This window comes from Anomaloglossus baeobatrachus, unplaced genomic scaffold (genome assembly GCF_048569485.1).
Source record: "Anomaloglossus baeobatrachus isolate aAnoBae1 unplaced genomic scaffold, aAnoBae1.hap1 Scaffold_2424, whole genome shotgun sequence".
NCBI classification, from domain to species: Eukaryota; Metazoa; Chordata; class Amphibia; order Anura; family Aromobatidae; genus Anomaloglossus; species Anomaloglossus baeobatrachus.
Window position 1 is genome coordinate 123,616 of NW_027442054.1, and position 128,013 is coordinate 251,628.

The following is a 128,013-nucleotide window of genomic DNA, read 5'->3' on the forward strand; positions in this document are numbered from 1 at the left end:
TTCAACCTGCTGGAATCTCTGATAATATTCTGTATCTCAGTTTTTTCCTTAACCCCTTCAGCCCCCGGGCACTTTCCGTTTTTGCGTTTTTGTTTTTTGCTCCCCTTCTTCCGAGAGGTGTAACTTTTTTATTTTTCCATCAATCTTGCCATATGAGGGCTTGTTTTTTGTGGGACGAGTTGTACTTTTAAATGAAACTGTAAGTTTTACCATATAGTGTACCGGAAAACGGAAAACAAATTCCAAGTGCGGAAAAATTGCAAAAAAGTGTGATCATACAATAGTTTTAGGGATATTTTATTCACTGTGTTCACTATATGGTAAAACTGAGGTATCTATGTTATGCCTCAGGTCAGTGCGAGTTTGTAGACACCAAACATGTATAAGTTTACTTGTATCTAAGGGGTTAAAAAAAATTCACAAACTTGTCCAAAAAAAGTGGCGCACGTTTTGCGCCACTTTCCAAAACCCGTAGCGTTCTCATTTTTCAGGATCTGAGGCTCATGGATGGCTTATTTTTTGCGTCTCGACCTGATGTTTTTAACGGTACAATTTTTGCGCAGATGCTACATTTTGATCTCCTGTTATTGTATTTTGCACAAAATTTGCGGCGACCAAAAAACGTAATTTTGTCGTTTGGAATTTTTTTGCCGCTACGCCGTTTACTGATCAGATTCATTGATTTTATATTTTGATAGATTGGGCATTTCTGAACACGGCGATACCAAATATGTGTATATTTTTTATTTTTTTAATGTTTTAATTTTCAATGGGGTGAAAGGGGGGTGATTTGAACTTTTAGGTTTTTTTATTTTTTATAAATTTTTTAAAACTTTTTTTTAACTTTTTTTTAAATTTTACTAGTCTCCCTAGGGGGCTATAGCGATCAGCAATCCGATCGCACTGCACTATCTACAGATCTCAGCTACAGAGCTGAGAACTGCAGATTTGCTGCTTTACTTTCAATGCCGGCTGTATTCCGGCATTGAGAGGAAGTGAGTCATGTTAGCTACAGGCGTCATCACATGATCCTGTGCTACCATGGCAACCATCGAAAGTCACATGATCATGTCACGTGACTTCCGGTGGGGGCGGGGTAAGTGACTGTCATGGCGGCGCCCATATACATTTCGCTGCCAGATTTTGGCAGCGAAATGTAAGGGGTTAATGGCCGCGGGTGGAAGCGATTCCAGCCGCGGCTAGCAGGCACACATGTCAGCTGTTGATAACAGCTGATATGTGCGCGGATCGCCGCCGCCTGCCGGCGGCAGGGAGCGGAGCTTACTAGCATACGATCCATGACGTACCCAGTACGTCATGGGTCGTTAAGGGGTGAAATGAAAAAGAATGTCTCTCTCCGAAGGCCCACCCAGCTGTCGCTGTCTTTCACAGCTTTTACTCATCATTTGTCTGGGATCATCAATATCTGATCCTGTGACCAATCCCTTCACTGGAGACAAGGGAAACAAAGGTTTTTCCTGTGGAAAAAGATTTTTAGATAATAATAATAATTGTGATGGATTGTATGATTTGTAATTTACATGCAATTTCCTACGAATTTCATACATTTTGTCACAGGAATATTTGGATCTGGGAGACACTGTTGATTTTTCACAGAATCTCTCCTTTTTGGTTTCACAGAATTAATTAATTTCTGTTTTAATTGAATTTGGTGATTTCTAACAAAATCGATAAATTCGGTACTTTCGAATAGATTCCGTTTCTTTAACGATATAGCACAGGTTTTAGTATCAAGAATTTTATTAAATTTCTTGACGAACAAATGTACTATTTCATTTGGTCTGACATTTGGAATAACCGCACTATATAAACGTTCAAAAACGGACATAAATGAGAACGTACTTTCATTCTGTACAATTTGTAATTCCTACAAAATCTCATAATTTGGATCAGATTCATTCCTGTCACAAAAAATAAGATTTCTTAGCCTCGTGATTTCATCTTCATTTGAACAATCAAATGTCTCATTGTCAGAAGAATTTTTTAATGCTAGCTGTCTGAAATTTTTTTGGGGTACCCACATATGGAATACCTGAGTCTTCTCACTATTGGTTAAATTTAACTTTACAACACTACTTTCAAATATTTCTGAATTTCTATATACATGTATTTTGGGATTATATGCGGGTATTAATTTGCATATATCCAAAAGATTCTTCCTCAGTTTAATCCCTAATTTAGCCTGTTCTATTTTTAGAAACTGATCTCCGCCATGCTCTCTCTGCACATGTTCTTCTCTGACAACTTTTTGCACGTCTCCTACTCTGGCTCCTCCCCCTTCTGACTTCTCTATGTCATTTCCTGCTTCTTTCCCAGTGTCCTGAAAGTCACTTTTAATAGATGGCACATGTCTGCAGCCATCTTTATTATAGTCAAAATCTGACTTTTCAGGTTGTCCATTTCCACAAACCTTAAATTTCTCTAACACTAACTTGTGAAATTGATAAACTAAATGACAGACATTCCTGATTTTCTGTTTCTCTCTATTAAAAGACATTGCACATTCTACACGTGAATTCTCAAGTTCACACTCCCCATAAAGGCTTACCCAAAGCTTCTCAACATTAGAAATATCTGAGTATATGAACTGTATTTTACTTTGCTTAGAAAAAGAAGAGATAAAATCCATTTTCTTACCTGGAATGACCAGATGATCTGATGGATGATCCTCTGAGACTTGATTCACCTTGTTCAGCACGTCCAATACTTTATGGGCTGACTTATTCTTTTTCGTTCAAAGACACTTCAAAGGATAATCTTCTGTGATTTTGCAAACTCTTTAAAGTTCATTTAAAAAACATTCATGCGACTTGACTTATCCGTATTTTCTAGGTACTGCGTGATTTTTATAAATTGTTGATTCCTGATACTTTGCTAAAGGTATTCATTACTTCTGTCCCCCCTTAAGCAAAGTGAAGGAACAAGTAGAAAAATTTAAAAAATCAAGAATGGCTGGCTCTCCAAATTTTAAAAATATACTCTTAAATATATTTTTCTTCAAATACGTAAAGGCACATGAAAGAAAGAACTTCAAAAAAATGTAAAAAATAAATGTATTTTACATCTATTTAAAAATGGTTGCCAGAATTCAGTTACAGAAAGGAAAAATAATATACTTAATTAGCTTACGTAAAAGAGATTCAATTAGTCCATATTAATCAATAGAAATCTTCATTCATCTTTCTTGAGTTCTTGAATGGGCTCATGCTGGAGGCCTGACAGCATATGTCTTGCTTCGTTGAGGGCTGGATGGATGGAGGGATGGATCCAACTTCCAGCAGGCTCGACATGTGTTAGTGTGAGAGAGAGACCGAGCCCCTCCCTCCGTGTCATATTTATACAGCTGTCCAAACCCATATAGGGAAATTACTGCTGAATGCATGTTACACATGACGCAATCCCCTTGCTGGAAAGATCCAGAAAGATAAATATTCCCATACTATGTCAGCATTTATGTATATTCAATACGGATACCTTAATATTTATTCCTTATAAGAAATGTTATCAATAAGCTATGCCCTCCAACATAAACAGAACTGTGAACATATATAATATGTCCTATTATAAAATGTTTGATAACTAGAAGTATTAATTTTAATGTTTTAACAACCCCACACTACACATGGGGAAGAGAGAGCGACAGACCCCGCAGTACACATGGAGGAGAGAGAGCGACAAAACCCACACTACACATGAGGGAGAGAGAGCATCAGACCCCACACTACACATGAGGGACAGAGAGCGACAGACCCCGCACTACACATGGGGAAGAGAGAGCGACAGAACCGGCACTACACATGGGGAGAGAGAGCGACAGACCCTGCACTACACATGGAGGAGAGAGCGACAGACCCCGCACTACACATGGGGGAGAGAGAGCGACAGACCCCGCACTACACATGAGGGAGAGAGAGCGACAGACTCCACACTACACATGGGGGCGAGAGAACGACAAACCCTTCACTACACATGGGGGAGAGAGAGCGACAGACCCCGCACTACACATGATGGAGAGAGAGCGACAGACCCCGCACTACACATGGAGGAGAGAGAGCGACAGACCCCGCACTACACATGGAGGAGAGAGAGCGACAGACCCCGCACTACACATGTGGGAGAGAGAGCGACAGACCCCGCACTATACATAAGGGAGAGAGAGTGACAGACCCCGCACTACACATGGGGGAGAGAGAGAGCGACAGACCCCGCACTACAAATAAGGGAGAGAGAGCGACAGACCCCGCACTACACATGAGGGAGAGAGAGCGACAGACCCCACACTACATATGAGGGAGAGAGAGCGACAGACCCTGCACTACAGATGGAGGAGAGAGAGCGACAGACCCCACACTACACATAGGGGAGTGTGACAGACCCCGCACTACACATGGAGAGAGAGCGACAGACCCCACACTACACCTGGGGAAAAGAGAGCGACAGACCCCACACTACACATGGAGGAGAGAGAGTGACAGACCCCGCACTACACATGGCGGAGAGAGAGCGACAGACCCCGCACTACACATAAAAGAGAGAGAGTGACAGACTCCGCACTACACATGGGGGAGAGAGAGCGACAGACCCCGCACTACACATGGGGGAGAGAGAGCGACAGACCCCGGACTACACATGGGGGAGAGAGAGCGACAGACCCCACACTACACATGGGGGAGAGAGAGCGACAGACCCCGCACTACACATGGGGGAGAGAGAGAGGGACAGACCCCGAACTACACATGGGGGAGAGAGAGCGACAGACCCCGCACTACACATGGGGGAAAGAGAGTGACAGACCCCGCACTACACATGGGTGGAGAGAGAGTGACAGACCCTGCACTAAATATAAGGGAGAGAGAGCGACAGACCCCGCACTACACATGGGGGAGAGAGAGCGACAGACCCCGCACTATATATAAGGGAGTGAGAGCGACAGACCCCGCACTACACATGAGGGAGAGAGAGCGACAGACCCCGCACTACACATGGAGGAGAGAGAGGGACAGACCCTGCACTACACATGGGGGAGAGAGAGCGACAGACCCCGCACTACACATGGGGGAGAGAGAGCGACAGACCCCGCACTACATATAAAGAAGAGAGAGTGACAGACCCCGCACTACACATGGGGGAGAGAGAGCGACAGACCCCGCACTACACATGAGGGAGAAAGCGACAGACCCCGCACTACACATGGAGGAGAGAGAGCGACAGACTTCGCACTACACCTGAGGGAGAGAGAGTGACAGACCCTGCACTACACATGGGAGAGAGCGACAGACCCCGCACTACACATGGGGGAGAGAGTGACAGACCCTGCACTACACATGGGGGAGAGAGAGCGACAGACCCCGCACTACACATGGGGGCGGGAGAATGACAGACCCTGCACTACACATGGGGGATAGAGAGCGACAGATCCCAAACTACACATGGAGGAGAGAGAGCGACAGACCCCGCACTACATATGGGGGAAAGAGAGCGACAGACCCCCCACTACACATGGAGGAGAGAGAGCGACAGACCCCGCACTACACATGGGGGAGAGAGAGCGACAGACCCCGCACTACACATGGGGGACAGAGAGCGACAGACCCCGCACTACACATAAGGGAGAGAGAGTGACAGACTCCACACTACACATGGGGGAGAGAGAGCGACAGACCCTGCACTACACATGGGGGAGAGAGAGCGACAGACCCCGCGCTACACATGGAGGAGAGAGAGGGATAGACCCCGCACTACACATGGGGAGAGAGAGAGCGACAGACCCCGCACTATATATAAGGGAGAGAGAGTGACAAACCCCGCAGTACACATGGGGGAGAGAGAGCAACAGACCCCGCACTACATATAAGGGAGAGAGAGCGACAGACCCCGCACTACACATGAGGGAGAGAGAGCAACAGACTGTAAAAACATTAAAATGAATACATCTAGTTATTAAACACTTTAAATAGGACATATTATATATGTTCACAGTTCTGTTTATGTTGGAGGGCATAGCTTATTGATAAAGTTTTTATAAGGAATAAATATTAAGGTATCTGTATCGAATCTAGGTAAATGCTGACATAGTGTGATATAAATACCATTCTATCTGGAAGCTTCTAGTGATTACATCATATGTATCTACGTTCAGCTGAAATACACTATATGGTTTGGACAGTTGTCATATAACACATGGTGGGAGGGGGTGGCTGGTGTGACTCTTGCTCCAAGAGTCAATCTACACATGTCGAAGCTGATCCATCCATCCATCCAGCCTCCAAGAAGCATGTCATGTCTGTTCCTTTGATCCTGCATTCACCCAAGACGAAGCAAGATATGGCTGCTCTCTCAGGAACTCAAGAAAGACTAATTGAACTCTTTTACGTAAGCTAAAGAAGAATATTATTTTTTTCCTTTCTGTAACTGAACTTTGGCAACCATTTTAAATAGATATAAATACATCTATTCATTTTTTTTTACATATTTTAATGTTTTGTCTTTCATGCGTCTTATCACGTATTTGAAGAAAAATATATTTAAGAGTATATTTTTAACATTTTGGCGAGCTCAGTCATTCGTGTTTTTTTTTTATTTTTTGTAGTTATTCCTTTACTTTGCACAAAGGGGGACAGCAGTAATAAATATCTCCTGCAAAGTGTCAGGAATCGACAATTTATAAAAATCACGTGGAGCCTAGGAAATACGTATAAGTCAAGTCGCATGAATGTATTTTTAAATGAATTTTAAACTTTGCTAAGCCACAGACGTGTTTTGACGTGTCTCTGGAGGAGAAAGGATAAGTCAGTCCATAAGAAGTGCTACAAGTGCTGATTATAAGTCAAGGTAAGACAATTAATTTAAATTCTTTTTCTGAACAAAGTAAGTATGTAGAGAAGTCTAGTTTAGCGAATTTATGGTTAGACTTGTATGCTGAGTGTGAACTAGCAAATTCACGAGTAAATTCTAAGGTATTTTTTAACAAAGAAAAAGAGAAGCTTAGAAATTTATTGCATTTAGTTCAGGAATTCCATAAGTCAGTGTTAGAGAAATCCAGACTGCTTACAACCTAAAATGTCAGAAAGTGATTTTGTGAATTTTGACTGTAATCAAGATGGCCGCAGACATGTGCCGTCTATTAAAAGTGACTTGCAGGACACTGGGAAAGAAGCAGGAAATGACATAGCGGAGCCAGAAGGGGGAGGAGTGAGAGAGCATGGTGGAGATCAGTTTCTAAGATTAGAACAGACTAAGTTAGAACTTAAACTTAGGAAGAATCTTTTGGACTTATGCAAATCAATTCCTGCACATAATTCCAAAAGACATGTATGCAGAAATTCAGAAATATTTGAAAGTAGTGTTGAAAAGTTAATTTTAACCAATAGTGAGAAGACTCAGTTATTCCGTATGTGGTTTCCCCAACATTTTTTCAGACAGCTAGCATTAAAAAAGTCTCCTGACAATGAGACATTTGATTGTTCAAATGATGATGACATCACAAGGCTGAGAAATCTCATTTTTTGTGAACGGAATGAAGCGAGTCCAGATTATGAGATGTTGAAGGAATTACAAATTGAACAGAATGAAAGTACGTTCTCATTTATGTCCGTTTTTGAACGTTTATATAGGGCGGTTATTCCAAATGTCAGATCGAATGAAATAGTACATTTGTTTGTCAAGAAATTTAATAAAATTCTTGATACTAAAACCTGTGCTATAGCGTTAAAGAAACGGAATCTATTCGAAAGTACTCAATTTATCGATTTCGTTAGAAATCACCAAATTCAATCAAAACAGAAATTAATTAATTCTGTGAAACCAAAAAAGGAGAGATTCTGTGAAAAATCAACAGTGTCTCCCAGATCCAAATATTCCTGTGACAAAATGTATGAAATTCGTAGGAAATTGCATGTAAATTACAAATCATACACCCCCTCTCTTTCCTTGTCTCCATCAATGAAAGAGAAAATTGTCACAAAATCTGATACTGACGATCTCAGTCAAGCTATTTTTAAAAGCCCTGGAAGACAGAAACAGGTGTCTTGTGCAAATTCTCTCCCCTTGTCACTATTGAAAGAAAAAATGTCGTCCAGAGAAGTTGACATCCAGCGGCAGCTGGATGGTCCTTCGGAGAGAGACATTTTTTCTCATTTAAGGAAAAAAATTGAGTTACAGAGCATTTTCAGAGATTCCCACAGGTTGAAATTGAATATAATAGATTGGATATTGGAAGATAAACTGGGGTTTGATTTTCAGCTGGATAAAGGGGATTTCTGGATAAATTAATTTTGTTATTTGATATTTATTATTACTCATATACAGTGTATCCATATAATACATACCTTCTATAGATTTCTTTTTATATATATATATATATATATATGTATGTATATATATAAAGGTAGTGATAGTAAGATCAAAGTCATGTTTTCATTTAGTTATATGATAGTTAAATTTTATAAATTAATAGTTTGATCTCAGTATATGAATAATAATATTTAAAATTTAATAATAAGAAAAAGTATAGCTTATTTTAAGTGTTTCATTTTTATAAATATAATTTTATTCTTTTATTTCCCTCAGAATTCATCAGTAATGCAGATTGATGAAGTATTAACTTTTTATTTATAAATTTGTTCTTATCCTCAATCAGGTAACATATATCCTATATTTGCGTAAGGCTAATCATTAAAGCGCCCGGTCCTGGCCCCAACGCGGTATCCCCGCACGTCCCCACTCCCAGGCCAGCGGGAGTGCCATCTCTCTCACCTGCCAGCTCCCACTGCAGTATTACTGTACGATCCCGTTCCCAGGCTTCAGCGGAGGCGTCCTCCCTCTCTCTTGCCCGGTGGAGCTGCCTGACCCAGGGCCGTGGGGTACCCGGTCTCGGGCTTTTAGTTTTCGGCGGATTGTCACAGGTGGCTGTGCCCGGTCCCGTGGCCCTGGTGGCAGTTAAAAGAAGTCTGATAAAAACAATAGTAAAAATAAATAAAATAATAGTGTCTTGTGACGCCACCTACGGCTCTCGGTAATGTTACCAACGCTGCTTGCAGACCTCCGGGGTGATGATGAAGGAGCGATGTCCCCAAGACCTTTAGAAAATATCGAGATTTCACACACAGGGAGACAGCTTACCACACAAGTCTTGATATCAGTCTCCTCAAGGCCGCTGAGATGTGGCTCTCCATGTTCAGGCAAACACAGTCTGTAGTGAGAGCAGGACCTTGGATAGCAATAACTGTCACACACACACACTTGGTCTTTCCTTCTGCATCTATACTAATGTTAGCAGGGATAAGTCCAGGGTACAGTCCGGGTAGTCGGGTGGCAGTTGGGATTTACACATCTGTGAATTTTGAGGCCTCCTTATTGCTGTGTGTCTGTTTAACTCCTGGGCTGTTTTAAGCCTGGCCCTGACCTCTCCTGTGTCTCTCACTTGTATAGCAGGCGTAATGAACTGTTCTCCTGGGCACCACTAACTCTGCTGCGGTCCCTGTCTCTATTGATGGCTGTGCTACAAGTGTTTCTGTGCTGGGAGACTGAAGTCCCCCTCGCCTTCCGGACTGTTCTGCTGGGACTGACTAAACCCATGCAGATTCGGACTCCGGTGTCCGGGTTGTTTCTTCTGGGGTGTACCGAACTGGTTTCTTCACCCCTTCTCTGTCTCGCCTTGCCTCCGACCCTCACTCAGGATCCCTCAGACTGCTAGGCTTTTCCCCTGGTACTCACCACCAACATAGCACCATTTTCAGGTGGCTTCCTCTGTCAGTCCTGCACTAGACCCCACCGGTTTCATGTACCTCTCTCGGCCCCCAGCATTGGAATTTCTAGGAGACGTCAACTAACATCAGCCAGTACGTCTGACGTCAGCTAATGACAAAAAAAGAAAAAGCGATCAGACATCCTTAATGCAAAAAATTGTTTATTAAGTTATAGAAGGTGATACAGTGGGGGTGGAAAATGTGACCACACCGTCAGAAAAAGGGCACACAATTCCCATAGCAAGTGTAATTGCTAAATGTTAAAGTATACATAGATATTAATGAAGGTATAAATTACAATACCGGAAAATGGTAATCCAGGCAGGCACAGATTATATAAAAAATTGCAAATGCTAAGTATATCGGAAGTAATATAAACAGCCCAAGAATTAAACTGAAATGTGTACAAAAATGACCACCTATGGTAGATTTACATCAAAGGATCTGGGAATGTAAATTGCAATGTGCTAACAGAGTGTTTAATGGCACTGATTAAATGCAACTATATATTCCATATTAGTAACCAGAGCCCTTGGTGTGATAAATGTCGTATTATTCCAAATCATACAGAAGGGATCATATGTAAATAGACTGTACAGGGAATAGAATATACTATCATCTAAGATAGTAAACAGAGATCCGCTTACAAGGTTCGATGCAGAGAGCAAACCAGACCGCGTAATCCTGCACTGCAAAAAAGTGTTGCCGGTATTGATAGAGAATAGTGACCAACCGACGGGCATTTTAGCGTGAGCCTTCGTCAGGGAGTGACTTCATGTGCATGAACGTTAGCATAAAAAGGTCCAGTGTCCAATCAGTGCATGACCCGCCAGAGATTGATGCATGAGCGTCCCTGGAAGCAGGCCCGCCCACCCACCGCACCACATGGGGCTCCGGGGCACGTGGAAATCACAAGATCACGGCGGCCCAGTACATAGAGATGCAGTGCACAGATGGAGGAGACCGCAAGAGAACTGCGCATGCATACCAGGCAGATCACGGCCGATGGGACAAATGCATTACAACAATTTGGAAGCATTCCATCTACTGATCTAAGGCAAGAGTTTACTGCTATAACATTTCCCACATTTTTAAACAAACATGTCTTTTACCTTGTGTGAATTTTCATGTGTCTAACAAAAGTGAATCTGTGAGCAAAGCATTTCCCACATGCTGAACATGAAAATGGCTTCTCCCCTGTGTGAGTGCTTATATGCTTATCAAGATGTGATTTCCGAATAAAACATTTCCCACATTCTGAACATGAAAATGGCTTCTCTCCTGTGTGAGTGCTTATATGCCTATCAAGATGTGATTTCCGAAGAAAACATTTCCCACATTCTGAACATGAAAATGGCTTCTCCCCTGTGTGAGATTGTATATGCTGATCAAGATGTTTTTTCAAAATAAAACATTTCCCACATTCTGAACATGAAAATGGCTTCTCCCCTGTGTTAGATTTTAGATGCGTATTAAGCTCTGATTTTCGAATAAAACATTTCCCACAATCTGAACATAAAAATGGCTTCTCCCCGGTGTGAGTATTTATATGGTCATAAAGCTGTGATTTCCAACAATAACATTTCCCACATTCTGAACATGAAAATGGCTTCTCCCCTGTGTGAGATTGTATATGCTGATCAAGATGTTTTTTCTGAATAAAACATTTCCCACATTCTGAACATGAAAATGGCTTCTCCCCTGTGTGAGATTTTAGATGCACATTAAGCTCTGATTTCCGAATAAAACATTTCCCACAATCTGAACATAAAAATGGCTTCTCCCCGGTGTGAGTATTTATATGGTCATAAAGCTGTGACTTCCAACAATAACATTTCCCACATTCTGAACATGAAAATGGCTTCTCCCCTGTGTGAGATTTTAGATGCACATTAAGCTCTGATTTCCGAATAAAACATTTCCCACAATCTGAACATAAAAATGGCTTCTCCCCTGTGTGAGTTTTTATATGGTCATCAACCTCTGATTTCCTAATAAAACATTTCCCACATTCTGAACAAGAAAATAGCTTCTCCCCTGTGTGAGTTTTTATATGCATATTAAGGGATGATTTCCAACTAAAACATTTCCCACATTCTGAACATGAAAATGGCTTCTCCCCTGTGTGAGTTTTTATATGCCGATTAAGATGTGATTTCCAAATAAAACATTTCCCACATTCTGAACATAAAAATGGCTTTTCTCCGGTGTGAGTTTTTATATGGTCATAAAGCTCTGATTTCCAACTATAACATTTCCCACATTCTGAACATGAAAATGGCTTTTCCCCCGTGTGAGTTCTTACATGCACATTAAGCTCTGATTTCCAACTAAAACATTTCCCACATTCTGAACAAGAAAATGACTTCTCCCCTGTGTGAGTTTTTCTATGCCTATCAAGCTGTGATTTCCAACTAAAACATTTCCCACATTCTGAACATGAAAATGGCTTCTCCCTTGTGTGAGTTTTTAGATGAACTTCAAGCTGTGATTTCAAAGTAAAACATTTTCCACATTCTGGGCATGACAATGGTTTTCCTTTGTGAATTATTTTGTGTGAAATTAGAGCTGACTTTTGGGTAAAACACTTTCTACATTGATTACATGAATACGGCTTCTCCCCCATGTGAGCTCTTTGTTGTTTAACACCCTTTCTGTGGCTTTTATTTTGTTGAACATTCTGCAGTAAATCAACACATTGTTTAGAAGCAGCAGATGACGGATCCTGGGTGTAAAGGACTGAGGGTAGATCTGGGACAATGACTTGCTCTTCATATGTATTCTGTATAATGCCACAATCATCTGTGAAAAGAATAAAACAGATTTTATAAAATTTGCCCCTTCAATGACCAACAACACAAGCTACCCCTACACTAACTCCAGACACACTGCGCACAAGATGGCATCTGTGGATTTATTTTTTTTTGGGGGGGGGGTTTCTCCTGCTGCTCCTTTTCCTACCATATCCACAGACTCAACATGCAATTCTTAACCATAATGGTTGGAGGGCCCTCACTCATACATTTTGAAAGGTCCTCTTTCATACATTTGGAAAGGCCCACAGGTGGCCCTCTACCAGAAATTTTGGAGGGTCCTGCCTCTAGTTCCTTTCATCCTGGTCTGAATTACCCACCCCATGAGTCCCAAGCTGGAAGCACTGCCTCGGTGAAGCAGCAACAAGCTCTGTTTAAATGACTGCCTTTAGATGATAAATCGCACACTGCAGCAGAGTTGTTGAGAGGTCCAATAGACGAGACAGATCTGTGTCTCTTGCAATCCGAACCAACAACCAGCCATGGTCGTGTGTGTTAACATGCCTGTAAACTGGTGGTGGCTCTGAAGCCTAGGAAGCTCGCACATGCAGCATGCACCATGCCTAGACCACATGCTCAACTTCGTGGTTCAGCAGTTTATGAAAAACGAGCCCAATTTGCCAGAGCTACTTGTAAAGGTACGCTGTGTGTGCGCCCATTTCAACCAATCCACTCCGGCTTCCACTTGTCTGGCAGGGCTTCAGCAGCGGTTGCAAATGGCAGCTTAGCGACAGCTGTGTGACTTGACCACGCTGGAACTCCACATTGCACATGTACTTGCCAAGGCTTTCTGCCAACAGAAGGCATTAGTTGAATACCAGATACAGCTTAATAATTTTTATTTATATAGCGCCAAATATATTCCATCGCACTTTATAATACCAGCTCCAACATGAGGTATTTCTGTCAGCCCCCACACATAAAAAATGACTCATGAACATGTATGTCTGAAATCTGTGACTTTCTACAAAAAATTGAGCGAACAACGAAGATGGGGTGATGATGAAGCCATAATCAGCATAACCATCCCGCTTTGGTGCCTCCTCAAATGCTTCATGCTCCCAATTAAAAAAGCTTTGCATGTGGGCCAGGTGGAGAGGGAGGAAGAAAGTACAGAGTGCTACATGCTTGCCAATCCCCTGTCCAGGCACAGATGACACCTGCCAGGCACCAGACATTGCACATTCACAAGCACCATCAGCAACATTGTCAGACGTTTTTCCCAGCCCAGCATTCAAGTAGCCGTAATCCAGGACTTGACATGGAAATAAAAATATACAGCTAGCCAAACAAGCACCCACCCACAGGACTAAACACTAAACGGGCATATTTACAGACTCTTTGCCCTGGAAATGTGGCCATTTAGGCTACTGGACACTGATGCTTGCCGCAACGATACGGCAGCGGCTGGCCTTCGGGACTTACTCCCCAGTGCAACTATTTTTTGCCCTACAACAGCACGTATATTATAACTAGATGAGTGAACCTTTCAGGGTTCGGTTCGCAGAGCCTAACCAAACATACGGTACATTAGTCGAACAAAACTCTGAACCTTTATCAAACCTTTCTGAACCCCACTAAATTCAAAGGGAGTCAGCGTCGGTGATATTTCCTCCTTTAGTACTTTATAGAATTCCCCATTGAACCCGTCAGGCCCCGGTGCTTTATGTATACTCAGTTCTCCTATTGTTGTTTGCACTTCCTCTATTGTGATGTCCGCATTCAGTCTAGTCAGTTCGTCCTCGGTTATTTGTGTAAGTCCTAATGTCTTTAGCCACTCCCTCGCTCCTTCTCCATTTTCATCCCCCTTACTATATAGTTTGGCATAGTATTCCCCCAAGATCTGGTTGATCTCCTGCGGATTCGTCGATTTGATCCCATCCTGTCTTGTCATACTAGCTATTAACGTCAACGGTCGTCTTCCCTTTGCCAGGTTAGCCAGCAGTTTACCTGCCTTATTGCCAAATCGGTGCAAGTCAACCTCCTGCTGAGACCTTACTAGTTCTTCTCGTTTTCCTACCCACATGTCAAACTCTTGTTTTGCTTCCTTCCACTCTTCTTTTGCTTTTTGGGATTTGTTTTCTAGGTACCTTGTGTATTTCTCTCTCAAACTAGTGCTTGCCTCCTGGTAATGTTTTTGCGTCTGTTTCCTGATTTTGGCTACATGCCCCATCAGTCTCCCCCTTAATACTACTTTCGCTGTTTCCCAGAATAGCATTGCCTCTTCCTCGTGCCCGCTGTTAGTGCCGCAATATTCCTCCCACCACTCCTTTAATGTATTAATAAAATCTTTATCTTTGAGTAAGAATGATGGAAATCTCCATATATAATCCGAGCCCCTCTGTATTCTGTCATTTAAGTCTAAGGTCACCGGGCTGTGGTCGGATATAACCATGTTCTCTATGTCTACATCCTTGACCCTGTGCCAGAGTCTTTGGTCTACTAACATAAAGTCAATCCTTGACCATGCTTCGTGTGGGTGTGAGTAGTGTGTAAATTCACGTTCATATGGGAGTTGCGTTCTCCAACTGTCCTGCAGATTTGTGTCTTCTAGTAATTTGGCCATCAAACCCTTTGTATTCCTACTCTGCCTACCTTGTTCCTTGCCATACCTCCTATCCTCCTCTTTCGAAACTACTGCATTAAAATCTCCCCCCACTATCTTATTTGGTTCTACATCCACTCCCAATTTGTTGGTGATAAAGTCAAAGAAGGCTTTTTGTTTGTTATTAGGGGCGTATATATTGTGCATGCTAAACTCTCTCAGTGGGCTAGTTAATTTGATATGTATGTACCTCCCACCATCATCACTGTCTTGGGACACTATTTCGTGAGTAAAGTGTTTGTTTATTAAGATCATTACCCCTGCCTTCCTTCCCTGGGATCCTGACCCGACTACCGCCCCCACCCATAATTTTTGCATATGAAAAAAATCCCCTTTTTGCAGGTGGGTCTCCTGCAGTAGTGCGATATCTACCTTCAGTCTTTTAAGGTATCGTAATATCATCATGCGCTTATGTGGAGACTTCAAACCTTTTACGTTCCAAGTGACTAATTTAACCATTATCCCAACATCTCGGGACATTTATGTCGCTATATGTTCTCACTTGTGTTGTGTGTGTCTTGGCGCCTTTCCCTGGTCTTTTCCCTGCCTTAACTCCGCTGTGTACTGACAACTATGTATTGCCTGGGCGCAACCTTGTGTCCCCTTCTTGGCATTAACTATAAACCTGTTGGCTACCCCCCAACTACCCTCAGTTGTCTTTCGGTGTGCTTATAGCGTTGCTTTCCCTGAACCCAACTATTCAACCTAAATCTATTGTCAACTAACAACCCCTCAACTGTCCCCCCCATTACAATCAATCGTCTCATCACTTCCATTTTTTCTGTGATGCTCCTGGCTCTGCAATCCCCTCTCAGCCCCGTAATTAACATTTACATATAGTTTGTCCCCCATTGTTCTGTTATCTAACACACCAGAGCAAGGCCTTCCTGGTCAATAGCCGTGCCAGTATACAATACTCCCTCCCTCATTGCCCATACCTATTATTTGCTGCCTCTGGTCTCAATTTCACTTCACCTCCCATCAGCATAAGTGACCTGGCTACCAGAAGAGCGATCAGTAGATACTAAAGAGAGAGAAACACGGTCCCCCATAGATGTTAGGATCCCCTACACCCCCGAGGGGGCAGGGCACCTTGGTCCATATAGATTGAAGAGGCGAGGGGAACTGAAGAGAAAGAGAAAAGAAAGGAAAAGCCTACAAGAGAAAAAAAAGGAGGAAAAGAAAAAGAAAGCACAAGGGAGATGGGAAATGAAAGTGGAAAAGGAAGTGAAAAATATAAAGGGAAGTGGGAGAGAAAGTAGGAAGTGGAAAAGGAAGTGGAAGAGGAAGAGGAAGTAGGAAGTGGAAGTTGGAAGTAGGAAGTGGAAGAGGAAATAGGAAGTGGAAGTGGAAGAGAAAGTGGAAGAGGAAGTGGGAAGTTGAAGAGGAAGTGAAAGAGGAAGTAGAAGAGGAGGTGAAAGAGGAAGTGGAAGAGGGAGTAGAAGTGGAAAAGGAAGTGGGAAGTGAAAGAGGAAGTGGGACAGGAAGTGGAAGTAGGAAGTGGAAGAGGAAGTGGAAGTAAGTAGGAAGTGAAAGAGGAAGTAGGAAGTGGAAGAGGAAGTGGAAGTAGGAGGTGGAAGTGGAAGAGGAAGTGGAAGTAGGAATTAGAAGAGGAAGTGGAAAAAGAAGTAGGAAGAGGTAGATGGGGTGGAAGAGGAAGTGTAAGAGAAGTGGAAGAGGAAGTAGGAAGTGAAAGAGGTAGTGAAAGGGGAAGCAGGAAGCGGAAGGGGAGGTGGAAGAGGAAGTAGGAAGTGGAAGCAGAAAGTAAAAATGCAATAATAAACAGTAGATGTTACTCATCCCCTGCATTCCGTCAGTCCCCTCTCTCTTGGGCCCCTCAGTTCAGTTCAAAATATCGATTCTTCTCCTTGCAGCCTCTCTCATGGCGCTCCCTTTTTCTGGTTTCCAGGCTAACGCGACAGCGACCTCCTTGCTTTTGGACTTCCTGCATGTATCGCCTTCCCCTCCATCCAGTCGTTCCGGCCCGATGCCCGGCTCTCCTCTCTTCCTTGCCGAGTATGTTGCCTCTCCGGGAAGTCCTCCGTCTGGTTTCTGTTCTCCATCTCCTCCATCCATCTCTCCCCCTCACTCAAGTCTTTCGTTGCAAAAAGGGATCCATCACGTCTTGTTACTCTTAGTATTGCAGGATACAGCAGTTGGAATTTTATGCCTTTACGATACAGCGCGGTACAAATCTTACTAAAGGCTTTCCTTTTGCGTGTAACCTCCGCCGAGTAGTCCCCGAAGATCAGCACTTTATGCCTTTGTAAAGACAGTGGGTTCCTCCTTCCTCTAAACGCTCGCAGTATCTCTTCTTTGTCTTTGTATTCCAAGTATTTTATTATCACTTGGCGCGGCCTGGCTGGTCCCGTCACTCCCGTGCTGTCTTCCTTCCCATTTGTTCCTCCTGTGCCTGGACGCTCTCTTACAGGGCCCACTCTGTGCGCTCTTTCCACCCTGCATTTGTGCATTAGACCTAGCGGCTTGGGGAGCTCTGCTTCACATATGTTGTCCAATTGCCGCATACTTATAGATTCCGGCAGTCCCACCAGCCTTAAATTGCTTCTTCTGGAGCGATTTTCCAGGTCCTCTAGTTTGTCTCTCATGGCCTGGGATCCCTCCACCATCTCCTGCAGCTGCCCCTTTAATGCTGTCACCTCGTCCTCTGTGTCAGAGATTCTTTGCTCCATCTCTGACATCCTGGCTCCCTGCTGTGTGATCTGTTCCTTTAAGGGTGCTAGCACTGCCCCCACCATGGCCTCTAGAGAGTCTTTGATCTTGTCTGCCAGGTGCACTGCCACTGCTCCAGCCAGACGGTCATAATCAATTTGCAGGCCTGGGAACTGGTTGTGCTGCTGGGCTGCCTGTTGCTCGTGCTGCTGGGCTGTCTGCTACTCGTGGTGCTGGGCTGTCTGCTGCTCGTGGTGCTGGGCTGTCTGCTGCTCGTGGTGCTGGGCTGTCTGCTGCTCGTGGTGCTGGGCTGTCTGCTGCTCGTGGTGCTGGGCTGCCTGCTACTCGTGGTGCTGGGCTGCCTGCTGCTCGTGGTGCTGGGCTGTCTGCTGCTCGTGGTGCTGGGCTGTCTGCTGCTCATGCTGCTGGGCTGTCTGCTGTGCATGTTGCTGAGCTCTCCGTTGTTCTCTCAGCTGCTCCCCCTCCTCCTCCTCCATCCGTCCCCGCTCACCTCCCTGCATACCGCCGCGGCCCGCGGCCGCCATTTTGCGCTCCATGTGCACTTCTCTCTCTGCAGCACCCTGCTCCAGCTGTCTGCCGCTGCTCCGGAGGAGGTACCGCTCCATGCACGGTCACCTCCTGCTCCTCGCCTCCCATTCGCCGCCTCCTCCTGCGGCCGTGGGGCTCTTGTAGTCGTTGTGTGGGGCTGAGGAACGTGCGGAGCTCTGTCTCCCGGGTCCTCACATCACAGCGCCGGAACCGGAAGTCCATGGTTATGTTTTAAGTGAAAAATCAAAATGTTCAAGTGACAGATTCACAAACTTTATTGCCGCCATCTTACGATAGTACCAGTAATAGATATGTCTAGTTTGTGCCTGCCAAAATCCTGATTATTGTGATGTTTGTTATAATTGTGGAGGACAAAGACCTCATTCACTGCCTGCTATAGCTCACAGCCCCTCCCATTGCCCCCCTTTGCCTATTGCTGTTTCTGACATCACTAAATGTCTTCCTCCAACTGTGCCCCATTGTCCTCCTTTGGGAGTTATTACATCCGGTTCTAATCAAACCCCTCCTTTGTATGCTGGAATGCTAACTGGTTTACAGCCATTACAAGTAACACCCCTGGCTCCATCCGTAGCTTCTGCCCCTCCCATTACACCCATAGTGTCCCAGCATGGCAGCACTCCCGGAAGTCAGGTGCCTGGAACTTCCTGTGGCGGCCATCTTGCTACACCCACTGATGGCAATACACCTCATAAGCCACAACTACTTTGTCCACTCATCACCCCAGCCGGCACCTATTATAGCCCGGTGCCTGAACCTGGTTTAGTTTGTCCCAATCTTTCAGCATCCTCAGTGGCACCTCCAGTTCTGAAACCTCATAGGCCCCCACCACATATTACCCATTCTGTACTGTCACATGAGCTTATTGATCTTGATCCACCCGGACAGGAGGGTGTACCTTATGCACAGGACGGTGTGGCTTATGATAATTTGATAACCCCCATACGGATGGAGGATCACAGAATTCATTTTCTACAGAATCTGAGGAGTGGGACCCTGTCTTTCAGCGCTATTATGCCTGTGCCAATGGCACCCTCCTCCTCTCAGTTGGAAAAGGAAACATCACTACCATGTCTGTAGGAGCCGTGGTTAATCCTGCCAACGGCTACCTGGGCCACAGAGGTGGCCTAGCTGCCCGTATAGTCAAGGCTGGGGGCGAATCTATTCAACGTGACTCAGAAGCCCTAGTACGTACACAAGGCCCTGTCCAACCGGGAGGCATTGCTATTACAAGCCCTGGCAACCTGCCCTGCAATCTAGTTATTCATGCAGTTGGCCCACTCTATGATTCCAACCAACATGACACCAGTTGCCGGATCCTCCGAGAGGCAGTCAAAGCAGCCATCCTACATGCTTCCCAGACCTCTCAGACCCAGATGCCTTTACGGTCAATAGCCTTGCCCCCCGTTTCAGCTGGAGTTTTCGGATTCCCTATCAGAGTTTGTGCAAACGAGATCGTTAAAACCATAATGCCCCTAATCCATGACCAGACGTTGAATTTACAAGAAATTCGTCTAGTTGGGAGTTTGGAAGCGACTGTTAAGGCACTCCTGGATGCCCTTCAAGGATATGTTCGCCCATCCAAACCCACTACCATCTCCAGGAGATTACCTATTATGGTTGAAGATTGCAAGTGATGATCAAGCACCAGTCCGGACACAGAAAGCCATACTTAACAAGGATGACCCAGAACCCTTGATGTACATAAAGTTAACTACTGGACAGGCATCCACCTTAGTCTCCACACTGCCAGACCCAGAGACCCAACCTATGCCATTCTACCGCCATATCGTACAAATCCAGAAGATGTACGCAGCTACATGGCAAGATTTAATGTCACTGGCCCAAATTAAAGCAGGAGACTCCTATTGGCCAGTCATGGAAGGTGCCCTGAATGATTCTCGCCTGTCTTCTGAAGAAACCTAGCAATCCGGTGTCACTTTTTGCGAATAGTTGAAATCCTGGGCACAAGACCATTTATCTGATCAAGCTACTAGCCTTAAGGATGTGATTCAAGAACAAGCAGAGTCAGTTGAAAAGTACACTTCCAGACACACAGATGTTAGCAGACCTCGGATTCTCACAACAAATTAAGCCTCAGGCTCAGCTTCTGTCACAAGCCTTTGTCGCTAGTCTGAGAGAGGAGCTTAGGAATAATATAATGAAGACTCGCCCTGAAATTGAGAATACCACCATGACCGATGCTATTATTATAGCAAAGAGCTTCCAGAAGAATATGAAGCCCTCCAAGAAGGCAATGGTTGTCCTGATGGAAGAGGACTCTGAGGACCCTCAGTACGTCATGTCTAATGTATCACCATTTCCTGCGCAAGTGTACCCTCCCGCCATCCATCAGGCTACAGCCGAACCTTCACCACAATTTCAAAACTACCCTGACCAGAGAGGAATCAGAGGCCCTTGCTTCCGGTGCGGAAGAGAAGGACATATCAAACGTGATTGTCGAGTGCCACCTAACAGGTGTTACTCTCGGAATGGCGATAGACGACAACTAAGGAGACAATATCTGGAACCTCAAAAAGCTGTCCAAAACCAGGTCCAATTACAGCCACAATGATGGTCAGGCACGCCTGAACCTGCCATGGCTTCTACTGTTGAGGATAAGAATTTAGTATAAAAAAATACTTAATTCAGCCATTTCATAGACTCAGGTATATAGTTCAGTAGATGTAAACTAACACACATATTTATGTATGCTTTTGTTCCTTACTAACATGTATATATGTATATTGCATATTTAGTGATTTTCCTTAAACACAGTATATATCAGTATATGTAACTTGAAGATGGCTGCCGCATCCCGTTTGCACATGGGACGATGGACAAAGGAATTCCTAAAAGTCAGAACTGACCCAATCAAGAAGAGGATGTGCAGATCTCTCTACGTCATGAAGCCCTGTCCTACGATACTTGATTGGACTAAAACTTTTGTTTACACCCCCTTACTGCTCGGTCTAGGGGCTTTTTCAAAGAATAAAGTTCAGTTGCCTCAGTGCCAGTCATGGAGATAGATGTATAAATCCAAAAATGGAAATAAGAGATCCATATCTACCAAACAAAGCATATAAACCTACACTAGGCCTGCATTATTGTATGGTGTATCAAAGAAACACACATAAATCCAAAGATTTGCAAATTTTATTAACATGATATTAACAGACATCAAAAGTTAATCACATAATTAGAGACGGATATCAAAAAACACAGTAAAAAGTTTTTTTCCCCCTTTAAAAACACAGAAAAAAAACCCTGGAACAGTGTGGTATTAAAGCTAGTGCATAGTAGTGGTCATGAAAAAATATACTATAATCATTTGAGTACATCAAACATGATATTACAAACCTGACAATCCAGCAGAAATGAACAGACTATAAAATGCCAAAATTTAAAGTGACAGTGCCATGCAAATACATATACATAGTACATAAAAGGGAACATTGCAGATTAAATATAATTATACATAGATTTCTGCAATGAAAAGTTCACATATCGCCCCTATGCAAATTTGCCCACACTCAGGTTAGTATAACCCCAAAATACACCATAGCATCCTGCCACCCAGGAGGGGGAAAAAGACCAAACCGAATGCTGCTGGAAGCAATCTGAAAAGTTTGTGAGACCACTACCTGGAGAACCACACTGCCCAGCACCTCTACGCGCGTTTCACACTTGCTTCGTCAGGAGGTGCTGTGACAGGGAGATGGTCATCATTATATGGTGCTGGACTCACCTGAGGCCCATTACTGGCGCGCAGTGCATGGCGGCGGCCATGCCGCCCACTCCAGCCGGAGTGGAGGGGAGGGACAGACACCAACACACAGAGCACGCATAAGCATCAGCGCGCCCAGCACCATCTTAGGTGAGGGCAGTAGTATTGGCAAATCACCATAAATCAGGAATTTACTACAGGCGGAATAACAACTCGCAACAGTACCAAAAGAAAGGCCAATCAATCTGAAAGTGGAGGCAAAGATCGCGGGACTAAAGATAAAGATAATCTGCAGGTGATCAATTTGTCTGATCGGTTACTCACACAGGATCAGATTGATGTTTTGCAGATGGGCCTGTCATTCTCGCCTGTTGCAAGATTTGACAGGTTTGTTGCTATTAAGGATATCCAACTGTTTGGCCGAAAGCTCCTCTTTAAGAAACATTTTTCTAGAAGGAGTGATGCTGATTGGGCCACACTATCCGTACAGGATAGAGAGGTAGTCGAACTTTTGGAATCCTTACTAGCTGAACAAGAGGAAATAACTACCTCAAAATTTCCACAATCCATCAAAAAGAAGTCCTCTGCCTTTCCCCCATTGTCAACCTGTCCCACTGTAGACTTATTCGTCAAATTGGTTACTCAAGATCTTCGCAAACTCCCTGAGATAAGATCTCATGATAATTTGAACCAAGGACAAAGAAAAGCGATTGACGAATTATCTAAAATGCAGGATATAGTGGTGAAACAGGCTGACAAGGGGGAAATGTAGTCCTCTGGCCAACCGTCAAGTATGAGGCCGAGGCCTTTAGACAGTTGAATAACCGTGACTGTTATCGGAAATTGGATGGTAATCCATCTGCAATCTTCAAATCTGAACTTGACAATATTCTTAAAAAAGCCTGTGATAACATTATTCCTGTGAGTGTTCTGGAGGGTCTTGTGAACCAATTCCCTATTGTTCCCACTATATATTTCTTACCAAAAGTTCATAAGAGCCTCCAGGACCCTCCGGGAAGGCCGATAGTCTCGGGCATTAATAGTCTATGCAAACCCGCCTGTAGATTTTTGGATCACTATTTGCAACCACTGATGTTTGACCTACCGTCTTATATTCGGGACTCAACTGACCTGTTGGTGCGGATACAGGATTTACATATGGATGATGATGCTGTAATGATGACTGCTGACGTAGAGTCATTGTATACATCTATTGCACACTCTGATGGGTTGAGGGGTGTAGAATTTTATTTGAGTACCACCTCTTTGGATTGTGATCTTGTTTCCCTCCTGCTGACCCTGTTGAAATTTATCCTCACCCACAACTTTTTCCTGTTCAAGGGGCGCTACTATCTCCAGGAGAGGGGCACTGATATGGGGGAGTCTTGTGCACCCTCGTATGCATGCCTCTTCCTGGGGTATTGGGAGCGCTCCATTCAATATCCTGACAGTGATAGGGGTTCAGTCTTGTTGTGGGTGAGGTATATAGATGACGTGTTCATGGTTTGGCAGGGTAGACAGGAGGAATTAGAGCGGTTTATGTGCTCACTTAATGTTAATAATTCTAACATAAAATTAACTTATCATTGCAGCCCTAGCTCAATAGAGTTTCTGGATGTCAGAATAATGAGGGGAGTGGACGGTTCTGTCGTGACGGATATCTTTAGAAAAGGAACAGCAGTTAACTCCCTTCTTAGTGCAAAATCATCCCATCCTCCACAAGTCATCAATTCCATACCAACAGGTCAGTTTTTGAGAGCCCGTAGGGTTTGTTCGGAATGATTTGTTCGAGGGTCAGGCAGTGGACCTTAAGAGACGGTTCAAGTCCCGCCACTATAGTGATAGGTCGATTGAATCTGGCTATGAGAGGGCAAGAAATACCTCGAAGGATAACCTTCTTAAACCGAGTATAAAAAGATCGGATCAACAAGTCAGATTCATTACGGCCTATCACTCTCAGTGGAGGGAAATGAATGAAGTTGTGGCACGCTATTGGCCTATACTCCAGTCTGACGGTGATTTAGTGAAAGTCATTTCGGCTAGGCCATCAATTACACCACGTAGGTCCAGGACCCTCAAGGACAGGATAGTGAAAAGTCACTATGTCTCACCCCCCTCTACATTCTTGGGCTTGTCAAGGGGACCCAAATGGGGTTCATTCTCCTGGGGAGATTGTGGGGCCTGTCCCCAAATGGAAAGGTCTTTCACTTTCCATGATGCATCTAATACCAAGTCCTACAAGATTGTACATAATATTAACTGCAGGACAACGTTTGTTGTCTATTGGGCAAAAATGCCCTTGCGGATTGATATATGTAGGGCTGACCTCCCGGGAATTTAGAGTTAGGGTCCTTGAACATATTAGGGACATTAAAAAAGCAGCGAAAGCTGAAACAGCAGAAGAAATTGAGGCCCTTAATAACATACTTAAGCACTTTTGAGAAAAGCATAGTTGTAATTGGCGTCTCCTCAAGTTCAGAGGGATAGATAGAGTCTATTTTGGTACGAGGGGAGGTGATCACAGGAAGGTTTTGGCCCAGAAGGAGGTAAAGTGGATCACCACACTGGAAACTGTTAAACCTCAGGGTTTGAACGATCTGGTGTCTTTTAAGCCATTCCTGTGATCGCCTTCCCTAAGGATACTGTTATTTGAATCCTGTTCTCATGCGTTTTTGGTGCGATTTTCCTTGTTCAATCGTGTTCTGTGCAATACTTGTTGCTTGAGTCTTGATCTGAGCTGCCTCCTTAAGCCCCTTGCTCTCTGTCTGATTTTTATGGTCATTATTTTAAAACTTTTCTTTTATCGGTTATCCTTATATACAGGGCTTGGTGAGAGCGGTCATTTGAAAACCTGCCATATGTGAAATTGCACATTCTTCACATCTATGATGGAATGATATCTCAGGATTTACTTGCATTAAAAAGCATATTTGATTTTGTTTTGTTTAATTTATCCTCTATAGGACGCATGGTGAGGTGCCTGGCTGTGGCTATGCAGCGCACGATTTGACCACGGAATGAATAGTATCTCTATGTTATATATGGGTGGATGAATGTCCCCTGGTATTTTTGTGCGCTGCGTCTCCATATGCTTGGCGTGAACTTATTTAGACTATGATATTATGTATTCTTACCCACTTCATGTGTCTGGGTTTATATTTATAATATGGATATTGCCTTGTATTAACATCTTTGCACAATTTGAATGTACATTCCTGATTTATGGTGATTTGCCAATACTACTGCCCTAACCTAAGATGGTGCTTGGCGCGCTGATGCTTATGCGCGCTGTGTGATGGTGTCTGTCCCTCCCCTCCAGCCGACACCCAATGAGTGAAGTGATTAGCGTGCATGCGCATCGTAACTTCCAGGACGCCGACTGGAGTGGGCGGCATGGCCGCCGCCATGCACTGCGCGCCAGTAATGGGCCTCAGGTGAGTCCAGCACCATATAATGATGACCATCTCCCTGTCACAGCACCTCCTGACGAAGCGAGTGTGAAACGCGCGTAGAGGTGCTGGGCAGTATGGTTCTCCAGGTAGTGGTCTCACAAACTTTTCAGATTGCTTCCAGCAGCATTCGGTTTGGTCTTTTTCCCCCTTCCCCCTCCTGGGTGGCAGGATGGTATGGTGTATTTTGGGGTTATACTGACCTGAGTGCGGGCAAATTGCATAGGGGCGATTGTAGAATTGAACTTTTCATTGCCGAAATCTATGTATAATTATATTTAATCTGCAATGTTCCCTTTATGTATAATATATATGTATTTGCATGGCACTGTCACTTTAAATATTGGCATTTATAGTCTGTTCATTTCTGCTGGATTGTTAGGTTTGTAACATCATGTTTGATGTACTCAAATGATTATAGTATATTTTTTCATGACCACTACTATGCACTAGCTTTAATAGCACACTGTTCCAGGATTTTTTCTGTGTTTTTAAAGGGGAAAAAAACTTTTTACTGTGTTTTTTGATATCCGTCTCTAATTATGTGATGAACTTTTGATGTCTGTTAATATCATGTTAATAAAATTTGCAAATCTTTGGATTTGTGTGTGTTTCTCTGATACACCATACAATAATGCAGGTCTAGTGTAGGTTTATATGGAGATAGATGTAACTGACTCGTTGTTCGTTATTTAGTCTCACGTGCACACATGACAATATGATTTGGAACAGCGGTCAGATCGAAAAGGGATCACTTGTGTCCCGTCCTTAACAGTTGGAGGCACTGCTGAGATTACCGTAAGAAAGATTGGTTGAATTCCTCTCTCGGATGCAGGAGGCTATTTCCCAGTATCCGTGGACCACCGACAGAGACCTGATCACTCTCAAAAAAATCGCAGGTAAGTCTCATATACAATGTATGTGAGTTTGCCTGCGAGTCGGTGGTCTTCGGCGAAAGGTTTGATCTCTGATCTGGGGGGGGTGTTGACATTATTGACCAACGGGCCTGAATCTTTCGCCGGTAGTTTAACAAAGAGACGGACCCAGACCCCATAGCATCATAGGGTTCGTGGGTCATACGATCTGACTGTCTGTATTTCTGAGTTGCATAGAGGGAGAAATCAGTAGGGCTTTCTGAGTAGCTGCTGCCCGCGATTTGTATATAGTGTATGTAGCGGACTAATATGTAATTAATCAGGCTTGTAATTTCTCTGTTTAGTTCTCAAAGAGTTGATTGTCTGTAGTTGTTGGAATCACTAGCAACAAAGAAGGAGGGTCAGTCCCCCACTGGCTGCTTAAACAGGGACAGACAGGGGGTCTGGAAACTGCGCAGCTACTCCCTGCATTCCTTCACTGAGGGAAAAGAAAAAAAAAAAAGGAGGGGGCTTGTGTGAGAGCGAAAAGGCAGAGGGAGAAAGGGAGGTCATGTGTGTTAGCAATTGCCCACACGGCTGCAGAGCAGAGGTCGAATTACTCAGCTTTTAACTGTACAGGGAGAGAGGAGGGGTCATATACCCATAGGTGCGTGGAGTGAGGAGAAAGGGGGGCTAGAGTGTGGTTGATTGTGAGAGAGGAATTCTTTAGGAGCAGCTGAAGAGGGAAGAGGAAGACAGAGTGAACTGTTTGCAGGCATGACAGTTCGTTTTGGATTGGAACAGAAACTAGTTGGCTTATGTGTTTTTTAGTATTTTCAAATTGTTTGTTTTTGAACAGAAGTGTTCTGTTATGAGGGGGTAGGTCTTCATAACGAGGCGGGAAAGGATTCCAGTTTGGGTAATTTAAAGGTGTTGGAATTAGCGGCATTCTCCTGCGTATAAAGCCAGCTTTACACCTTACAATTAGGTATGCGATCTCGTATGCGATGTGACACGCCCAGGTCGCATATGCGATTGAATGAGATTGCACATAGGTCGTTCATTTGCTGTCACACGTGCGTTAGTAGTCTATGTTAAATTGATCAATTTTGTGTGCGATCCTTTAGATCATGTGTTCTGTGACGTATGCATTGGACACCCTTTTTTTTTTTATTTATTGACTTGCCAAGCGTGTGTAATGTGTAGGGATGCGTTTTTACTATGTCATCTGCCATTCAGCTCTGCTACATGGCCGCTGACAGCAGACACAGACAGCCATGTAGCAGAGCTGAATGGCAGATGACAGCAGACACAGACAGAGCCGCACTGTCAGAATGAACTCGGGTGAACCTCACCCGACTTCATGGTCATGCTGCGGCTCTGTCTGTGTCGCGTCCTGATTAGCGGTCACCTGTGAAGGATTCACCGGTGACCGCTAAACTCCTGAGTAAGTGAATTGAGCAGCCCTCTCTCATACTCACCGATCCCCGGCTCTGCACGGCATTCACACTGCTCCGGCGGCTTTTACTGTTTTGAAAAAGCCGGCCGCCCATTAAACAATCTCGTATTCCCTGCTTACCCCGCCCACCGGCGCCTATGAATGGTTACAGTGAGACACGCCCCCACGCTGAGTGACAGGTGTCACACTGCACCCAATCACAGCAGCCGGTGGGCGTGTCTATACTGTGTAGTGAAATAAATAATTAAATAATTTAAAAAAACGGCGTGCGGTCCCCCCCAATTTTAAAACCAGCCAGATAAAGCCATACGGCTGAAGGCTGGTATTCTCAGGATGGGGAGCTCCACGTTATGGGGAGCCCCCCAGCCTAACAATATCAGCCAACAGCCGCCCAGAATTGCCGCATACATTATATGCGACAGTTCTGGGACTGTACCCGGCTCTTCCCGATTTGCCCTGGTGCGTTGGCAAATCGGGGTAATAAGGAGTTATTGGCAGCCCATAGCTGCCAATAAGTCCTAGATCAGGGGTCTCAAACTCGGCTGGGTGTATGGGCCGCACACAGGAAAAAAATAATTTGAGGGGCCGCATTCCTTTCAGGACAAAGTGACATTGGTAGTGGTACCATTTTTTCTCTCTATACACCCTTGAATCACTGTTTTTGAACATTTTTCATTTGTCCATTATAACAAATGTGTAGTGTGTAATATATTTATATTATATATATATATATATATATATATAATATATATATATATATATATATATATATATATACACACACACACTTTTTTTTACATTTTTTCCCCTCTTTATAAGTAATACAGTTTTACAATAACCACCGCATAGTAATTTTGGCCAACATCTTGTAATGTGCCCCATCTTGTTTCCCATTCTGTAAAAATGTGTGCATCCTTGTCCCATTGTAGCAATGTGCCTCAGCTCACACACACACCCCCCCCCCCACCCTGTGCAGCCTCAGCTCACACACACCCCCCCCCCCACCCTGTGCAGCCTCAGCTCACACACACACACACCCCCCCCACCCTGTGCAGCCTCAGCTCACACACACACACCCCCCCACCCTGTGCAGCCTCAGCTCACACACACCCCCCCCCTGTGCAGCCTCAGCTCACACACACACCCCCCCCACCCTGTGCAGTCTCAGCTCACACACACACACCCCCCACCCTGTGCAGCCTCAGCTCACACACCCCCCCCCCACCCTGTGCAGCCTCAGCTCACACCACCACCCCCACCCTGTGCGGCCTCAGCTCACACCACCACCCCCACCCTGTGCGGCCTCAGCTCACACCACCACCCCCACCCTGTGCGGCCTCAGCTCACACCACCACCCCCACCCTGTGCGGCCTCAGCTCACACCACCACCCCCCACCCTGTGCGGCCTCAGCTCACACCACCACCCCCACCCTGTGCAGCCTCAGCTAACACCACCACCCCCACCCTGTGCAGCCTCAGCTCACACCACCACCCCCACCCTGTGCAGCCTCAGCTCACACCACCACCCCCACCCTGTGCAGCCTCAGCTCACACCACCACCCCCACCCTGTGCAGTCTCAGCTAACACCACCACCCCCACCCTGTGCAGCCTCAGCTAACACCACCACCCCCACCCTGTGCAGCCTCAGCTCACTCCACCACCCTTACCCTGTGCAGCCTCAGCTCACACCACCACCCCCACCCTGTGCAGCCTCAGCTCACACCACCACCCCCACCCTGTGCAGCCTCAGCTCACACCACCACCCCCACCCTGTGCAGCCTCAGCTCACACCACCACCCCCACCCTGTGCAGCCTCAGCTCACACGACCACCCCCACCCTGTGCAGCCTCAGCTCACACCACCACCCCCACCCCCTGTGCAGCCTCAGCTAACACACACACACACACACTCTGTGCAGCCTCAGCCAGCAACAGAAACACACACACCACACACACACACACACGAAAACATTCTTCTCACCTGCTGTCAGCGGCATGCAGGCACGTGGACTCGGTGAAGCCTCAGCTAGCTAACAAACACACACAGACACACGCAGCCTCAGCCAGCAACAGAACCACACACACACACACGGCATGCCACACACACACTGCAGCCTCAGCCAGCAACACAGAACCCCACACACACAAAAACATTCTTCTCACCTGCTGTCAGCAGCACGCAGGCACGTGGACCCGGTAATGATCACAGCTGCTGTCACCGCTGAACTTTCGGCCGGCGCGTGCAAAGCAGTTTTCACTGCACAACAGCCACTGGCCAATCAGAGGCAAGCATCTGAGGTCATATGCAGCAGGTGCTTGCCTCTGATTGGCAGGCGGCTGTTATTGCGTTCTGCAGTGAGAACTTCACTGTGCGCGGCAAAGACAAAACTGTAGGCTGAAATAAATAACTGGCAGCTGCGGCCCCTGCACCGGTCGCCATCTTTACCATGTCCACGGGCCTGCGGGCCGCAAGAAGCCACCTGAAGGGCCGCATGCGGCCCGCGGGCCGCGTGTTTGAGACCCCTGTCCTAGATTAATCATGTCAGGCGTCTATGAGACACCCTCCATGATTAATCTGTAAATTACAGTAAATAAACACACACACACGAAAAATCCTTTATTAGAAATACAAAACACAAACATATACCCTGGTTCACCACTTTAATCAGCCCCAAAAAGCCCTCCTTGTCCGGCGTACTCCAGGATGGTCCAGCGTCGCGTCCAGCTGTGCTGCATGAAGGTGACAGGAGCTGCAGAATACACCGCCGCTCCTATCAGCTCCACACAGCAAATGAAGACAGCCGCGCGATCAGCTGAGCTGTCACTGAGGTTACCCGCTGTCACTGGATCCAGAGGTGGATGCAGCGGTGGCCGCGGGTAAGCTCAGTGACCGCTCAGCTGATCGCGCTACTCACCGCTGCTCCTCTCACCTCCACGCAGCAACTGAGGTGAGTAGCGCGATCAGCTGAGCTGTCACTGAGGTTACCCGCGGCCACCGCTGCATCCACCGCTGGATCCAGTGACAGCGGGTAACCTCAGTGACAGCTCAGCTGATCGCCGGCTGTCTTCATTTGCTGTGTGGAGGTGACCGGAGCGGCTGTGTCTGCTGCAGCTCCGGTCACCTCCATGCAGCAGCACTGGATGCGACGCTGGACCATCCTGGATTACGCCGGACAAGGAGGGCTTTTTGGGGCTGATTAAAGTGGTGAACCAGGGTATATGTTTGTGTTTTTTATTTCTAATAAAGGATTTTTTCGGGTGTGTGTGTTTATTTACTGTAATTTACAGATTAATCATGGAGGGTGTCTCATAGACGCCTGACATGATTAATCTAGGACTTATTGGCAGCTATGGGCTGCCAATAACTCCTTATTACCCCGATTTGCCAACGCACCAGGGCAAATCGGGAAGAGCCGGGTACAGTCCCAGAACTGCCGCATATAATGTATGCGGCAATTCTGGGCGGCTGTTGGCTGATATTGTTAGGCTGGGGGGCTCCCCATAACATGGAGCTCCCCATCCTGAGAATACCAGCCTTCAGCCGTATGGCTTTATCTGGCTGGTTTTAAAATTGGGGGGGACCGCACGCCGTTTTTTTTAATTATTTAATTATTTATTTCACTGCACAGAATAGACACGCCCACCGGCTGCTGTGATTGGGTGCAGTGTGACACCTGTCACTCAGCGTGGGGGCGTGTCTCACTGTAACCAATCATAGGCGCCGGTGGGCGGGTAAAGCAGGGAATACGAGATTGTTTAATGGGCGGCCGGCTTTTTCAAAACAGTAAAAGCCGCCGGAGCAGTGTGAATGCCGTACAGAGCCGGGGATCGGTGAGTATATGAGAGAGGGGGATAGACTGACATGGACAGAGAGAGAGGGACAGAGATAGTGACCGACTGACAGAGATTAGTGCATGACAGACATTGTGAGGCGCTTCAGAACGCAGCTTTTCAGCTGCGCTCCGAAGCGGACCTTTTTTAAGCTGCGGTGCAGAGCGCACACCTGCGCACATAGCCTCAGACATCAAAATCGTATGAGGGATGTCACACGTTACAATTCACTAGGTTCATACAACAAAACGTCCAATGTATGAGGAATAAACGACGTGTATGCGATCACCGTATTTTAGTTCAATCTTGATTGCACGTAGGTGTCACACGCAAATACGTCACGAACGATGCAGGATGTGCGTCACTTACAACTTGACCCCGACGACGGATTGAAAGATTTATTGAAGCGTGTAAAGCAGGCATTAGACGCGCAGACGAGGAAAGGATTCCGTTGGAGCCGGCCGGTCCAATTAGAGCACTGTATACTCTGTTCAAAAAGAAATATGTTTTAATAGTGGGAGATGAAAACGCTATTGCCCTAGTTGGGAAAAAAAAACAAAAAACGAAGAGTAGGAAAATATACAACAGATTGTAAAAAATTGTGTAAAGTAGTTGGACGACCACCAGATGGCAGGCTGCAACCCATATTGATCTCCAGTGAGGGTATAATGAAGAACAAAAGACCCCATCCACTGTCTGTTGCTGTTAGTAGAATTATTAATGTTTTTCTCTAGCTGTGCCTCATTGTTCTCCTTTAGAAGTCATTATATCTGGTACTAAACAAATCTCTCCTTTGTATGTTGTAATGCAAACCAGTTTACAGTCATTACAAGTAACACTCCTGGCTCCGTCCATAGCTTTTGCCCTTCCCACTACACCCATGGAGTCCTAATATGGACGTAAACCCGGAAGTCAGGTGCCTGGAATTTTCTGTGGCGGCAATCTTGCTACACCCACTGATGGCAGTACACCTTTTCAGTCACGCCTATCTCAGTGGTTTTTTGTCTAAGACTCTTAACCCATTCCCTCTAAACTTTTTTCCTTTTTAGGGGGGGAGGGGGAGGGGAGGAAGTGTGTTCTCTGGTATATTTGGCTAACACATTTGAATAAGTATAAAATAGTACATTTGCTTACTCAGCTATCCAATACATGCAAGTCAGATATAAGAATGGAATGTGGTTTTTGTTTTCTTTCCCAATAGTGACGTAAGTTTGGTTTAACCATTAGAGTTCAGGATTTCACATTTTTAGTTACTGCTTATACCTGAATAGGGAAAATTAGATTTCATGAGATGTGCGATTTAATTTCTGTGTTGTTTATTGCAAGGTTTTAAAATTCCCCAGCAATGTATATTGTTGTAAGATATACGTTATTTTCAGTGTTTGTTCAATTTTAGTTTCTCGTATGTAGCTAATTTATTACCTGCTGTTTTATTTTTTCTTTCAGGGAATACCAGCATAAAAACTTTGAATTTTGTTACATTGGTAAATAATCAATTAAACAAGGGGGGGAATAAGGTATTAATTATATTCTCCAACAGTAGAGGGCCAGCAAGCATATTAGTTTTGAAGCTGACCCTTCCCCCACAGGTTATGTTTATTAGATAACTATGAGGTATATCTGTTAACTGAAATAGGAAAGTCTTGTCTTATATGTTTGTTTATTTATTTAGTATTTTCAGTCATGTGAAGTATAGATGACCACTAACTGTATTATGGTCAGAATTAAAGTTATAAAAATGATCTAATGTATATATTTTTTTGTTTTTTTAGATGGAACAAGATGTTGGTCGATTCTACCCTGGATATGCTGCGGTTTGCACAACATGAGGTAGTCTAAATTCGACCACTCCCTCCCATCCTATGGGTACAGGAGGAAGTGCCGCATTAAATGCCTCTCTAGATGGGTAGAACAGGAGTGGGTAAGAGTCTTTAGAAGTGTTTGTAGGTTGTAGATTTTTTTTTTTTCCCTGTTGTCAAATGAGCTAGGTATGCTGAAGAGAAAGTCTAGATCTGAGTTGATGGAATCGGATGGAGATCCCCGCACAGGTGCAGCGGACCAAGAAGCAGTGAACGGGCCTAGAGTTGAGAGTCTTTCACCAATACCGACCATGCCTCGGTGACACCTGTCACATCGTTAGTGACTTCTGTCACTCCTTGTGTTCTTAAATCCCTACAGGAACAAGCAAAATCAACAAGGAATGGAGTGTAAAATGCAGGGAGCCAACTGACTGAGGAAGGTCTGTGGATAAAGGGTGGTAAGCTTTCTCTGCCATGAGATCTCTTCTTAATGATGGCCCAGGTAATCTATGGACTAAAATCTGTGCAAGACGGTTATCAGTGTGTGCTTTGGTGACACCAGGGTTCAGTACTCAGGTGGGCAGACTGACCCAGTCTTATAAGACATGTGCTTAAAATGAAGTGAGAGAAAACGGTAAAGAATCTCTAGTAACACCCTACACCTACTCTACCCATTTTTAGAGACTGCAAACTGATTATAGATATATAGCATGTTATTGTTGAGAAGCACATGATGGTGGTATGTAAAAAAAAATCCTGTTTGCACATGGGACGATGGACAAAGGAATTCCTAAAATCCAGAACTGAGCCAATCAAGAAGAGGATGTGCAGATCTCTCTACGTCATGAAGCCCTGCCCTATGATACTTGATTGGACTAAAACTTTTGTTTACGCCCCCTTACTGCTCGGTCTAGGGGCTTTTTCAAAGAATAAAGTTCAGTTGCCTCAGTGCCAGTCATGGAGATAGATGTATAAATCCAAAAATGGAAATAAGAGATCCATATCTACCAAACAAAGCATATAAACCTACACTAGACCTGTAGATGTAACTGACTCGTCCGTTATTTAGTCTCACATGCACACATGACAATATGATTTGGAATAGCGGTCAGATCGAAAAGGGATCACTTGTGTCCCGTCCTTAACACTACCACAAGTGCCTTTTCTCCTTGCTCTGCAGTCACCCTACTGGTAGATGAGAACCCAATCAAATTCATGGTTGACACAGGTGCAGCCAAAACGGTTATTAGACAACAAGACTTACCATTGTCAGTTCCTCTTACTTCAGACACTTTTACTTGCGTTGGTGTAGATGGCACACCAACTAGAAACCAACTCACAGTGCCGGTCCCAATCGGCCCTTTCCCTGAAGTTTTGACCAGACTCCTGGTGTCGCCTACCTGTCCCATTAATCTTCTGGGTGCTGACCTTTTACACAGTTTCCGAGCCAACATCAATTTCGACTCCGATGGCATGACGGTAACTTTTCACAATACCAATACACCGGAGGGAATTGAAGACGTGTATAGTATCTCAGCATTGCCTATAATGCTCCTGTATCGAGACAATCCCTTGTATGGAATACCTGACAGTGTTATAGCCCTTATACCACAGTCTCTATGGTCAACGGGACCCAAAGATGTTGGTCGTCTACAAGTACCCCGTCGTGGTGCATCTTAAAACTGGGGCCCAGCTACCTCGAGTGCCGCAGTATCCTCTGAAATCCATCCAAGAAGAATCACTCAAACTGCAGATATCAGCTCTCTTCGAAAACGGGGCCATATTCGTGGTGTTTCGCCATGCAATACGCCATTGTTTCCGGAAAAAAAGAAGACGTCTAAAGGAGAAGCTCCTAAATTCCGGTTAGTGCAAGACTTGAGGGCTGTCAATGCTGCCACTCTGTTGGAGACCCCAGTGGTACCCAATCCACATACTCTTCTGGGACAGATTCCACCCTCAGCGACCATTTTTACAGTCATTGATCTCGCCAACGCTTTCTTCAGTGTACCTCTACATCCGGACTGTCAATATCTGTTCGCTTTCACCTTCCAAGGGGGCCAGTATACATGGACAGTCATGCCACAAGAAGCACAAAACAGCCCTATTAAGTTCACTCAAGCAATGTCCATCATTCTCTCACCATGGCAAAAAGAGCATCCGGAAGTAGCTCTTTAACAGTATGTGGACGACCTGCTCCTCTGTGCAGGAAGTGAACAGGACTGCTACGATTTTTCTGTATCTTTGCTCCAGTTCCTTGCAGCCCAAAATTGTAAAGTCTCTGATGCAAAGGTTCAGTGGTGCCAACCCAAAGTCGTCTTCCTTGGTCACTGTATTTCACCAGGCTCCAAACATCTCACGGAGGACAGGAAAGCGGCCATTGATGCTTTATCCTTCCCCAGGTATATCAAACAACTGCAAGCCTTCTTAGGCCTCATCACCTATTGCAGACAATGGATACCAGATGCTTCCAGGATCATGCAACTGTTGTACGACACTGTTAAGACCAATCATATCACATACAACGACTCTCCTGAGTATTATGACAAACGATACTGGGCTTTTGAAAAACTCAAAGACGCCATCTTATCAGCCCTAGCATTGGGCCTTCCGAACTATGCCTTGCCATTCACTCTTTTCCTTCATGAGATCGATGGCCATGCCTCCGGAGTGTTAACACAAGACCATGGCACCAGAAAACGCCCAGTTGGATATTACTCCTGCAGACAAGACCCTGTGGCAAAGGCCTCACCTACCTGTCTCCGTGCGGTCCATGCTGCACATCTTCTTCTTGACAAAATTGCCGACATTACCCTTGGCCACCCCACGGTGGTTCAAGCACCCCATGACTTGAAGGCGATTCTTGACCAGACTCAACCAAGACACCTGTCTGCCCAACATAATCTTCGTCTTCAGTGCTCCCTACTACTTCCTGACAACGTTACTCTACAGCTGTGTACCACCTTGAATCCTGCCACTCTTCTTCTGCTTTCTAGGGGGGACTACCCCAAATGTCAACATGAAGCCCATGAACGCTGCAGCTCCTGCGACATGGTTGACGTCCGTTTGCAGCCATGATTGCTTAAAGGAGATGGAAAAGGAAACTACACCTTGTCAAGTATCTGAAACACCTTTGCCAGATGCAGATCTTACTTTGTGGACAGATGGTTCTCGGTATGCGGATGGTGGCAAGTTCTACACAGGATTTGCTGTGACCACTCTGGATCAGCCAATTACCTCGGGAGCCATACCACCCCACATGTCAGCACAAGAAGCAGAATTGGTAGCTCTCATCAAGGCGTGTGAAGCGGCACAAGGGAAGAGAGTCAACATCTTTACTGACAACAGGTACGCTTTTTGGGCTGTACACGATTTTGGTCTGCTATGGTTGCAGAGGATTCATTACCGCAGCTGGAACTCCAGTGAAGAATGCGGCACTTATCCAGAGACTGTTGCAGGCAGTTCAGTTGCCCAGAGAGATAGCTGTCATGAAGGTCAGAGCGCATGGACGGCTGGACAGCCCAGAAGCACTTGGCAATCATTATACTGATGAACTAGCGAAGACGGCAGCACGAGAGAAACTGGAAGACTTGGCGGGTATTCTACTCATGGTAACAACCAGGACGGGGAAAACTACACAACCAGGAGACTCAGACAAAGTGGGGAGAACTCCATATGATAAAATCATATCGGAACAGATCCATGCTCCATATGATGAAAGACAAGAATGGAAGAAGATGGGAGCCAAGGTGGATTGGAAACTTTGGAAGCTCGAGGGTCGAGTCTGTCTACCAAGAAGAATGTTCCCTGCAGTAGTAGCATGGGCCCATGGTTGTACGCACAGTGGCAAGAATCAAATGTTGGCACTCATCCAGAAGTTCTACTACGCACCAGGAATTTCCTCACCAATATCCGCATACACTAGAAGCTGTCAAGACTTGCATAACATGTAATCCTGCACAAACAGAGAAGACACCACAAAAACATCTGTCGAAGCCTCTTTATCCATTCCAAAGGATACAAGTGGACCACATCCAACTACCCAAAGTAGGGAAGTACGAGTATGTTTTGGTAGTTGTCGACATCTTTTCCAGTTGGCCCGAGGCCTACCCGGTAGTCAACATGACTGCTGGAGTCACAGCTAAGCGACTCATGACAGAAACCATGTGCAAGTTTGGAATGCCAGAAGTCATCAAAAGCGATCAAGGACCATCCTTCATAGCTAACATTTACCAAGAACTGTGGAATATGCTCGGAGCAAGTCTAGGACTGCATACTTCTTATCATCCCCAGAGCAGTGGAAAGTGGAAAGGATGAACTCAACTCTGAAGACTAAACTGCTCAAGGCCTCACAAGACAGTGCACTGCCCTGGACAGAACTTCTCCCTATAGTCCTGTACCATGTCAGAAACACCCCTGTTGCAAAACATGGCCTGACCCCCTTTGAAATACTTTTCGGTTCCATCCCCAGATTAGGATATTTCCCTCAAAATTTGTCTGACCACCACGATTCAGTGGTGCAGTTTGTTATTGAACTAAGTCGAGAGTTAATGAAAACACATGCAGCAGTTTTCTCTTCTCTTCCAGATCCTGAGACAGATCTAGCCACTCACACATTGAAACCAGGAGAGTGGGTGGTGGTTAAGAAACACGTCAGGAAGAATTGTCTGGAGCCTAGATACGAAGGCCCGTTCCAGATAATCCTGGTGACTCCCACCTCCGTGAAACTTGAAGGCAGGACAACATGGATCCACGCCTCGCATTGCAGAAGGGTCGATCCACCAGAGCTGCACTGAGTGTCCTGCTTATACTTATCCTTTTCAAAAAATCTGTGTGGGCTCATGCCACTGTTACCAAAACAAATGAGGTGATTACGTTTTGGTACAATAGTTCGACACAAGTTGTCATTTTCACGTTTGATTACTGTGATATTGTGATATGTGAAATAGGACGGGTCCTCCAAATAGGATGTCAAGCACACTTGAGACAGGGACAACAGTACATATGTGTTACAGAAAGTGGATATGGAGACACATGTAGCTCATGGAAGGGTGTTGGGTGGAATACTGGTGAAAATTGGGGATACAAACCAAGTGTAGCCTTAAATAAACGGGATGAGAAGGGTAGATCTTTACTTACCAGGATGACACTCTCCCATGCACCAGTCACTAGAACATGTACTACAAATAACCAGCGTAATCCTTTAGTTCTCAACATAGAACACGCCAACGACAGGATGAAGGTATGTATCTTCTGGGTACACATATAAAAGGGTGGACACAATGGTTGTACACAGTTGGGAAAATTCAGGCTTTTACAGATAACAAAAGATCTACCAGTATTTCAAATGATCTCACAGATTCAGACCTTTCATAGTATGGTAGCCATAGCTAATCCTAATAAGCTAATAACTAATTATACAGACACCAACCTGTGGTTAGAATGGATGAAATATACTGTACACCAAGTCAACAGTTCAGACTGTTATGTATGTGCAGGAGGCAGACCTCATTTAGGAACTGTCCCACTGAATATAGATTACGAAGCTGAATTATGTCTTGTTAGTCTGTTTGCAAATATGACAGAGGGAAATGCATGTGAAGAATGGAAAAAGAGATACCCTATAATAGCCAAGGCCTCCTCCCCTGGGAAAGGCATCACTATATATCCTGGCAACTATACCTGCTATAATGTGAGTGGTCAAGGGAGAGATATGGGTAGATTTCGAGATGGGTTCTGTGGATCCTATAGCAGTCTCACCCGTGATCACTTAATTAACCAAGTACAGTCTGTGGCAGATGTCTTTTGGATTTGTGGGGATATGAAAATTCGATCACAAGTGGAAGGAAATTGGACAGGAGAATGTACTTTAGCTAAGGCACTTATGCCTATACACATAGCCCCAGCTGACCACACTGTCAAAGAAAATGACTTTATAGCACACATCAAAAGTCAACTTACGGAATTGACGAAGTACACCTAAAGGCTCTTTTGACCCACATGTTTACATTGACGCTATTGGAGTGCCCAGGGGGGGTCCCTGACGAATATCAAGCTAGAGACCAAGTCAGGGCGGGATTTGAATCCATTATCCCCATAATTACTGTAAATAAAAATGTAGACTGGATTAATTATATCTACTATCAGCAACGTTTTGTTAATTATACACGTGACGCCTTACAGGGAGTAGCAGAACAACTAGATCCAACTTCCATCATGGCTTATTAAAATAGAATGGCCTTAGACATGATTCTTGCAGAAAAAGGTGGAGTCTGTACAATGGTGGGGGATGTTTGTTGCACATATATACCACATAACACTGGAGTGGATGGGAAGGTCACCTTAGCTATAAAGAAACTCACTACAATGTCTGAAGGATAAAAAAGAATTCAGGCGTGACCGACCCCCGGGGAGACTATTTTGGGTGGATAAGTTCTTTTGAAGGCTGGTTGATCCAGATAGAGACCACTTTAAGTATAGTACTAGTTATATTATTAGCCATTCTGGTTTGTGTAATTCCGTGTTTAAAGAAAATATTTTCCAAAACAGCTGAAGTTACATTAGGAGGGACCTTTCCTTTCCTTGAAACAGAAGACCTAGGTATGACTGACGATATGCCCATAAAGACCAACACGACCCTTTCCCCCAGTTACAAAACGATTCTGCTAGAATAAATGGAAGAAGAGAGGACTTAGAGAACCTTGGAACATGGGAAAGCCCCACTTCAAAGGGTGAGGATTCGTCTAGGAGTCCTTGGTCTCAAACCGGTGAAGAAAACCCTTACTCCTCTCCGCCCATGCCTCAACGTTCAGTTAGGCAGGTTTTCCAACAGGTTTTTCTACCTCTCTTCCTAAGGGAACACAGTACCCTTAGAATTTAGAAATGGCAGAAATAAGTCTTTAGGGGGGACTGTTGGGGATAAAAATTGAGTATCCAAAAATACTTAATTCAGTCATTTCATGTATATAGTTTAGTAGATGTAAACTAACACATATTTATGCATGTGTTTGTTCTTTTTACTAACACGTATATATGTATATTGCATATTCAGTGTATTTTTCGCAACACAGTATATATCAGTATATGTAATTTGAAGATGGCTGCTGCATCCTGTCTACACCCGAAGATGAACAAACAAAATTCCTAGAGCCTGGACTATCCAATCAAGAAGAGGATATGCTAATTTCTATACGTCTTGAAGCCCCGACCTACGATACTTGATTGGACTAAACTTTTGTTTACACCCCTTTTACTTCCTAGTTCGAGGAGCTTTGTCTAAGAATAAAGTTCAGTTTTGCTCAGCGTCTGTCGTGAGTCATAATTGATTCAACTAATTGTCATTCTTTCTTGCTGTGCATGCACGACAATATAATTTGAAACAGCGGTCAAATCCAGAGGGATCATTTGGGTCCCGTCCTTCACACTAGTTGCCTGCCTTTGAACTAACTTCTGAATGTTCTTTTTAAAATGTGGAGCCCAAAACTGGATCCCATATTCCAGATGTGGCCTTACAAGTGATTTATAGAGGGGTAACAATATGTTGGGATCACGGGATCTAATCTCTCTTTTTAGACACCATAAAATCTTGTTTGCTTTAGCAGCTGCTGCTTGACATTGAGTGCTGCTGCTCAGCTTATTTGTAATGAGAATACCCAAGTGCTTCTCCTGTTCTGTAGTCCCGAGCTTACTTCCATTTAATGTATAAGCAGTTATAGGATTACTCCGTCCTAGGTGCATTACTTTACATTTATCAACATTAAATCTCATTTGCCAAGTATCTGCCCATTCTGACATCTTATCCAGATCTTTTTGTAATATTGTACTATCAAGGTCAGTTTTTAATATCCTACATAGTTTGGTGTCATCAGCAAAGACTGACACTGTACTATCAATCCCATCCACAAGGTCATTAATAAAGATTAAAAAGAATCGGTCCTAGCACAGATCCCTGCGCGACCCCACTGCTGACTATAGCCCATTTACAGAATGTTCCATTTATGACTACTCTTTGTTTCCTATCTTTTAGCTAATTCCTTACCCAGTTGCATATAGTTTCCCCTATTCCTCGCTTCTAGAGCTTTAGTATAAGGCTATTATGTGGTACAGTATCAAATGTCTTTGCAAAGTCCAAATAAATCACATCAGCTGCATTAACAATATCCAGGTTTGCACTTACCCCCTCATAGAACCCTAACAGATTGGTTAGACACGACTTATCTTTCATGAATAAAAGCGGTTTGTCAGTTATATTATTTTCTGCAAAATATTTTTGCATGTCATCCCTTAAAATGCCTTCAAAAACTTTGCATACTACTGAGGTCAGGCTTACTGGACGGTAGTTGCCTGGATCTACCCTCTTACCTTTCTTAAATATCGGTACCACATCAGCAATCCTCCAATCCTGAGGCACCAACCCTGTAACAAGCGAGTCTAAAAAGATGAGATAGAGCGGTCTGTTGATTATGGAGCTCAATTCCCTCAATATTCGTGGATGAATGCCATCTGGCCCGGGGGATTTATCAATGTTTAATTTACTCAGACGCAGGCGTACTTCATCTTGTGTTAAATTAATTGTATCGGGTGGTGAACTTTGATTTTTCACTTGTTGAATGATCCCTGGTACAGTCAGTTCCTTGGTGAACACAGATGAGAAATGTCTTTTGTTTGTCCGCTATAACTAACATGTTATTATATTTTAAGGGGCCAATACTATCCTTTGTTTTCCTTTTGGCATTAATGTATTTATAAAAGATTTTGGGATTTATATTAGTCATTGGTAATTTTTGTTTCAGTAGCTAATTTTGCTTGCTTAATTTCTTTTTTACATTTCCTATTGATATCTTTATACTTCTGAAATGTTATTTCTGTATTTTCAGCCTTTAAGATTTTAAACGCCCTTTGTTTTTGTTTTATTATACTTTGTACAGTCTTATTTATCGATAGTGGTTTCTTTTTATTCCTGGACATTTTATTACCAGAGGGTATACGTTTTTTACAGGACTTTAGTAGTATATCCTTAAACTTACCCCATTTATTTTCGGTATCCCCAGTTATCATGACTTTGTCCCAATCTACACATTTAAGCGCTTCCCTTAATTTGTTGAAATCAGCTTTCCTAAAATTCCAGGTTTTAGCATCTCCCCATTGAAATGTTCTATTGAATATTACGTTGAAGCTTACCATATGATCGCTGGTGCCCAAGTGCTCCCGGATCTGTAGATCTGAAATTGTATCTGGTCTATTTGACAGGACCAGATCTAGCAGATTATCTCCCCTTGTTGGTTCATTTACCATCTGAGAAAGGAAATGGTCTTGAATAGTAGATAAGAACATACAGCTTTTAGCAGAACCAGAAGATTCTATGTCCTACTGTATGTCTGGATAGTTGAAATCCCCCATAATAAGAACCAGATTATTATCATTAGCTGCCTTTTCAATTTGTTCCAGCATTTCACCCTCTATTTGTTCAGGTATGTTAGGAGGCTTATAGCAAACTCCAATTAGCATTTTTCCATTATTCCCCTCCCCATGTACATTTACCCATACTGACTCTACATTGTTGCAGTTCCCCCCACTGTCATGATTCAACACAGGTTTTAGGTTAGATTTGATAAATATACACACCTCACCACCTTTTTTGTCTTTCCTGTCCTTCCTAAATGTACTATAACCCTGTTATTTTGTTACCCAGTCATGGCTTTCATCCAGCCAGGTTTCCGTAATGCCCACCACATCATAATCCATGGTTGACATAAGAGTCTCCAATTCATGCATTTTGTTTGCAAGACTTCTTGCATTTGCCAGTAGACATTTAATACGATTAACACCTTTATTACTCCTAGCCTCCCTACGTTCCTTGCATGTGCCATCCCCCTAATCCTTCATTGACCCCTACCGTCTCACTGTCTCCATCTGCTCTATCCCTTTTGCTCCACTACCCTCCCTCCCCCCAGATCCTAGTTTAAAAGCTCCTCCATCCTTCTGACCATTTTCTCCCCCAGCACAGATGCACCCTCCCCATTGAAGTGCAGCCCGTCCCTACCGTAGAGCCTGTAGCCGACTGAGAAGTTGGCCCAGTTCTCCATGAACCCGAACCCTTCCTTCCTGCACCAATTTCTAAGCCACGTATTTATCTCCCTAAGCTCCCGCTGTCTTTCTAGTGATGCTCGTGGCACCGGTAGTATTTCTGAAAACACCACCTTGGTGGTCCTGGACTTCAGATTCTCTCCTAGTTCCCTGTAATCATTTTTAAAGGACCTTCCACCTGCCTCTAACTTTGTCATTAGTACCAATGTGCACCATGACCGCTGGGTTTTCCCCAGCCCCACCCAGTAATCTGTCTATCCAATCCACAATATGCCGAACCCGAGCACCCGGCAGGCAACACACTGTTCGGCATTCAGCATCGGCGACAGATGACCCTATCTGTACGCCCAATTATAGAGTCCCCTACCACCATCTGTCTGGGCTTTGCTGCACTCCTATTTCCCTCCTTCCTACAGTAGTTTTCATGGTTTCTAGGAGCAACGTCCTGCTGTAGTGACGCTAGTCCTGACCCTTCATTCCTAATATCAGCCAAACAGGCATATTTACTAGGTTGTGCCAGGTCAGGACTAGGCTCCCTGATACTTTTCCCCCTACCTCTTCTTCTAACTGTTACCCAGCTACCTACCTCTGGGTCCTGATCTTCTCCACCTCCACCCTCCTTCATATCACTGGCACCAGCCAGAGAAAGCTCAGTGAGCTCTAAACTCCTCTCCAGGTTTGCAATGTCCGAGTGTTGCAAGCTGCTTATTTAGATCAGTTACCTTGGCTTCCAAATACACAACATGCTTGCATCGAGTGCAGACATATTCACCCTCGAACGGCAGCTCACAGAATGCATACATCTGACAAGGTACACACCTGGTAGCATTGTCCATGGAGCACCTATTAAATGGGGATAAACAGTAAAGTAGAAAAACAAAGATAAAAAAACCCCAAAACAATGGGAAACGTATAAGGATAAATTCAAACTATGTTCTTGTGTCAAACTATAAGATTGTGTTTAAACTATGCCACACTTATCTTCAATCCCCGCCCTTTGCTTCAGCACCTCGCTTGCTCTGGCTGGTTTATATAGTTCTACAAGGACTATCAGAAGCTTCTAGAAACAGGTGTGGCTAATACTACTGATTAAATCATAAGACACTTTTTTTTGGGTGATCACCAAATGGTGATCACCTTTACAAATAAGTAATGGAAAGCAATCTCCTCTTTCATGGCTAGTCGTGAACGAGTGTAACCTGCGTCATTGGTAATGTCATTGGTTACCATTGGTAAGGAGTGACACTCCTAGAGTGGTAGAGCCAATGCACTATGTAAAACAAAAATTACCCCAGGGGACAGGGTATACATAGATCATGAGCATCAAGACATGGTGAAGAAAGAGGAAGCGTAAAATGAGAAAAACCCATATACCCTAGTGTGGATGGGAAGGGACGCACGTTAATACAACTTACAAAACTTTACATTTTTGGTCACTTAAGCGTCATCTAGTGATGTGATAAAGTGTGGGGGAATCCAGCCCTTGTTCAATTGTATAAGTCAGCCTGTCTGCATTTTCCTGTGACAGGCGGCTGTGCCTATCTGCTGTGATGACCCCGACGCCACTAAAAATCAGCTCAGACAGGACGCTAGCGGCAGGCCAGCATAGCACCTCCAAGGTGTACAAGGAGAGTTTGTGGCACGTGTACAGCTTGGACCCCCAATAATTATATGGCACTGAGGAATCACAGAGGACACTGGTACGGTCACCTATCTACACCTTCACCATCTTCGTCATCTTCCCCCTACTTGTCAGGGTATCCCGCACAGCCGTCCCTTGGTGCTGGGACAGTTAGAGGAAAAGTTACAAGGTCCTGTACATTGTGCCCCTGCCAGTGTTGTCTCTGACTGTTGCCCTTGTTCGGTAATCCTTGGCTGGCCAAATAAACAGGAACTCTGCCGCCAGCATTGTCTGAGGGGTAGTTTTTGAGCAACTGGTTAACAATTATCCTTCTGGTATTGTTGCATTTTATTAGCCCTTTTTAATACCAGAAGTAGAGATGAAAATTTCTCCTTGTGCTGTGGGTCAAAAAAGGTGCACAATCAGTATTTTGTGGTGGCCAACATGTGTATCATGCGCTTTTAACCTAACCTGATGGCAACTGTGTCTCATCCTCATCCACCTCTGGAGACGGTAATTGCAGCTTCCCACCATCGGCTCAAATATTTAAATAATAATAATAATCTTTATTTCTATAGCGCCAACATATTCCGCAGAGCTTTACAATTCAGGAGGATCCTATACAAGTAACAGTTCTATTCTAGAAAATATAATATTTAGAGGGGAAAAAAAAAAAAAAGACAACCCTGCTTGTGAGAGCTTACAATCTACAAATGAGATGAAGGGGGAGGGGCAAGGTACAAGTGCTTATTTACAATGACAATCCAGCCATCTCACAGAAATGGGGGATAGATAATGGTTTCCTGGACCAGTGGGCCAGAGCCTTGAGATGCATTTGGGTGCCATGGAGTTTTATGTGGAGGTATGTTGTGAGAAGTTGTAGAGGAACTATGTGAATCGAATCTGATTAGGGAGTGCGATAGGCCACCCTAAAAAGATGCATCTTTAGGGTGCGTCTGAAGCTGAGTAAGTTGTGATTTGTCCTAACTTCTTGGGGTGTAGCGTTCCAGAGGGTTGGTGCAGCTCAGAAGAAGTCTTGGATTCGGGAGTGGGAGGTTCGAATTAGTGTCGATGTTAGTCGAAAGTCATTGGCAGAGCGTAGAGAACGGGTGGGGTGATAGAGAGGAGGGTGGAGATATAGGGGGGGCCGCACTGTGGAAAGCTTTGTGGGTGAGAACAAGCAATTTGAATTGGATCCTATGAAACATGGGCAGCCAGTGCAATGACTGGCACAGAGCAGAGGCATCCGAGGAGCGGTTAGCCAGATAGGTGACCCTGGCTGCTGCATTAAGGATGGACTGTGGAGGAGACAGTCTAGTTAGGGGGAGACCAATTAATAGTTAGGGGTACTTTGCACGTTGCGACATCGCTACTGCGATATCGTCGGGGTCAAATCGAAAGTGATGCACATCCGGTGCCAGTAACGACGTCGCAACGTGTAAAGCATAGATGCACCGATAAACGATCGCAAAAGCATCGTAAATCAGTGATCTGTGTAGTGTCGGTCATTTTCATAATTTCGGACTGATAGGAGATACGATGTTGTTCCTCGTTCCTGCGGCAGCACACATCGCTGTGTGTGAAGCCGCAGGAGCAAGGAACATCTACCTGCGGCCCGCGGCTCACGCCGGCTTTGCGGAAGGAAGGAGGAGGGCGGGATGTTTACGTCCCGCTCATCTCCGCCCCTCCTCTATCGGCCGCCTGCCGTGTGAGGTCGCACGACCCGCCCCCTTAGGAAGAAGGCGGGTCGCCGGCCAGAGTGACGTCGCAGGGCAGGTAAGTGCGTGTGAAGCTGCCGTAGCGATAATGTTCGCTACGGCAGCTATTACATGATATCGTATGGGCGACAGGGGCGGAGACTATCGCGCTCGGCATCGCTACAATCGGCTAGCGATGTCGCAACGTGCAAAGTACCCCTTACAGTAGTAAAGGCGAGAGTAGATCAAGGCCACAGTGAGGGTTTTTGTCGCTTCCATTGTGAGAAAATCTTAATTACTTACCGGTAATGGGATTTTCAATAGCCGATGACAGCACCACCTGAGAGATAGGTTCCGCCCACATCAGGACAGGAAACCCACTGATAAAAAGGCGGTACCTCTCCTACACATCAGTAGGTTTACAGAGCCAGAGAGGACCAACAAAACAAACAACAGGTTAATCATACCACCACCAAGAAATACACCATTAACTCTAACACTCCCCGAAGGGTGCCCACAACCAGTGAATAGGGGGGGGAACTAAGGGTGCTGTCATGGGCTATTGAAAATCCCATTACCGGTAAGTAATTAAGATTTATCCCTGCTGCCCATGACAGCACCACCTGAGAGATTTATTTAGAACTACCACCTTAGGGAGGGACCACCGCCAGTAAGACCCGTCTCCAAAAGGAAAGGTCAGTTGTGGAGTATAAGTCCAGCCTATAGTGGTGAAAGAAAGTACAAGGAGATGACCAAGTAGCCGCCCGACAGATCTGGTCAATAGAGGCATCAGCCCGCTCAGCCCATGAGGTAGACACCGCTCTAGTGGAGTGAGCCCGAACGCCCTGAGGACGAGTGGAGTCTTTAGCTGAGTACGCCAGAGAGATAGTATCTCTGATCTGATCTGGCCAAGGTAGCCTTAGTAGCCCCATTCCCCTTAAGGCCCAGTCACACACAACGACTTACCAGCGATCCCGAAAACGATGCGACCTGATAGGGATCGCAGGTAAGTCGCTGGGAGGTCGCAGGTGAGATGTCACACAGTCAGATCTTACCAGCGATGCAGGAACAATACAGGTCGCAGTAGCGACCTGTATAACGATCTCAGCAGTCACTGTGACCCTGTCACACAGTGTCAAACACAGCGATGTGTTCTGCCCAGCAGGACATCACCTTTGAAGAAAATGGCCTGGACCGTTCTGCAACAATTAGAGATCTCACAGCAGGGGCCTGATCGCTGGTAGGTGTCACACATAACAAGATCGCCAACGGGATCGCTACTGCGTCACGGAAACAGTGACTCAGCTGCGATCTCGCTAGTGATCTCGTTATGTGTGACGGTACCTTTAGCGTGTCCCTGAAAGGTGACAAACAGGACCTGAGTTTTCCTCCATTCCGATGTCCTATCTAGGTACGTGATCAAGGCCCTTCTGACATCCAATGTGTGCAACCTAGCCTCTTTATCGTTATGAGGGGGGGGGGTGTCACATAGGGAAGGGAGCACGATTTCTTGCGATCAATGAGAGGTTCTAGAAACCTTGGGAAGGTAGAAGTGATCAGCCCGTAACACCACCCTATCAGCCAGAATTTGTGTATAAGGCTGAACTATGGACAAGGCCTGGAGATCTCCCACCCGCCTGGCCGAGGTAAGTGCAACGAGAAGCAACATTTTGAGAGGGACTTCTAAGGTTTGAAACGGAGGCCCCGTGAGGGCATCAAATACCAAATTGAGGTCCCACGGGGAAACCTTGGGAGCCCGAACCAGTACGGACCTGGACTTAGATTGAATTAACCTGCAAACCCACTTGTTCTGGGCCAGACCACAATTAAACAGTGCCTCTAAGGCTGACACCTGAACTTTGAGTGTACTGGTAGAGAGACCCAATTCCAACGCCCTCTGGAGAAATTCTAAAATAGCCGAGATAGGAGGGGGCCTTCCGCCAGGGCTCCCGACTGAAGGAGAAAACGCTTCCAGACCCTCCCGTAGATGGCCGTGGTGACTGCCTTTCTACTCTTAAGAAGGGTGTCTATTAGGCCAGGTGAAAACCCCCGTCTAGCTAACAGCTGCCGCTCAAACGCCAGGCCGTCAAATGGAGAGCCGGGTCATGGGGGTGAAGAACAGGGCCCTGGGACAGGAGATGAGGGTCGTCTGGGAGAACCCAAGGATCTGTCAGAGACATCCTCCGCAGCCAGAAAAACCACGCTCGTTTCGGCCAGAAGGGGGTGATGAGAACAACATTGGCCCTGTCGTCCCGTATCTTCCGGAGAACCGAAGGCAATAGGATTAGGGGAGGAAACGCATAAAGAAGACCCTTCGACCAGGACATCTGGAATGCATCTAGGGCAACAGGACTGTCTCTGGGGTTGAGGGAGCAGAACTGTTCCACTTTGCGATTGGCCTTGGTGGCGAACAGGTCCAGAACATTGACACTCCATAGAAGCGTGATCCTGCGAAAGATATCTGGGTTTAACGACCACTCCCCCTGACTGAGACGGTGCCGGCTGAGAAAGTCTGCCTCCTCGTTGTCTGTCCCTTTGATATGAAGAGCCGTTAAGGAGGAGAGATGTTGTTCGGCCAGCTGGAAGATTCGTAGAGACAGAGTCAGAAGAGATGGGGATCTGGTGCCCCCCTGGTGGTTGACGTATGCCACCGTCACCCTGTTGTCTGAAAGGATCCAAACATGGCGTCCCCGCAAGAAAAGGTAGGAACCCTTCTAGGGCTTTGAGAACCGCCATGAGCGCTCTGTAGTTGGAGGACTGTCTGACTAACTGAGCGTCCCAAGAACCCTGAAGCACCTGTTGGCCCAGATGGGCTCCCCACCCCCAATGGCTGAAAATATCATATAGGAAAAACGGGTTTTATGCCGCGCTAAAAAATCACTGATGTCAAGAAGATAAAAAGTATTTTTTTATTTAAGCCAAACGCGTTTCAGAGACAAGGACCGTCTCCTCCATTTTTCTTTTCCCTGAAGAAGAAGGAGACGGTCCTCGTCTCTGAAACGCGTAGGATTGGCTTAAATAAAAAAAAAAGAGATTACTTTTATCTTCTTGACATCAGTGTTTTTTTTAGCGCGGCATAAAACCCGTTTTTCCTATATGATATTTTCTACCACATTCCACACGGGGCCGCTGCTTGGACCACGCGGGCACTCACATGCTTACTAAGGAGTTGTGGCTGACACAACCCGACCAGGTGAGTGTACCTCTCTTTACTTCTAACGTTTATACCGGGTAAGACCCTATTGCGCCTTCTGTCTCCCCATCTTTAGCACCCCCAATGGCTGGCATCCGTGACTATTGTGTCCGTGACTTGTGAAAGCCAAGGAACCCCCGTCCGGAGGTGAGAGGCGTCCTGCCACCAACCCAGGGAGTGCAAGGTGTCTGCTGACAGGGTCAAGTTTCGCTCCAAACAGCTTCCAAACAGTCTCTGAAACCGGAGGACTTCCATCTGGAGGACCCTGGAATGTAGTTGAGCCCACCAGACTCCCGGAATGCAAGAGGTAAGAGTCCCAACCAGTGACATAGCATGTCGTAAGGACATGCATGGGCAACTCCTCACTGAAGAGAGCAAGGACAAGATCCTGGCGATCTTGTCCTCGGGCAGGTGGCACAACTGCCTGGTGGAGTCCAAGATGAGACCTAGGAAGGCTTGACACTGAAGAGGCTGAAGTCTGGACTTTTCCCGATTTACCACCCAACCCAGGCTTTCCAGGATGGTGATGACTCTGGACACGTGATCCGCACATTGAGACTGACTGACCCACTATCAGGACGTCGTCCAGATATGGAATGATCAAAACGTCCTGTTCCTGGACATGTGCCATGACTTCCGCGATGATTTTGGTGAAGATTCTTGGGGCCATAGAAAGCCCAAATGGCAGCGCTGTGAACTGGAAGTGTCTCAGTCTCCCGGAGATGTGCAGTGCGAACCTGAGAAACAGTCGGTGAGTCGGAAAAATAGGGATGAGGTAATAGGCGTCCTTTAGGTCGAGAACCACCATAAAACACCCTGGCTACAACAGCCGGACAGTGGACTTCATGGTGTCCATTTTGAAAGCCCGCTGCACCAGATGCAAATTCAGGTTCTTCAGGTTGATGATGGTACGGAAGGTGGAGTCCGGCTTCTGAACCAGAAACAGAGTGGAGTAAAAGCCGTCCCCCTCCTGACCCTTGGGGACCTCCTGAATGACCTTCCTTGAGAGGAGAGTCAGCACTTCTGTTTCCAAGGCCCGCTGCCTCACTGGGGACCGCAAGGATGTTATGATTAGAGACCCCCAAGGGGGCGAACTGAACTCCAATTTCAACCCATCTGCCACTATCTGAAGGAGCCATTTGTTGGAGATAGTCTTCCAGGCATGGAGGAAGAGGGACAGCCTGCCCCCCACCTGATGCCTGGCGTCATTGGGTTGGTTTGTTCTTATTGTCTGAGTGCTTGCCAAAGAGAAAGCCTGAGGTATTCTTCCTACGGTCCTTCCACTGATCTTGTGTCCTTTGGGACTTTTTAGTGAAAAACTGACGTCTCCGAAAGGGCCGGTTGCGAGAAGATGTCACCGGGAAAACAGGAAACCCCTTTTTATCATCGGATGCCTTAGAGAGGAGGTCATCCAGGCCCGAGCCAAAGAGATAAGTACTTTCAGAAGGCATGCCACACAACCGTCCCTTGGATTGGACATCACCTTTCCAACTTTTCAGCCAGAGGGCCCTTCTTGCGGAATTGGAAAGGGCTGCCGACCTGGCAAAAAGTCTTAAGGAATAAACCGAGGCATCCGCTATAAAGGCTGCAGCACCCTGTATTAAGGGCATGGACGAGATGATATCTTTTCTTGGAGTGTCATTTCTCAACTGGTCTTCTAATTGCTGAAGCCACACCATCAATGACCGGGCAACGCAGGCGCTCGTCACCGCAGGGCATAAGCCACCCGCTGTGGATTGCCACGTGCCCCTCAGAAATCCATCCGACTTTCTATCCAGCTGATCCTTAAGGGACCCCATGTCCTCAAATGGCAAGGTAGTGGAGCGTGAAGCTTTGGCAATGGCGACATCAATCTTCGGTGTTCTATCCCAGGAGGTAGACGCCTCCCCATCCACCGGGTACTTCCTTTTAAAGGGAAGAGGAAAGGTTCAACCTTCTGTCCACTTTTCTCCACTGATCCTCGATGAGACCCTGAACCTTCTGGGGAATAGGAAACTCCTTACGTTTCTTGGAATCCAATCCTCCAAACATGACATCCTGGGTAGAGTCGGGTCCCCTGGGATCCACTATACACATGGTTGACCGCACCGCCTTCACTAAAGGGGCCCACATCAGCTGTAGAGAAACAAGGTCTACCACCTTCATCGGAAGAGGAGGAGGGGTCAGAATCTGATGAGGAGGATCCCGATGAGTCCGACAACTGAGAGTCATGAGCCGAACCTGCCGAGGTATCAGGAGTAGACAGTTTAAGATGATGAGATTTCTTGCGTCTCTTGCCCCCTTTTAGGGATTTTAGGGATTCCTGCACTTCTGCTCTGATAATGGTGCGCAATTCTGTGGAGAACCCTGGCCCTTCCTTGAGGAGGGTCTGCTGGATACAGCCTGCACAGAGAACCTTTGTGTAATCAGGTGACAGAAAGGATCGGCATATGGCACATTCCTTGTGATGCTGCTTGGAGGTACACTTTTTCTGTACCTAACAAGAGAGGGGACATGGAAACGGGGCCTTAGTAACGTAGCTGACCACGAAGTCCACTTACCCCCCTTGACTCCTGGCAATACCGAATCCGGAGGCGGATTCTTGTCTCCCTTGGGTCTCCTGGAACCCACCGACCGCACGCTGCCTGGACTGGAAACCGCAGTCCTGGAACAATCAGCCGAGCCGCGTTCTGAGCCATGCTGTGGTGACTCCTTGCGCTGCTCCTTGCTGCGGGTTGAATCTCCTGCCATCACAAAAAAAAAATCGGAGGAGAAAAACTCTCCCGTCCCCGACGCTGGCCACATTTTATTAGGGAGAGCTCCATTACATGGGCGCCGCCATCTTGGATCCTAGTGCGCATGCATACACCCGTCACTCCGGGATGCAGTGCGCACGTCACCAGGGTCCACGCGTCACTTCCGGTCGGCGCTTCCTGCTTCACTCCAGCGTGCTGCACAGCAGGGACAATCCTTCCAGCGGCCGCCGTGAGTGCGCACAACTCTGGAGCGACGCTGGGTCGAGCTCCCGCTCCAGACCCGTACCACACCGCCACAGAGGCCTGAGACCAAGGGGGGGGTGCATCCAGACCCGAACACCGGCTTCTAGTAAGTACCAGGCTTCCACACCGGGTCGGACCTGGGACAGCAATGGGTTGTCCATACCAGGACAGGAAACCAAACTGATGTGGAAGAGAGGTACCGCCTTTTTATCAGTGAGTTTCCTGTCCTGATGTGGGCGGAACCTCTCAGGTGGTGCTGTCATGGGAGGCAGGGAAAAGGGGGCAGATTCTAGAGATGTTCTTGAGGTGCAAGCGGCATGTGCGGGCAAGAGATTGTATGTGGGAGGTGAAGGAGAGATCAGTGTCAAGTATAACACCCAGACAGCGGGCTTGCCACACACAGAGAGGGAGATGTCAGGTTTAGGAAGGTTGGAGGACGGAGGAAAAAGAAGTTCAGTTTTTGAAAGGCTAAGTTTCAGATAGAGAGCAGACATGATATTGCAAACTGCATTCAGGCAGTAGCTTGTGTTCTGTAGTACAGCGGGGGTGAGCTCAGGGGATGAGGTGTATAGCTGTGTGTCATCAGCATAGAGATGGTACTGAAAGACAAATCTGCTGATGGTTATTCCAAATGGGGCAGTGTAGATGGAGAACAGAAGAGGGCCAAGGACTGAACCTTGAGGGACCCCAACAGTGAGAGGAAGAGAAGATGTGGAGCCAGCAAATGATACACTAAATGAACGGCCAGAAAGATAGGAGGAGAACCAGGAAAGAACAGTGTCCTTTAGGCCGATAGAATGGAGCATAGAGAGAAGGAGATGGTGGTCAACAGTGTGGAAGGCGGCAGAGAGGTCAAGAAGGATAAGCAGAGAGTGGTCACCATTACGTTTTGCTGTCAAAAGGTCATTGGTCACTTTGACAAGGGCAGTTTCTGTTGAGTGTATAGGCGGAAGCCAGACTGTAAAGGATCTAGAAGAGAGTGAGTGGAAAGTTAGCGGGTGAGGCGAGAGTAGACCAGGCGCTCCAAGAGTTTGGAGATGAAGGGGAGATTGGAGACTGGTTTGTAGTTGCTTGTCCAGGACGGCTCAAGAGAAGGTTTTCTAATAATGGAGTAATGATAGAGTGTTTGAGGGAGAAGGGGAAGATACCAGAAGGGAGAAAGAGATTGAAGATTTTAGTTAGGCGAGTGGTGACAACCGGAGAGAGAGACTGGAGTAGAGGTGAGGGGAAGGGATCAGTAGGGCAAGTGGTAGGACGAGAGGATAGGAGCCTGGAGACTTCCTCCTCTGTGACTGGGTCAAATGTGGAAAGTGAGCTGGATGGGATAAGGGGAGGGATGGGATTCACAACGCTTGGTGGCTGGGAGCTGATCTCTCGGCGGATGTTTTCTATTTTCTCTGTGAAATACGTGGCCAGGTCATCAGCATGAAGGTCTGTGATGGGGGTCTGGACTTTGGGACTGAGGAGGTAGTGAAAGGTGTCAAAGAGCTTTTTTGGATTGTTGGCTAGTGAGGAAATAAGGGTGGTGAAGTAGGTCTGTTTAGCGAGGTGAAGGGAAGAATTGTAGGTCCTTAATATGAACTTGTAGTGGAAAAAGTTTTTTGGTGTGCAGGTTTTCCTCCATAGGCGTTCGACACTCCTGGTGCATCGCTGAAGAAATAGTTTTGGAATGTGAGCCAGGGCTGTTTTATTCTGTGTTTAGTCTTTCTGAAGGTGAGGGGCGCTACTTGGTCTAGTGTACTCCTGAGTGTGTCATTGTAGTGCTTTACAGCCAGATCAGGACAGGAAAGTGAGGAGATAGGGGACAGTGATGAGTGTAAAGAGTCTGTAAGGGTCTGCAAGTCAATGGTTTCTGAATGTGTGATAGGTGGGAGTGTGCTGGGGCGGATAAGGGTTTGTGAGCTTGAAGGAGAGGATGTTGTGGTCAGAGAGGGGAAGAGGTGAGTTGTCAAAGTGAGAGATTGAGCAGAGGCGGAAAAAGACCAGGTCAAGGGTGTTACCATCTTTATGTATCTCAGAGGATGAGAGCTGTGAGAGGCCAAGGCACGTGGTTAGAGATAGAAGCTGGGATGCAGATGGGGAGGAGAGGCTGTTCATGGGGATGTTGAAGTCTCCTAGGATGAGGGTTGGCAATTCAGAGGACATTAAGTGTGGCAGCCAGGCTGAAAAGTGGTCAAGGAACTGGGTGGGTGAGCCTGGTGGACGGTATATGATAGCTACTCTGAGGGAGAGGGGATGGAAGAGCCTGATGGTGTGGACCTCAAAGGATGGGAATGAGAGTGATGGAGCTGAGGGAGGGGGGGATGACCTGGAAAGTGCATTATGGGGACAGGAGTAAACAGAATCCACCACCATGTCTGTTTCCAGGTCTTGGTGAATGGGTAAAGTGTAAACCACCATCAGAAATTGGAGCAGGGGAAGTAGTGTCAGAATCCTGAATCCAGGTTTCAGTGAGGGCTAGTAGGTTAAGAGAGTTATTGAGAAAGTAGTTGTGGATGTAAGGAAGCTTGTTACATGCAGACCGTGGATTCCAGAGAGCACAATTAAAAGAGGGAAGTGAGGGTGTACAACTAATGTTAATAAGGTTAGCAGGGTTTCTATGGGAGGTGGGGGAGGAGGTAAAGTTAGCATGGGGTGGACCGGGATTAGGTGAGATATCACCTAAGAGAAGTAGGAGTAGAAGGACAAAGATCAGATGGTTTTTGGACTTGTGGGATGTCTTTTTGTGTGGGACCCTGGAGCATGATTGATTGCGATTATTCAGATAGGTGAATAGAGCCTGGGAGCTGTACATCGGAGAGGGGAGGAGAGAGGGGCTGATGTGGATGAGTGGTGATGGAGGGGGGATGGGGCGGTGAAAGTGGACAGTAAAGGCACATAGGATGATCGAGATAGAAATAATGGTCATGGTTGAAACAGACGGTGTCAAAGAGTAGTTGACCTGACTCCTGCCCTGACTAACTGCCATTGAAATAACTGCCAGGCACTTCGCAACGATGGCACTTTACATAAGATGACACGCATGCAGGCACCCCACACACGTGCACCCCTTAAGGAGCACACAAATATATAGGGCAGACTAGAGGAATAGGTAAGGGGGTTGTGGGAGCACAGCTTGTTAGGGGAAATCAGCAAATGCTGATCACACCAGGGGATGATTAAGGAATCAAAGGAAACAGGGCACTTGACACCCGCCCGGACTTCCAGTCTACACAGATTTACACCTTCCACCATCAGATAAGATTTACAAAGAGGAAGATACAGTCATACATCAGTGAGTATTAAAAATAATGTGGACTTCCGGATCCGGTCCTGGCTGAGGTGGAGGCATAAAGAAGAGGCCCCCGCCACCCCCCATGGAATCAGTCAGATTAAAGCTCCCCCGTTCACGTGGCCGCATTGCAAGTAACACAGCGGGGATCAGGAGTAGGGCAGGCATGAAGCGGTACCTGCTACGGAGTGCCAGCGGTGGAGAGGGATCCTGGAGGAGCAGCGACGCTGAAGGCCTGCAGGGCATGGAGGAGATAAGCATGGTGCCGGCAAGTCTGCTGGGGGAGGAGCTAGAGAACAAGGCAGGAGAAAGAGTAACGCTGGGTCGGAGAGGGAGAGAAATGGAGGATGTAAATGAGGAGGCAGAGATTACTGATGCTGCAGAGAAGTGGGTGCAGGGGTCAGAAGAGGGAGGATCGCAATGGGAGGATAAAGGAGACATAGAAGGAGAAGAGAGAGAGGAAGAAGAAGGTAGCGCTGAGGGGTGCATGGAGGATTAGGAGGGCAGGAGGAAAATGCAGGCCAGCAGTGTAAGGGGAACAGATCTGGCCAATCTTCCCAAAAGTTAAATAAAATCATTAATACCCCTTTTAAAGGAAACAAAAAACGTGCAAGCACAAAGCTATTACAATCTGGAAAATTACTGGGAGAAGGAGACAGAGGATCAACACAGACAAGAAAATCTAAGGCAATAGCACCACCTGCAGGTCATAATGAGCATCTGCAAGAGTTCAATGTGGATTATAAAAAACTGGCAATAGAAATGGCATCCCATCTGTCTAAAGAAATAAAAGTGGCCATTGAGGCAGCTATACAAAATTCACTTGCCACTATACAAAAGCAGTTAAACGATCACGCTAATAGACTAACAGACACAGAACAGAGAATTTCTGATTCTGAGGATGTAATCCAGAGCATGCAGGAGCAAATTGCAAACCTAGTGAAATCCAATGAATATTTAAAAGACAAGGCAGAAGATCTAGAAAACAGATCAAGACGCAACAACCTGCGTATTGTGGGGCTGCCAGAATCGGTATCTTTAGGACAGCTAGACAGCATATGTGAGCAGGAGCTACCACAGGCCCTGGGCATAAAAGCAAAGTTTAGAGTGGAGAGGGCCCACAGAGTGGGACCACTGAGGCAACAGGAGGTGAACAAAGGGGAAGGACAAAATTCAAGTACTAAACCCGCACCAAGAGCCAGACAGGTGATAGTCAAATATCTCGACTACAAGCACAAAGAGGAAATACTGAGGGCTTTCAGAGACCGAAAACGCCCATTACAATACCAAGGCAACAGACTGCTAATCTTCGGAGACTACTCTGCTGATGTTTCTAAGAGAAGGAAGGAATTCAGTACAATATGCACATTCTTGTACAACAAAAGAGTAAAATGCCAGCTGCTCTACCCAGCTATACTAAAAGTCAGAAACCCTAATGGCTCGTTCTCATACTATAAAGATCACAAGGAAGCGGAAAACACCCTCATGTCAGAGCACGACAAGAACCGGACAGGAGGACAAGACAGAGGATCCAGCGGAGGAAGCACCAACGGAAGAGGATACCCCACAGGCTGGGGAAGAGAGAAGGAACAACACAGAGGGCAAGTACAAAGTGAGGTTGGAGGAGAGAGGAGACTCTCGCAGGGCAGGTGAGTGCATGTGAAGCTGGAGTAGCGATAATTTTTGCTGCGCCAGCTATCATAAGATATCGTAGCTGCGACGGGAACTATCGCGTGCGACATCGCAGCATAGGCTTGCGATGTCGCAACGTGCAAAGCCCGCCTAAGTCCAATCCAGCAGCACAGCCCTAGGTCGGGTCTCAGGGACCAGCGACCGGAGAAGAATCCGGACACATGATGTGTGAGTGGGTTCACCCTGTTTTTGTTTCTCTTTTTTTGTTTTCCTCGACCAAGGAAAGGCGCTGATGTTATTGCATTAAGATGAGAGGGGAGAGATGCCACGAGGAGGAGGGAAAGAGGTCCCACTAAACTTTTTTCTTTTCCTCCTCTTTGCTCCTCCCCCTCTCTTTTTTCTCTCTGGACTGCTTACTAGATCCATGCGTAGCAGATCGGGTCCATTCGGCTGGACGGTGCCCCAATTTCAAGACTGATCCGATTGTTTAATATCTCACTAAGGTTTTTCCATATTTACCATATTGCATTAATACTGACATAGTATTTGCGGTCGCTGCACGTTATGCGGGGATAAAGTACAGGATATGTTTGTTATGGGGGGGTGACTAGGGAGCTTCATATGTTGGCTAGGAAAAGGGGAAGTCACTAACATGGCGAAAAGCGCCGACAATCCCTTAAAAGGGACAACATGTTGCATAATTGTCCGTTATTTGTTTTTTCTTTGTTGTTCTGGGTTATATTTACAAGTTGGGGAAAGGAAGTGTCATTCTGGAGGAGCTATCTGTGCGCCTAGAGTTAGCCGTCTCGTCTCCACTGTTACTGGGGTCTTGAGGGATGGAAATGGTAAGAGTGGTCTACTTAGGCAAAAATGGTACAATTAACAACGTGGAATGTTAAGGGCCTAAGATCACCGAACAAGCGAGCAATGATTCTAAGGCACCTGAAAAGATTAAAAACAGATATTGCTCTACTACAAGAAACCCATTTGGGGAGGGAGGATTTTTTTTGCATGAAGAAATTCTGGGTAGGTTCAGTTTATGGGGTAGCGGCGCAAGGAAGGAAGGCAGGTACATTGATTTTGATAAACAAACAGCTCAGCCATGAAGTAGTGGCTCATGAGGAGGATGACCAGGGAAGGTGGCAACATCTAACAATTACTAGTCCAGCGGGCACACTCAGAATTTACAAATGTATATGGTTCAAACTTGCATCAGATTACGTTTCATGATAGTATGAAAGTTATCATACTATCAAATGAGGCACCCAACATCATAGTAGCGGGAGACTTCACAGTACCAAACTCAGCTGAAGACAGTAGGAGAGGGGAAGGGGCAGAGGAGAAGGGTCCCGGGGACAAGAGAATGGTAAATAGGGAGGTATCATTAGAATATATAGGGCTAAAGGATATATGGAGGCTAACCCACCCACACGATAGGGAATATACACACTTCTCCTACCCACATGACAGCTGGTCGCGCATAGATCAGATTTGGATGTCTCGGGATCTTGTGAATGGAGCAAAAAAACTGCGTGATTGAGAATATGGTGATCTCTGATCACAGTCCGGTGAGTGGACATCAGAGAGAATTTCAGGAGAGGTTCTGACATTATATGGAGATTCCCGTCGTTCCTCCTCAGACAGGATAATTTTCACAAGATACTGCGAGAGTGGTGGGAAGAGTTCACAGAGGACAACAAGGAACACAGGGAGACTCCAGTATTGTTCTGGGAAACTGCAAAAGCGGTTCTGAGGGGACGTTTGGTGGGATATGCGGCCATGATCAAACGGAGGACAAACGAGAAATCTAACTCCCATAGTGAAGCAGTGCAGCAAGCATATACAAATTATCTGGTAGATAGGTCTAGTTTGGCAAGGGACAGATGGTTGGAGGCAAAGAGGGGCTTTGACGAGTGGGCCAAAAAAAAAGGAACAACTCTTTTGGTCTCACAAGGAAGCTGATCTTCATAGATTTGTCAATAAGGCAGGGAGAATGTTGGCAAATTTGGCAAGGGGTAGCAGAAAAACAACGGTGATCTCCAAAATGAAAACAAGGGGGGGGGGGTAACCACAGATCCCAAAGATATCAACAAGGTGCCGGGGGAATATTATAGAAAGCTGTATGGGTCAGGAAACAATGATTTCACTGACGAGGACGATTGGTTAAGACAAGCTCAAATGGCTAACTTAACGGAGGAAGAGCTGGGAGCCCTAAATGCGGACATTTCAGTGGAGGAGGTAACAAGAACAAATCGGGGAGCTTAACACCAATAAAGCGCCAGGACCTGACGGTTTTAATAGCGAATTTTATAAAGCACTTAAGGATCTGATTGCACCGGACCTAACCTCAGTTTTTAATGCAATCCTGGGAGGAACAGAAATCCCTAGAAATGCCAACATAGCATACATCAAATTACTCCCGAAGGGTAACAAAGACATAGATGATCCCTCTAGTTACAGACCCATATCGCTCATTAATCAGGATTTGAAAATAATATCCAAAATCATGGCCGATAGACTAGAGCTGATTTTGCCTAGGATAATCTCCGAACATCAGGTAGGATTTATCAAAGGGAGAAATGCGGTTACCAACATCAGGAAAATGATCTTAGTGGTAGATGCGGTTAGACTGGGGCGTACCGAGGGAGGGGCAAAACCTGCTTTAGTTACACTCGACGCTGAGAATGCGTTCGATAATGTTAATTGGAACTGGCTAGAAAAGGTGATGGAGGCCATAGGAATTACCCGGAAAATGAGACATTACATTGGACGTTTATATGCCAACTCGGGAGCAAGGATACATACCCCGGGCTTCCTGTCGGAAGTGTTCCCCCTGATGAAGGGGACGAGGCAGGGCTGCCCGCTATCCCCCCTACAATTTAACCTGGCAATTGAGCCATTATCTAGAGTTCTCCAGGGTCTTAACAGCTTCAAAGGAATTAAAATAAGGGGGGCAGAAATGAAGATAGCACTTTTCGCTGATGATGTGAGGAAACCCAGACATAGACTTACCCCAAACCCTTGACATGATTGAAAAATTTGGATCATTGGCTTTAAGTTAAACAAAAACAACTGCGAGATCTTATTCTTGAGGGGAGGTCACGGGAGTGTTGGGAGAAATCTGAGAGATGGTTGTATATGTGGGATCCCTATAGCACAGACATCAATCAAATACCTGGGAGTGCAGATAGGGAGAACGGTGGAAACGATTTATAAAATGAATTATGGCCCGCTGATCAGAAAAATCATAACACAACTAAGGGGATGGAAAGGCTTACCCTTACCATTGCTGGCAAGATGCCACTTGATAAAAATGATGAGCTTTCCTAGGCTGCTGTATCCCTTTCAGACAATTCCGCTACTATTAAAACTAAAAGATGTTAACAGACTCAACACAGGATATCCGGATTTTGTGTGGAGGGGAAGGAAACGCAGAATAAAATTACGCACATTGATGAAGTCAGTGGAGGAGGGAGGAATCAATTTCCCGGACGTTAGGGGGTATAACCTGGTGTGTATTATGAGACACGTGATCGACTGGTTGAGAGGAACAAGTAGACACTCAGATCATGACATGGAGAACAAATACGCAACACCATGGGACCTGAAGTCCATTCTCTACGCCCTATTGTCTAAGACTGAGGGTCACATAAGAAACTCCATCATATTACGAGACACCAAGATAACATGGAGACTAGTTAGAAAGAAACTGGGACTTTCCTGAAAGGTGTCTAAGTATTTAAATCCCTGGGCATCCCCAAACTTCCCTCAGGGACGAGACAACAAGTTTCTGGGATGGAAAGAGAAGGGCATCAAGAGAATGCAAGATGTTATGAATGTGAAGGAGAGACGGTGGATGACAGGAAGGGAAGTGCTCGATAAATATGACCTCAATAACATTCACATTATCCAGTATGAGCAATTGACGTTTGGAGTAATCAGAGATTTTGGCGATATTGGAAGAGAACTGAACAAAAGTCGGATTGATGAGCTCCTGGAATGTGAGGTTACAAATGTAAATGTATCACAAATTTACCGAACACTTAGGGAGGTACTAATATCTCGGGAGGATAGTCGTACCTTATTAGCATGGGAAAAACAACTGAAAGGTCAAGAAGTGGTGGGAAATATATTGAAAGGGTGGGTCCAAATGCGGAAACACATCACCAACGAGGGTTTGAGAGACACCCAGTTTAGGATTTTACATAGGGCTATTGTAGGTTTTAATATTCTGCGTAGAGATGTACGTTGTCCAAAATGTCAAGCAGAGAAAACAGATATGCTACATGGACTCTGGGAATGTAAGGAAGTGCAGAGGTTCTGGAATCGAGTAAGAATGTTGGCCCAATCAACGTGGGGGATATATTGCAGACCAGAATTAATGGTGTGGATTTTCCATTTCTTTGAGGGTAGAGTCAAAGGGGGATCAAATACTCGGGATAAAAGACATTTGCAATCATACATGACTTGGCCATGATAGCTAAAAGGTGTATCTTAAGACACTGGATACAGAGCGAGGGTCCATCAACAAAGGAGGTTATTGGGGAATTGCACAGTCTTCTGAAGTTGGAAAAATTGGAAGCGGAAAGGGATAAGGATCAAAAGACAGCCGCGTTCTTTGGGAGATGGAAAAATTTTATTGAACACTACTTCACACGGGGAGAAATAAATAACTTGGTGACACCTTTCATACACACGGAGTGGTATCTCCTGAATGAAATCCAAGATAGCTTGGGCAACCTGAGGCTCACTTAGTGGGGGCTCGAGAGGAAGGAGGAGACGAGACGTCAAGGAAGTATTAAGACACATCATTGATTTTGGAATTATTAAAGAATGACACATGGGTTCAAGGGACTATATTATATATGGTTTATTTTGACTTTCTAGTTCGGTTTCATTATATGTCATTTTTCATGGAAGAATAACCTGGACTAGCAAGAGGGGGTTGTACCCCTCTTTTTCTTCTTCTATACCATACTCTGTCAATTGATTGTCCTTCCCTTGTAATCATACTCATTTTGTTATGGATTTTATAAAATTTCAACGCGCCCAGACGATGGAAGCCTGCCCTGAAACACCGCCGCTGCTGTTGCATGGGCGCCGCTATCTTCTCCAGGTGACGTCACGCAAGCATGCCTCCTGTACCCTGCATGCCTTGCGCGCGTCCCAGAGCGCGTCACATTTGGAAGTCCTAGGCAGCAGGGGAGCGCAAGGGGGGAGGACGGAGCAGCGGTCCAGAACCCCTGATGGACCCTGCCGCACACCCCCGCACGGACACCAGGTTCCCTAAGGGCTGGTGGACAGCGCTTCCAGCCCCGAAGAACGGCGCCGCAGGACTCACCCTGCTTTTCCGGACACCGGACGGGGCTGGGTAAATACAGCTTCTGGTCTTCAAACTTCTTTCTTCAACTGCCGTATTCCAGAACAAGGTCTCCCATCAAGGACAGGAAACCAACTGATGAAGAGGAGAGGTACTGCCCTTTTATTCAGAATGGTTTCCTGTCCTCGCTGGGCGGATCCCTCTCTCACGTGGTGCTGTCATGGGTGAGGGGAAAAAAAAAAAAAAAAAAAAACTGTGTTCCTCAGAACACCTAAACCCCAAAAAATGTCTAGAAGTTAGACCCAGGGGAGACTCCAAGTTGTTCAAGAGGTTGGTTAGTGGGCCCTGCCCCGAAAGAGAGCCCCTCCTGACCTCATACCACCCGAGCTGTACAAAGAAAGTTTACCTCCCTTCCCACCCGAACCCTGCCCTCCCCTACCAGTTCACGGAAGGTAGTGTAATGATATCTGAGCAATCCTGATTGACCCCAACCCACTGTTTAGAGCCTCTGCGAAACTGCCAGTCTATCAGTCACATCAGAACAGCTGCCCTATAGGCCGCAGCCGCTCCAGAAGTGGCGCATCTATTAGATGCGCCAATCCTGGTGCTTTTCCCCAGCTCATTCCGATGCCCTGGTGCAGTGGCAAACAGGGTAATATATGGGGTTGATGCCAGATGTGTAATGTCACCTTGCATCAAGCCCTGGCATTAGTGATGTCACGGCGTTTATCAGATACCCGACATCACTAACCTAATCAGTAATAAAAAAAAATTTAAAATAGATGACAAATTTTTATTTGAAAAAACATTCCCTCTTTCACCAATTTATTAGAAAGAAAAAAGAAATCCGGGTCTGGCGTAATCCAATAAGGGGGTCACACGACGATCCATACTCACTGACCCAGTCAATGAAGAACAGAATGTTCCCCATTGGCTGACAGAGCAGTGCAGTGACCTGAGCTAACATCAATAGGTCAGCCCAAGTCACTGCAGGGCATGACCAGCACTGACTTAATATAGGAGGATAGCTAGGTGCATTACCTGCGGTGATGAAAACAGCTGCACTCCTGATGTTAGCACTGGTCACTGAGTTCAATGCCCATCGCATTCTCAGATCACCTCTCGCGAGCCGCCCGTGACGTCACCGCTAGTCACAGTCTATGCTGCCGGCAAGAGGTGATTTAAGAACACGGCGGTCAGAAACACCGCAGGTAATGAACTTTACTATCCTCCTGACAGCAACACTCATCATCCCCACAGCTGCTCGCACTGCAGAACAGGACATGTTCCATAATAATGGAACGGACATACGGCATCCTATGTGTTTTTTTGTAGGTTCGGATGCACACAGAAGTGCTTTTATGTGCCATCGGATCCTACACAAAAGACATTAAAAGATGGTCCTGTCAGTAGGTCCGCAAAATAACAGGAACTGACGAGAACAAACGGAATGGTCATGTGAATGAGCCCTTAGGGTCAACAGCGAAGTTCAGGTCACCACCTACAATCAGGATCCCCACTGCAAAGTCAGCCAGTGAGGACAGGAGGGAGGTGCAAATTGTCACCGGGTCTCTATTAGGCAAATACCAATTATCAATGGTGAAAAGGGAAGAATTGACACTTTATTTTCAAAAAAATAAACCACCCCTATAGTCGACCTTCGTGCCTAAAACCTCATGGCTACCTATTGATACCCCTTTTGATTTTGATTCTGGATTGGAGCTCTGTATCCACTTGGTATAGTGCCAAGCAGGGGAGATGGCCATTCTCGAAGTGCGTCTCCTGCAATAGTAGGATATTAATTTCATTCTGTCAAATGGATCTGGTGACAGGGCAGTCCAGCAATTCCATGTGGAGTAGACCAAGACCCATCAAGGGAGGAGAGAAACTATTTTCCCCCCTCCACCCCGGCGGAGAGCGCGCTGCCGATCACTTCAGGGAACAGCACCCCTCGGTTCATCAGAAAGTGTAGCCAGTCCTCAATGGCAACCAAGGTGATGTCCAAGGCCGCAGAGAAGAAAGGCATGTCAGAGGGGGACCAGAGGATTTGCATGCGTCCTGTGTAGCGAACCTGAAGGCGGAACAGTAAGCCACAATTGTACAGGATGTCGTAGGAGCGTAGCATGTCGAATAGTGGTTACAGGACCCTCCGCCTTAGCAAAGTGAAACGGGACAGATCAGGCACAATTATTTGGATTTGTCCATCTTCAAATAAAGCTAAGGCCCACTGCGGATCTTGAGCAGAATAGGCTCCTTCAGAACATAGCGGTGCACTCTACGTATCACATCTCTCGGCCGGTCGTTTTCCACAGGTTTAGGGCCCAGGGCCCTGAGAGCTCTATCTAATTCTAACATCTTGCTAGGTGGTTCGCCCAGGATCTAGTTAAAGATGGTTTGTAGTGTACAAGAAAGGTCTTGAGATTTAACAGATCCTGGCAAGACACGTACCCTAATATGTTTTCTACAGCTCCTATTTTTGGTATCATGTAGCACCCCACGGGGCAGGTGTTTTTCACCTACTCATCGCTGGGCCAGGGGTGCAGATCCTCTGTACCGTCACGGGGTGGTTTGGCCCAGTCCCATTGCCCCGAGGCGTACAGGAATGGATGGCGAAGGGTGGTAGGAAGGATGGCGGCGGTAGTTGCAGGATGGGGGTGACTGTTAGGAAAGTCTATTAGATGATCATGACGCCACCTGTGATACACAGCCAGGTATGCGGCCGCCGCTGCTGGATCTCTCACCGGGGCAGTTGTGTGGTGCAGCCGGGATGGTGTCGCTCCCCACAGGTGGAGCGGGATTACCCCGGGGAGGATGATTGAGGACGGGGGTGGTGGTAGTCTCCGTTGGGACCGCCACACTGGGCGACGGCACCGGTAAAAGAGGTAGGGGCTGCGGTTCAGGTCTTTTACTCACAAGTAGTTCAGGCGCTGCCCCAGAGTACCGTCCACTGCCACGATGAGCTCCAGTCGATCCCGGATAGTCGGCGGTCACTGCTGGTGCCCGTGAAAGTCTGTTAGTGAAGTGTCTCTCAGTTGCTATCTGGAACTTGGGCCGAACCTCCTGCTCCAAGCCACGGGCCCATGAAGAGAGAGAAACACAAACTCCAGTTGTCAGTGCTAGGTGTTACCCCAAGCTGTGCCCAGGAAGGTTCTGTTCTAGTGTATTTGTTGTGCCTATTTCTACCTCATGCGGTGCCGCCACCAGTGGCTGTCCTAGCGACTGGGAAAGTCCCATACTTTGTGAAGGCTAACTATCCTGTCTGCCCTAGTCCACCCCCCTGTGGAAAGCACCTTTATTGTTTTGTGTGTGTGTTTTGTGAAGATACCGGCAGTTAACCCCCTTCTGACCCGGGATAGATATTACCCCATAAAAGTGGTGTAATACCCTGTGACGCCTGAAGCGCAGGGGTGCCACACAGACTCCACCATGTACTGTAATTGGCAGGAATGTTGCTCCAATATGGCACTATGGGATTGTGAGGAGTCTTCAAGGCACAGGAATTTCATCGCGTGTAGCCGACTCCAGGCATCGACCCTCTCCACATCCCCCCTCATGGCGGACAGTTCTGTGCGGTATGCCAGTTCTAGCACAGCAATATACAGTTAGGTCCAGAAATATTTGGACAGTGACACAAGTTTTGTTATTTTAGCTGTTTACAAAAACATGTTCAGAAATACAATTATATATATAATATGGGCTGAAAGTGTACACTCCCAGCTTCAATATGAGAGTTTTCACATCCAAATCGGAGAAAGGGTTTAGGAATCATAGCTCTGTAATGCATAGCCTCCTCTTTTTCAAAGGACCAAAAGTAATTGGACAAGGGACTCTAAGGGCTGCAATTAACTCTGAAGGCGTCTCCCTCGTTAACCTGTAATCAATGAAGTAGTTAAAAGGTCTGGGGTTGATTACAGGTGTGTGGTTTTGCATTTGGAAGCTGTTGCTGTGACCAGACAACATGCGGTCTAAGGAACTCTCAATTGAGGTGAAGCAGAACATCCTGAGGCTGAAAAAAAAGAAAAAATCCATCAGAGAGATAGCAGACATGCTTGGAGTAGCAAAATCAACAGTCGGGTACATTCTGAGAAAAAAGGAATTGACTGGTGAGCTTGGGAACTCAAAAAGGCCTGGGCGTCCACGGATGACAACAGTGGTGGATGATCGCCGCATACTTTCTTTGGTGAAGAAGAACCCGTTCACAACATCAACTGAAGTCCAGAACACTCTCAGTGAAGTAGGTGTATCTGTCTCTAAGTCAACAGTAAAGAGAAGACTCCATGAAAGTAAATACAAAGGGTTCACATCTAGATGCAAACCATTCATCAATTCCAAAAATAGACAGGCCAGAGTTAAATTTGCTGAAAAACACCTCATGAAGCCAGCTCAGTTCTGGAAAAGTATTCTATGGACAGATGAGACCAAGATCAACCTGTACCAGAATGATGGGAAGAAAAAAGTTTGGAGAAGAAAGGGAATGGCACATGATCCAAGGCACACCACATCCTCTGTAAAACATGGTGGAGGCAACGTGATGGCATGGGCATGCATGGCTTTCAATGGCACTGGGTCACTTGTGTTTATTGATGACATAACAGCAGACAAGAGTAGCCGGATGAATTCTGAAGTGTACCGGGATATACTTTCAGCCCAGATTCAGCCAAATGCCGCAAAGTTGATCGGACGGCGCTTCATAGTACAGATGGACAATGACCCCAAGCATACAGCCAAAGCTACCCAGGAGTTCATGAGTGAAAAAAAGTGGAACATTCTGCAATGGCCAAGTCAATCACCAGATCTTAACCCAATTGAGCATGCATTTCACTTGCTGAAATCCAGACTTAAGACGGAAAGACCCACAAACAAGCAAGACCTGAAGGCTGCGGCTGTAAAGGCCTGGCAAAGCATTAAGAAGGAGGAAACCCAGCGTTTGGTGATGTCCATGGGTTCCAGACTTAAGGCAGTGATTGCCTCCAAAGGATTCGCAACAAAATATTGAAAATAAAAATATTTTGTTTGGGTTTGGTTTATTTGTCCAATTACTTTTGACCTCCTAAAATGTGGAGTGTTTGTAAAGAAATGTGACAATTCCTACAATTTCTATCAGATAATTTTGTTCAAACCTTCAAATTAAACGTTACAATCTGCACTTGAATTCTGTTGTAGAGGTTTCATTTCAAATACAATGTGGTGGCATGCAGAGCCCAACTCGCGAAAATTGTGTCACTGTCCAAATATTTCTAGACCTAACTGTAGGCCTCCATATCCTCCCTGGTGGGAATGGCAGATAAGCGTGTGTGCAACTCATTAAGTTTAACCAGGACCCCTGTTGTCCAACGCAGTACACTAATGGCCCAGAATACCCGGGAACATCACTATTGGGGGTCCCCTGCCGCAAGCTCTGTCTCCCATCAGGAAGGATCCCCCTGTTATGTAGGCTCTGGCCCTCTGAGACCATGTGAGAGTCGCCATCCAGAGCCACTGTGCGACCATCTAACCGCGTTGGAGAAGAGGGATCCGCCTTGTTCTTAAAGGCCTTGGGGTCCCAGGCCCACCGTCCATGTTGCACCACCTACACACCTTCTGCACCACCGGCTGCCCGTTGGATCCCCATGCCTGGACATAACATACATCTGAGCCGAGTCTGGCTGCTCGGTGTCAGCTGTGCAGGAGGCTCCCCCTACATAACCGCAGCTGCTAGTGCACAGGTATGAACCAAGGCCATTTTAGGAGTCCGAGCCTGTGGAAAAAGTGCCGAGAGTACCAGGTGTTGCAACCTTGCGTTCTGCCCCTTCTACTCCAGGTCAGTCTGCTTTCTGGCTCTGTAGGTTGCGTGGATCTGCTGATATTTGGTCCGGTGGCAGAAGCCTAGCCACCGCGTGTCCTCACTCCTCCATAGCCAGGTCATGCCCTCCCTAAATTATTTTTTTAAAACCACACTGGACCCTAATTTTATGGCTCCATGTTCTGCATCTGTCACACACTGACATGAGTGTAATAGGAAATAATGGATTCTTAGTCCCTAAACTGAGGAAACCCCTCATCAGCCCTGACCACGGATAATAGGAAAGAGCTGCAGCTCGTCCTCGCTAACATCGGCAGAATTCATGTCCAGCTGTATTTCTCCTCTATAACATAACTGCACATCCCGTGTTATCACCTGCACCGGGATCACAGATTCATTCACATTTCATGTGTATTTTACATGAAGGGTTAATATACCGCTGGAGAAACTGACACAGCAAAGAGCGGAAAATAGGAATGTGTGACTTGTGTGCGTTATTGGGTGGTCTGTACTCACCGGGGCGGTGATCTGTAGGAATCTCCTCGTTACTCCGCTGATCGCCCCTCACATTTCTCTCTGGAGAATTAATATTGCTCAGATCTTTATCCGGATCCAAAAGCTGCAAAACAAAATATTGTAAAAGTCCCCGGGAATAATGGAGATAAGATCCGGACATGTGAGGTCTGTGGTCAGCTGTGATCCTGCCGTCTCCACCGCTCTCATTACACAAGTATAAAACATCTAATACTGGAGGAGAAAACAAGACTGAACACAAGGAGTTCACAGCCGTCTACACCTCATAGGGGAGATCTCCATCTACCTGAGGATCCTGTGCAGGAGGAGGAGGAGCGGGACATCTCTCTGGGGTCGTCCTCGTACTGGAGAGACCTGCAGGAGACACAGACAAGACGGACATCATTATTACATACAGATAATTATAGGCCGGGTGTATTCAGTCCTGTCTATTACCTGGTGATGTGCGGGGCTGGGGCTCCTCCATCATCACCTCCTTGTACCGCTCCTTGTGTCCTTCTAGATACTCCCACTCCTCCATGGAGAAATAGACGGTGACGTCCTGACACCTTATAGGAACCTAGACAAAAAAGACTGACTGCACTCCTCGACCTGACGTGTGAACAGGTGCATAACTGAACATGACATAAAATACAAAAAAACAGTTTGCACTCTGATAATGCTAAAGTATGGAAACCATGAATATGTGAACATGGACCTGCATTACTGCTAAGGAAAATCTGAGAAAAATGAGATATTTAGCAAACTGTTTTTTTGTATTTTATGTCATGTTCAGTTATGCACCTGTTCACACGTCAGGTCGAGGAGTGCAGTCAGTCTTTTTTGTCTCTATGAAGAGGGTCATACCTTCTGACCGTGCACCCTTCCCCCAGTTGCCACAGGTAATCTTATCCTATATAGCAGGTTCCTACTTGCCCATACACAGGAGGTTTTTAACCTAGAGAGAGGCTTCAGCATAGCGTCAGGGACCCAGTTACGAGATATGCCGTGAAGGGGCAACTGGGCAGATATACAAATGGCCATTTATATATGCTAAATATCTCATTTTTCTCAGATTTTCCTTAGCAGTAATGCAGGTCCATGTTCACATATTCATGGTTTCCATACTTTAGCATTATCAGAGTGCAAACTGTTTTTTTGTACCTTATAGGAACCTGACAACACAATGATACCGTCATCACCCAGAATCCTCCAGTGCCGTCCTGTATAATGTCCCAGCATTCCCGGCAGTGTCACCTCTCCAGTCAGCAGCTCCAGCATCTTGTTGGTGAGTTCTAGGATCTTCTGGTCATTGATGTCCTCATGTATCCGGGGGTGAGGTGGAGACCCCGGGATTGGGCTCAGGGTTCCTCCCCGTCCTTCACACACAGGGGCCTGACAGCGATCACTGGAGGTCTTCACTACTGTGTAATCCTGAGTGTGGAGACATTAATAATATCACTACAGACATTTCCAGAGTCCATCACCTCCCCGGTCATATCCTCTGTTATTCCCATAGATAATGATGTAATATGATGACATCAGAGCCTCTCACCTCCCCGGTCATATCCTCTGTTATTCCCATAGATAATGATGTAATGTGATGACATCAGAACCTCTCACCTCCCCGGTCATATCCTCTGTTATCCCCATAGATAATGATGTAATGTGATGACATCAGAACCTCTCACCTCCCCGGTCATATCCTCTGTTATTCCCATAGATAATGATGTAATGTGATGACATCAGAGCCTCTCACCTCCCCAGTCATATCCTCTGTTATTCCCATAGATAATGATGTAATGTTATGACATCAGAACCTCTCACCTCCCCGGTCATATCCTCTGTTATTCCCATAGATAATGATGTAATGTGATGACATCAGAACCTCTCACCTCCCCGGTCATATCCTCTGTTATCCCCATAGATAATGATGTAATGTGATGACATCAGAGCCTCTCACCTCCCCGGTCATATCCTCTGTTATTCCCATAGATAATGATGTAATGTGGTGACATCAGAGCCTCTCACCTCCCCGGTCATATCCTCTGTTATCCCCATAGATAATGGTGTAATGTGATGACATCAGAGCCTCTCACCTCCCCGGTCATATCCTCTGTTATCCCCATAGATAATGATGTAATGTGATGACATCAGAACCTCTCACCTCCCCGGTCATATCCTCTGTTATCCCCATAGATAATGATGTAATGTGATGACATCAGAGCCTCTCACCTCCCCGGTCATATCCTCTGTTATTCCCATAGATAATGATTTAATGTGATGACATCAGAGCCTCTCACCTCCCCGGTCAGATCCTCTGTTATCCCCATAGATAATGATGTAATGTGATGACATCAGAGCCTCTCACTTCCCCGGTCATATCCTCTGTTATCCCCATAGATAATGATGTAATGTGATGACATCAGAGCCTCTCACCTCCCCGGTCATATCCTCTGTTATTCCCATAGATAATGATGTAATGTGATGACATCAGAGCCTCTCACCTCCCCGGTCATATCCTCTGTTATTCCCATAGATAATGATGTAATGTGATGACATCAGAGCCTCTCACCTCCCCGGTCATATCCTCTGTTATCCCCATAGATAATGATGTAATGTGATGACATCAGAACCTCTCACCTCCCCGGTCATATCCTCTGTTATCCCCATAGATAGTGATGTAATGTGATGACATCAGAGCCTCTCACCTCTCCAGTAAGATGGAAGATTATCTCCAGACTCAGGTTTAATATCTTCTCCATAATGTGGTCTTTGTTCTTATTCATCTTTCTTGGGTCAAAACAGGAAAAATCTCTAATTTACAAAAGAATAAAAACAAAACAGAAGATTCTTTATTGTAGAGATGATGAGAAAATCAACAAAAGGGAAAAACATAAAAATTAACTGAAGATAATGAGGGGAAATCATGTGAGAAGATATAACAGTGCAGATGTCGTCTTCCCTCTTCTCTGCCGGCGCCGACTGAACCCGATCTGAGGAGACTGTGCAGCAGGCCCTAGAGTCTGACCACTTGTATGTTGGGGTCGCTATACCTGCATCTTGAGCCCTTCACCTACAGTATCTCCCCTGATGAATCCTGGCGGAGGAAACGCGTCGGGAGGTTCCATGGTGATGAATCTTTAGGGCTAATTTAATCAGGGTCAGTTTGGGACGGTCCTTGTAAGGGCTGGAGCTAATGGGGCTTGAGGGTTCAGCTAGTTCCTGCCAGGGAGAGAGCTCCTGCCCGGCCATGGACAGCCACCCGATTCATCTATCCTGATGACCCCCTTCTAACTACTGACCTGCACCTACAACTGGGTGAGACCATTCCATTTCTCTATTTATAATTGCATGATGTATAAATGAGCCGGTCATTATAAGCAAGAGGCAATAATTATACCTATATGTTTACTGCCGTGATTATACTCTGAATTAAATCCAAGAAACACCACTGTGATCTTGGATGGATTTTTGTTAGATTTCTGTTAGGTTATGGTTGGTAATTGGTGTTTACATGTATGAAAAGCTTGTTTTTTGGGGGATTTAGTAACCCCATACTGTATATTACATTGGTGAGTCCTATTGGGGGGCTTGGTTCCCACTGGAATATATCCTCCCATGACCCTAACCTGACTAATAGGATTATAGGTTGTTGCCCCATTTATCCGGCTCATAGTAGTCATCAATTCACAGTGTCTATGAATCTTGGACACTGATTTGGCGTCGAAGCCCCTCAATGTCCATCTGGTGATTATGGTCTATCATTGACGGACACCACCGGGGGGGCTCCAACGCTATCTTTGTTGGTCCTCTTGGACATGAGTATTGTTTCATTTTTTTGCACAAAAAATTAATTTATAAATTGCAGCACTACGCAATTTTTCTAATAATTCTAATAAAAGTTATGTATTATTCCCTTTCTCACTGCTGATACTTATCTTAATTTTGAGAGGTAATTTGGGAACGGCTTCTCATCACCTGTTTCTATACTGCTGGTATTTGTTTTTTCCCTCTTCTCTGCCGGCGCCGACTGAACCCGATCTGAGGAGACTGTGCAGCAGATCGGGCGACTCCAACACTTTCTCTTTGGTCCTAAAATTTTCCAGCTTTAAAGGGGTTAAAATCATAAACCAGCCACACGGGAAAACTTTACTACTCTCTTTTATTAGGCCTCTTTCACACATCCAGTTTTTGCCGTCAGGCACAATCCAGTGTGTGCCTGATTCAACCGATCCGTTGCAGAATGTGTACAACCGGATGCAACGAACCCGTTAAAAAAACAGATTCGTTTTTCTATTTGCCGAGAGATTTATAATCATATTCACCTGTCTACAGACTCACGTCCGTTCGCTCCATGACCCGCTGGTAATCAGCTGATGCGGTCACCGACTTTTCACTGCTGAATTAAAACGATAAGCTGATGCCGTCAGGTGACCGCATCAGCTGATTACCGGCAGGTCCTTGAGCGATCGGACGTTTCCCGGGAGTCTGCAGACAGTTGAATATGAATATTAAAGAAATATCTCTCGGCAAATAGTAGAGAGAGAAATTTCTTTAATATTCATATTCACGTGTCTGCAGACTTCCAGGGAACGTCCGATCGCTCAAGGACCTACCGGTAATCAGATGCGGTCACCTGACGGCATCAGCTGATTACCGGCGGGTCCTGGAGCGATGGGACAGGAGTCTGCACAGAAGTGTGTAATTTATTTTTTTTTACTGATGCATCAGCTGATTTTATAAACGGCTTTTAATCTATCAGCTGATGTGTCATGGGATTCAGGTCCTTTAACCTGGTCCTTTAACCTGACACATCTCATCGCTTTGCCTTCGGATCCGGATTGGACGGTGTGGGACCCTCGACCCAGGACTACGTCGGAGGGTGGGGGGGGGGGTTCTTTAGTTCAATAAAGATGGAGTCACTAATTGTGTTGTTTTATTTCTAATAAAAATATTTTTCTGTGTTGTGTTTTTTTTTATCTTCACTAGAAATTCATGGTGGCGTTGTCTAATATTGGCGTGACACCATGAATTTCGGGCTTAGGGCCAGCTAATAACATACAGCTAGCCCTAACCCCGTTATTACCTAAAGAGCCACCCGTCAAAAGGGCAGCTGGAGAGTTGGATACAGCGCCAGAAGATGACGCTTCTATGAACACGCCATTTTCTGAGGCAACTGCGGACTGCAATTCGCAGCGGGGGAAATGGGGGGGCAGAAAGCTTGGGCCACCCTGCGGTGGCCTAGCTGCCTAGATGTACCTTGCTGGACACAAAAATTAGGCGAAGCCCACATCATTTTTTTTTTTTTTAATTATTTCATGTAATTCATAAAAAAAGGGCTTCCCGATATTTTTGGTTCCCAGCTGGGTACAAATAGGCAGCTGGGGGTTGGTGGTAGCTCGTACCTGCCTGCTGTACCTGGCTAGCATACAAATATATGGCGAAGCCCATGTCGATTTTTTAAAAATTTTTTTAATGCGTTTTTTTCCCAGAGACAAAAAAAAACCTTCCATGCTGCGTCCTTTCCGGCCGCCGGACCAACAAATTTCACTGGATCCGGAGCATGCTGAATGACACGCGGGGCCATGCGGCACAAACCGGCACTAATACAAGTCTATGACGAAGAAAAAAACGGATCCGGCAGCATGTGTAATGCGGAGTCTGTCGCTCTCTCTCCCCCCATGTGTAGTGCGGGGTCTGTCGCTCTCTCTCCCCCCATGTGTAGTGCGGGGTCTGTCGCTCTCTCCCCCATGTGTAATGTGGGGTCTGTCGCTCTCTCTCCCTCATGTGTAGTGCGGGGTCTGTCGCTCTCTCCCCCATGTGTAATGTGGGGTCTGTCGCTCTCTCTCCCCCATGTATAGTGCGGGGTCTGTCGCTCTCTCTCCCTCATGTGTAGTGCGGGGTCTGTCACTCTCTCTCCCTCATGTGTAGTGCGGGGTCTGTCGCTCTCTCTCCCTCATGTGTAGTGTGGGGTCTGTCGCTCTCTCCCCCCCATGTGTAGTGCGGGGTCTGTCGTTCTCTCTCTCCCTCATGTGTACTGCGGGGTCTGTTGCTCTCTCCCTCATGTGTAGTGCCGGGTCTGTCGCTCTCTCTCCCCCATGTGTAGTGTGTGGTCTGTCGCTCTCTCTCCCCCATGTGTAGTGTGGGGTCTGTCGCTCTCTCTCTCCCCCATGTGTAGTGCGGGGTCTGTCGCTCTCTCTCCATGTGTAGTGTGGGGTCTGTCGCTCTCTCTCCCCCCATGTGTAGTGCGGGGTCTGTCGCTCTCTCTCCCTCATGTGTAGTGTGGGGTCTGTCGCTCTCTCTCTCCCCCATGTGTAGTGCGGGGTCTGTCGCTCTCTCTCTTCCTCATGTGTAGTGCGGGGTCTGTCTCTCTCTCTCCCTCATGTGTAGTGCGGGGTCTGTCGCTCTCTCTCCCTCATGTGTAGTGCGGGGTCTGTCGCTCTCTCCCCCATGTGTAGTGCGGGGTCTGTCGCTCTCTCCCTCATGTGTAGTGCGGGGTCTGTGTCTCTCTCCCCCCATGTGTAGTGCGGGGTCTGTCGCTCTCTCTCCCCCATTTGTAGTGCCGGGTCTGTCGCTCTCTCTCCCCCATGTGTAGTGCGGGGTCTGTCGCTCTCTCTCCCCCATGTGTAGTGTGTGGTCTGTCGCTCTCTCTCTCATGTGTAGTGCGGGGTCTGTCGCTCTCTCTCTCATGTGTAGTGCGGGGTCTGTCGCTCTCTCTCCCCCCTGTGTAGTGCTAAATCTGTCTCTCTCTCTCTCATGTGTAGTGCGGGGTCTGTCTCTCTCTCTCTCATGTGTAGTGCGGGGTCTGTCGCTCTCTCTCTCCCCCAAGTGTAGTGTGGGGTCTGTCGCTCTCTCTCCCTCATGTGTAGTGCGGGATCTGTCGCTCTCTCTCCCTCATGTGTAGTGCGGGGTCTGTCGCGCTCTCTCCCCCATATGTAGTGTGGGGTCTGTCGCTCTCTCTCTCCCCCATGTGTAGTGTGGGGTCTGTCGCTCTCTCTCTCATGTGTAGTGCGGGGTCTGTCGCTCTCTCTCCCCCCATGTGTAGTGCGGGGTCTGTCGCTCTCTCTCCCTCATGTGTAGTGCGGGGTCTGTCGCTCTCTCTCCCTCATGTGTAGTGTGGGGTCTGTCGCTCTCTCCCCCCCATGTGTAGTGCGGGGTCTGTCGTTCTCTCTCTCCCTCATGTGTACTGCGGGGTCTGTTGCTCTCTCCCTCATGTGTAGTGCCGGGTCTGTCGCTCTCTCTCCCCCATGTGTAGTGTGTGGTCTGTCGCTCTCTCTCCCCCATGTGTAGTGTGGGGTCTGTCGCTCTCTCTCTCCCCCATGTGTAGTGCGGGGTCTGTCGCTCTCTCTCCCCCATGTGTAGTGTGGGGTCTGTCGCTCTCTCTCCCCCCCATGTGTAGTGCGGGGTCTGTCGCTTTCTCTCCCCCATGTGTAGTGCGGAGTCTGTCGCTCTCTCCCTCATGTGTAGTGCGGGGTCTGTGTCTCTCTCCCCCCATGGGTAGTGCGGGGTCTGTCGCTCTCTCTCCCCCATTTGTAGTGCCGGGTCTGTCGCTCTCTCTCCCCCATGTGTAGTGCGGGGTCTGTCGCTCTCTCTCCCCCATGTGTAGTGTGTGGTCTGTCGCTCTCTCTCCCCCATGTGTAGTGTGGGGTCTGTCGCGCTCTCTCTCCCCCATGTGTAGTGCGGGGTCTGTCGCTCTCTCTTCCCCATGTGTAGTGCTAAGTCTGTCTCTCTCTCTCTCATGTGTAGTGCGGGGTCTGTCTCTCTCTCTCTCATGTGTAGTGCGGGGTCTGTCGCTCTCTCTCTCCCCCAAGTGTATTGCGGGGTCTGTCGCTCTCTCTCCCTCATGTGTAGTGCGGGGTCTGTCGCTCTCTCTCCCTCATGTGTAGTGCGGGGTCTGTCGCTCTCTCTCCCCCATGTGTAGTGCGGGGTCTGTCGCTCTCTCTCTCCCCCATGTGTAGTGCGGGGTCTGTCGCTCTCTCTCCCTCATGTGTAGTGTGGGGTCTGTCGCTCTCTCCCCCCATGTGTAGTGCGGGGTCTGTCGCTCTCTCTCCCCCATGTGTAGTGCGGGGTCTGTCGTTCTCTGTCTCCCTCATGTGTAGTGCGGGGTCTGTGTCTCTCTCCCCCATGTGTAGTGCGGGGTCTGTCGTTCTCTCTCTCCCTCATGTATAGTGTGGATTCTGTCGCTCTCTCTCCCCCATGTGTAGTGCGGGGTCTGTCGCTCTCTCTCCCCCATGTGTAGTGCCGGGTCTGTCGCTCTCTCTCCCTCATGTGTAGTGCAGGGTCTGTCGCTCTCTCCCCCCATGTGTAGTGCGGGGTCTGTCGCTCTCTCTCCTCCATGTGTAGTGCGGGGTCTGTCGCTCTCTCTCCCTCATGTGTAGTGCGGGGTCTGTCGCTCTCTACCCCCTATGTGTAGTGCGGGGTCTGTGTCTCTCTCCCCCATGTGTAGTGAGGGGTCTGTCGCTCTCTCTCCCCCATGTGTAGTGCGGGATCTGTCGCTCTCTCTCCCTCATGTGTAGTGCGGGGTCTGTCGCTCTCTCTCCCCCATGTGTAGTGCGGGGTTTGTCGCTCTCTCCATGTGTAGTGCGGGGTCTGTCGCTCTCTCCCTCATGTGTAGTGCGGGGTCTGTCTCTCTCTCCCCCATGTGTAGTGCGGGGTCTGTCGCTCTCTCTCTCTCCCCCATGTGTAGTGTGGGGTCTGTCGCTCTCTCCCTCATGTGTAGTGCGGGGTCTGTCTCTCTTTCCCCCATGTGTAGTGCGGGGTCTGTCGCTCTCTCTCTCTCCCTCATGTGTAGTGCGGGATCTGTCGCTCTCTCTCCCCCATGTGTAGTGCGGGGTCTGTCGCTCTCTCTCCCCCATGTGTAATGCGGGGTCTGTCGCTCTCTCTCCATGTGTAGTGCGGGATCTGTCGCTCTCTCTCCCCCATGTGTAGTGCGGGGTCTGTCGCTCACTGTCCCTCATGTGTAGTGCGGGGTCTGTCGCTCTCTCTCCCCCATGTGTAGTGCGGGGTCTGTCGCTCTCTCTCCCTCATGTGTAGTGCGGGGTCTGTCGCTCTCTCTCCCTCATGTGTAGTGCGGGGTCTGTCACTCTCTCTCCTCCATGTGTAGTGCGGGGTCTGTCGCTCTCTCTCCCCCATGTGTAGTGCGGGGTCTGTCACTCTCTCTCCTCCATGTGTAGTGCGGGATTTGTCGCTCTCTCCCCCCCATGTGTAGTGCGGGGTCTGTCGCTCCCTCCCTCATGTGTAGTGCGGGGTCTGTCGCTCTCTCCCCCATGTGTAGTGCGGGGTCTGTCGCTCTCTCTCCCTCATGTGTAGTGCGGGGTCTGTCGCTCTCTCCCCCCCATGTGTAGTGCGGGGTCTGTCGCTCTCTCTCCCCCATGTGTAGTGCGAGGTCTGTCGCTCTCTCCCCCCCATGTGTAGTGCGGGGTCTGTCGCTCTCTCTCCCTCATGTGTAGTGCGGGGTCTGTCGCTGTCTCTCCCTCATGTGTAGTGCAGGGTCTGTCGCTCTCTCTCCTCCATGTGTAGTGCAGGGTCTGTCGCTCTCTCTCCCCCATGTGTAGTGCAGGGTCTGTCGCTCTCTCTCTCCTCCATGTGTAGTGCAGGGTCTGTCGCTCTCTCTCCTCCATGTGTAGTGCAGGGTCTGTCGCTCTCTCTCCTCCATGTGTAGTGCAGGGTCTGTCGCTCTCTCTCCTCCATGTGTAGTGCGGGGTCTGTCGCTCTCTCTCTCCCCCATGTGTAGTGCGGGGTCTGTCGCTCTCTCTCCCTCATGTGTAGTGCGGGGTCTGTCGCTCTCTCTCCCTCATGTGCAGTGCGGGGTCTGTCGCTGTCTCTCCCTCATGTGTAGTGCAGGGTCTGTCGCTCTCTCTCCTCCATGTGTAGTGCAGGGTCTGTCGCTCTCTCTCCCCCATGTGTAGTGCGGGGTCTGTCGCTCTCTCTCTCCTCCATGTGTAGTGCAGGGTCTGTCGCTCTCTCTCCTCCATGTGTAGTGCAGGGTCTGTCGCTCTCTCTCCCTCATGTGTAGTGCGGGGTCTGTCGCTCTCTCCCCCATGTGTAGTGCGGGGTCTGTCGCTCTCTCTCCTCCATGTGTAGTGCAGGGTCTGTCGCTCTCTCTCCCCCATGTGTAGTGCGGGGTCTGTCGCTCTCTCTCCCTCATGTGTAGTGCGGGGTCTGTCGCTCTCTCTCCCTCATGTGTAGTGCGGGGTCTGTCGCTCTCTCTCCCTCATGTGTAGTGCGGAGTCTGTCGCTCTCTCTCCCTCATGTGTAGTGCGGGGTCTGTCGCTCTCTCTCCCTCATGTGTAGTGCGGGGTCTGTCGCTCTCTCTCCCTCATGTGTAGTGCGGGGTCCGTCGCTCTCTCTCCCCCATGTGTAGTGCGGGGTCTGTCGCTCTCTCTCCCCCATATGTAGTGCGGGGTCTGTCGCTCTTTCTCTCCCCCATGTGTAGTGCGGGGTCTGTCTCTCTCTCTCCCTCATGTGTAGTGCGGGGTCTGTCGTTCTCTCTCCCTCATGTGTAGTGCGGGGTCTGTCGCTCTCTCTCTCCCTCATGTGTAGTGCGGGGTCTGTCGCTCTCTCTCTCCCCCATGTGTAGTGCGGGGTCTGTCGCTCTCTCTCTCCCCCATGTGTAGTGCGGGGTCTGTCGCTCTCTCTCTCCCCCATGTGTAGTGCGGGGTCTGTCGTTCTCTCTCCCTCATGTGTAGTGCGGGGTCTGTCGCTCTCTCTCTCCCCCATGTGTAGTGCGGGGTCTGTCGCTCTCTCTCTCCCTCATGTGTAGTGCGGGGTCTTTCGATCCTTCCCTCCTACATGTGTAGTGCGGGGTCTGTCGCTCTCTCTCCCTCATGTGTAGTGCGGGGTCTGTCGCTCTCTCCCTCATGTGTAGTGCGGGGTCTGTCGCTCTCTCTCCCCCATGTGTAGTGCGGGGTCTGTCGCTCTCTCTCCCCCATGTGTAGTGCTGGGTCTGTCGCTCTCTCTCCCTCATGTGTAGTGCGGGGTCTGTCGCTCTCTCTTCCCCATGTGTAGTGCGGGGTCTGTCGCTCTCTCTCCCCCATGTGTAGTGCGGGGTCTGTCGCTCTTTCTCTCCCCCATGTGTAGTGCGGGGTCTGTCGCTCTCTCTCCCTCATGTGTAGTGCGGGGTCTGTCGCTCCTTCTCTCCCCCATGTGTAGTGCGGGGACTGTCGCTCTCTCTCCCCCATGTGTAGTGCTGGGTCTGTCGCTCTCTCCCCCATGTGTAGTGCGGGGTCTGTCGCTCTCTCTCCCTCATGTGTAGTGCGGGGTCTGTCGCTCTCTCTCCCCCATGTGTAGTGCTGGGTCTGTCGCTCTCTCCCCCATGTGTAGTGCAGGGTCTGTCGCTCTCTCTCCCACATGTGTAGTGCGGGGTCTGTCGCTCTCTCTCCCCCATGTGTAGTGCAGGGTCTGTCGCTCTCTCTCCCTCATGTGTAGTGCGGGGTCTGTCACTCTCTCTCCTCCATGTGTAGTGCGGGGTTTGTCGCTCTCTACCCCCCATGTGTAATGCGGGGTCTGTCGCTCTCTCTCCCTCATGTGTAGTGCGGGGTCTGTCGCTCTCTCCCCCCCATGTGTAGTGCGGGGTCTGTCGCTCTCCCTCCCTCATGTGTAGTGCGGGGTCTGTCGCTCTCTCTCCCCCATGTGTAGTGCAGGGTCTGTCGCTCTCTCTCCCTCATGTGTAGTGCGGGGTCTGTCGCTCTCTCTCCCCCATGTGTAGTTCGGTGTCTGTCGCTCTCTCTCCCCCATGTGTAGTGCGGGGTCTGTAGCTCTCTCTCTCCCCCATGTGTAGTGCGGGGTCTGTCGCTCTCTCTCCCCCATGTGTAGTGCGGGGTCTGTCGCTCTCTCTCCCTCATGTGTAGTGCGGGGTCTGTCGCTCTCTCTCCCTCATGTGTAGTGCGGGGTCTGTCGCTCTCTCTCCTCCATGTGTAGTGCAGGGTCTGTCGCTCTCTCTTCCCCCATGTGTAGTGCAGGGTCTGTCGCTCTCTCTCCCCCATGTGTAGTGCGGGGTCTGTCGCTCTCTCTCCCTCATGTGTAGTGCGGGGTCTGTCGCTCTCTCTCTCCCCCATGTGTAGTGCGGGGTCTGTCGCTCTCTCTCCCTCATGTGTAGTGCGGGGTCTGTCGCTCATTCTCTACCCCATGTGTAGTGCGGGGTCTGTCGCTCTCTCTCCCCCTCATGTGTAGTGCGGGGTCTGTCGCTCTCTCTTTCCCTCATGTGTAGTGCGGGGTCTGTCGCTCTCTCTCTCCCCCATGTGTAGTGCGGGGTCTGTCGCTCGCTCTCCCTCATGTGTAGTGCGGGGTCTGTCGCTCTCTCTCCCTCATGTGTAGTGCGGGGTCTGTCGCTCTCTCCTCCATGTGTAGTGCGGGGTCTGTCGCTCTCTCTCCCCCCATGTGTAGTGCGGGGTGTGTTGCTCTCTCTCCCCCATGTGTAGTGTGGGGTCTGTAGCTTTCTCTCCCCCCCATGTGTAGTGCGGGGTCTGTCGTTCTCTCTCCCTCATGTGTAGTGCAGGGTCTGTCGCTCTCTCTCTCCCCCATGTGTAGTGCGGGGTGTGTCTTTCTCTCTCCCCCATGTGTAGTGCGGGGTCTGTCGCTCTCTCTCCCTCATGTGTAGTGCGGGGTCTGTCGCTCTCTCCCCCCCATGTGTAGTGCGGGGTCTGTCGCTCTCCCTCCCTCATGTGTAGTGCGGGGTCTGTCGCTCTCCCTCCCTCATGTGTAGTGCGGGGTCTGTCGCTCTCTCTCCCTCATGTGTAGTGCGGGGTCTGTCGCTCTCTCTCCCCCATGTGTAGTTCGGGGTCTGTCGCTCTCTCTCCCCCATGTGTAGTGCGGGGTCTGTAGCTCTCTCTCTCCCCCATGTGTAGTGCGGGGTCTGTCGCTGTCTCTCCCCCATGTGTAGTGCGGGGTCTGTCGCTCTCTCTCCCTCATGTGTAATGCGGGGTCTGTCGCTCTCTCTCCCTCATGTGTAGTGCGGGGTCTGTCGCTCTCTCTCCTCCATGTGTAGTGCAGGGTCTGTCGCTCTCTCTTCCCCCATGTGTAGTGCAGGGTCTGTCGCTCTCTCTCCCCCATGTGTAGTGCGGGGTCTGTCGCTCTCTCTCCCTCATGTGTAGTGCGGGGTCTGTCGCTCTCTCTCTCCCCCATGTGTAGTGCGGGGTCTGTCGCTCTCTCTCCCTCATGTGTAGTGCGGGGTCTGTCGCTCATTCTCTACCCCATGTGTAGTGCGGGGTCTGTCGCTCTTTCTCTCCCTTATGTGTAGTGCGGGGTCTGTCGCTCTCTCTCTCCCTCATGTGTAGTGCGGGGTCTGTCACTCTCTCTCCCTCATGTGTAGTGCGGGGCCTGTCGCTCTCTCTCCCCCATGTGTAGTGCGGGGTCTGTCGCTCTCTCTCCCTCATGTGTAGTGCGGGGTCTGTCGCTCTCTCTCCCCCTCATGTGTAGTGCGGGGTCTGTCGCTCTCTCTTTCCCTCATGTGTAGTGCGGGGTCTGTCGCTCTCTCTCTCCTCCATGTGTAGTGCGGGGTCTGTCGCTCTCTCTCCCCCCATGTGTAGTGCGGGGTGTGTTGCTCTCTCTCCCCCATGTGTAGTGTGGGGTCTGTAGCTTTCTCTCCCCCCCATGTGTAGTGCGGGGTCTGTCGTTCTCTCTCCCTCATGTGTAGTGCAGGGTCTGTCGCTCTCTCTCTCCCCCATGTGTAGTGCGGGGTGTGTCTTTCTCTCTCCCCCATGTGTAGTGCGGGGTCTGTCGCTTTCTCTCCCCCCCATGTGTAGTGCGGGGTCTTTCGCTCTCTCCCTCATGTGTAGTGCGGGGTCTGTCGCTTTCTCTCCCTCATGTGTAGTGCGGGGTCTGTCGCTCTCTCTCCCCCATGTGTAGTGCGAGGTCTTTCGCTCTCTCTCCCTCATGTGTAGTGCGGGGTCTGTCGCTCTCTCTCCCCCATGTGTAGTGCGGGGTCTATCACGCTCTCTCCCTCATGTGTAGTGCGGGGTCTGTCGCTCTCTCTCCCTCATGTGTAGTGCGGGGTCTGTCGCTCTCTCTCTCCCCCATGTGTAGTGCGGGGTCTGTCGCTCTCTCCCTCATGTGTAGTACGGGGTCTGTCTCTCTCTCCCTTATGTGTAGAGCGGGGTCTGTCGCTCTCTCTCCCTCATGTGTAGTACGGGGTCTGTCTCTCTCTCCCTCATGTGTAGTGCGGGGTCTGTCGCTCTCTCTCTCATGTGTAGTGCGGGGTCTGTCGCTCTCTCTCTCCCTCATGTGTAGTGCGGGGTCTGTCGCTCTCTCTCCCTCATGTGTAGTGCGGGGTCTGTGTCTCTATCCCCCCCATGTGTAGTGCGGGGTCTGTCGCTCTCTCCCCCATGTGTAGTGCGGGGTCTGTCGCTCGCTCCCCCATGTGTAGTGCGGGGTCTGTCGCTCTCTCTCCCCATGTGTAGTGCGGGGTCTGTCGCTCTCTCCCCCCCATGTGAAGTGCGGGGTCTGTCGCTCTATCTCCCCCCATGTGTAGTGCGGGGTCTGTCGCTCTCTCTCCCCCATGTGTAGTGCGGGGTCTGTCGCTCGCTCTCTCCTCCATGTGTAGTGAAGGGTCTGTCGCTCTCTCTCCTCCATGTGTAGTGCAGGGTCTGTCACTCTCTCTCCCTCATGTGTAGTGCGGGGTCTGTCACTCTCTCCCTCATGTGTAGTGCGGGGTCTGTCGCTCTCTCTCCCCCATGTGTAGTGCGGGGTCTGTCGCTCTCTCTCCTCCATGTGTAGTGCGGGGTCTGTCGCTCTCTCTCCCTCATGTGTAGTGCGAGGTCTGTCGCTCTCTCTCCCCCATGTGTAGTGCGGGGTCTGGCGCTCTCTCTCCTCATGTGTAGTGCGGGGTCTGTCGCTCTCTCTCCCCCATGTGTAGTGCGGGGTCTGTCGCTCTCTCTCCCTCATGTGTAGTGCGGGGACTGTCGCTCTCTCTCCCCCATGTGTAGTGCGGGGTCTGTCGCTCTCTCTCCCCCATGTGTAGTGCGGGGTCTGTCGCTCTCTCTCCTCCATGTGTAGTGCGGGGTCTGTCGCTCTCTCTCCTCCATGTGTAGTGCGGGGTCTGTCGCTCTCTCTCCTCCATGTGTAGTGCGGGGTCTGTCGCTCTCTCTCCCTCATGTGTAGTGCGGGGTCTGTCGCTCTCTCCCCCATGTGTAGTGCGGGGTCTGTCGCTCTCTCTCCCTCATGTGTAGTGCGGGATCTGTCGCTCTCTCTCCCCCATGTGTAGTGCGGGGGTCAGTCGCTCTCTCTCCCCCATGTGTAGTGTGGGGTCTGTCGCTCTCTCTCCCCCATGTGTAGTGCGGGGTCTGTCGCTCTCTCTCCCTCATGTGTAGTGTGGGGTCTGTCGCTCTCTCTCCCCCATGTGTAGTGCGAGGTCTGTCGCTCTTTCTCTCCCCCATGTGTAGTGCGGGGTCTGTCGCTCTCTCTCTCCCTCATGTGTAGTGCGGGGTCTGTCGCTCTCTCTCCCTCATCTGTAGTGCGGGGTCTGTCGCTCTCTCTCCCTCATGTGTAGTGCGGGGTCTGTCGCTCTCTCTCCCTCATGTGTAGTGCGGGGTCTGTCGCTCTCTCTCCTCCATGTGTAGTGCGGGGTCTGTCGCTCTCTCTCCCTCATGTGTAGTGCGGGGTCCGTCGCTCTCTCTCCCCCATGTGTAGTGCGGGGTCTGTCGCTCTCTCTCCCCCATGTGTAGTGCGGGGTCTGTCGCTCTTTCTCTCCCCCATGTGTAGTGCGGGGTCTGTCGCTCTCTCTCTCCCTCATGTGTAGTGCGGGGTCTGTCGCTCCTTCTCTCCCCCATGTGTAGTGCGGGGTCTGTCGCTCTCTCTCCCTCATGTGTAGTGCGGGGTCTGTCGCTCTCTCTCCCTCATGTGTAGTGCGGGGTCTGTCGCTCTCTCTCCCTCATGTGTAGTGCGGGGTCTGTCACTCTCTCTCCCCCATGTGTAGTGCGGGGTCTGTCGCTCTCTCTCATGTGTAGTGCGGGGTTTGTCGCTCTCTCTCTCTCTCATGTGTAGTGCTGGGTCTGTCGCTCTCTCTCCCTCATGTGTAGTGCGGGGTCTGTCGCTCTCTCTCCCTCATGTGTAGTGCGGGGTCTGTCGCTCTCTCCCCCCCATGTGTAGTGCGGGGTCTGTCGCTCTCCCTCCCTCATGTGTAGTGCAGGGTCTGTCGCTTTCTCTCCCCCATGTGTAGTGCGGGATCTGTCACTCTCTCTCTCCCCCCCATGCGTAGTGCGGGGTCTGTCGCTCTCTCCCCCATGTGTAGTTGTGTAGTGCGGGGTCTGTCGCTCTCTCTCCCCCATGTGTAGTGTGGAGTCTGTCGCGCTCATTCCCCCATGTGTAGTGCGGGGTCTGTCGCTCTCTTTCCCCCATGTGTAGTGCGGGGTCTGTCGCTCTCTCCCCCATGTGTAGTGCGGGGTCTGTCGCTCTCTCCCCCCATGTGTAGTGCGGGGTCTGTCGCTCTCTCCCCCCATGTGTAGTGCGGGGTCTGTCGCTCTCTCTCCCCTCATGTGTAGTGCGGGGTCTGTCGCTCTCTCTCCCCCATGTGTAGTGCGGGGTCTGTCGCTCTCTCTCTCCTCCATGTGTAGTGAAGGGTCTGTCGCTCTCTCTCCTCCATGTGTAGTGCAGGGTCTGTCACTCTCTCTCCCTCATGTGTAGTGCGGGGTCTGTCGCTCTCTCTCCCCCATGTGTAGTGTGGAGTCTGTCGCGCTCATTCCCCCATGTGTAGTGCGGGGTCTGTCGCTCTCTCTCCCCCATGTGTAGTGCGGGGTCTGTCACTCTCTCCCCCATGTGTAGTGCGGGGTCTGTCGCTGTCTCTCCCTCATGTGTAGTGCGGGGTCTGTCGCTCTCTCTCCCCCATGTGTAGTGCGGGGTCTGTCGCTCTCTCTCCTCCATGTGTAGTGCGGGGTCTGTCGCTCTCTCTCCCCCATGTGTAGTGTGGAGTCTGTCGCGCTCATTCCCCCATGTGTAGTGCGGGGTCTGTCGCTCTCTTTCCCCCATGTGTAGTGCGGGGTCTGTCGCTCTCTCCCCCATGTGTAGTGCGGGGTCTGTCGCTCTCTCCCCCTATGTGTAGTGCGGGGTCTGTCGCTCTCTCCCCCCATGTGTAGTGCGGGGTCTGTCGCTCTCTCTCCCCCCATGTGTAGTGCGGGGTCTGTCGCTCTCTCTCCCCCATGTGTAGTGCGGGGTCTGTCGCTCTCTCTCTCCTCCATGTGTAGTGCGGGGTCTGTCACTCTCTCTCTCCCTCATGTGTAGTGCGGAGTCTGTCACTCTCTCTCCCCCATGTGTAGTGCGGGGTCTGTCGCTCTCTCTCTCCCTCATGTGTAGTGCGGAGTCTGTCACTCTCTCTCCCCCATGTGTAGTGCGGGGTCTGTCGCTCTCTCTCCTCCATGTGTAGTGCAGGGTCTGTCACTCTCTCTCCCTCATGTGTAGTGCGGGGTCTGTCGCTCTCTCCCTCATGTGTAGTGCGGGGTCTGTCACTATCTCCCCCATGTGTAGTGCGGGGTCTGTCGCTGTCTCTCCCTCATGTGTAGTGCGGGGTCTGTCGCTCTCTCTCCCCCATGTGTAGTGCGGGGTCTGTCGCTCTCTCTCCTCCATGTGTAGTGCGGGGTCTGTCGCTCTCTCTCCCTCATGTGTAGTGCGAGGTCTGTCGCTCTCTCTCCCTCATGTGTAGTGCGTGGTCTGTCGCTCTCTCTCCCCCATGTGTAGTGCGGGGTCTGGCGCTCTCTCTCCTCATGTGTAGTGCGGGGTCTGTCGCTCTCTCTCCCCCATGTGTAGTGCGGGGTCTGTCGCTCTCTCTCCCTCTTGTGTAGTGCGGGGTCTGTCGCTCTCTCTCCCCCATGTGTAGTGCGGGGTCTGTCGCTCTCTCTCACCCATGTGTAGTGCGGGGTCTGTCGCTCTCTCTCCTCCATGTGTAGTGCGGTGTCTGTCGCTCTCTCTCCTCCATGTGTAGTGCGGGTTCTGTCGCTCTCTCTCCTCCATGTGTAGTGCGGGGTCTGTCGCTCTCTCTCCCTCATGTGTAGTGCGGGGTCTGTCGCTCTCTCCCCCATGTGTAGTGCGGGGTCTGTCGCTCTCTCTCCCTCATGTGTAGTGCGGGATCTGTCGCTCTCTCTCCCCCATGTGCAGTGCGGGGGTCAGTCGCTCTCTCCCCCCCATGTGTAGTGTGGGGTCTGTCGCTCTCTCTCCCCCATGTGTAGTGCGGGGTCTGTCGCTCTCTCTCCCTCATGTGTAGTGTGGGGTCTGTCGCTCTCTCTCCCCCATGTGTAGTGCGGGGTCTGTCGCTCTTTCTCTCCCCCATGTGTAGTGCGGGGTCTGTCGCTCTCTCTCTCCCTCATGTGTAGTGCGGGGTCTGTCGCTCTCTCTCCCTCATCTGTAGTGCGGGGTCTGTCGCTCTCTCTCCCTCATGTGTAGTGCGGGGTCTGTCGCTCTCTCTCCCTCATGTGTAGTGCGGGGTCTGTTGCTCTCTCTCCCTCATGTGTAGTGCGGGGTCTGTCGCTCTCTCTCCTCCATGTGTAGTGCGGGGTCTGTCGCTCTCTCTCCCTCATGTGTAGTGCGGGGTCCGTCGCTCTCTCTCCCCCATGTGTAGTGCGGGGTCTGTCGCTCTCTCTCCCCCATGTGTAGTGCGGGGTCTGTCGCTCTTTCTCTCCCCCATGTGTAGTGCGGGGTCTGTCGCTCTCTCTCTCCCTCATGTGTAGTGCGGGGTCTGTCGCTCCTTCTCTCCCCCATGTGTAGTGCGGGGTCTGTCGCTCTCTCTCCCTCATGTGTAGTGCGGGGTCTGTCGCTCTCTCTCCCTCATGTGTAGTGCGGGGTCTGTCGCTCTCTCTCCCTCATGTGTAGTGCGGGGTCTGTCACTCTCTCTCCCCCATGTGTAGTGCGGGGTCTGTCGCTCTCTCTCTCATGTGTAGTGCAGGGTTTGTCGCTCTCTCTCTCTCATGTGTAGTGCTGGGTCTGTCGCTCTCTCTCCCTCATGTGTAGTGCGGGGTCTGTCGCTCTCTCTCCCTCATGTGTAGTGCGGGGTCTGTCGCTCTCTCCCCCCCATGTGTAGTGCGGGGTCTGTCGCTCTCCCTCCCTCATGTGTAGTGCAGGGTCTGTCGCTTTCTCTCCCCCATGTGTAGTGCGGGATCTGTCGCTCTCTCTCCTCCATGTGTAGTGCAGGGTCTGTCGCTCTCTCTCCCCCATGTGTAGTGCGGGGTCTGTCGCTCTCTCTCTCCCCCATGTGTAGTGCGGGGTCTGTCGCTCTCTCTCCCTCATGTGTAGTGCGGGGTCTGTCGCTCATTCTCTACCCCATGTGTAGTGCGGGGTCTGTCGCTCTTTCTCTCCCTCATGTGTAGTGCGGGGTCTGTCGCTCTCTCTCTCCCTCCCTCATGTGTAGTGCGGGGTCTGTCGCTCTCTCTCTCCCTCATGTGTAGTGCGGGGTCTGTCGCTCTCTCTCCCTCATGTGTAGTGCGGGGCCTGTCGCTCTCTCTCCCCCATGTGTAGTGTGGGGTCTGTCGCTCTCTCTCCCTCATGTGTAGTGCGGGGTCTGTCGCTCTCTCTCCCCCTCATGTGTAGTGCGGGGTCTGTCGCTCTCTCTTTCCCTCATGTGTAGTGCGGGGTCTGTCGCTCTCTCCCCCATGTGTAGTGCGGGGTCTGTCGCTCTCTCTCCCTCATGTGTAGTGCGGGGTCTGTCGCTCTCTCTCCCTCATGTGTAGTGCGGGGTCAGTCGCTCTCTTTCCCTCATGTGTAGTGCGGGGTCTGTCGCTCTCTCCTCCATGTGTAGTGCGGGGTCTGTCGCTCTCTCTCCCTCATGTGTAGTGCGGGGTCTGTCGCTCTCTTTCCCTCATGTGTAGTGCGGGGTCTGTCGCTCTCTCCTCCATGTGTAGTGCGGGGTCTGTCGCTCTCTCTCCCTCATGTGTAGTGCGGGGTCTGTCGCTCTCTCTCCCCCCATGTGTAGTGCGGGGTGTGTCGCTCTCTCTCCCCCATGTGTAGTGCGGGGTCTGTAGCTTTCTCTCCCCCCATGTGTAGTGCGGGGTCTGTCGCTCTCTCTCCCTCATGTGTAGTGCGGGGTCTGTCGCTCTCTCTCCCCCATGTGTAGTGCGGGGTGTGTCGCTCTCTCTTCCCCATGTGTAGTGCGGGGTCTGTCGCTTTCTCTCCCCCCCATGTGTAGTGCGGGGTCTTTCGCTCTCTCCCTCATGTGTAGTGCGGGGTCTGTCGCTCTCTCTCCCTCATGTGTAGTGCGGGGTCTGTCGCTCTCTCTCCCCCATGTGTAGTGCGAGGTCTGTCGCTCTCTCTCCCTCATGTGTAGTGCGGGGTCTGTCGCTCTCTCTCCCCCATGTGTAGTGCGGAGTCTGTCGCGCTCTCTCCCTCATGTGTAGTGCGGGGTCTGTCACTCTCTCTCCCTCATGTGTAGTGCAGGGTCTGTCGCTCTCTCTCCCTCATGTGTAGTGCAGGGATTGTCGCTCTCTCCCCCATGTGTAGTGCGGGGTCTGTCGCTCTCTCTCCCTCATGTGTAGTGCGGGGTCTGTCGCTCTCTCTCCCTCATGTGTAGTGCGGGGTCTGTCGCTCTCTCCCCCATGTGTAGTGCGGGGTCTGTCGCTCTCTCTCCCTCATGTGTAGTGCGGGGTCTGTCACTCTCTCTCCCTCATGTGTAGTGCGGGGTCTGTCGCTCTCTCTCTCCCCCATGTGTAGTGCAGGGTCTGTCGCTCTCTCTCTCCCTCATGTGTAGTGCGGGGTCTGTCGCTCTCTCTCTCCCTCATGTGTAGTGCGGGGTCTGTCGCTCTCTCTCTCCCTCCTGTGTAGTGCAGGGTCTGTCGCTCTCTTTTTCCTCATGTGTAGTGCGGGGTCTGTCGCTCTCTCTCCCTCATGTGTAGTGCAGGGTCTGTCGCTCTCTCTCCCTCATGTGTAGTGCGGGGTCTGTCGCTCTCTCCGTCATGTGTAGTGCGGGTTCTGTCGCTCTCTACCCACATGTGTAGTGCGGGGTCTGTCGCTCTCTCCCCCATGTGTAGTGCGGGGTCTGTCGCTCCCTCCCCCATGTGTAGTGCGGGGTCTGTCGCTCTCTCCCCCATGTGTAGTGCGGGGTCTGTCGCTCTCTCCCCCATGTATAGTGCGGGGTCTGTCGCGCTCTCCCCACATGTGTAGTGCGGGTTCTGTCGCTCTCTCTCTCTCCCCCATGTGTAGTGCGGGGTCTGTCGCTCTCTCTCCCTCATGTGTAGTGCGGGTTCTGTCGCTCTCCCCCCATGTGTAGTGCGGGGTCTGTCGCTCTCTCCCCCATGTGTAGTGCGGGGTCTGTCGCTCTCTCCGTCATGTGTAGTGCGGGGTCTGTCGCTCTCTCCCTCATGTGTAGTGCGGGGTCTGTCGCTCTCTCTCTCCCTCATGTGTAGTGCAGGGTCGGTCGCTCTCTCCCTCATGTGTAGTGCGGGGTCTGTCGCTCTCTCTCCCTCATGTGTAGTGCGGGGTCTGTCGCTCTCTCTCCCTCATGTGTAGTGTAGGGTCTGTCGCTCTCTCTCTCCCCCATGTGTAGTGCAGGGTCTGTCGCTCCCTCTCGCTCATGTGTAGTGCGGGGTCTGTCGCTCTCTCTCTCCTCCATGTGGAGTGCGGGGTCTGTCGCTCTCTCTCTCCCCCATGTGTAGTGCGGGGTCTGTCGCTCTCTCTCCCTCATGTGTAGTGCGGGGTCTGTCGCTCTCTCTCTCCCCCATGTGTAGTGCAGGGTCTGTCTCTCTCTCTCGCTCATGTGTAGTGCGGGGTCTGTCGCTCTCTCTCCCTCATGTGTAGTGCGGGGTCTGTCGCTCTCTCTCTCCCTCATGTGTAGTGCGGGGTCTGTCGCTCTCTCTCCCTCATGTGTAGTGCGGGGTCTGTCGCTCTCTCTCTCCCTCATGTGTAGTGCGGGGTCTGTCGCTCTCTCTCTCCCTCATGTGTAGTGCGGGGTCTGTCGCTCTCTCTCCCTCATGTGTAGTGCGGGGTCTGTGTCTCTATCCCCCCCATGTGTAGTGCGGGGTCTGTCGCTCTCTCCTCCATGTGTAGTGCGGGGTCTGTCGCTCTCTCCCTCATGTGTAGTGCGGGGTCTGTCGCCCTCTCTCTCCCTCATGTGTAGTGCGGGGTCTGTCGCTCTCTCTCTCCCCCCCATGCGTAGTGCAGGGTCTGTCGCTCTCTCTCCCCCATGTGTAGTTGTGTAGTGCGGGGTCTGTCGCTCTCTCTTCCCCATGTGTAGTGCGGGGTCTGTCGCTCTCTCCCCCATGTGTAGTGCGGGGTCTGTCGCTCTCTCCCCCATGTGTAGTGCGGGGTCTGTCGCTCTCTCCCCCCATGTGTAGTGCGGGGTCTGTCGCTCTCTCCCCCCCATGTGTAGTGCGGGGTCTGTCGCTCTCTCTCCCCCCATGTGTAGTGTGGGGTCTGTCGCTCTCTCTCCCCCCATGTGTAGTGCGGGGTCTGTCGCTCTCCCCCCCCCTTGTGTAGTGCGTGGTCGGTCGCGCTCTCTCCCCCCAATGTGTAGTGCAGGGTCTGTCTCTCTCTCCCCCATGTGTAGTGTGGGGTCTGTCGCTCTCTCCCCCATGTGTATTGCGGAGTCTGTCGCTCTCCCCCCATGTGTAGTGCGGGGTCTGTCGCTCTCTCCCCCATGTGTAGTGCGGGGTCTGTCTCTCCCTCCCCCATGTGTAGTGCGGGGTCTGTCGCTCTCTCCCCCATGTGTAGTGCGGGGTCTGTCGCGCTCTCTCCCTCATGTGTAGTGCGGGTTCTGTCGCTCTCTCCCCACATGTGTAGTGCGGGTTCTGTCGCTCTCTCCCCACATGTGTAGTGCGGGTTCTGTCGCTCTCCCCCCATGTGTAGTGCAGGGTCTGTCTCTCTCTCCCCCATGTGTAGTGTGGGGTCTGTCGCTCTCTCCCCCATGTGTAGTGCGGACTCTGTCGCTCTCCCCCCATGTGTAGTGCGGGGTCTGTCGCTCTCTCCCCCTCATGAGTAGTGCGGGGTCTGTCGCTCCCTCCCCCATGTGTTTTGCGGGGTCTGTCGCTCTCTCCCCCATGTGTAGTGCGGGGTCTGTTGCTCTCTCCCTCATGTGTAGTGAGGGGTCTGTCGCGCTCTCTCCCTCATGTGTAGTGCGGGGTCTGTCGCTCTCTCCCCCATGTGTAGTGCGGGTTCTGTCGCTCTCTCCCTCATGTGTAATGCGGGTTCTGTCGCTCTCTCCCCACATGTGCAGTGCGGGTTCTGTCGCTCTCTCCCCACATGTGTAGTGCGGGTTCTGTCGCTCTCTCCCCACATGTGTAGTGCGGGTTCTGTCGCTCTCTCCCCACATGTGTAGTGCGGGTTCTGTCGCTATCTCCCCACATGTGTAGTGCGGGGTCTGTCGCTCTCTCCCCCATGTGTAGTGCGGGGTCTGTCGCTCCCTCCCCCATGTGTAGTGCGGGGTCTGTCGCTCTCTCCCCCATGTGTAGTGCGGGGTCTGTCGCGCTCTCCCCACATGTGTAGTGCGGGTTCTGTCGCTCTCTCTCTCTCCCCCATGTGTAGTGCGGGGTCTGTCGCTCTCCCCCCATGTGTAGTGCGGGTTCTGTCGCTCTCCCCCCATGTGTAGTGCGGGGTCTGTCGCTCTCTCCCCCATGTGTAGTGCGGGGTCTGTCGCTCCCTCCCCCATGTGTAGTGCGGGGTCTGTCGCTCTCTCCCCCATGTGTAGTGCGGGGTCTGTCGCGCTCTCCCCACATGTGTAGTGCGGGTTCTGTCGCTCTCTCTCTCTCCCCCATGTGTAGTGCGGGGTCTGTCGCTCTCTCCCCACATGTGTAGTGCGGGGTCTGTCGCTCTCTCTCTCCCCCATGTGTAGTGCGGGGTCTGTCGCTCTCTCCCCCATGTGTAGTGCGAAGTCTGTCGCGCTCTTCCCCATGTGTAGTGCGGGGTCTGTCGCTCTCTCCCCCACATGTGTAGTGCGGGGTCTGTCGCGCTCTCTCCCTCATGTGTAGTGCGGGGTCTGTCGCTCTCTCTCCTCCATGTGTAGTGCGGGGTCTGTCGCTCTTTCCCCCCCCATGTGTAGTGCGGGGTCTGTCTCTCTCTCTCTCCCATGTATAGTGCGGGGTCTGTCTCTCTCTCTCCCCCATGTGTAGTGCGGGGTCTGTCGCTCTCTCTCCCTCATGTGTATTGCGGGGTCTGTCGCTCTCTCTCCCTCATGTGTAGTGCGGGGTCTGTCGCTCTCTCCCTCATGTGTAGTGCGGGATCTGTCGCTCTCTCTCCCCCATGTGTAGTGTGGAGTCTGTCGCGCTCATTCCCCCATGTGTAGTGCGGGGTCTGTCGCTCTCTTTCCCCCATGTGTAGTGCGGGGTCTGTCGCTCTCTCCCCCATGTGTAGTGCGGGGTCTGTCGCTCTCTCCCCCCATGTGTAGTGCGGGGTCTGTCGCTCTCTCCCCCCCATGTGTAGTGCGGGGTCTGTCGCTCTCTCTCCCCCCATGTGTAGTGCGGGGTCTGTCGCTCTCTCTCCCCCATGTGTAGTGCGGGGGTCTGTCGCTCTCTCTCTCCTCCATGTGTAGTGAAGGGTCTGTCGCTCTCTCTCCTCCATGTGTAGTGCAGGGTCTGTCACTCTCTCTCCCTCATGTGTAGTGCAGGGTCTGTCGCTCTCTCCCTCATGTGTAGTGCGGGGTCTGTCACTCTCTCCCTCATGTGTAGTGCGGGGTCTGTCACTCTCTCCCCCATGTGTAGTGCGGGGTCTGTCGCTGTCTCTCCCTCATGTGTAGTGCGGGGTCTGTCGCTCTCTCTCCCCCATGTGTAGTGCGGGATCTGTCGCTCTCTCTCCTCCATGTGTAGTGCGGGGTCTGTCGCTCTCTCTCCCTCATGTGTAGTGCGAGGTCTGTCGCTCTCTCTCCCTCATGTGTAGTGCGTGGTCTGTCGCTCTCTCTCCCCCATGTGTAGTGCGGGGTCTGGCGCTCTCTCTCCTCATGTGTAGTGCGGGGTCTGTCGCTCTCTCTCCCCCATGTGTAGTGCGGGGTCTGTCGCTCTCTCTCCCTCATGTGTAGTGCGGGGTCTGTCGCTCTCTCTCCCCCATGTGTAGTGCGGGGTCTGTCGCTCTCTCTCCCCCATGTGTAGTGCGGGGTCTGTCGCTCTCTCTCCTCCATGTGTAGTGCGGGGTCTGTCGCTCTCTCTCCTCCATGTGTAGTGCGGGGTCTGTCGCTCTCTCTCCTCCATGTGTAGTGCGGGGTCTGTCGCTCTCTCTCCCTCATGTGTAGTGCGGGGTCTGTCGCTCTCTCTCCCTCATGTGTAGTGCGGGGTCTGTCGCTCTCTCTCCCTCATGTGTAGTGCGGGGTCTGTCGCTCTCTCCCCCATGTGTAGTGCGGGGTCTGTCGCTCTCTCTCCCTCATGTGTAGTGCGGGATCTGTCGCTCTCTCTCCCCCATGTGTAGTGCGGGGGTCAGTCGCTCTCTCTCCCCCATGTGTAGTGTGGGGTCTGTCGCTCTCTCTCCCCCATGTGTAGTGCGGGGTCTGTCGCTCTCTCTCCCTCATGTGTAGTGTGGGGTCTGTCGCTCTCTCTCCCCCATGTGTAGTGCGGGGTCTGTCGCTCTTTCTCTCCCCCATGTGTAGTGCGGGGTCTGTCGCTCTCTCTCTCCCTCATGTGTAGTGCGGGGTCTGTCGCTCTCTCTCCCTCATCTGTAGTGCGGGGTCTGTCGCTCTCTCTCCCTCATGTGTAGTGCGGGGTCTGTCGCTCTCTCTCCCTCATGTGTAGTGCGGGGTCTGTCGCTCTCTCTCCTCCATGTGTAGTGCGGGGTCTGTCGCTCTCTCTCCCTCATGTGTAGTGCGGGGTCCGTCGCTCTCTCTCCCCCATGTGTAGTGCGGGGTCTGTCGCTCTCTCTCCCCCATGTGTAGTGCGGGGTCTGTCGCTCTTTCTCTCCCCCATGTGTAGTGCGGGGTCTGTCGCTCTCTCTCTCCCTCATGTGTAGTGCGGGGTCTGTCACTCTCTCTCCCTCATGTGTAGTGCGGGGTCTGTCGCTCTCTCCCTCATGTGTAGTGCGGGGTCTGTCACTCTCTCCCTCATGTGTAGTGCGGGGTCTGTCACTCTCTCCCCCATGTGTAGTGCGGGGTCTGTCGCTGTCTCTCCCTCATGTGTAGTGCGGGGTCTGTCGCTCTCTCTCCCCCATGTGTAGTGCGGGGTCTGTCGCTCTCTCTCCTCCATGTGTAGTGCGGGGTCTGTCGCTCTCTCTCCCCCATGTGTAGTGCGGGGTCTGTCGCTCTCTCCCCCATGTGTAGTGCGGGGTCTGTCGCTCTCTCTCCCTCATGTGTAGTGCGAGGTCTGTCGCTCTCTCTCCCTCATGTGTAGTGCGTGGTCTGTCGCTCTCTCTCCCCCATGTGTAGTGCGGGGTCTGGCGCTCTCTCTCCCCCATGTGTAGTGCGGGGTCTGTCGCTCTCTCTCCCTCATGTGTAGTGCGGGGTCTGTCGCTCTCTCTCCCCCATGTGTAGTGCGGGGTCTGGCGCTCTCTCTCCCCCATGTGTAGTGCGGGGTCTGTCGCTCTCTCTCCCTCATGTGTAGTGTGGGGTATGTCGCTCTCTCTCCTCATGTGTAGTGCGGGGTCTGTCGCTCTCTCTCCCCCATGTGTAGTGCGGGGTCTGTCGCTCTCTCTCCCTCATGTGTAGTGCGGGGTCTGTCGCTCTCTCTCCCCCATGTGTAGTGCGGGGTCTGTCGCTCTCTCTCCCCCATGTGTAGTGCGGGGTCTGTCGCTCTCTCTCCTCCATGTGTAGTGCGGGGTCTGTCGCTCTCTCTCCTCCATGTGTAGTGCGGGGTCTGTCGCTCTCTCTCCTCCATGTGTAGTGCGGGGTCTGTCGCTCTCTCTCCCTCATGTGTAGTGCGGGGTCTGTCGCTCTCTCTCCCTCATGTGTAGTGCGGGATCTGTCGCTCTCTCTCCCCCATGTGCAGTGCGGGGGTCAGTCGCTCTCTCTCCCCCATGTGTAGTGTGGGGTCTGTCGCTCTCTCTCCCCCATGTGTAGTGCGGGGTCTGTCGCCCTCTCTCCCTCATGTGTAGTGTGGGGTCTGTCGCTCTCTCTCCCCCATGTGTAGTGCGGGGTCTGTCGCTCTCTCTCCCTCATGTGTAGTGCGGGATCTGTCGCTCTCTCTCCCCCATGTGCAGTGCGGGGGTCAGTCGCTCTCTCTCCCCCATGTGTAGTGTGGGGTCTGTCGCTCTCTCTCCCCCATGTGTAGTGCGGGGTCTGTCGCTCTCTCTCCCTCATGTGTAGTGTGGGGTCTGTCGCTCTCTCTCCCCCATGTGTAGTGCGGGGTCTGTCGCTCTTTCTCTCCCCCATGTGTAGTGCGGGGTCTGTCGCTCTCTCTCTCCCTCATGTGTAGTGCGGGGTCTGTCGCTCTCTCTCCCTCATCTGTAGTGCGGGGTCTGTCGCTCTCTCTCCCTCATGTGTAGTGCGGGGTCTGTTGCTCTCTCTCCCTCATGTGTAGTGCGGGGTCTGTCGCTCTCTCTCCCTCATGTGTAGTGCGGGGTCCGTCGCTCTTTCTCCCCCATGTGTAGTGCGGGGTCCGTCGCTCTTTCTCCCCCATGTGTAGTGCGGGGTCTGTCGCTCTTTCTCTCCCCCATGTGTAGTGCGGGGTCTGTCGCTCTCTCTCTCCCTCATGTGTAGTGCGGGGTCTGTCGCTCCTTCTCTCCCCCATGTGTAGTGCGGGGTCTGTCGCTCTCTCTCCCTCATGTGTAGTGCGGGGTCTGTCGCTCTCTCTCCCTCATGTGTAGTGCGGGGTCTGTCGCTCTCTCTCCCTCATGTGTAGTGCGGGGTCTGTAACTCTCTCTCCCCCATGTGTAGTGCGGGGTCTGTCGCTCTCTCTCTCTCTCATGTGTAGTGCGGGGTTTGTCGTTCTCTCTCTCATGTGTAGTGCTGGGTCTGTCGCTCTCTCTCCCTCATGTGTAGTGCGGGGTCTGTCGCTCTCTCTTCCTCATGTGTAGTGCGGGGTCTGTCGCTCTCTCCCCCCCATGTGTAGTGCGGGGTCTGTCGCTCTCCCTCCCTCATGTGTAGTGCAGGGTCTGTCGCTTTCTCTCCCCCATGTGTAGTGCGGGATCTGTCGCTCTCTCTCCTCCATGTGTAGTGCAGGGTCTGTCGCTCTCTCTCCCCCATGTGTAGTGCGGGGTCTGTCGCTCTCTCTCTCCCCCATGTGTAGTGCGGGGTCTGTCGCTCTCTCTCCCTCATGTGTAGTGCGGGGTCTGTCGCTCATTCTCTACCCCATGTGTAGTGCGGGGTCTGTCGCTCTTTCTCTCCCTCATGTGTAGTGCGGGGTCTGTCGCTCTCTCTCTCCCTCCCTCATGTGTAGTGCGGGGTCTGTCGCTCTCTCTCTCCCTCATGTGTAGTGCGGGGTCTGTCGCTCTCTCTCCCTCATGTGTAGTGCGGGGCCTGTCGCTCTCTCTCCCCCATGTGTAGTGTGGGGTCTGTCGCTCTCTCTCCCTCATGTGTAGTGCGGGGTCTGTCGCTCTCTCTCCCCCTCATGTGTAGTGCGGGGTCTGTCGCTCTCTCTTTCCCTCATGTGTAGTGCGGGGTCTGTCGCTCTCTCCCCCATGTGTAGTGCGGGGTCTGTCGCTCTCTCTCCCTCATGTGTAGTGCGGGGTCTGTCGCTCTCTCTCCCTCATGTGTAGTGCGGGGTCAGTCGCTCTCTTTCCCTCATGTGTAGTGCGGGGTCTGTCGCTCTCTCCTCCATGTGTAGTGCGGGGTCTGTCGCTCTCTCTCCCTCATGTGTAGTGCGGGGTCTGTCGCTCTCTTTCCCTCATGTGTAGTGCGGGGTCTGTCGCTCTCTCCTCCATGTGTAGTGCGGGGTCTGTCGCTCTCTCTCCCTCATGTGTAGTGCGGGGTCTGTCGCTCTCTCTCCCCCCATGTGTAGTGCGGGGTGTGTCGCTCTCTCTCCCCCATGTGTAGTGCGGGGTCTGTAGCTTTCTCTCCCCCCATGTGTAGTGCGGGGTCTGTCGCTCTCTCTCCCTCATGTGTAGTGCGGGGTCTGTCACTCTCTCTCCCCCATGTGTAGTGCGGGGTGTGTCGCTCTCTCTTCCCCATGTGTAGTGCGGGGTCTGTCGCTTTCTCTCCCCCCCATGTGTAGTGCGGGGTCTTTCGCTCTCTCCCTCATGTGTAGTGCGGGGTCTGTCGCTCTCTCTCCCTCATGTGTAGTGCGGGGTCTGTCGCTCTCTCTCCCCCATGTGTAGTGCGAGGTCTGTCGCTCTCTCCCTCATGTGTAGTGCGGGGTCTGTCGCTCTCTCTCCCCCATGTGTAGTGCGGAGTCTGTCGCGCTCTCTCCCTCATGTGTAGTGCGGGGTCTGTCGCTCTCTCTCCCTCATGTGTAGTGCAGGGATTGTCGCTCTCTCCCCCATGTGTAGTGCGGGGTCTGTCGCTCTCTCTCCCTCATGTGTAGTGCGGGGTCTGTCGCTCTCTCTCCCTCATGTGTAGTGCGGGGTCTGTCGCTCTCTCCCCCATGTGTAGTGCGGGGTCTGTCGCTCTCTCTCCCTCATGTGTAGTGCGGGGTCTGTCACTCTCTCTCCCTCATGTGTAGTGCGGGGTCTGTCGCTCTCTCTCTCCCCCATGTGTAGTGCAGGGTCTGTCGCTCTCTCTCTCCCTCATGTGTAGTGCGGGGTCTGTCGCTCTCTCTCTCCCTCATGTGTAGTGCGGGGTCTGTCGCTCTCTCTCTCCCTCCTGTGTAGTGCAGGGTCTGTCGCTCTCTTTTTCCTCATGTGTAGTGCGGGGTCTGTCGCTCTCTCTCCCTCATGTGTAGTGCAGGGTCTGTCGCTCTCTCTCCCTCATGTGTAGTGCGGGGTCTGTCGCTCTCTCCGTCATGTGTAGTGCGGGTTCTGTCGCTCTCTCCCCACATGTGTAGTGCGGGGTCTGTCGCTCTCTCCCCCATGTGTAGTGCGGGGTCTGTCGCTCCCTCCCCCATGTGTAGTGCGGGGTCTGTCGCTCTCTCCCCCATGTGTAGTGTGGGGTCTGTCGCGCTCTCCCCACATGTGTAGTGCGGGTTCTGTCGCTCTCTCTCTCTCCCCCATGTGTAGTGCGGGGTCTGTCGCTCTCTCTCCCTCAGGTGTAGTGCGGGTTCTGTCGCTCTCCCCCCATGTGTAGTGCGGGGTCTGTCGCTCTCTCCCCCATGTGTAGTGCGGGGTCTGTCGCTCTCTCCGTAATGTGTAGTGCGGGGTCTGTCGCTCTCTCCCTCATGTGTAGTGAGGGGTCTGTCGCTCTCTCTCTCCCTCATGTGTAGTGCGGGGTCTGTCGCTCTCTCTCTCCCTCATGTGTAGTGCAGGGTCGGTCGCTCTCTCCCTCATGTGTAGTGCGGGGTCTGTCGCTCTCTCTCCCTCATGTGTAGTGCGGGGTCTGTCGCTCTCTCTCCCTCATGTGTAGTGTAGGGTCTGTCGCTCTCTCTCTCCCCCATGTGTAGTGCAGGGTCTGTCGCTCCCTCTCGCTCATGTGTAGTGCGGGGTCTGTCGCTCTCTCTCTCCTCCATGTGGAGTGCGGGGTCTGTCGCTCTCTCTCCCCCATGTGTAGTGCGGGGTCTGTCGCTCTCTCTCTCCCCCATGTGTAGTGCGGGGTCTGTCGCTCTCTCTCTCCCCCATGTGTAGTGCAGGGTCTGTCTCTCTCTCTCGCTCATGTGTAGTGCGGGGTCTGTCGCTCTCTCTCCCTCATGTGTAGTGCGGGGTCTGTCGCTCTCTCTCTCCCTCATGTGTAGTGCGGGGTCTGTCGCTCTCTCTCCCTCATGTGTAGTGCGGGGTCTGTCGCTCTCTCTCTCCCTCATGTGTAGTGCGGGGTCTGTCGCTCTCTCTCTCCCTCATGTGTAGTGCGGGGTCTGTCGCTCTCTCTCCCTCATGTGTAGTGCGGGGTCTGTGTCTCTATCCCCCCCATGTGTAGTGCGGGGTCTGTCGCTCTCTCCTCCATGTGTAGTGCGGGGTCTGTCGCTCTCTCCCTCATGTGTAGTGCGGGGTCTGTCGCCCTCTCTCTCCCTCATGTGTAGTGCGGGGTCTGTCGCTCTCTCTCTCCCCCCCATGCGTAGTGCAGGGTCTGTCGCTCTCTCTCCCCCATGTGTAGTTGTGTAGTGCGGGGTCTGTCGCTCTCTCTCCCCCATGTGTAGTGCGGGGTCTGTCGCTCTCTCCCCCATGTGTAGTGCGGGGTCTGTCGCTCTCTCCCCCATGTGTAGTGCGGGGTCTGTCGCTCTCTCCCCCCCATGTGTAGTGCGGGGTCTGTCGCTCTCTCCCCCCCATGTGTAGTGCGGGGTCTGTCGCTCTCCCTCCCCCCATGTGTAGTGTGGGGTCTGTCGCTCTCTCTCCCCCCATGTGTAGTGCGGGGTCTGTCGCTCTCCCCCCCCTTGTGTAGTGCGTGGTCGGTCGCGCTCTCTCCCCCCAATGTGTAGTGCAGGGTCTGTCTCTCTCTCCCCCATGTGTAGTGTGGGGTCTGTCGCTCTCTCCCCCATGTGTATTGCGGAGTCTGTCGCTCTCCCCCCCATGTGTAGTGCGGGGTCTGTCGCTCTCTCCCCCATGTGTAGTGCGGGGTCTGTCTCTCCCTCCCCCATGTGTAGTGCGGGGTCTGTCGCTCTCTCCCCCATGTGTAGTGCGGGGTCTGTCGCGCTCTCTCCCACATGTGTAGTGCGGGTTCTGTCGCTCTCTCCCCACATGTGTAGTGCGGGTTCTGTCGCTCTCTCCCCACATGTGTAGTGCGGGTTCTGTCGCTCTCCCCCCATGTGTAGTGCAGGGTCTGTCTCTCTCTCCCCCATGTGTAGTGTGGGGTCTGTCGCTCTCTCCCCCATGTGTAGTGCGGACTCTGTCGCTCTCCCCCCATGTGTAGTGCGGGGTCTGTCGCTCTCTCCCCCTCATGAGTAGTGCGGGGTCTGTCGCTCCCTCCCCCATGTGTTTTGCGGGGTCTGTCGCTCTCTCCCCCATGTGTAGTGCGGGGTCTGTTGCTCTCTCCCTCATGTGTAGTGCGGGGTCTGTCGCGCTCTCTCCCTCATGTGTAGTGCGGGGTCTGTCGCTCTCTCCCCCATGTGTAGTGCGGGTTCTGTCGCTCTCTCCCTCATGTGTAATGCGGGTTCTGTCGCTCTCTCCCCACATGTGTAGTGCGGGTTCTGTCGCTCTCTCCCCACATGTGTAGTGCGGGTTCTGTCGCTCTCTCCCCACATGTGTAGTGCGGGTTCTGTCGCTCTCTCCCCACATGTGTAGTGCGGGTTCTGTCGCTCTCTCCCCACATGTGTAGTGCGGGGTCTGTCGCTCTCTCCCCCATGTGTAGTGCGGGGTCTGTCGCTCCCTCCCCCATGTGTAGTGCGGGGTCTGTCGCTCTCTCCCCCATGTGTAGTGCGGGGTCTGTCGCGCTCTCCCCACATGTGTAGTGCGGGTTCTGTCGCTCTCTCTCTCTCCCCCATGTGTAGTGCGGGGTCTGTCGCTCTCCCCCCATGTGTAGTGCGGGTTCTGTCGCTCTCCCCCCATGTGTAGTGCGGGGTCTGTCGCTCTCTCCCCCATGTGTAGTGCGGGGTCTGTCGCTCCCTCCCCCATGTGTAGTGCGGGGTCTGTCGCTCTCTCCCCCATGTGTAGTGCGGGGTCTGTCGCGCTCTCCCCACATGTGTAGTGCGGGTTCTGTCGCTCTCTCTCTCTCCCCCATGTGTAGTGCGGGGTCTGTCGCTCTCTCCCCACATGTGTAGTGCGGGGTCTGTCGCGCTCTCTCTCCCCCATGTGTAGTGCGGGGTCTGTCGCTCTCTCCCCCATGTGTAGTGCGGGGTCTGTCGCGCTCTTCCCCATGTGTAGTGCGGGGTTTGTCGCTCTCTCCCCCACATGTGTAGTGCGGGGTCTGTCGCGCTCTCTCCCTCATGTGTAGTGCGGGGTCTGTCGCTCTCTCTCCTCCATGTGTAGTGCGGGGTCTGTCGCTCTTCCCCCCCCCATGTGTAGTGCGGGGTCTGTCTCTCTCTCTCTCCCATGTATAGTGCGGGGTATGTCTCTCTCTCTCCCCCATGTGTAGTGCGGGGTCTGTCGCTCTCTCCCTCATGTGTAGTTCGGGGTCTGTCGCTCTCTCTCCCTCATGTGTAGTGCGGGGTCTGTCGCTCTCTCTCCCTCATGTGTAGTGCGGGGTCTGTCGCTCTCTCCCTCATGTGTAGTGCGGGATCTGTCGCTCTCTCTCCCCCATGTGTAGTTCGGGGTCTGTCGCTCTCTCTCCCTCATGTGTAGTGCGGGATCTGTCGCTCTCTCTCTCCCTCATGTGTAGTGCGGGGTCTGTCGCTCTCTCCCTCATGTGTAGTGCGGGGTCTGTCGCTCTCTCTCCCTCATGTGTAGTTCGGGGTCTGTCGCTCTCTCTCCCTCATGTGTAGTGCGGGATCTGTCGCTCTCTCTCCCTCATGTGTAGTGCGGGGTCTGTCGCTCTCTCTCCCTCATGTGTAGTGCGGGATCTGTCGCTCTCTCTCTCCCTCATGTGTAGTGCGGGATCTGTCGCTCTCTCTCTCCCTCATGTGTAGTGCGGGGTCTGTCGCTCTCTCTCCCTCATGTGTAGTGCGGGGTCTGTCGCTCTCTCCCTCATGTGTAGTTCGGGGTCTGTCGCTCTCTCTCCCTCATGTGTAGTGCGGGGTCTGTCGCTCTCTCCCTCATGTGTAGTGTGGGATCTGTCGCTCTCTCTCCCCCATGTGTAGTTCGGGGTCTGTCGCTCTCTCTCCCTCATGTGTAGTGCGGGATCTGTCGCTCTCTCTCTCCCTCATGTGTAGTGCGGGGTCTGTCGCTCTCTCTCCCCTCTGTTTAGTGCGGGGTCTGTCGCTCTCTCCATGGGTAGTGCGGGGTCTGTCGCTCTCTCCAGGTGTAGTGCGGGGTCTGTCGCTCTCTCTCCCTCATGTATAGTGCGGGGTCTGTCGCTCTCTCCCTCATGTGTAGTGCGGGATCTGTCGCTCTCTCTCCGCCATGTGTAGTTCGGGGTCTGTCGCTCTCTCTCCCTCATGTGTAGTGCGGGGTCTGTCGCTCTCTCTCCCCCATGTGTAGTGCGGGGTCTGTCGCTCTCTCTCTCTCATGTGTAGTTCGGGGTCTGTCGCTCTCTCTCCCTCATGTGTAGTGTGGCGTCTGTCGAACTCTCCCTTATGTGTAGTGCGGGATCTGTCGCTCTCTCTCCCCCATGTGTAGTTCGGGGTCTGTCGCTCTCTCTCCCTCATGTGTAGTTCGGGGTCTGTCGCTCTCTCTCCCCCATGTGTAGTGCGGGGTCTGTCGCTCTCTCCCTCATGTGTAGTTCGGGGTCTGTCGCTCTCTCTCCTTCATGTGTAGTGCGGGGTCTGTCGCTCTCTCCCTCATGTGTAGTGCGGGATCTGTCGCTCTCTCTCCCCCATGTGTAGTTCGGGGTCTGTCGCTCTCTCTCCCTCATGTGTAGTGCGGGATGTCGCTCTCTCCCTCATGTGTAGTGCGGGGTCTGTCGCTCTCTCTCCCCCATGTGTAGTGCGGGGTCTGTCGCTCTCTCTCTCATGTGTAGTTCGGGGTCTGTCGCTCTCTCTCCCTCATGTGTAGTGTGGCGTCTGTCGCTCTCTTCCTCATGTGTAGTGCGGGATCTGTTGCTCTCTCTCCCCCATGTGTAGTTCGGGGTCTGTCGCTCTCTCTCCCTCATGTGTAGTTCGGGGTCTGTCGCTCTCTCTCCCCCATGTGTAGTGCGGGGTCTGTCGCTCTCTCCCTCATGTGTAGTTCGGGGTCTGTCGCTCTCTCTCCCTCATGTGTAGTGCGGGGTCTGTCGCTCTCTCCCTCATGTGTAGTGCGGGGTCTGTCGCTCTCTCTCCCTCATGTGTAGTTCGGGGTCTGTCGCTCTCTCTCCCTCATGTGTAGTGCGGGATCTGTCGCTCTCTCTCTCCCTCATGTGTAGTGCGGGGTCTGTCGCTCTCTCTCCCTCATGTGTAGTGCGGGGTCTGTCGCTCTCTCCCCCTCATGTGTAGTGCGGGGTCTGTCGCTCTCTCTCTCCCTCATGTGTAGTTCGGGGTCTGTCGCTCTCTCTCCCTCATGTGTAGTGCGGGGTCTGTCGCTCTCTCTCCCCCTGTGTAGTGCGGGGTCTGTCGCTCTCTCCATGTGTAGTGCGGGGTCTGTCGCTCTCTCCATGTGTAGTGCGGGGTCTGTCGCTCTCTCCCTCATGTATAGTGCGGGGTCTGTCGCTCTCTCCCTCATGTGTAGTGCGGGATCTGTCGCTCTCTCTCCCCCATGTGTAGTTCGGGGTCTGTCGCTCTCTCTCCCTCATGTGTAGTGCGGGATCTATCGCTCTCTCTCCGCCATGTGTAGTTCGGGGTCTGTCGCTCTCTCTCCCTCATGTGTAGTGCGGGGTCTGTCGCTCTCTCCCTCATGTGTAGTGCGGGATCTGTCGCTCTCTCTCTCCCTCATGTGTAGTGCGGGGTCTGTCGCTCTCTCCCTCATGTGTAGTGCGGGGTCTGTCGCTCTCTCCCTCATGTGTAGTGCGGGGTCTGTCGCTCTCTCCCTCATGTGTAGTGCAGGATCTGTCGCTCTATCTCCCTCATGTGTAGTGCGGGGTCTGTCGCTCTCCCCCATGTGTAGTGTGGGGTCTGTCGCTCTCTCTCTCCCCCATGTGTAGTGCGGGGTATGTCGCTCTCTCTCTCATGTGTAGTGCGGGGTCTGTCGCTCTCTCTTATGTGTAGTGCGGGGTCTGTCGCTCTCTCTCTCATGTGTAGTGCGGGGTCTGTCGCTCTCTCTCCCCCCTGTGTAGTGCGGGGTCTGTCGCTTTCTCCCTCATGTGTAGTGAGGGGTCTGTCGCTCTCTCCCTCATGTGTAGTGTGGGGTCTGACGCTCTCTCCCTCATGTGTAGTGCGGGGTCTGTCGCTCTCTCTCCTCCATGTGTAGTGCGGGGTCTGTCGCTCTCTCCCCAATGTGTAGTGCGGGGTCTGTCGCTCTCTCTCTCTCCCTCATGTGTAGTGCGGGATCTGTCGCTCTCTCTCCCTCATGTGTAGTGCGGGGTCTGTCGCTCTCTCTCCCCCATGTGTAGTGTGGGGTCTGTCGCTCTCTCTCTCCCCCATGTGTAGTGCGGGGTCTGTCGCTCTCTCTCTCATGGTCACCTGCAACACATGCTACATGTTTACGGATCTGCCGCACAAAAAATCCAACTTCACCTGTCAAAAGTGCAAACTTGTTGCCCTCTTAGAGGAAAAGGTGCAGGGACTGGAAGAAAGAATAGCAACTTTGAAGCTAATTAAAGAACATGAGGACTTCTTGGACGAGGCAGAAGCAACAATTCAGGATATGGAAAGTGAGAAAAGCTTCAGAACACATACAGAGGCTGAAAAGTGGACACATGTGACCAAAAGAAGCCAGCGGATCAAGTGGTCGGCACCACCCACACAGCTTACCAACCAATATGAAGCCCTCATGCTGGAGAACGAAAATGGCACAGCTCAGGATGATACCGTCTCTACAGGAGAAGACACAGTATCATCAAAAGAAGTTACTTTGTCAACAAAAGCAGAAACAAAAGACACTCAAAAACACTCAGGAGCAAAATGCAGTGCATCCAGAAAGAAAAGAAGAGTGGTAGTTATGGGCGACTCACTACTAAGAGGCACGGAGGCAACTATCTGCAGGCCGGACATAACCGCACGAGAAGTATGCTGCCTACCGGGAGCAAAAATCAAGGATGTGGCCAACAGGATACCAACTATCCTCGGATCCAAGGACGAATACCCGTTCCTATTGATACATGTAGGAACAAACGACACGGCAAGAAATGATCTACCAACTATTTGTGAAGACTTTGAAATTCTGGGGAAGAAAATTAAGGAACGGAACGTACAGGTTGTTTTCTCATCAATCCTCCCAGTCGATGGCCATGGTGTCAGAAGATGGAATAGGATACTAGATTTGAACAACTGGCTACGACGGTGGTGCAGGCAGCAAGGATTTGGATTCTTGGACCATGGAGTGAATTACCTCTACGATGGACTTCTCGCAAGAGACGGGATACACCTCACAAAACCTGGGAAACACACGTTCGCCAGAAGGCTTGCCACACTCATCAGGAGGGCTTTAAACTAGAAGAAGAGGGGATGGGAGAAAAAACAGCAAGAACATGCAACAGAAGGACAAACTAATCAAGGATACTAGATGCCGTAAAGAGGACCCAAGACAGGGTAATCAGAAGGAAGCTAAGAAAAGGGGAGCAAAACTTCTTTCCTGCATGCTGACCAATGCAAGAAGCCTGACCAATAAGATGGAGGAACTGGAGCTGGTAATGTATGAGGAGAAATACGACATAGTAGGAATAACTGAGACATGGTTAGATGATAGTTATGACTGGGCGGCTAACCTGCAAGGATATGAATTGTTTAGGAGGGATCGTAAAAAAAGGAAAGGGGGTGGAGTCTGTCTATATATAAAGTCCAGTTTAAAGCCCAGACTAAGAGAAGATATTCAAGAGGGAAATGAAGAGGTGGAGTCTCTATGGGTGGAGATACAAGGAGGGAAAACTAATAAAATCCTCATAGGGGTTTGTTATAAGCCACCAAATATAACAGAAACTACTGAAAATATATTATTGAAACAAATAGACAAAGCAGCAAATCACAATGAGGTGATTTTTATGGGGGACTTCAACTACCCCGATATAGACTGGGAACCTGAAACCTGCGTATCTCAGAAAGGAAACCGGTTTCTGTCAGTAACTAAGGATAATTATCTGTCCCAACTTGTGCCGGGCCCAACTAGAGGGGCAGCCCTTCTGGACTTAATTTTAAGCAACAGGCCAGATAGAATAACAGACGTACGAGTGGATGGGCACCTAGGGAATAGTGACCACAATATAATACAATTCCACTTGTCCTTCAGTAAGGTGCCTTGGAGGGGGGTTACAAAAATGCTGAATTTCAGCAAAGCAAAGTTTGATCAGCTTAGAGAAGACCTTCGCCAAATTGATTGGGACAATGTCCTCAAAAATGGGAGCACAGAAAATAAGTGGGAAATGTTTAAATCGGTATTAAACACCCACTGCGAGCTAGCCATACCATACAGAAATAAGAGGGCTAGGAACAGGAGAAAACCAATGTGGCTAAATAAGGATGTAAAAGGGGCAATGAATAATAAGAAAAAGGCATTTAAAAAGCTAAAACAAGAAGGCAGCGAGGAAGCATTAAAAATATATAGAGAAAAAAATAAAATGTGTAAAAAACAAATATATTTAGCAAAAGTAGAAACTGAGAGACTCATTGCTAAGGAAAGCAAAACAAATCCCAAACTATTCTTTAATTATATAAACAGAAAAAAGATTAAAATTGATGGTGTTGGCCCTTGAAAGAATAATGAGGGTAAAATCATAGAAAGCGATGTGGGAAAAGCAAATGTTTTAAATACTTTTTTCTCAACTGTGTTCACACAGGAAAAGCATATGCCAGGGGAAATGCAGAGTGATCATGTAAATGCCCCATTAAGTATGACCTGCCTAACCCAGGAAGAAGTGCAGAACCGACTTAGTAACATTAAAATTGACAAATCACCAGGCCCTGATGGCATTCACCCTCGGGTATTAAGGGAGTTAAGTAATGTGATAGACAGGCCTCTATTCCTTATATTTAAAGACTCTATAGAAACTGGGTCTGTTCCACTGGATTGGCAGCTAGCAAATGTGGTACCAATATTCAAAAAAGGGTGCAAAAGGGAACCTGGAAACTATAGGCCGGTAAGCTTAACATCTGTTGTGGGTAAAATGTTTGAAGGGTTTTTAAGGGATACTATTATGGAATGTCTCAATGTTAATAACTGTTTAACTCCATATCAACATGGATTTATGAAGGATCGCTCCTGTCAAACTAACCTGATCAGCTTCTATGAGGATGTAAGCTCTCACATGGACCGAGGAGAAGCATTGGATGTCATTTATCTCGACTTCGGTAAAGCATTTGACACTGTCCCACATAAAAGACTGCTAAGTAAAATGAGAAAGCTTGGGCTCGGGGAAAATGTGTGTAGATGGGTAGGTAGCTGGCTTAGTGGTAGAAAACAAAGAGTGGTTATTAATGGTGCATACTCAGATTGGGCCAGGGTTACTAGTGGGGTGCCACAGGGGTCTGTATTGGGCCCCCTACTATTTAATATATTTATTAATGATCTGGTGGATGGTTTACAGAGTAAAATATCAGTATTTGCAGATGATACAAAACTATGTAAGGTAGTTAACACAAAGGAGGACAGTTTGCAACTACAGATGGATTTGAGTAAATTGGAGAATTGGGCTGAAAAATGGCAAATGAGGTTTAACACAGATAAGTGTAAGGTTATGCACATGGGAAGGAGAAACAGATGCTACGATTACTTACTAAATGGGAAACTGCTGGGGAAATCAGACATGGAAAAAGACTTAGGCATCTTAGTGAATAAGAATCTAAATTGGAGTGCCCAGTGTCAGGCAGCTGCCACCAAAGCAAATAGGGTGATGGGATGCATTAGAAGAGGTCTGGGGGCACGAGATGAAAACATCATTCTCCCTCTGTACAAATCACTAGTCAGACCACACTTGGAGTATTGTGTGCAATTTTGGGCGCCGGTGCTGAAGAAAGACATTACTGAACTTGAAAGGGTTCAGAGGCGGGCTACTAAAATAATAAATGGAATGGGTGCATTACAATACACGGAAAGGTTATCAAAATTAGGTCTATTTACTCTAGAAAAGAGAAGACTTAGGGGAGACCTAATAAATATGTACAAATATATCAGAGGGCCATATAGAGATCTCTCCCATGATCTGTTTGTACCAAGGACTATGACAAGAACAAGGGGGCATTCTTTTCGATTGGAGGAAAGAAAATTCCTACATCAGCATAGAAGAGGGTTCTTCACGGTAAGAGCAGTGAGGCTCTGGAACTCTCTTCCTGAGGAAGTAGTGATGGCCAACTCACTGAATGAATTTAAGAGAGGAATGGATGCATTTCTTGTTAGCAAAAGTATAGAAGGTTATAAATAGCATAATCTTACAGGTAGATAGAAGAGCGACCTAGATTATTAGAGGAATGGGGGGGGCTGCAATACCAAGACAGGTTATTAAACTTGGGGTTAGTTAGTTAGAAAAAACAAAGGCTTAGGGGGGATCTAATCACAATGTATAAATATATGAGGGGACAGTACAGAGACCTTTCCAAAGATCTCTTTACACCTAGGCCTGCGACTGGAACAGGGGGCATCCGCTACGTCTTGAGGAAAGAATGTTTAATCATAATCACAGATGAGGATTCTTTACTGTACGAGCAGTGAGACTATGGAGCTCTCTGCCGTATGATGTTGTAATGAGTGATTCACTACTAACATTTAAGCAGAGCCTGGATGCCTTTCTTGAAAAATGTAATATTACCAGTTATGTATATTAGATTTTATGACAGGGTGTTGATCCAGGGAACTAGTCTGATTGCCGGATGTGGAGTCAGGAAGGAATTTTTTTCCCCATTGGAGCTTATTTGACACATTGGGTTTTTTTTGCCTTCCTCTGGATCAACATGTTAGGCTACAGGTTGAACTAGATGGACTTAGAGTCTCCCTTCAACCTTAAAAACTATGAAACTATGTGTAGTGTGGGGTCTGTCGCTCTCTCCCCCCCCATGTGTAGTGCGGGGTCTGTCGCTATCTCTCCTCCATGTGTAGTGCGGGGTCTGTCGCTCTCTCCCTCATGTGTAGTGCGGGGTCTGTCGCTCTCTCTCCCTCATGTGTAGTGCGGGGTCTGTCGCTCTCTCTCCCCCATGTGTAGTGTGGGGTCTGTCGCTCTCTCTCTCCCCCATGTGTAGTGTGGGGTCTGTCGCTCTCTCTCTCATGTGTAGTGCGGGGTCTGTCGCTCTCTCCCCCCCATGTGTAGTGCGGGGTCTGTCGCTCTCTCTCCCTCATGTGTAGTGCGGGGTCTGTCGCTCTCTCCCTCATGTGTAGTGTGGGGTCTGTCGCTCTCTCCCCCCCATGTGTAGTGCGGGGTCTGTCGTTCTCTCTCTCCCTCATGTGTACTGCGGGGTCTGTTGCTCTCTCCCTCATGTGTAGTGCGGGGTCTGTCGCTCTCTCTCCCTCATGTGTAGTGTGTGGTCTGTCGCTCTCTCTCCCTCATGTGTAGTGCCGGGTCTGTCGCTCTCTCTCCCCCATGTGTAGTGTGTGGTCTGTCGCTCTCTCCCCCATGTGTAGTGTGGGGTCTGTCGCTCTCTCTCCCCCATGTGTAGTGTGTGGTCTGTCGCTCTCTCCCCCATGTGTAGTGTGGGGTCTGTCGCTCTCTCTCTCCCCCATGTGTAGTGCGGGGTCTGTCGCTCTCTCTCCCCCATGTGTAGTGTGGGGTCTGTCGCTCTCTCTCCCCCCCATGTGTAGTGCGGGGTCTGTCGCTTTCTCTCCCCCATGTGTAGTGCGGGGTCTGTCGCTCTCTCCCTCATGTGTAGTGCGGGGTCTGTGTCTCTCTCCCCCCCATGTGTAGTGCGGGGTCTGTCGCTCTCTCTCCCCCATTTGTAGTGCCGGGTCTGTCGCTCTCTCTCCCCCATGTGTAGTGCGGGGTCTGTCGCTCTCTCTCCCCCATGTGTAGTGTGTGGTCTGTCGCTCTCTCTCCCCCATGTGTAGTGTGAAGTCTGTCGCTCTCTCTCTCCCCCATGTGTAGTGCGGGGTCTGTCGCTCTCTCTCCCCCATGTGTAGTGCGGAGTCTGTCGCTCTCTCTCTCCCCCATGTGTAGTGTGGGGTCTGTCGCTCTCTCTCCCTCATGTGTAGTGCGGGGTCTGTCGCTCTCTCTCCCTCATGTGTAGTGTGGGGTCTGTCGCTCTCTCCCCCCCATGTGTAGTGCGGGGTCTGTCGTTCTCTCTCTCCCTCATGTGTAGTGTGGGGTCTGTCGCTCTCTCTCCCTCATGTGTAGTGCGGGGTCTGTCTCTCTCTCTCTCATGTGTAGTGCGGGGTCTGTCGCTCTCTCTCCCCCCCAAGTGTAGTGCGGGGTCTGTCGCTCTCTCCCTCATGTGTAGTGCGGGATCTGTCGCTCTCTCTCCCTCATGTGTAGTGCGGGGTCTGTCGCTCTCTCTCCCCCATGTGTAGTGCGGGGTCTGTCGTTCTCTCTCTCCCTCATGTGTACTGCGGGGTCTGTTGCTCTCTCCCTCATGTGTAGTGCCGGGTCTGTCGCTCTCCCTCCCCCATGTGTAGTGTGTGGTCTGTCGCTCTCTCTCCCCCATGTGTAGTGTGGGGTCTGTCGCTCTCTCTCTCCCCCATGTGTAGTGCGGGGTCTGTCGCTCTCTCTCCCACATGTGTAGTGTGGGGTCTGTCGCTCTCTCTCCCCCCCATGTGTAGTGCGGGGTCTGTCGCTTTCTCTCCCCCATGTGTAGTGCGGAGTCTGTCGCTCTCTCCCTCATGTGTAGTGCGGGGTCTGTGTCTCTCTCCCCCCCATGTGTAGTGCGGGGTCTGTCGCTCTCTCTCCCCCATTTGTAGTGCCGGGTCTGTCGCTCTCTCTCCCCCATGTGTAGTGCGGGGTCTGTCGCTCTCTCTCCCCCATGTGTAGTGTGTGGTCTGTCGCTCTCTCTCCCCCATGTGTAGTGTGGGGTCTGTCGCTCTCTCTCTCCCCCATGTGTAGTGCGGGGTCAATCGCTTTCTCTCCCCCATGTGTAGTGCTAAGTCTGTCTCTCTCTCTCTCTCATGTATAGTGCGGGGTCTGTCTCTCTCTCTCTCATGTGTAGTGCGGGGTCTGTCGCTCTCTCTCCCTCATGTGTAGTGCGGGGTCTGTCCCTCTCTCTCCCTCATGTGTAGTGCGGGGTCTGTCTCTCTCTCTCCCTCATGTGTAGTGCGGGGTCTGTCGCTCTCTCTCCCCCATGTGTAGTGCGGGGTCTGTCGCTCTCTCTCCCGCATGTGTAGTGCGGGGTCTGTCGCTCTCTCTCCCCCCATGTGTAGTGCAGGGTCTGTCGCTCTCTCTCCCTCATGTGTAGTGCGGGGTCTGTCACTCTCTCTCCTCCATGTGTAGTGCGGGGTTTGTCGCTCTCTACCCCCCATGTGTAATGCGGGGTCTGTCGCTCTCTCTCCCTCATGTGTAGTGCGGGGTCTGTCGCTCTCTCTCCCTCATGTGTAGTGCAGGGTCTGTCGCTCTCTCCCCCCATGTGTAGTGCGGGGTCTGTCGCTCTCCCTCCCTCATGTGTAGTGCGGGGTCTGTCGCTCTCTCTCCCCCATGTGTAGTGCGGGGTCTGTCGCTCTCTCTCCCCCATGTGTAGTGCGGGGTCTGTCGCTCTCTCTCCTCCATGTGTAGTGCAGGGTCTGTCGCTCTCTCTCCCTCATGTGTAGTGCGGGGTCTGTCGCTCTCTCTCCCCCATGTGTAGTGCGGGGTCTGTCGCTCTCTCTCCCCCATGTGTAGTGCGGGGTCTGTAGCTCTCTCTCTCCCCCATGTGTAGTACGGGGTCTGTCGCTCTCTCTCCCCCATGTGTAGTGCGGGGTCTGTCGCTCTCTCTCCCTCATGTGTAGTGCAGGGTCTGTCGCTCTCTCTCCTCCATGTGTAGTGCAGGGTCTGTCGCTCTCTCTTCCCCCATGTGTAGTGCAGGGTCTGTCGCTCTCTCTCCCCCATGTGTAGTGCGGGGTCTGTCGCTCTCTCTCCCTCATGTGTAGTGCGGGGTCTGTCGCTCTCTCTCTCCCCCATGTGTAGTGCGGGGTCTGTCGCTCTCTCTCCCTCATGTGTAGTGCGGGGTCTGTCGCTCATTCTCTACCCCATGTGTAGTGCGGGGTCTGTCGCTCTTTCTCTCCCTTATGTGTAGTGCGGGGTCTGTCGCTCTCTCTCTCCCTCATGTGTAGTGCGGGGTCTGTCGCTCTCTCTCCCTCATGTGTAGCGCGGGGCCTGTCGCTCTCTCTCCCCCATGTGTGGTGCAGGGTCTGTCGCTCTCTCTCCCTCATGTGTAGTGCGGGGTCTGTCGCTCTCTCTCCCCCTCATGTGTAGTGCGGGGTCTGTCGCTCTCTCTTTCCCTCATGTGTAGTGCGGGGTCTGTCGCTCTCTCTCCCCCATGTGTAGTGCGGGGTCTGTCGCTCTCTCTCCCTCATGTGTAGTGCGGGGTCTGTCGCTCTCTCTCCCTCATGTGCGGGGTCTGTCGCTCTCTCTCCCTCATGTGTAGTGCGGGGTCTGTCGCTCTCTCCTCCATGTGTAGTGCGGGGTCTGTCGCTCTCTCTCCCCCATGTGTAGTGCGGGGTCTGTCTCTCGCTCCCCCATGTGTAGTGCGGGGTCTGTCGCTCTCTCTCCCTCATGTGTAGTGCGGGGTGTGTTGCTCTCTCTCCCCCATGTGTAGTGCGGGGTCTGTAGCTTTCTCTCCCCCCCATGTGTAGTGCGGGGTCTGTCGCTCTCTCTCCCTCATGTGTAGTGTGGGGTCTGTCGCTCTCTCTCCCCCATGTGTAGTGCGGGGTGTGTCTTTCTCTCTCCCCCATGTGTAGTGCGGGGTCTGTCGCTTTCTCTCCCCCCCATGTGTAGTGCGGGGTCTTTCGCTCTCTCCCTCATGTGTAGTGCGGGGTCTGTCGCTCTCTCTCCCCCATGTGTAGTGCGAGGTCTTTCGCTCTCTCTCCCTCATGTGTAGTGCGGGGTCTGTCGCTCTCTCTCCCCCATGTGTAGTGAGGGGTCTGTCGCGCTCTCTCCCTCATGTGTAGTGCGGGGTCTGTCACTCTCTCCCCCATGTGTAGTGCGGGGTCTGTCGCTCTCTCTCCCTCATGTGTAGTGCGGGGTCTGTCGCTCTCTCTCCCCCATGTGTAGTGCGGGGTCTGTCGCTCTCTCTCCTCCATGTGTGTAGTGCGGGATCTGTCGCTCTCTCCCCCCATGTGTAGTGCGGGGTCTGTCGCTCTCCCTCCCTCATGTGTAGTGCGGGGTCTGTCGCTCTCTCTCCCCCATGTGTAGTGCGGGGTCTGTCGCTCTCTCTCCCCCATGTGTAGTGCGGGGTCTGTCGCTCTCTCTCCTCCATGTGTAGTGCAGGGTCTGTCGCTCTCTCTCCCTCATGTGTAGTGCGGGGTCTGTCGCTCTCTCTCCCCCATGTGTAGTGCGGGGTCTGTCGCTCTCTCTCCCCCATGTGTAGTGCGGGGTCTGTAGCTCTCTCTCTCCCCCATGTGTAGTACGGGGTCTGTCGCTCTCTCTCCCCCATGTGTAGTGCGGGGTCTGTCGCTCTCTCTCCCTCATGTGTAGTGCGGGGTCTGTCGCTCTCTCTCCCTCATGTGTAGTGCGGGGTCTGTCGCTCTCTCTCCTCCATGTGTAGTGCAGGGTCTGTCGCTCTCTCTTCCCCCATGTGTAGTGCAGGGTCTGTCGCTCTCTCTCCCCCATGTGTAGTGCGGGGTCTGTCGCTCTCTCTCCCTCATGTGTAGTGCGGGGTCTGTCGCTCTCTCTCTCCCCCATGTGTAGTGCGGGGTCTGTCGCTCTCTCTCCCTCATGTGTAGTGCGGGGTCTGTCGCTCATTCTCTCCCTTATGTGTAGTGCGGGGTCTGTCGCTCTCTCTCTCCCTCATGTGTAGTGCGGGGCCTGTCGCTCTCTCTCCCCCATGTGTAGTGCGGGGTCTGTCGCTCTCTCTCCCTCATGTGTAGTGCGGGGTCTGTCGCTCTCTCTCCCCCTCATGTGTAGTGCGGGGTCTGTCGCTCTCTCTTTCCCTCATGTGTAGTGCGGGGTCTGTCGCTCTCTCTCCCCCATGTGTAGTGCGGGGTCTGTCGCTCTCTCTCCCTCATGTGTAGTGCGGGGTCTGTCGCTCTCTCTCCCTCATGTGCGGGGTCTGTCGCTCTCTCTCCCTCATGTGTAGTGCGGGGTCTGTCGCTCTCTCCTCCATGTGTAGTGCGGTGTCTGTCGCTCTCTCTCCCCCATGTGTAGTGCGGGGTCTGTCTCTCTCTCCCCCATGTGTAGTGCGGGGTCTGTCGCTCTCTCTCCCTCATGTGTAGTGTGGGGTCTGTAGCTTTCTCTCCCCCCCATGTGTAGTGCGGGGTCTGTCGCTCTCTCTCCCTCATGTGTAGTGTGGGGTCTGTCGCTCTCTCTCCCCCATGTGTAGTGCGGGGTGTGTCTTTCTCTCTCCCCCATGTGTAGTGCGGGGTCTGTCGCTTTCTCTCCCCCCCATGTGTAGTGCGGGGTCTTTCGCTCTCTCCCTCATGTGTAGTGCGGGGTCTGTCGCTCTCTCTCCCCCATGTGTAGTGCGAGGTCTTTCGCTCTCTCTCCCTCATGTGTAGTGCGGGGTCTGTCGCTCTCTCTCCCCCATGTGTAGTGCGGGGTCTGTCGCGCTCTCTCCCTCATGTGTAGTGCGGGGTCTGTCACTCTCTCCCCCATGTGTAGTGCGGGGTCTGTCGCTCTCTCTCCCTCATGTGTAGTGCGGGGTCTGTCGCTCTCTCTCCCCCATGTGTAGTGCGGGGTCTGTCGCTCTCTCTCCTCCATGTGTAGTGCGGGGTCTGTCGCTCTCTCTCCCTCATGTGTAGTGCGGGGTCTGTCGCTCTCTCTCCTCCATGTGTAGTGCGGGGTCTGTCGCTCTCTCTCCCTCATGTGTAGTGCGGGGTCCGTCGCTCTCTCTCCCCCATGTGTAGTGCGGGGTCTGTCGCTCTCTCTCCCCCATGTGTAGTGCGGGGTCTGTCGCTCTTTCTCTCCCCCATGTGTAGTGCGGGGTCTGTCGCTCTCTCTCCATGTGTAGTGCGGGGTCTGTCGCTCGCTCTCTCACCCATGTGTAGTGCTGGGTCTGTCGCTCTCTCTCCCTCATGTGTAGTGCGGGGTCTGTCTCTCTCTCTCCCCCATGTGTAGTGCGGGGTCTGTCGCTCTCTCTCCTCCATGTGTAGTGCGGGGTCTGTCGCTCTCTCTCCCTCATGTGTAGTGCGGGGTCTGTCTCGCTCTCTCTCCCTCATGTGTAGTGCGGGGTCTGTCACTCTCTCTCCATGTGTAGTGCGGGGTCTGTCGCTCTCTCTCTCACCCATGTGTAGTGCTGGGTCTGTCGCTCTCTCTCCCTCATGTGTAGTGCGGGGTCTGTCGCTCTCTCTCCTCCATGTGTAGTGCGGGGTCTGTCGCTCTCTCTCCCTCATGTGTAGTGCGGGGTCTGTCTCGCTCTCTCTCCCTCGTGTGTAGTGCGGGGTCTGTCACTCTCTCTCCATGTGTAGTGCGGGGTCTGTCGCTCTCTCTCTCACCCATGTGTAGTGCTGGGTCTGTCGCTCTCTCTCCTCCATGTGTAGTGCGGGGTCTGTCGCTCTCTCTCCCCCATGTGTAGTGCGGGGTCTGTCGCTCTTTCTCTCCCCCATGTGTAGTGCGGGGTCTGTCGCTCTCTCTCTCCCTCATGTGTAGTGCGGGGTCTGTCGCTCCTTCTCTCCCCCATGTGTAGTGCGGGGTCTGTCGCTCTCTCTCCCCCATGTGCAGTGCGGGTCTGTCGCTTTCTCCCCCATGTGTAGTGCGGGGTCTGTCGCTCTCTCTCCCTCATGTGTAGTGCGGGGTCTGTCGCTCTCTCCCCCCCATGTGTAGTGCTGGGTCTGTCGCTCTCTCCCCCATGTGTAGTGCAGGGTCTGTCGCTCTCTCTCCCTCATGTGTAGTGCGGGGTCTGTCGCTCTCTCTCCCCTCATGTGTAGTGCAGGGTCTGTCTCGCTCTCTCTCCCTCATGTGTAGTGCGGGGTCTGTCACTCTCTCTCCATGTGTAGTGCGGGGTCTGTCGCTCTCTCTCTCACCCATGTGTAGTGCTGGGTCTGTCGCTCTCTCTCCCTCATGTGTAGTGCGGGGTCTGTCGCTCTCTCTCCTCCATGTGTAGTGCGGGGTCTGTCGCTCTCTCTCCCTCATGTGTAGTGCGGGGTCTGTCTCGCTCTCTCTCCCTCGTGTGTAGTGCGGGGTCTGTCACTCTCTCTCCATGTGTAGTGCGGGGTCTGTCGCTCTCTCTCTCACCCATGTGTAGTGCTGGGTCTGTCGCTCTCTCTCCTCCATGTGTAGTGCGGGGTCTGTCGCTCTCTCTCCCCCATGTGTAGTGCGGGGTCTGTCGCTCTTTCTCTCCCCCATGTGTAGTGCGGGGTCTGTCGCTCTCTCTCTCCCTCATGTGTAGTGCGGGGTCTGTCGCTCTCTCTCCCTCATGTGTAGTGCGGGGTCTGTCGCTCCTTCTCTCCCCCATGTGTAGTGCGGGGTCTGTCGCTCTCTCTCTCCCTCATGTGTAGTGCAGGGTCTGTCGCTCTCTCTCCCTCATGTGTAGTGCGGGGTCTGTCGCTCCTTCTCTCCCCCATGTGTAGTGCGGGGTCTGTCGCTCTCGCTCCCCCATGTGTAGTGCTGGGTCTGTCGCTTTCTCCCCCATGTGTAGTGCGGGGTCTGTCGCTCTCTCTCCCTCATGTGTAGTGCGGGGTCTGTCGCTCTCTCTCCCCCATGTGTAGTGCTGGGTCTGTCGCTCTCTCCCCCATGTGTAGTGCAGGGTCTGTCGCTCTCTCTCCCTCATGTGTAGTGCGGGGTCTGTCGCTCTCTCTCCCCCCATGTGTAGTGCAGGGTCTGTCGCTCTCTCTCCCTCATGTGTAGTGCGGGGTCTGTCACTCTCTCTCCTCCATGTGTAGTGCGGGGTTTGTCGCTCTCTACCCCCCATGTGTAGTGCGGGGTCTGTCGCTCTCTCTCCCTCATGTGTAGTGCGGGGTCTGTCGCTCTCTCTCTCCCTCATGTGTAGTGCGGGGTCTGTCGCTCTCTCTCCCTCATGTGTAGTGCGGGGTCTGTCGCTCCTTCTCTCCCCCATGTGTAGTGCGGGGTCTGTCGCTTTCTCTCTCCCTCATGTGTAGTGCGGGGTCTGTCGCTCTCTCCCTCACATGTGTAGTGTGGGGTCTGTCGCGCTCTCTCCCTCATGTGTAGTGCGGGGTCTGTCGCTCTCTCCCTCATGTGTAGTGCGGGGTCTGTCGCTCTCTCTCTCCCTCATGTGTAGTGAGGGGTCTGTCGCTCTCTCTCTCCCTCATGTGTAGTGAGGGGTCTGTCGCTCTCTCCCCCATGTGTAGTGCGGGGTCTGTCGCTCTCTCCCTCATGTGTAGTGCGGGGTCTGTCGCTCTCTCCCTCATGTGTAGTGCGGGGTCTGTCGCTCTCTCTCTCCCTCATGTGTAGTGCGGGGTCTGTCGCTCTCTCTCCCCCATGTATACTGCGGGGTCTGTCGCTCTCTCTCCCTCATGTGTAGTGCGGGGTTTCCTCTCTCACCTTCTCCTCAGAGCCTGTGCCCTCACTGTAGCGTCTAGACCCCCCCTCCTTATAGAAGCCTCCACAGCCCCTCCCCCTGCCCTGTGTAGCCCCCCCCATATTCCCCTCCTTATAGAAGCCTCCACAGCCCCTCCCCCTGCCCTGTGTAGCCCCCATATCCCCTCCTTATAGAAGCCTCCACAGCCCCTCCCCCTGCCCTGTGTAGCCCCCATATCCCCCTCCTTATAGAAGCCTCCACAGCCCCTCCCCCTGCCCTGTGTAGCCCCCCATATCCCCTCCTTATAGAAGCCTCCACAGCCCCTCTCCCTGCCCTGTGTAGCCCCCCATATCCCCCTCCTTATAGAAGCCTCCACAGCCCCTCCCCCTGCCCTGTGTAGCCCCCATATCCCCTCCTTATAGAAGCCTCCACAGCCCCTCCCCCTGCCCTGTGTAGCCCCCATATCCCCCTCCTTATAGAAGCCTCCACAGCCCCTCCCCCTGCCCTGTGTAGCCCCCCATATCCCCTCCTTATAGAAGCCTCCACAGCCTCTCCCCCTGCCCTGTGTAGCCCCCCATATCCCCCTCCTTATAGAAGCCTCCACAGCCCCTCCCCCTGCCCTGTGTAGCCCCCATATCCCCCTCCTTATAGAAGCCTCCACAGCCTCTCCCCCTGCCCTGTGTAGCCCCCATATCCCCCTCCTTATAGAAGCCTCCACAGCCTCTCCCCCTGCCCTGTGTAGCCCCCCATATCCCCTCCTTATAGAAGCCTCCACAGCCTCTCCCCCTGCCCTGTGTAGCCCCCCATATCCCCTCCTTATAGAAGCCTCCACAGCCTCTCCCCCTGCCCTGTGTAGCCCCCCATATCCCCCTCCTTATAGAAGCCTCCACAGCCTCTCCCCCTGCCCTGTGTAGCCCCCATATCCCCCTTATAGAAGCCTCCACAGCCTCTCCCCCTGCCCTGTGTAGCCCCCCATATCCCCTCCTTATAGAAGCCTCCACAGCCCCTCCCCCTGCCCTGTGTAGCCCCCACAGCCCCTCCCCCTGCCCTGTGTAGCCCCCCATATCCCCTCCTTATAGAAGCCTTCACAGCCCTTCCCCCTGCCCTGTGTAGCCCCCCATATCCCCCTCCTTATAGAAGTCTCCACAGCCTCTCCCCTGCCCTGTGTAGCCCCCCCATATCCCCCTCCTTATAGAAGCCCCCACAGCCTCTCCCCCTGTCCTGTGTAGCCCCCCATATCCCCCTCCTTATAGAAGCCACCACAGCCTCTCCCCTGCCCTGTGTAGCCCCCCCATATCCCCTCCTTATAGAAGCCTCCACAGCCCCTCCCCTGTGTAGCCCCCCCCATATCCCCCTCCTTATAGAAGCCTCCACAGCCTCTCCCCCTGCCCTGTGTAGCCCCCATATCCCCCTCCTTATAGAAGCCTCCACAGCCTCTCCCCCTGCCCTGTGTAGCCCCCATATCCCCCTCCTTATAGAAGCCCCCACAGACCCTCCCCCCTGCCCTGTGTAGCCCCATATCCCCCTCCTTATAGAAGCCCCCACAGACCCTCCCCCTGCCCCTGTGTAGCCCCCATATCCCCCTCCTTATAGAAGCCCCCACAGACCCTCCCCCTGCCCTGTGTAGCCCCCCATACCCTCCTCCTTATAGAAGCCTCCACAGCCTCCCCCTGCCCTGTGTAGCCCCCCCATATCCCCTCCTTATAGAAGCCTCCACAGCCCCTCCCCCTGCCCTGTGTAGCCCCCCATATCCCCTCCTTATAGAAGCCCCCACATCCCCTCCCCCTGCCCTGTGTAGCCCCCCATATCCCCCTCCTTATAGAAGCCTCCACAGCCCCTCCCCCTGCCCTGTGTAGCCCCCCATATCCCCCTCCTTATAGAAGCCTCCACAGCCCCTCCCCCTGCCCTGTGTAGCCCCCCATATCCCCTCCTTATAGAAGACCCCACAGCCTCCCCCTGCCCTGTGTAGCCCCCCATATCCCCCTCCTTATAGAAGACCCCACAGCCCCTCCCCCTGCCCTGTGTAGCCCCCCATATCCCCCTCCTTATAGAAGACCCCACAGCCTCCCCCCCTGCCCTGTGTAGCCCCCCATATCCCCTCCTTATAGAAGCCCCCACAGCCCCGTGCTGCAGCTTCAGGCCATTCCCTGTGAGATATACACGAGCTGCAGCCCCAAGAAATGACCGGAGGCAAAATCCAGTCTGAGAGGAAAGTTCTAGAACTAATGAGGAGCCGCTGAATCTTCTCCACCTCAGGGTCAGGATCCGTCCGCCCTGCCCCGCCCACAGCTCCGCCCCGCCCACAGCTCTGCCCCCGCCCACAGCTCTGCCCCGCCCACAGCTCTGCCCCGCCCACAGCCCGAGCCCCGCCCACAGCTCTGCCCCGCCCACAGCCCTGCCCCGCCCACAGCCCTGCCCCCAGCTCTGCCCCGCCCACAACACTGCCCCGCCCCCACAGCACTGCCCCGCCCGCAGCTCTGCCCCGCCCGCAGCTCTGCCCCGCCCACAGCTCTGCCCCGCCCCTTCCAGTGACGTCACCCCCTCAGGAAATCAGAGAGCGGAGGAACCGGAGCCCCTCAGCACAGGACGCGGCCCCCGCTGCCTGCCTCGTGAAAGACGGAAACCTCCGCTACATCGGGTCCGAGCAGAGGTAGCAGCGGCCTCCTCCTCCAAACCCCTCCCCACACAGGGCACGGTAATGAGGAACCGCTGAATCTTCCCCACCTCAGGGTTAGGATCCGTCCGCTCTGCACAGCCCGAGCCCCCGCCCACAGCTCTGCCCCGCCGCTTCCGGTGACGTCACCCCCCTCAGGAAATCAGAGTGGAGGAGCCGGAGCCCTCAGCACAGGACGCGGCCCCGGGAAAAACGGAAACCTCCGCTACATCGGGACCGAGGAGAAGCAGCAGCGGCCTCATTACTGCAGCTGTGAGTGTTCCCCGGGCTCCTCCTGCAGCTGTGAGTGTTCCCCGGGCTCCTCCTGCAGCTGTGAGTGTTCCCCGGCCTCCTCCTCCTCCTGCAGCTGTGAGTGTTCCCCGGGCTCCTCCTGCAGCTGTGAGTGTTTCCCGGGCTCCTCCTGCAGCTGTGAGTGTTCCCCGGGCTCCTCCTGCAGCTGTGAGTGTTCCCCGGGCTCCTCCTGCAGCTGTGAGTGTTCCCCGGGCTCCTCCTGCAGCTGTGAGTGTTCCCCGGGCTCCTCCTGCAGCTGTGAGTGTTCCCCGGGCTCCTCCTGCAGCTGTGAGTGTTCCCCGGGCTCCTCCTGCAGCTGTGAGTGTTCCCCGGGCTCCTCCTGCAGCTGTGAGTGTTCCCCGGCCTCCTCCTCCTCCTGCAGCTGTGAGTGTTCCCCGGGCTCCTCCTGCAGCTGTGAGTGTTCCCCCGGCCTCCTCCTCCTCCTGCAGCTGTGAGTGTTCCCCGGGCTCCTCCTGCAGCTGTGAGTGTTCCCCGGCCTCCTCCTCCTCCTGCAGCTGTGAGTGTTCCCCGGGCTCCTCCTGCAGCTGTGAGTGTTTCCCGGGCTCCTCCTGCAGCTGTGAGTGTTCCCCCGGGCTCCTCCTGCAGCTGTGAGTGTTCCCCGGGCTCCTCCTGCAGCTGTGAGTGTTCCCCGGGCTCCTCCTGCAGCTGTGAGTGTTCCCCGGGCTCCTCCTGCAGCTGTGAGTGTTCCCCGGGCTCCTCCTGCAGCTGTGAGTGTTCCCCGGGCTCCTCCTGCAGCTGTGAGTGTTCCCCGGGCTCCTCCTGCAGCTGTGAGTGTTCCCCGGGCTCCTCCTGCAGCTGTGAGTGTTCCCCGGCTCTCCTCCTCCTGCAGCTGTGAGTGTTCCCCGGGCTCCTCCTGCAGCTGTGAGTGTTCCCCGGCCTCCTCCTGCAGCTGTGAGTGTTCCCCGGGCTCCTCCTGCAGCTGTGAGTGTTCCCCGGGCTCTTCTGCAGCTGTGAGTGTTTCCCGGGCTCCTCCTGCAGCTGTGAGTGTTTCCCCGGGCTCCTCCTGCAGCTGTGAGTGTTCCCCGGGCTCCTCCTGCAGCTGTGAGTGTTCCCCGGGCTCCTCCTGCAGCTGTGAGTGTTCCCCGGGCTCCTCCTGCAGCTGTGAGTGTTCCCCGGGCTCCTCCTGCAGCTGTGAGTGTTCCCCGGGCTCCTCCTGCAGCTGTGAGTGTTCCCCGGGCTCCTCCTGCAGCTGTGAGTGTTCCCCGGGCTCCTCCTGCAGCTGTGAGTGTTCCCCGGGCTCCTCCTGCAGCTGTGAGTGTTTCCCGGGCTCCTCCTGCAGCTGTGAGTGTTCCCCGGGCTCCTCCTGCAGCTGTGAGTGTTCCCCGGGCTCCTCCTGCAGCTGTGAGTGTTCCCCGGGCTCCTCCTGCAGCTGTGAGTGTTCCCCGGGCTCCTCCTGCAGCTGTGAGTGTTCCCCGGGCTCCTCCTGCAGCTGTGAGTGTTCCCCGGGCTCCTCCTGCAGCTGTGAGTGTTCCCCGGGCTCCTCCTGCAGCTGTGAGTGTTCCCCCGGGCTCCTCCTGCAGCTGTGAGTGTTCCCCGGGCTCCTCCTGCAGCTGTGAGTGTTCCCCGGGCTCCTCCTGCAGCTGTGAGTGTTCCCCGGGCTCCTCCTGCAGCTGTGAGTGTTCCCCGGGCTCCTCCTGCAGCTGTGAGTGTTCCCCGGGCTCCTCCTGCAGCTGTGAGTGTTCCCCGGGCTCCTCCTGCAGCTGTGAGTGTTCCCCGGGCTCCTCCTGCAGCTGTGAGTGTTCCCCGGGCTCCTCCTGCAGCTGTGAGTGTTCCCCGGGCTCCTCCTGCAGCTGTGAGTGTTCCCCTGGCTCCTCCTGCAGCTGTGGAGTGTTCCCCGGGCTCCTCCTGCAGCTGTGAGTGTTCCCCGGGCTCCTCCTGCAGCTGTGAGTGTTCCCCGGGCTCCTCCTGCAGCTGTGAGTGTTCCCCGGGCTCCTCCTGCAGCTGTGAGTGTTCCCCGGGCTCCTCCTGCAGCTGTGAGTGTTCCCCGGGCTCCTCCTGCAGCTGTGAGTGTTCCCCGGGCTCCTCCTGCAGCTGTGAGTGTTCCCCGGGCTCCTCCTGCAGCTGTGAGTGTTCCCCGGGCTCCTCCTGCAGCTGTGAGTGTTCCCCGGGCTCCTCCTGCAGCTGTGAGTGTTCCCCGGGCTCCTCCTGCAGCTGTGAGTGTTCCCCCGGGCTCCTCCTGCAGCTGTGAGTGTTCCCCGGGCTCCTCCTGCAGCTGTGAGTGTTCCCCGGGCTCCTCCTGCAGCTGTGAGTGTTCCCCGGGCTCCTCCTGCAGCTGTGAGTGTTCCCCGGGCTCCTCCTGCAGCTGTGAGTGTTCCCCGGGCTCCTCCTGCAGCTGTGAGTGTTCCCCGGGCTCCTCCTGCAGCAGTGAGTGTTCCCCGGGCTCCTCCTGCAGCTGTGAGTGTTCCCCGGGCTCCTCCTGCAGCTGTGAGTGTTCCCCGGGCTCCTCCTGCAGCTGTGAGTGTTCCCGGGCTCCTCCTGCAGCTGTGAGTGTTCCCCGGGCTCCTCCTGCAGCTGTGAGTGTTCCCCGGGCTCCTCCTGCAGCTGTGAGTGTTCCCCGGGCTCCTCCTGCAGCTGTGAGTGTTCCCCGGGCTCCTCCTGCAGCTGTGAGTGTTTCCCGGGCTCCTCCTGCAGCTGTGAGTGTTCCCCGGGCTCCTCCTGCAGCTGTGAGTGTTCCCCGGCTCCTCCTGCAGCTGTGAGTGTTCCCCGGGCTCCTCCTGCAGCTGTGAGTGTTCCCCGGGCTCCTCCTGCAGCTGTGAGTGTTCCCGGGCTCCTCCTGCAGCTGTGAGTGTTCCCCGGGCTCCTCCTGCAGCTGTGAGTGTTCCCGGGCTCCTCCTGCAGCTGTGAGTGTTCCCCGGGCTCCTCCTGCAGCTGTGAGTGTTCCCCGGGCTCCTCCTGCAGCTGTGAGTGTTCCCCGGGCTCCTCCTGCAGCTGTGAGTGTTCCCCGGCCTCTCCTCCTCCTGCAGCTGTGAGTGTTCCCCGGGCTCCTCCTGCAGCTGTGAGTGTTCCCCGGGCTCCTCCTGCAGCTGTGAGTGTTCCCCGGGCTCCTCCTGCAGCTGTGAGTGTTCCCCGGGCTCCTCCTGCAGCTGTGAGTGTTCCCCGGGCTCCTCCTGCAGCTGTGAGTGTTCCCCGGGCTCCTCCTGCAGCTGTGAGTGTTCCCCGGGCTCCTCCTGCAGCTGTGAGTGTTCCCCGGGCTCCTCCTGCAGCTGTGAGTGTTCCCCGGGCTCCTCCTGCAGCTGTGAGTGTTCCCCGGCCTCCTCCTCCTCCTGCAGCTGTGAGTGTTCCCCGGGCTCCTCCTGCAGCTGTGAGTGTTTCCCGGGCTCCTCCTGCAGCTGTGAGTGTTCCCCGGCCTCCTCCTCCTCCTGCAGCTGTGAGTGTTCCCCGGGCTCCTCCTGCAGCTGTGAGTGTTTCCCGGGCTCCTCCTGCAGCTGTGAGTGTTCCCCGGGCTCCTCCTGCAGCTGTGAGTGTTCCCCGGGCTCCTCCTGCAGCTGTGAGTGTTCCCCGGCCTCCTCCTCCTCCTGCAGCTGTGAGTGTTCCCCGGGCTCCTCCTGCAGCTGTGAGTGTTCCCCGGGCTCCTCCTGCAGCTGTGAGTGTTCCCCGGGCTCCTCCTGCAGCTGTGAGTTTTCCCCGGCCTCCTCCTCCTCCTGCAGCTGTGAGTGTTCCCCGGGCTCCTCCTGCAGCTGTGAGTGTTCCCCGGGCTCCTCCTGCAGCTGTGAGTGTTCCCCGGGCTCCTCCTGCAGCTGTGAGTGTTTCCCGGGCTCCTCCTGCAGCTGTGAGTGTTTCCCGGGCTCCTCCTGCAGCTGTGAGTGTTTCCCGGGCTCCTCCTGCAGCTGTGAGTGTTCCCCGGGCTCCTCCTGCAGCTGTGAGTGTTCCCCGGGCTCCTCCTGCAGCTGTGAGTGTTCCCCGGGCTCCTCCTGCAGCTGTGAGTGTTCCCCGGGCTCCTCCTGCAGCTGTGAGTGTTCCCCGGGCTCCTCCTGCAGCTGTGAGTGTTCCCCGGGCTCCTCCTGCAGCTGTGAGTGTTCCCCGGGCTCCTCCTGCAGCTGTGAGTGTTCCCCGGGCTCCTCCTGCAGCTGTGAGTGTTCCCCGGGCTCCTCCTGCAGCTGTGAGTGTTCCCCGGGCTCCTCCTGCAGCTGTGAGTGTTCCCCGGGCTCCTCCTGCAGCTGTGAGTGTTCCCCGGGCTCCTCCTGCAGCTGTGAGTGTTCCCCGGGCTCCTCCTGCAGCTGTGAGTGTTCCCCGGGCTCCTCCTGCAGCTGTGAGTGTTCCCCGGGCTCCTCCTGCAGCTGTGAGTGTTCCCCGGGCTCCTCCTGCAGCTGTGAGTGTTCCCCGGGCTCCTCCTGCAGCTGTGAGTGTTCCCCGGGCTCCTCCTGCAGCTGTGAGTGTTCCCCGGGCTCCTCCTGCAGCTGTGAGTGTTCCCCGGGCTCCTCCTGCAGCTGTGAGTGTTCCCCGGGCTCCTCCTGCAGCTGTGAGTGTTCCCCGGGCTCCTCCTGCAGCTGTGAGTGTTCCCCGGGCTCCTCCTGCAGCTGTGAGTGTTCCCCGGGCTCCTCCTGCAGCTGTGAGTGTTCCCCGGGCTCCTCCTGCAGCTGTGAGTGTTCCCCGGGCTCCTCCTGCAGCTGTGAGTGTTCCCCGGGCTCCTCCTGCAGCTGTGAGTGTTCCCCGGGCTCCTCCTGCAGCTGTGAGTGTTCCCCGGGCTCCTCCTGCAGCTGTGAGTGTTCCCCGGGCTCCTCCTGCAGCTGTGAGTGTTCCCCGGGCTCCTCCTGCAGCTGTGAGTGTTCCCCGGGCTCCTCCTGCAGCTGTGAGTGTTCCCCGGGCTCCTCCTGCAGCTGTGAGTGTTCCCCGGGCTCCTCCTGCAGCTGTGAGTGTTCCCCGGGCTCCTCCTGCAGCTGTGAGTGTTCCCCGGGCTCCTCCTGCAGCTGTGAGTGTTCCCCGGGCTCCTCCTGCAGCTGTGAGTGTTCCCCGGGCTCCTCCTGCAGCTGTGAGTGTTCCCCGGGCTCCTCCTGCAGCTGTGAGTGTTCCCCGGGCTCCTCCTGCAGCTGTGAGTGTTCCCCGGGCTCCTCCTGCAGCTGTGAGTGTTCCCCGGGCTCCTCCTGCAGCTGTGAGTGTTCCCCGGGCTCCTCCTGCAGCTGTGAGTGTTCCCCGGGCTCCTCCTGCAGCTGTGAGTGTTCCCCGGGCTCCTCCTGCAGCTGTGAGTGTTCCCCGGGCTCCTCCTGCAGCTGTGAGTGTTCCCCGGGCTCCTCCTGCAGCTGTGAGTGTTCCCCGGGCTCCTCCTGCAGCTGTGAGTGTTCCCCGGGCTCCTCCTGCAGCTGTGAGTGTTCCCCGGGCTCCTCCTGCAGCTGTGAGTGTTCCCCGGGCTCCTCCTGCAGCTGTGAGTGTTCCCCGGGCTCCTCCTGCAGCTGTGAGTGTTCCCCGGGCTCCTCCTGCAGCTGTGAGTGTTCCCCGGGCTCCTCCTGCAGCTGTGAGTGTTCCCCGGGCTCCTCCTGCAGCTGTGAGTGTTCCCCGGCCTCCTCCTGCAGCTGTGAGTGTTCCCCGGGCTCCTCCTGCAGCTGTGAGTGTTCCCCGGGCTCCTCCTGCAGCTGTGAGTGTTCCCCGGGCTCCTCCTGCAGCTGTGAGTGTTCCCCGGGCTCCTCCTGCAGCTGTGAGTGTTCCCCGGGCTCCTCCTGCAGCTGTGAGTGTTCCCCGGGCTCCTCCTGCAGCTGTGAGTGTTCCCCGGGCTCCTCCTGCAGCTGTGAGTGTTCCCCGGGCTCCTCCTGCAGCTGTGAGTGTTCCCCGGGCTCCTCCTGCAGCTGTGAGTGTTCCCCGGGCTCCTCCTGCAGCTGTGAGTGTTCCCCGGGCTCCTCCTGCAGCTGTGAGTGTTCCCCGGGCTCCTCCTGCAGCTGTGAGTGTTCCCCGGGCTCCTCCTGCAGCTGTGAGTGTTCCCCGGGCTCCTCCTGCAGCTGTGAGTGTTCCCCGGGCTCCTCCTGCAGCTGTGAGTGTTCCCCGGGCTCCTCCTGCAGCTGTGAGTGTTCCCCGGGCTCCTCCTGCAGCTGTGAGTGTTCCCCGGGCTCCTCCTGCAGCTGTGAGTGTTCCCCGGGCTCCTCCTGCAGCTGTGAGTGTTCCCCGGGCTCCTCCTGCAGCTGTGAGTGTTCCCCGGGCTCCTCCTGCAGCTGTGAGTGTTCCCCGGGCTCCTCCTGCAGCTGTGAGTGTTCCCCGGGCTCCTCCTGCAGCTGTGAGTGTTCCCCGGGCTCCTCCTGCAGCTGTGAGTGTTCCCCGGGCTCCTCCTGCAGCTGTGAGTGTTCCCCGGGCTCCTCCTGCAGCTGTGAGTGTTCCCCGGGCTCCTCCTGCAGCTGTGAGTGTTCCCCGGGCTCCTCCTGCAGCTGTGAGTGTTCCCCGGGCTCCTCCTGCAGCTGTGAGTGTTCCCCGGGCTCCTCCTGCAGCTGTGAGTGTTCCCCGGGCTCCTCCTGCAGCTGTGAGTGTTCCCCGGGCTCCTCCTGCAGCTGTGAGTGTTCCCCGGGCTCCTCCTGCAGCTGTGAGTGTTTCCCGGCCTCCTCCTCCTCCTGCAG

At 51.5% G+C, this 128,013-nt stretch overlaps 1 protein-coding gene across 1 annotated transcript; it reads right to left on the reverse strand.

The window, feature by feature from the left end:
• Window positions 1–9,949: 9,949 nt before the first annotated feature.
• On the reverse strand, window positions 9,950–121,456 carry LOC142262029 (uncharacterized). The gene is made up of 7 exons (XM_075332152.1): window positions 121,240–121,456; window positions 72,343–72,448; window positions 70,889–71,065; window positions 70,088–70,211; window positions 69,939–70,006; window positions 69,635–69,737; window positions 9,950–12,569 (listed from the first exon to the last, which is right to left on the reverse strand). Exons 2-7 carry the CDS (start codon window positions 72,418–72,420, stop codon window positions 10,876–10,878), a joined length of 2,244 nt encoding a protein of 747 aa, XP_075188267.1. The 5' UTR covers window positions 72,421–72,448; window positions 121,240–121,456; the 3' UTR covers window positions 9,950–10,875.
• Window positions 121,457–128,013: the final 6,557 nt, after the last annotated feature.

Excerpts from the sequence above, each read along its gene's own strand:
- LOC142262029 (XM_075332152.1), bottom strand. The coding sequence starts at position 72,420 with ATGAATAAGAACAAAGACCACATTATGGAGAAGATATTAAACCTGAGT. Across the intron at positions 70,212-70,888 it reads TGGAGCTGCTGACTGGAGAG|GTTCCTATAAGGTGTCAGGA; the intron begins GTGACACTGCCG and ends TTTTTTGTCTAG. Across the intron at positions 12,570-69,634 it reads TCCTACAGATCACCGCCCCG|ATGATTGTGGCATTATACAG; the intron begins GTGAGTACAGAC and ends TTCTTTTCACAG.